General features: G+C 43.4%; 1 protein-coding gene across 4 annotated transcripts; it reads right to left on the bottom strand.

The window, feature by feature from the left end:
- Positions 1–4413: 4413 nt before the first annotated feature.
- PPP4R1 (protein phosphatase 4 regulatory subunit 1) lies at positions 4414–75301 on the bottom strand. 4 transcript variants are annotated; one of them, XM_059894688.1, is made up of 21 exons: positions 75104–75301; positions 67869–67946; positions 65757–65801; positions 47375–47510; positions 46430–46536; positions 42899–43041; positions 42304–42450; positions 39636–39743; positions 39442–39507; positions 38380–38538; positions 37904–38031; positions 30754–31265; positions 25781–25935; positions 24334–24429; positions 22296–22481; positions 20565–20726; positions 10443–10543; positions 7543–7663; positions 7317–7451; positions 6762–6903; positions 4414–5560 (listed from the first exon to the last, which is right to left on the bottom strand). In XM_059894688.1, exons 4-21 carry the CDS (start codon positions 47431–47433, stop codon positions 5397–5399), a joined length of 2691 nt encoding a protein of 896 aa, XP_059750671.1. In that variant the 5' UTR covers positions 47434–47510; positions 65757–65801; positions 67869–67946; positions 75104–75301; the 3' UTR covers positions 4414–5396. The 4 variants fall into 4 exon arrangements, with proteins under 4 accessions (XP_059750671.1, XP_059750670.1, XP_059750668.1 ...); XM_059894687.1 differs by having other exon boundaries at positions 47375–47459; XM_059894685.1 differs by lacking the exons at positions 67869–67946; positions 75104–75301 and adding an exon at positions 65907–65985.
- Positions 75302–103767: the final 28466 nt, after the last annotated feature.

Genomic DNA, 103767 nt, shown 5'->3' with positions numbered 1-103767 from the left:
TCTGCTGTTGGCCTTCAAACCGGGCGCAGTATACAGAAGGAATGGTGAGTTCTCTGGATGAAGCGTTAGCTTGGCCGTCAGGTGGGGCTGCCCACGGCACACGCTACCTCAGGGTGACCCTCCTGAGGACAGAGTGTCCTGAGGAGACGTGTTGCTCCCGGGCTTCAGTCTGTTGACTTAGGTTGGCCTTACTGGGAGGTCGCCATGTAAAACGCAGACGCCCTGTTACAGCTGAATTTCAGATCAACAGGGACTGATATTTGAGTATAAGGTTGTCTAATACTTAACTGGGTGTCCTGTTTTTTTTTTTCCTGAGCCCTTTTGCCTAAAGCAGTGACCTCAATAACATACCCTTTTTCTGGGTTTTCTCTCCTTTTCTGTACGTTTATTTTCAGTCTGGCCACCCTACCTTAGCATCTCAACTAACGACTGGGCTGATGACACCTAGTACAAAAGGTCAGAGTGGCCCCAAGTGCTGTACAGGTCAGAGCTATTGTTCCTTGAGAGAGATGGGAGGGGACCCAATGTAGTAAACGTAGGACAAAGTGCACGACCCACAGACAGTACACGTAGGCGACCTGGGGTGGACCTGGGGGAGGATGGATTAGACCTGACCAGGTTTGGCTCTTGGCCTTGACTGTCAAATCATGGGGACACTCGCTAAACAAATGCACACAGGCTGCTGCTGATACCTGTGGGCTGAACTTGGGCACCAAGGGAAGCAGCTCTACGAGATGTCGAACCAAACGGAGCAGGGGGGCCGCCACCTGATCCTGCCACCCTGTGCCTGCCGGGCCTCTCGGCCGCGGGGCCCCTGCAGGAGAGCAGCCCTGGGAACCCTGGGCTCTGGGCTCGCCCGCCACTCAGCACCGTGCTGCCGGCACAGCTGCTGTGGTCGTGACCTCCTGTCCCCGTGTGGGCACGGACTCCGAATGCATCAAAGCACTGACTTGCCACTGGGAAAATAGAGTACAAATACTGAATGCCAGACCACCTTTTTGATTCTGTGCTGTTGGAATTAGTGTATCAAATTTATGGAAAGAGTGTTAATCTGGAAAAGGTAAGATCCCACACCCACAGGGTCTTCCAGGGCCTTGTTATCAACAGTGTCCCCCTGCTCCTGTTAGGAGCACAGGCCTCAGGCCCCACCCGCACCTGCTGGGTCGCTACGTGCATTTTAACGGGACCCAGGGTGACTGAACACACAGCAACATTGCAGCGGCCCTGTCCTAAATCACCAGCACTTTACTAGAGATACTGAAAAACCAAAACACACCAAAACCCCAGAAAAATCTCAGAATAGAGGACCATCCAAGACAGGCGCACACAAACACACACACACTCCACTGTTCCTGTCCTTGTTCTGCCTGAGGCCCTGGGAACGTCCTCCGGGCCCGGCCCCGCCCACAGTGAGACCGTCCCAGGGTCCCTGTGAGAGGTCCCCCGCCTCATCCTGCTCTCCCTCCCCTGGGTGTCTGCCTGGGGAACGGTCCCTACAACGTCCTTTGCTCCAGCATCTTTGGAAGCGGAGGCCCGCCTGCTCTTGCTGGGACACCTCTCGGGGTCAGCACGGCGACATCCACGGGGCCGCAGGCCACCCAGCTCAGGGGCCTCCAGGAGCTGCTCACAGCTTCCTCATGGAACATCTAACGACACTACCCAGTAGATGTTCGCATCCAATTAATAACCACCATCAGCTCATGAACACTAAACACAGCTGATCAGGGTACTGACTAAAAACTGCATCAAATCTTGCCAAATTTAAATCAGCCAAATGTACCCTCTGTAAGACCTGTCAGACTTCAAACTGTAACAGTGCTGTAAAACGTCCCAGGGACTAAAATCTGATCACTTGTTAAGTTTCTAGGAAAAGAATTTTTAAGGAAAATAACTTCTGTCAGATGAGACTAAAACTAGTCCATTAGTTCCCTATGAATATGGTCCAGGAATTAACTTGGGTTAGTGGGGTTCACAGCAGAAAAGGACTTCAACAAAAATGAATCACAGCTGGTATTTTGTGTTTACAAATAGTCAAGATGTTCTCAAGGTCAAACCTCCACCAGGGCATAACACTCGTATTCAAGGGGTCCACAAAACGCCCAGTTTGGGAGTTTCTGGTGGAGGATCTGAGACTCCAGCTCCTGGTGGGGAGGAGACACATGAGCCCAGGGCTGTGCCCCAGGCAGGTCACCCAGGAGCACCCCTGCGCGGGGCCCCGTCGCCCCACTCCACGCACCCTGCTCTTGATGCGTTTATAAAGGCGAACGCGGGAAACCTCGAGGTCCTGCTTACTCACATCTATTCCCAGGCTCACCTTCTGTAACTGGTTTCAGTCAGAGGATCGTCACCTTCCAAGAGGCATGGGCTCGGCTCTGAGCTGCTGGGAGCCTCCACCTTTTCCTCCCTGTCGCTCACTGCTTCCAGCTCCTGGAATCCTGCACGGAAAACGTTACCGCACGAGGAAAGCAGCACGGGTGTCTGGGGCCCGGGACGCAGCGCCTCTCCTGTCGGGCTCCCGCCTCCTGGGAGCATCCCCAACACACCGGGCCCGCCCTCTGGGCCCCGGCACCCACTCCCTGGGACCTAGTGCTGCCAGGGGGAGGCCCACCCGGCACCGGGCAGGGGCGCGAGGGTCCCCCCCGGGCTGAGTTGCCAGGCCGGCTCTGTGACGGCTCCGAGGGCCTCAGCCCTTGCCAATTCAGGGTTCTAGAGGGTTCTAGACAAACTGCACGGGTCTGGCGTCAGAAGTATCTCCAGGGCTTAAGGACAAAGCTCACAGGCAAAAAGGTGACCCCCAAGCCACTAAGAGTCAGAGAGGAGGGCTGGTGGCCTCGGGGTGGCAGATTCAGGGAGGGACACTCACATACTCACGAGAGCTCGCGGGCGCTTCCTCCCGGGCAGGGATGCGGGGACCGGGGACCAGGCCCGGCCAGAGGAGACAGCCGAGGAAGAGGCTGCAGGAGTGGGTGGAAGAGAAACACCGGCCATGGCCAAGGACATCGGCTGAGCAGGAAGCTCCAATTTCGGGGAAAAAAAGTTTCCTCTTCACCCTGGTCACTCAAAAGTCCCACATCATCACAGAATTTCTCCTGAGATTAGCTACCCAACATCAATTACCTATGAGGACATATCATTATTCATTTTTCTACTGTGAAATTAGAAGATTTGGTTACTAACTGGTTTGCAGGCTGTTTTTGCCTCTGGGGGGATTTGGAAGAACCGTGGAGTCGTCAGTGTCCCGCTGCCTCCAGGGGCCGGTTTCCTTCCGTCCTCTGGGCTCGGCGGCCACGACTCCATCCGCACCTGCAGGAGGACCTGGGGCCACGGCGGGAGGGCCGCACTGTCGCCACTAAAGAACGAGCTGAAATCAGGAGCCGACGGTCCAGCCTCATCTTCTTTGAGTGCCGTCAGTGATGGTTCAAACCGGGGCGGCCTTGGCCATTAAACGATGCTGGTGGCCTTCCCTGTCCGCCGCTGTGGAGGGACCTGGAATCACAGCTCTTCGGGACCCGAGGGTGTGAGGACACGGCTTGGGGACATGGGCCCGTGTGAGGCTACATAGGAAGAGCTGGCCTAAATTCAAGCTCTTTACCCCAAAATGGACTATTATTATTACCACTGCTTTAAAAGACTGCAGCTATTAGTGTAGAATTCTAATTAATTTACAGAACTGAAGTTTGGGGGAGGGGCAAAGTATATAATAGCAGAGAACGTGCACATCAAAAATTAGGCTAAATGATATCAAAAGAGATCTCACCCTCCTTCAACCTCTGCTGAGGCTGATTGACAGATGCCTTCCCCAGCCGCCACCACCTACCACCTTCCACTCCACAGCCCCGCCCTTATTACCTGTGCCCCACCTTACCTGTGTTTACTGATTCATTTGTCTCAGTGGAATCTGGTCACACATTATTCCCAGTGCACAAATATCCAGGTTATAATGCAAGAGTAAGAGACCAAAGGCTCATCTGTAATGACATATACAGGAAGCAGCTTGTGCATCCCCAAATCTACCCGCCAAGGTTCAAGGCCCTACTTGGCTTAACTACAAACCTGGGGAGTCCCCACTAGCTGAGGAGACAAAACCAAAATCACAGAAGCACCGTGGCCACTCAGAGGCCAAGGGTCTTCCAACCTGGGCTCAAAAAAGCAACGAGCATCTCTCCACAGCCCTTCATAAAAGCACGTTCACGCAGCATCTCACCTGACGCAGACACGCGTGGGCGGGCAGGCTCCACCAGGAGCCTTGCACAGGTAGACCTGGGCTCGGAGGCCTCTCCCGGGAGTGAAGACCCCAGGGTGAGCCCCAGGCGCACGCCTGCCCTCGGCGGGGCGCTGCCCAGGAGGCCCCGCTGCCGGCCAAGAGCAGAAGTGGCCCGGGGGTGTGCACAGATTTCAAAGAAATTACCGTACTAGTTAAAAGACATATTTTAATCTAGTTTTCCCATTTTATACTAAAATCATTAATACAGGTCACAAATTGCATTTATTCGCAGATATCTAGAAAACAGTCAAAAGTGTATCTATCTCTCTGTATAGATCTTAGTAATAAATTTTATTTGAACAAGAGAACTTGTGCACAAGAGTTGAACGGCATGATTACAGACTGCGGCCCTCCCCAGGGGAGGCACAGGTATGTACAGTATGTGAGACAAAGTTGCACCTCAGAGCTGATCATGATCAAGTCAAAAACACCTGACATACAGTATACGTGCTAATAAATTTCCTTCAGGTCATGACCAGCATGAAAAAAAATCAGGACATAGATACTCAGCAAAGGCTCTGTAAATGTGCACAGCAATATGCTGCATTTAAGAGTTAAAATCAGACTCTACTTAGTGTTAGCATCAAGCCCTTAGGAGAAATCCAAAAAATATCTCCTTTCCCGTTCACACACGTCAAAAACTATTCACACTTGGGGCTGGACTGGGCAGCTGGCCTCAGACCCCACCAGGGCCTTGCCCGTGTGGACACAGCGAGGGTTAATACTGGAGGTCTCTTCCCCATCCCGGCTCGCGGCCGCCTTCTGGCTGCACTTCCATCTCTCAGTCATTAAATTAAACCAGCAGAAAGCAAAGCAGGCCTCTGGGAGTCCCATCCCTTCCACAAGGAGAATGCTCGGCCAATTCAAGTTTCGTTCAGTCAGGAAGACAGAAGGATTTAAGGCTTCGGTGACGATTATAATCCTCTGAGAAATTATTTTCCCTTCAAGTCAAGATAATAGTGTTTACTGTACTTTCTCTTGACTCTGAAAATCCCTGGTATCGGTGTAGGCAACTTGCACCTGCAATCAAGTCTGCAAGGGAGGAAGGTCCCCCACAGCTGTCCCAGGCCACGTGTGGTCACGAGCCGAACCTCGGCTCCCCGGAAGTGGGGAGACCCCCGGTCCACGCCGTCTAGTAGGTGGAGGAGGCCGTGCTCATGGCATCTTCGGAGATCTTGGTGCTGGCCGGGTGGATGCTTGCGAAGTACTTGACGTCACTGTCACGGTCCATCTGAAGAGCCATGATGGTCTGCTCCACGGCCTCCTGGTGACAGCTGGCAGAGGTTAGGAAATACTCTGGAAACGGGAAGAGCAAATCACAAATGAAATTAGCTTTGTTGGATTATAAACAGTAATCCAAATTGATTTGTGTTCTATGAAAAAAATCCCCAAATGTAGGAGAATTAGAAGATTTATCTTGTTTTTTTTTTTTTTGGCTGTGTTGGGTCTCCATTGCTGCGCGCAGGTTTTCTCTAGTTGCGAGTGGGGGCTACTCTTCATTGCGGTGCATGGGCTTCTCACTGCGGTGGCCTCTCCTGTTGCAGAGCACGGGCTCCAGGCGCACGGGCTTCAGTAATTGTGGCACGTGGGCTCAGTAGTTGTGGCTCGCGGGGTCTAGAGCGCAGGCTCAGTAGTTGTGGTGCACGGGCTTAGTTGCTCTGCGGCATGTGGGATCTTCCCGGCCCAGGGCTTGAACCCGTGTCCCCTGCACTGGCAGGCGGATTCTTAACCACTGTGCCACCAGGGAAGCCCCTATCTTGTTTTTATAACAGACTAAATCTCATGATATTTAATGGCAGCAATGTTAGTAAATATGTTAAAACTTGTACTTGTTACAGCTATTAATTAACTCAGTGAAAGGAAAAACATTTCCAAATACAAACCACACACACAAAACCAGAGTCCTCTCTGTCTGTTCAATATGATAAATTCCAAAGGAGAAAAAAGAAGCAACGTTCATTTGCCCATATTCTTTGAAGTCTATTACAAACTTCTTTCTGTGCTTTGTTCATGAATTCACGCATTCAAATGATATTTATTAGGCATTTTGGGGGGATTACAATAAGTAAAACAACCTGAATCTTGAGGTGCTCATAATTTGCAGCAACGCAAACACTAAGGGGCACGTCTTCTGCCTAATGAATGAACTCAGGAGGAAACTCAAACACGCCTCCCGCCCCGATGGCAGCAACAGACGTTCACGTGGGGCGAACCAAAGGCAGTATTCGTCACATAGTCCTCACTGAATTTCCAACTTTCCAAACTACTAAGTTTTAAATTATAAAGAAAAATTCATCTAGAACAGAACAGTGAAAATTCAACATCACTCTCCTCGCCCCTTAATCGTCTTGTGTCCTTTCTCGACAGGAACCACCACTAACAAGTCGCAGCACATTCTCGGACCAGACCATTCCTACAACCCCAACCCTTCCGCTCGGGCGCCCACCTGTCCCGTGTCCCCACCACCTACCCTTCTCCTCGTGGGTCGCCTGCCTACCTTTTTCTAGCAGAGTTTGTCGCAGTGTCTTCGCGAGGAGCACGCGGACATTCGGAACCCTATCGTTTGCCAAGGTGAGCAGGTGTGGCATCAGATGCACAGCGAACTGGTCCATGGGCAGGCATTCATCTTCAATGACGGTCTGGGGACAGAAAGACCTGCTTCAATCTGCCGGCTCAGTCGACCAGGCCGTAAGTAATACCAGCTCGCAAAACCTTTTAGAAACAACTCAAGTGCCTCAGGTTTCAGTTACAGCTTTTTAAAACAATATTCCAGGCACTCAGGAGCTCAAAACAAAGGGATACAGTTAAGTCCCCGCAGAGACGCACAGCTGTGACCTGCCCCACGGAGGTCTGGCATCACAGTTACGTTCACAGCCGCAGACCCGCAAGCTCCGTGGACCGATGGCCGGGGCAGCGCCGCTTCCGGGAGCTCGGGGGACGGAGTGGGGAACGATGAGCCAGATGGCGAAGCTCTGCCCTCAAGGATGAGAGCGAGGGTGTGGAGGGGGGCAAGGGGCCCAAGGAGACAGGCAGCCGGTGCGGCTGCACTCACCTGGCAGACAAAGACGAAGGCCTGCCGCCCGGACCACCGGGGACAGCGGCCGAAGCTCTCCACCAGTTCGCGGATGAGGTCCACCCCGAAGGTGGGCGGCGCAGCCCGGTGCAGCTTCCGCACCATCTCGCCGACCTAGGGGGGCATGCGCCGGTGAGCCACACCTCTGCATGGTGTTCTCACCAAACGTGTGCTGGGCTAAGGCTGTAAGAACTTGAACACGTACCAACTTGTAGGAAATCCAACGCACAGAAGAAACTTTATCTGCACACAGATTCAGGGCAATGGGGCGTAAATAGTCATAAATGTCTCTGGGGCTGTATAACTCTAGAAGTAAGATCAGCTGTCTACAAAGTGAATTATAAAAATAAAAATACAATTACAATTCAACAATAAACACGACAAATGAAAATAGGTTGCTCATCTGAAGCATGAATCACCGGGGTCGTGTCTGTGAAAGGAACACATGCAGAGACCAGCGACTGGCCTGGACGCTGTGTGTCTGGATCTGCATCTAAACAACACACACGTTCAGGACACAAACACTGCGGAACTGTATCCACGGCGACGGACACAGAGCAAAGCGCGTCCTGGCTGGCTGCATGGGGACACGGGACATGGTCCCGCGGTGACTGCTGAGGACCTGCTGGGAAACTCCCGTCCACACAGCAGCCGTCTACTGAGAAGGTGCCAGCAGCCTCAGGCAGCCGGCCGTGTACCCGTCAGGCTCCAGGCAGCTTCTCAGGGAGGCTCCGGTACCAGGGGTGGGGGACACAGGGAGGCCCCTCTTGCGCCTGCTCCCACCAAGTGGCCGAGAACCGAGGACCAGGGCGTCCCCCAGCAGCCTGAGTGGAGGACGCAGCGACACCCTCCCAGGAGGACCACAGACACGCTGAGACTCCCACCTCCCGGGCTATGTGTCTGCGGTGGGTTATGTGTGCCATCGGCAGGAGGTGGACGACACAGACAACCAGCGATGAGCCGCCCCGCCCGAGGGCACGTGGATCCCCCGAGAGACGCCCCGCAGACGCCTCTCAAGGAGCAAAAGCCTCCTGCGGCCCGTGGAGGGGCAGCAAAGCCTGTCCATCCCCCCGCCCAGGCAAGGCCAGGCTGCAGCCGGGGACAGGGGACAGGAAAGCCTGTTCCCAGCGTGGGGCCGCAGAGCCTTGGAGCCAAGCGCGAGTCTCGTCCTGCCGGGGAGGGGCGGGAAGCACTGCCCTGACCGAGCACGGGCCCAGGGCAGAGACACGAGCCCCAGGGCGGGTGGGGCCTCTGGGGGGCCCAGCACACAGGCCTCCCCGAGACCGAGGCCGAACCAAGGGGCAGAGGGCCCCCCTCACCCAGCACCCGGTGGCCTCCACCACGTGGCAACCACAGCCCAGGGCTAGGAGGATGGAGGGACGCAGGGGAGCACGGTCGGATGAAAGCAGGGAAGGAGGGGCGCGGGGGTGGGGGGGAGGAGGGGGGCAGAGGCTTAAAGGGATGCCGAGGCACAGGGGCGGAGGGGCGTGGCGAGCACAGGGGCGGAGAAGTGAAGGGATACAGGGGCAGAGAGGCGAAGGGATACAGGGGCGGAGAGGCGAAGGGATACAGGGGCGGAAGGATGAAGGGATGCAGGGGCAGAAGAGGTGAAGGGATACAGGGGCGCAAGGGGTGAAGGGATACAGGGGCGGAAGGATGAAGGGATGCAGGGGCAGAAGAGGTGAAGGGATACAGGGGCGCAAGGGGTGAAGGGATACAGGGGCGGAAGGATGAAGGGATGCAGGGGTGGAAGGGGTGAAGGGATACAGGGGCGCAAGGGGCGAAGGGATGCAGGGGCGAAGGCGCAGAGGGGGCGCAGAGCATGGGAAGAGGAGGCCCCCAGCCGCAGCTCGCACCATCAGCAAAAGGCAACGGCAGCCCACGGCTGGACGAAATGAAGTGCAGAGGGCACAGAAGGTCATACGGAGACACCACCACCCAACCCAGCACCTGCTGCCTGGACGGGCTCAGCCGTCCACACCAGCTGCAGAGGAGGCCAGGCAAGACAGAACTCAGGGCAGTTATCCTGTCATGCACCGAAAGAAACTCAGCCCCAAACTCCACACCCAGCAAAGATATCTTTTGAAAATGCAGGTAAAGTCCAGAATCCAGAATATTTAATAAAGAACTCTTACAATTCAGCAACCCAATTTAAGACAAACAGCCCGATTAAAAAATATGCAATGGACTTGAATAGACATTTCTCCAGAGAATATATACAAATGGCCAACAGCACAAGAAACGGTGCTGGACATCACTAAACATTAAAGAAATGCACATCAAGACCAAAGTGAGATGCTACTTTACACCCACTGTAATACTGGCTACAATTAGAAAGCAAGAAAAAAAAAAGGAAAACAGCAAGTGCCAGGGAGGATGTGGGGAAATGGGAACCCTCATCCACTGCTGGTGGGAACGTAAAACGCTGCAGCCATTGTGGACACAGTCATGCAGCACCTCAACAAGTTAAACAGAATTAGCGGATGACCCAGCAAATCCACCTCAAAAAACTTGTATCAGTACATCAATGCTCACAGCAGCACTACTCACATCAGCCAGAAGGCAGAAACAACCCAGATGAATGGGTTAAAAGGTGGTATGTTCACATCAGAGTATTATTCACTCATCACAAGTAACGAAGTTCTGACACAGTTGCCACATGCATGGACCCCGACAACACTGTGCTGGGGAGGGAGCCGCGCACAGAGGCCGGGGGTTACGCAGCGCATCTGGAGCAAACGCTCAGAAAAGCAAACACGCACGGAGACAGCGGACTGATGGCTGCGGGGCCGCTGCTTATGGGCGTGCGGTGTCCTTCTGGGAGGACGAAATGTTCTACAACTAGACGGGGGGACACTGCACCAGCAGCAAAAGTGGTTATGTGTATTTTACCACAGTTAAAAAAAAGTGAAGGTGACATGGTCTTACAAAAAAGAGCTGAGAAAATTCACTGCCAGCAAGACCTGTGTTACAGGCAGTGTTAAAGGAACAGGATACCACGCAGAAACTTGGGCCCACACAAAGTGATGAAGAAATCCAGGAAAGGTAAGGAGGAAGCAACACCCCCCGCCCCGAAACACAGTCTGATCAAGTATGAGAACTTACTCAGCCAGTTCAGCTCGAAAGCGCCAATTTCTACTATTGTCTGTCACCAAAAACTCCTGAAGTTGATAAAGATATTCTCTTCTTTTGTCAATATGAAGAAGCTGAAGAAACAAATAAAAATATTCACTAGGACATGGTGGAGACATTATTTCCTTTACCAGACTGCTTAAAAAAAATGACTCTAAATCACATGGTTAGTTCTTCTGAAGGAGAACAGATGTAGTTAGGTACATTTGTTTTAAAAATTGGTATTAAGTCCATTTTCCCTGATAATCCCGTTTATCTTCAAGAGTCATTCTCCCCTTTTGAAATATATGCTTCTTGAGCCAGTGAGTGGCCTCTACTGTCCATTGTCCCCGGGCAAAGCTTTACTAGAACACTCCTGTGACATCCTTGTTGTCACAGACCCTTTGAAGACAGGGATTATGCACCTACTCATAGTGTGAGCCCAGTGGACAGCACTGTGATGGCACACAGTAGGTGCTCAATAAATATTTGAGTGAAAAAAATAAATTTATCCCAATAACCATTCTATAAATATTTAAGAGTAGGTTTATAGTCAACAAGGGGGAAAACCCTAAAAGTTGATAAAAATAGAAGCAAATAAATTTAACTACATCAAACAGATAAGAGTCACACAGAAAAAGTCTAACTTTAAACTCAGTATTCTGACCATCTATCTTCATGGAACATGTTCTAATGACAGAAAGTGCTGAAGGAAATCTTGACCATTACTTGGTTGATTTGATGGTGGAGTAGTTCTAAAACGTAGAATTGAGCAAATGACTAAATAATTTAACGTTTTTGAAAACAGAGTTTTTACCACAATAGAAAAGAAAAAAAATGTGAAGAAAGGAGAGGAAATGGTACTGGATTGGAAGTAAAGATGCAATATGAACTAAATAATTTTTTAAAACCCCCCCAAAAATCCCTCCTAGCTCCTGTCCCCTGAAAAAGCCTAAAAGAAACAACGTCTGGGAGCAATGAGCACGTCTAGTGCCTGGATCTTGGCTTCTAAATCCCAGCTCTCCACCAGAAAAGACCAGGGCTCCTTGGAGAGATCCTGACTCCCGGCTGGAGAGAAAGGAGAAGGTGTGCCTGAAAGTAAGATGTGCCTGCAAGTGAGGGGGCTGATCAAAAGGACACAGGAGGTGGCTTAAGGGGCTCTTATTCGCCAGATTTGATGGTCAAAACAAACGACAGGAGGAGCTTCAAGACAGTGGAAGAGTAAGACACGGAGATCACCTTCCTCCCCACAAATACATCAGAAATACATCTACGTGTGAAACAACTCCTACAGAACACCTACTGAATGCTGGCAGAAGACCTCAGACCTCCCAAAACGCAAGAAACTCCCCACGTACCTGGGTAGGGCAAAAGAAAATACAGAGACAAAAGAATAGGGATGTGACCTGCACCAGTGGGAGGGAGCTGTGAAGGAGGAAAGGTTTCCACACACTAGGAAGCCCCTTTGCGGGCGGAGACTGCGGGGGGCGGAGGGGGGAGCTTCAGAGCCACGGAGGAGAGCGCAGCAAAAGGGGTGCGGAGGGCAGAGCGGAGAGATTCCTGCACAGAGGATCACTGCCGACCAGCACTCACCAGCCCGAGAGGCTTGGCCGCTCACCCGCCAGGCTTGTCCGCTCACCCGCCAGGCTCGGGCTTTGGTCGGATCCCAGGGAGAGAACTGGGGTTGGCTGTGTGAACACAGCCTGAAGGGGGCTAGTGCGCCACGGCTAGCCGGGAGGGAGTCCAGGAGAAAGTCTGGAGCTGCCGAAGAGACAAGAGACTTTTTCTCGCCTCTTTGTTTCCTGGTGAGCAAGGAGAGGGGATTCAGAGCACTGCTTAAAGGAGCTCCAGAGATGGGCGCGAGCCGCGGCTATCAGCGTGGACCCCAGAGACGGGCATGAGACACTAAGGCTGCTGCTGCTGCCACCAAGAAGCCTGTGTGCAAGCACAGGTCACTATCCACACCTCCCCTCCCGGGAGCCTGTGCAGCCCGCCACGGCCAGGCTCCCGTGATCCGGGGACAACTTCCCCAGGAGAACGCACTGCGCGCCTCAGGCTGTTGCAACGTCACGCTGGCCTCTGCCGCCGCAGGCTCACCCCGCATCTGTACCCCTCCCTCCCCCCGGCCTGAGTGAGCCAGAGCCCGCGAATCAGCTGTTCCTTTAACCCTGTCCTGTCTGAGTGAAGAACAGACGCCCTCAGGCGACCTACACACAGAGGCAGATCCAAATCCAAAGCTGAAACCCGGGAGCTGTGCGAACAAAGAAGAGAAAGGGAAATTTCTCCCAGCAGCCTCAGGAGCAGCGGATTAAATCTCCACAATCAACTTGATGTACCTGCATCTGTGGAATACCTGAATAGACAACGAATCATCTGAAATTGAGGGGGTGGACTTTGGGAGCAACGATATATATATATTTTTCCCTTTTTCTCTTTTTGTGAGTGTGTATGTGTATGCTTCTGTGTGTCATTTTGTCTGTATAGCTTTGCTTTTACCATTTGTCCTAGGGTTCTGTCTGTCCATTTTTTCTTTTATTACTTAAAAAAATTTTTTTCTTATTTTTATTTTTTATTTTAATAACTTTATTTTATTTTATTTTATCCTTTCTTTCTTTCTTTCTATTTTTTCTCCCTTTTATTCTGAGCCGTGTGGAGGACAGGCTCTTGGTGCTCCAGCCAGGCATCAGGGCTGTGCCTCTGAGGTGGGAGAGCCAAGTTCAGGACACTGGTCCACAAGAGACCTGCCAGCTCCACGTAATATCAAACGGTGAAAATCTCCCAGAGATCTCCATCTCAACACCAAGACCCAGCTCCACTAAACGACCAGCAAGCTACAGTGCAGGACATCCTATGCCAAACAACTAGCAAGACAGGAACACAACCCCATCCATTAGCACAGAGGCTGCCTAAAATCATAACAAGGCCACAGACACCCCAAAACACACCACCAGACGTGAACCTGCCCAGCAGAAAGACAAGATCCAGTCTCATCCACCAGAACACAGGCACTAGTCCCCTCCACCAGGAAGCCTACACAACCCACTGACCCAACCTTAGCCACTGGGGACAGACACCAAAAACAACGGGAACTACGAACCTGCAGCCTGTGAAAAGGAGACCCCAAACACAGTAAGTTAAGCAAAAGGAGAAGACAGAGAAACACACAGCAGATGAAGGAGCAAGGCAAAAACCCACCAGACCAAACAAATGAAGAGGAAATAGGCAGTCTACCTGAAAAAGAATTCAGAATAATGACAGTAAAGATGATCCAAAATCTTGGAAATAGAATGGAGAAAATACAAGAAACGTTTAACAAGGACCTAGAAGAACTGAAGAGCAAACAGAGATGAACAACACAATAAATGAAATCAAAAATTCTCTAGAAGGGATCAACAGCAGAATAACTGAGGCAGAAGAACAGATAAGTGACCTGGAAGATAAGATAGTGGAAATAACTACTGCAGAGCAGAATAAAGAAAAAAGAATGAAAAGAATTGAGGACAGTCTCAGAGACCTCTGGGACAACATTAAACGCACCAACATTCGAATTACAGGGGTCCCAGAAGAAGAAGAGAAAAAGAAAGGGACTGAGAAAATATTTGAAGAGATTATAGTTGAAAACTTCCCTAATATGGGAAAGGAAATAGTAGTTAATCAACTCGAGGAAGCACAGAGAGTCCCATATAGGATAAATCCAAGGAGAAACACGCCAAGACACATATTAATCAAACTATCAAAAATTAAATACAAAGAACAAATATTAAAAGCAGCAAGGGAAAAACAACAAGTAAAACATAAGGGAATCCCCATAAGGTTAACAGCTGATCTTTCAGCAGAAACTCTGCAAGCCAGAAGGGAGTGGCAGGACATATTTCAAGTGATGAAAGAGAAAAACCTACAACCAAGATTACTCTACCCAGCAAGGATCTCATTCAGATTTGATGGAGAAATTAATAGCTTTACAGACAAGCAAAAGCTAAGAGAATTCAGCACCACCAAACCAGCTTTACAACCAATGCTAAAGGAACTTCTCTAGGCAGGAAACATAAGAGAAGGAAAAGACCTACAATAATAAACCCAAAACAATTAAGAAAATGGTGATAGGAACATACGTATAGATAACTACCTTAAATGTAAATGGATTAAATGTCCAACCGAAAGACACAAGCTCACTGAATGGATACAAAAACAAGACCCATATATGTGCTGTCTACAAGAGACCCACTTCAGGCCTAGGGACACATGCAGACTGAAAGTGAGGGGATGGAAAAAGATATTCCATGCAAATGGAAATCAAAAGAAAGCTGGAGTAGCAATTCTCATATCAGGCAAAATAGACTTTAAAACAAAGATTATTACAAGAGACAAAGAAGGACTACATAATGATCAAGGGATCAATCCAAGAAGAAGATATAACAATTGTAAATATTTATGCACCCAACATACGAGCACCTCAATACATAAGGCAAATACTAACAGCCATAAAAGGGGAAATCGACAGTAACACAATCATAGTAGGGGACTTTAACACCCCACTTTCACCAATGGACAGATCATCCAAAATGAAAATACATCAGGAAACACAAGCTTTAAATGATACATTAAACAAGATGGACTTAATTGATATTTATAGGATATTCCATCCAAAAACAACAGAATACACATTCTTTTCAAGTGCTCATGGAACATTCTCCAGGATAGATCATATCTTGGGTCACAAATCAAGCCTTGGTAAATTTAAGAAAATTGAAATCGTATCAAATATCTTTTCCGACCACAACACTATGAGACTAGATATCAATTACAGGAAAAAGTCTGTAAGAAATACAAACACATGGAGGCTAAACAACACACTGCTTAATAACCAAGATATCACTGAAGAAATCAAAGAGGAAATCAAAAAAATACCTAGAAACAAATGACAATGAAAACACGACGACCCAAAACCTATGGGATGCAGCAAAAGCAGTTCTAAGAGGGAAGTTTATAGCTATACAAGCCTACCTTAAGAAACAAGAAACATCTCAAATAAACAATCTAACCTTACACCTAAAGCAATTAGAGAAAGAAGAACAAAAAAACCCCAAGTTAGCAGAAGGAAAGAAATCATAAAGATGAGATCAGAAGTAAATGAAAAAGAAATGAAGGAAACGATAGCAAAGATCAATAAAACTAAAAGCTGGTTCTTTGAGAAGATAAACACAATTGATAAACCATTAGCCAGACTTATCAAGAAAAAAAAGGGAGAAGACTCAAATCAACAGAATTAGAAATGAAAAAGGAGAAGTAACAACTGACACTGCAGAAATACAAAGGATCATGAGAGATTACTACAAGCAACTCTATGCCAATAAAATGGACAACCTGGAAGAAATGGACAAAGTCTTAGAAATGCACAACCTTCCGAGACTGAACCAGGAAGAAATAGAAAATATGAACAGACCAATCACAAGCACTGAAATTGAAACTGTGATTTAAAATCTTCCAACAAACAAAAGCCCAGGACCAGATGGCTTCACAGGCGAATTCTATCAAACATTTAGAGAAGAGCTAATACCTTTCCTTCTCAAACTCTTCCAAAATATAGCAGAGGGAGGAACACTCCCAAACTCATTCTACGAGGCCATCATCACCCTGATACCAAAACCAGACAAAGATGTCACAAAGAAAGAAAACTACAGGCCAATATTACTGATGAACATAGATGCAAAAATCCTCAACAAAATACTAGCAAACAGAATCCAACAGCACAGTAAAAGGATCATACACCATGATCAAGTGGGGTTTATCCCAGGAATGCAAGGATTCTTCAGTATACGCAAATCAATCAATGTGATACACCATATTAACAAATTGAAGGAGAAAAACCATATGATCATCTCAATAGATGCAGAGAAAGCTTATGACAAAATTCAACACCCATTTATGATAAAAGCCCTCCAGAAAGTAGGCATAGAGGGAACTTTCCTCAACATAATAAAGGCCATATATGACAAACCCACAGCCAACATTGTCCTCAATGGTGAAAAACTGAAACCATTTCCACTAAGATCAGGAACAAGACAAGGTTGCCCACTCTCACCACTATTATTCAACATAGTTTTGGAAGTTTTAGCCACAGCAATCAGAGAAGAAATAGAAATAAAAGAAATCCAAATCGGAAAAGAAGAAGTAAAGCTGTCACTATTTGCAGATGACATGATACTATACATAGAGAATCCTAAAGATGCTACCAGAAAACTACTAGGGCTAATCAATGAATTTGGTAAAGTAGCAGGATACAAAAGTAATGCACAGAAATATCTTGCATTCCTATACACTAATGATGAAAAATCTGAAAGTGAAATTAAGAGAACACTCCCATTTACCACTGCAACAAAAAGAAAAAAATATCTAGGAATAAACCTACCTAAGGAGACAAAAGACCTGTATGCAGAACACTATAAGACACTGATGAAAGAAATTAAAGATGATACAAACAGATGGAGAGATATACCATGTTCTTGGACTGGAAGAATCAACATTGTGAAAATGACTCTACTACCCAAAGCAATGTACAGATCCAATGCAATCCCTATCAAACTACCAACAGCATTTTTCACAGGAGTAGAACAAAAAATTTGACAATTTGTACAGAAACACAAAAGACCCCGAATAGCCAAAGCAATCTTGAGAAGGAAAAACGGAGCTGGAGGAATCAGGCTCCCTGACTTCAGACTATACTACAAAGCCACAGTAATCAAGACAGTATGGTACTTGCACAAAAACAGAAATATAGATCAATGGAACAGGATAGAAAGCCCAGAGATAAACCCACGCACATATGGTCACCTTATCTTTGATAAAGGAGGCAAGAATATACAGTGGAGAATAGACAGCCTCTTCAGTAAGTGCTGCTGGGAAAACTGGACAGCTACATGTAAAAGAATGAAATTAGAACACTCCCTAACACCATACACAAAAATAAACTCAAAATGGATTAAAGACCTAAATGTAAGGCCAGACACCATCAAACTCTTAGAGGAAAACATAGGCAGAACACTCTATGACATAAATCACAGCAAGATTCTTTCTGACCCACCTCCTAGAGAAATGGAAATAAAAACAAAAATAAACAAATGGGACCTAATGAAACTTAAAAGCTTCTGCACAGCAAAGGAAACCATAAACAGGCGAAAAGACAATCCTCAGAATGGGAGAAAATATTTGCAAATGAAGCAACTGACAAAGGATTAACCTCCAAAACACACAAGCAACTCATGCAGCTCAATATCAAAAAAACAAACAACCCAATCCAAAAATGGGCAGAAGACCTAAAAAGACATTTCTCCAAAGAAGATGTACAGATTGCCAACAAACACATGAAAGAATGCTCAACATCATTAATCATTAGAGAAATGCAAATCAAAACTACAATGAGGGGTTTCCCTGGTGGCGCAGTGGTTAGGAATCCGCCTGCCAATGCAGGGGACACGGGCTCGTGCCCCAGTCCGGGAAGATCCCACATGCCGCGGAGCGGCTAGGCCCATGAGCCACAACTACTGAGCCTGCACATCTGGAGCCTGTGCTACGCAACGGGAGAGGCCACGACAGTGAGAGGCCCGCGCACCGCGATGAAGAGTGGCCCCCGCTCGCTGCAACTGGAGAAAGCCCTTGCACAGAAGTGAAGACCCAACACAGCCAAAAATAAATATAAATAAATAAATAAATAAATGTATTAAAAAAAAAACAAAACTACAATGAGATATCATCTCACACTGGTCAGAATGGCCACCATCAAAAAATCTACAAACGATAAATGCTGGAGAGGATGTGGAGAAAAGGGAACCCTCTTGCACTGTTGGTGGGAATGTAAAGTGATACAGCCACTATGGAGAACAGTATGCAGGTTCCTTAAAAAACTAAAAATAGAACTACCATACGACCCAGCAATCCCACTACTGGGCATATACCCTGAGAAAACCATAATTCAAAAAAAGTCATGGGGCTTCCCTGGTGGTGCAGTGGTTGAGAATCTGCCTGCCAATGCAGGGGACACGGGTTCGAGCCCTGGTCTGGGAAGATCCCATGTGCCGCGGAGCAGCTGGGCCCGTGAGCCACAATTACTGAGCATGCGCGTCTGGAGCCTGTGCTCCGCAACAAGAGAGGCCGCGACGGTGAGAGCCCCGCGCACCGCGATGAAGAGTGGCCCCCGCTTGCCACAACTAGAGAAAGCCCTTGCACAGAAACGAAGACCCAACACAGCCCAAAAAATAAAATAAATAAATAAATAAGTCAGGAGCGCTTTAAAAAAAAAACAAAAAACCTAACCCATGAAGGATTTAAAAAAAAAAAAAAAAAAAGTCATGTACCAAAATGTTCACTGCAGCTCTTTTTACAAGAGCCAGGACATGGAAGCAACCTAAGTGTCCATCAACAGATGAATGGATAAAGAAGATGTGGCACCTATATACAATGGACTATTACTCAGCCATAAAAAGGAATGAAACTGAGTTATTTGTAGTGAGGTGGATGGACCTAGAGATTGTCATACAGAGTGAAGTAAGAAAGAGAAAAACAAATACCGTATGCTAACACATATATATGGAATCTAAAAAAAAAAAAAAAGTGATCACAAGAACCTAGGGGCAAGACGGGAATAAAGACGCAGACCTACTAGAGAATGGACTTGAGGATATGGGGAGGGGGAAGGGTAAGCTGGGACAAAGTGAGAGAGTGGCATGGACATATATACACTACCAAATGTAAAACAGATAGCTAGTGGGAAGCAGCCGCATAGCACAGGGAGATCAGCTCGGTGCTTGGTGACCACCTAGAGGGGTGAGATAGGGAGGGTGGGAGGGAGGGAGATGCAAGAGGGAAGAGATATGGGGACATATGTATATGTATAACTGATTCACTTTGTTATAAAGAGGAAACTAACACACCATTGTAAAGCAATTATACTCCAGTAAAGATGTTAAAAAACAAACGACAAAAATCAAACGACAGAAATAGATTACATTACACAGAATAAAAAAGTAATTCTAGAGTCCACACTGATACTAAAAAAAAAACTTCCAAAAAGGCAGAGAAAGACAAGGGAAAGGTTATCTTTACAGGAGATAGTAACTAGTAAACACAGAAGGAATTACAAAGAACAGAAAATTAGTATTTTACAACTCACACAGTAACAAGTGATTCAGGCAAGAACCGGGTACAGATGCAGAAATGCAAAAGCACTGGGTGAAGGACTCAGGCAAAGAGCTGTTCAGAGTTTGAAAGAATCGCCCACCGAGGAGTCAATAACCTCGATGGAAAAGTGAGCTGACCCACGGCCAAGGGACCGGACTCAGCATCACCAGGGACCCAAGAGCCAACACTGTGTTATCCCTGATGCAACCCATTCAGAAAAACACCCAGGGACCTAGGTAGAGAGGTAATACTCCTGGCAGACAACACCTGTTTAACCTGAATCTAACTGTGTGACAGCGCTCAGGCAATTTCAAATTGGGGGGCATTCTGCAAAACCACTGGCTTGGCCCCTTCAAAAAGGTCCATGACATTACAGGTGAAAAGTCAGGGAAACTGTCCTAGATTTAAGAGGACTAAAGAGACGTGATATTTAAATTCTATGTGCAATTCCCCACTGGATTCTGAGTCGAGGGGACATTATCCGGACAACTAGAGCAATTTCAATTATGATACTTCTGCACCTCAAACTTTACGACTACAATAGTTCTCCGGGATTAAACAATTTGTAAAGTCAGCGCTGCTCCTGTCAGAGACCAGGGATCCACATCAGAGGGGTGAGGACACACCACAGAAGGCTTAATGTCCATGGAATTTCCTACGTTAGTTCAGTAATGATGAGAAAAAAGGTACAAATGTTTGTAACCATGATCTAATGTCATTTAAAAACGAAATTTAGCGTGATTTTTAAATTAAACACTGAAGTGACACTAGCAAAACTGATCAGAATGGGACTATTTTTTAACCACATGGTACCATCAAACTCACGGCTACATTTGTTACATAGAACATACAGAAACCTATCTTGATGGCAGCATAAAGTCAAAACTTCAACTCTACAGTAGAATTTTAGTGCGTTTTTATACAAAAGAACTTAACAATTACCTTCAGAAAATCATGCAAGTGTTTAAGGACACCTATCCTGACTTCATCGAGGTCTTTTAAAAATCCATTAAAAATTGGAACCAGATCTGCAGCTGTCAACTGATCTCCAAGGATGACTGCAAGTTCGTGGATGGAGAAGGCTAAGGTCCTTCGAACTTTCCACTGCAGAAATAAAGACAACTGCGTGAGTAAGCTGATCACAAAGTCTTGGTACTTTAACTTTTGCACAATGCATGAAGGTTAATTTATTATATCTGAATGTTATTAATCTCAAGTTAAATCAGAATAAAATAGTAATAATAGATACCAAGTTTTAAATGCCTACTTTCTATCAAAAACTGGCAGAAAAATGCAAAGTCCCTGCATAGTATATATTATCCCCCTTTCACTTAGGAAGGAAAAAAATGCTTGGAGATCACTGGTGGTGAAGCCTGTGTAGCTCTCGGAGCACTGGATGCCCAATTTCCTGGCGTCCCACACGGCTCGAAGGCTGGCTGGTGTGCCTCTCCCTGCACTGTGCCCCTCCCGACTCCGCACAGACTACCCTGGATTAAAAACAACCACAAAACTCGCTTTAAAGAACTGGCAATTAAAGAGATACAAGATTGGGAAAATCTCTTGCGGGCAGCCCTGGAAAAGAACACCGGAACAGAAATGCGCTCCATTTACAGGAAACTTTATGTCAAAAACATCTTTTTCTTCATGTGACCTTAATTTAAAAAATTTTACTTTGTTATTTAGTTTAAAACTTTACCTGCTGAGAAGCTGTTTAGAACAAAGGCTTCATCCCCACCCCCAAACACAAGAACCTGTTCTTGAGATAAAATGCTGTACCCATGTTCAATGTATCAAGTGGAAGAAGGCAGGATGTTCGGATAAGCCCTGCCCATCCAGAGCCGTCCCCCTCACCAGCAGCCCCGAGAGTCCACAGAATAAAGGTGGAAAGCCACTCATACAGAGGGTGAAACACTCGCTGGTCATCGGCCATGTGTCCCATGCCCAGTTCCACCCCTGAGGGCTGAGCAGGGATCAGCTTCCCCAGAGGTCGGAGGAGGGACTTAAACTATGTTCCCAAGGGGACGCTCGACTTCCAAGTTGCCGAGCCAACTGAGACACCGAGGGATAACCATTCACAACTCAGTATAAATTAGTCTCAGCAGGTGCCTTCAAATAACTGAGAGAGGAAGGTCGCTGAAGGAAGAGGGACTTGGGTGTATGGAAGCCAGACCCAAGGGCGGGGGGATGAAGTCGGCAAAGCCTGGGAAAACAGCCACAAAAAGCCACAAACGACCGGGGGTCAATGTTTCCCATTTCTTGTTTCTCAAATGGGTGGTGGTGGTGAGCACACGTGTGCACAAACAGGCACGCACACACCCATCAACCTTCTCCCACCCACACTGTGCTGCCCGCCGGGCCCAGACCTCGGCAGCGCCAAAGCAATTGCAGTTCTGCGAAGGTTGAAAAATATCAGGGAGGAAGCATTTATAACACTGTTTCTGGGGTAAAATGAAACCCTATATTCTCAAGAATCAATCTGCACTTGAACTTTAGACAACAGCACCTTTGAGTTAGGAACCTCAGCAGGTCAAACGGGAAGCTAATTCTAGCACTTCAGACAAAAAAGAAGGCAGGCTGCTCAGGTGGAGGGAGGAGCCTGGACCCACGGGGGAGTGCTCTGGTGTCACCGGCAAGCTCTCTGCACGCGAGGGAACGTGGACAGGGCCCCCGCACCTGCATGTCGGAGGCCAGCGTCTCGTAGGTCTCGCGCAGGCAGTGCCAGTTCTGCCGGCCCAGGGTCAGTGCCACGCCCGGCAGGCTGTAGGCGCAGTGCTTGGCGATCTCGGTGTCCACTGTCTGCGCCCGGGAGGGGTCGGTCATGGAGAGATACTGATCCAGCAGGGCCTGGGGCACAACGTCCTAACCAAGAGAGAGTGCAGACTTTGTAAATTAGGCACACTTGCACCTCATATAGTAGTGAAAAACCAATCTCCAAGTTTCAGGTTTCCAATAACTGAAAAGAGATAAGAAAACACGCCAAGGGAGATACATGTATAAATGAATAAAAGCAGCTTCAAGGAGGAAAACAACAAACAAGATCTTAAAACAGAAAACAGCTTAGAGGATGATGAGAGCTGCTTACTAAATTTAAGAGATACATTAAAAATAAGCTCAGCACCTTTCAGTGTTGGCAGAGATTGCAGAGTCTGGGGTAACCTACTGAATGAGGCTAAGCTAGCGGATGAGGCTAAGCAGGCCCTCTTCTGCATTGTCACCAACAAGGATCTTAAAACGACAACAACAACCGCCTTTAGATGGAAATTTAGCAATTATCTATAGAAACTTAAAGTGTACATACCTCTAACCACTTGTATAAATGCGAGGACAAGAAGAACATATCTACGATCTTGCTTATGTATGTGAAATCTAGCTTTGGAAGGAGCTACAAAATAAAGGTAAAACTGGCTGCTTTAGGGGAAAAGCAAAATGGGTGCTGGAGGAGAAAAGCTGAGAAGGAAGCTGAATTCTGAACTTTGTAAACGTATTATCTATTTTTTAAAAATAAATTAAAATGGAAATTCATTAAAGGAATGAGACAATCTGTATGCACTGGCTTGAAAAAGCATGTTTTAAAACACTATGGGGCTTCCCTGGTGGCGCAGTGGTTGGGAGTCTGCCTGCCGGTGCAGGGGACGCGGGTTCGAGCCCTGGTCTGGGAGGATCCCACATGCCGCGGAGCAACTGGGCCCGTGAGCCACGACAGCTGAGCCTGCGCGTCTGGAGCCTGTGCTCCGCGGCGGGAGAGGCCGGGATAGTGAGAGGCCCGCGCACCGTGATGGGGAGTGGCCCCCGCTTGCCACAACTGGGGAGGGCCCTCGCGCGGAAGCAAAGACCCAACACAACAAAATAAAAAATTAAAAAAAATAAATTAAAAAAAGGGGGGAGGTTTACAGGGCTAAGGAAAAAAAAACAAAAAAAAGAACACTATGAATACCAACTCCATTTTTAAGAAATAGAACAAACAGAAATAAAGGACTCACTCCCTTTGATCTAGGCAATCTACTTATAATAATGCACAGACAGTCCCAGAAGCAAAGCACAGGCATGATCACAATGAACGTGGCTTTACTTGTAATATCACAGCACACCTACACCTGAACGCCCATCCCAGCCCTGCTCACGCGGGGCCACGTGGGTGCTGGGCTGGGGGTGGGGGGGCGGGGTTGGGGGGAGTCTGTGCTCCTGTGCAAAGAGCTCCAAGACACGACTCTTTAAAAAAGAAAAAAGAAAGGCAGGCATCACCACATTCCAACGACCCCACATGTAAAGCCTCTGATTCGAGTCACCCTGCCAGCCGAGAGCACTTTACAGCGGCTCTGGGCCGTACTTCCACGTTCTCCTCTCTGAAGTCAAGCTCTACCTTACAATCCTTGGCAACTCAGGCATGAAGACCCAGGCGTGACGGCCTGGCTCTATCTGTCTTTGAAAGACAAAGGTGCACGCCGACGCGCTGGCGCGTCTGCCTAGGCGCGCTGAGGAAATACAAGAGGACCCATGGTCGCGGTCACCCTGGAGGGGAAGGGGTCACGGGTGTGAAAAGAGAAAGATTTCTGCTTATATTTTACTCGACTGCTTGAATTTTCTTATCAGAAGTATGATATATTAGCCCTCATTTTCAAAACATTATCAGAAGGGCCAAATTTGGTGAGAAATGGGTTTAAAAGTGGACTTAACAACACCCACACGAAGTAAAGCGTTTTTGGTCACCTACCTGCACTTTAGCTCTCCTTTCCTCATCGGGGCTAAAACCACCACTGGTGCCCGAGTCTGAATCATCATGAATATAGCCAAGGGCGGACTCCATATTCTGTCGGGAGAGAACAGTCACTTAAAGCACTGTCCTGTCTGTGAGCTCCCTTCATTCAAACTATCTTACTAAGTTACTCACTCACCTTTCAAGGCCACCAAAAGATAAGAATACGTACAAATTCTTCATGCTTTTAAACGTTTATAAACAGACCTAAGACCTCATAAGAATTCCCCTGCCTTAAATCAAACTTTGAGAATAGGTTGCTAAATGTATGAAAACAAATTCCAGAACAAATGTAATTAAAAAGTAAATTTAGAAGTAATTTTGAAAAGGTCCCAATATCTAAAATTAGCTATCAATAAAACAGTATTTAGAGGGTGCTTCAGGCAACTGTTGTATGGTATGTCATACACAGTTTTTCTTCTACTATTTCTATTCCTGGCTATTTCTAATTTCACAAATATATTGGGCTGGCCAAAAAGTTCATTCGGGTTTGTCACGCGACGTTACAGGAAAACCCGAACCAACTTTCTGGCCGACCCAATACTTTTTTAACAGTCCCCGCCAACCCCAAAATGAAAACAAAACACCTTCTAAAACTCAGATAAAGTACTGAAATCTCCAATGATGTTAAGTGGTCAGGGTTTCATTCTGAAGCCCTGGTTTTACGCAAGATTTCTAAGTATACCGGTGTCATCCAACAGAAAACAAGCCAGGAATCCACCGGGGCCCTGGGACCCCCGTGCCCCCATGCGTATGAGGCCCCCCTCCCTGAGCTCAGCGTCCAGGCCGCTCTGCCCCGAGACCACCTGCCTCTGGCCACCAGCATGTGTTCCTTCTCCCGCCGACACACACAAGGGATGAGAACTACGGACACCGCGTGGTGCTGGCTTGGTGGGGGGTCGGGGGGTTTGGGGAGGACAGTGCAGGACACAGGCAGGCGGGCTGGTCACAGTACCCACCCGCACACTCCAGGGTCCAGATAATCCCGCAACGCGGCCTCAAGTCCCGATCTTCCGCTCAGAATACTGCGCTGCTCGCTGCAGTGAAATGGTCCCATCAGAAACAAAGCACCCCTCCAAAAAGAAAAGGGAAGAGTTAATTACTCTTGATAAAGGGCTTTGTCTCCAGTAAGATTATTTCACTGCAGTGAGCCACACCCACACTGAAGCTGCGGAGTGGTCATGTAGACAGTCCCGGGGCTGACTATTAACTCCAAGCTCTGGACATGACACTCATGTCACAGAGACAGGACGTGGTGACGATGACTTTTACTTTATGCAGAAGGGAGACGGAGAAAACCAGCGACAGACAGGACATGGTAACTGGGCCGTGACAAGCACCACGGCTGCCCCGCGAACGGCTCCGGGTCCCCCGGCTCACTGTGCACGCCCTGCGGAGCCCTCACCTCGACGGCCTCGCTCGTCAAAGGCCCGGAGGTGCCGTGGTCAAGTCTGCAGCCAGGGAGCTCATCCTGCGGGGCCCTCCGGGTGGCCTCGCTGACCTCGTCGCAGGCGTCCAGGCTGGAGGCGCGCAGGGCGGCGGCCAGCACGTCCACCTGCGCTGTGGGTGGAACGACAGGCCTGTGAGCACGGGGCCGCGGGTGCCCGGGCTCTCCCTGCGCAGGGTTATGGGATCAATGAGACGCAGTGCTTTTGGGACACTGCCATCGAAAAGCTGGAAAAAACCTCTACTGTGGTCAATCATTAGTTCTCCGCGGGAAAAAGTAGAAAACTAATATGCTTTCATGAGATTAAAAATGTTTACCCACTACTGTACATTATTCTGCGTTAGTATGAAAAGAGAGATGCTATCTAGTCAAATTCAGGGTCAGTGAACTATGTTTCGGGAACGCATGAGCGGGACTGGCGAGGCTTACTTACTAAGCTATCTTAGCAGGAGAGCAGTCACACAGACCCTGCCAACATAAAACAATGGGAATTACAAAGATTTCTGTGGCAGTTACATTTAAACATCTCATATCTCATTCCGGTTTATTTTACTTTTCTCTAATTCTTTTTGAAAGTGAAATTAGTGACTTGTCCCCAACACAGGGATCCCAAACAAGCACTGTCTCACTTGCAGGAAACCAAAATGACAGATAACCAAGCAGCAGCCCTGAAGTCTGGCAAATGGCACTGTCTACGTTTTGAGTTACATCTTCTTTATAAAAGTCATTCAAAGTGAAGATAAAGCATTCTTCCTTCCCCCCGAAATAAATGAGGAAAATTAGCAAAAAGAAATTGTTTAGCATTACTTCAAGTAACAATCCACCTGGATGCTCAAAATATAGGAATTTATAAAGTTTACCTGCAGATTTATTTAGTACAAAGATTAGAAAGTGTGTTCCCACTCTATTTAAAGATTATTAAAAAGCAATCAGCATTTTATTAAGATCACCTATTACTATGCTATAGCATTTATAAAATTCTAGTTAAGTATACAAGGTACCCAGCAAGAGAGACACAAGAAACATACAGGATGATGACCTAACTGAATAGATTAAATTGAAGGTGTCTAATCATGAAAAGTTACTCACGGAAAGCATCCTCATTCTTTTGGGAATTTCAGCTGCAATTTGTACTAATCCTTTACTCACTTCAGCTCCCCTTTTAGAATCCTCCAAGTTTCCACAATGAAATCACAACAGAACGAAAGGAGGCCAACGGGCCGGAACATGCTTTCTTCCCCCGCAGATGCAGGCGGGGGGTGTGAGGGTGGGCTCCCTCATGCATGGTGACCCCTTCCTGGGAAGCCTTTCACGGAACACGCCTCGCACAGGCCACCAGCCCGAGCAAACGACAGCCTACTCCTCGTCTATGTTACTCTCTACCTTTAGGTTTGTACGTTCGCCAAAGTTTCAGTGAGTTACACTGAGGTTACCTCCTTCAAAAGACTGGTACAAAGGTCACGAGGACGACCTCATGCCGACTCACGGGGAGCCCGCGGCCCCGGAGAACCCAGGCTTGCCTGAGACTCAGCGGATGGCTCACAACGGCCAGCGGAAGGAAACTGAAGCACAGGCCTTCGCCACGTCTGCGTTTTCCTCACCATGCGGGCGGAAACCCCAGGATCAGAGCCCATGCGGCCCCTGGTGACTCGCGCTCAGAATCGGGGACAGCCTGGAACCTGGAATTTCCTGCCCCCCCTGAAGCGCTGGTCTGGCTGAGCTCACCCTTTCCATCTCTGACTCTCGCACACCGTCCTGGAGGTTAGTCACAAGTTCCTAACAACTTCTTGCTTACAATCAATAAACAATATGATTTTTCGGACCACAACTGCCCAGTGGACCCAGTTATTCCACCGGCCCTAACGAAACTGGAGAGAGCTCTGCACTTGCTGGCCTGGCCAGCTCCCCTCTGCAGTCTGTGAACTGGCCACGGCCAATCAAACCGGCATCAGTCACTATTCAGCCATGGCTCAATCCTGAATCAGCCTGGTGATGCCACACGCCAGGGAGTTTGGAAAAGGGGCTCTCTTACACCTTCTTCCCATTTTACTACCTCCCTTTCTGTCCTTCCACGTAAGATCTACTTCTGTTCCACAGCTGAGAAAGGGCTTTCTTTTTCTGACAGGAACATCTCATTCTAGTTCCTGGAAACACTTAAGTTTTTTGATTAGAGACCCACAAAGAAAAAAAAATGAATCTATCAATGCTTCAAAGAAGGTAAGAGTTAAACTGGTAAGACTGTGAAGCAAAGGCTGCCTCAGAGGAAAAAAATCCCAACTCTTGCTCTTGTTCCCCACGACATTCCCACCAAACAGCATGGAAAAGAACAAGGGACCCAGTGGCTCATGAAAGCAGAAACTCGACTCTGAGGGTCCACCTCACCCTGACGTTCCCCCGCCCCCAGTCAAGAATACACACATGCGGGAGAACTAGTTGAGTCCCTGGCCAGAACTTAGTTTCCAATTGGGGTTAATTCTGCCTTTCAAAAAGGTAGACCTTCTGTGACAGACTGTCCACAACCGCAGATTAGAAAAGAAAAAGCACCCACAGTTAAGGTACACCCTTTAAAAACCCAAAACACCTTCTAATAGTATGAAAAGTCAGAAATAGTTACTACAATTAACACGGGTTCAGTTTGCCCTCAGATGCTCAGGAATTCTGCAGCCGAAGCCCTCCCGCCCCCAATCCTGCCCACCGATGTTTTGCTGCAGAACATCTGACACACGAAGTGTGTCACCCTCTGTGCTCTCTGAGGCTGGGATTTCTGTCTGGTCTGCTGCTGGTATATATTCACTGCCTGGAAGAGTAGCTGGCACATAATAGGTGCTCGATAAGTGATGCTGGATGAATCAGTCAATCAATGAATATGTTAAGAAAGTATCAACATTATGGACAGAAAGAACAACATGACAAATTTAAATTGTAACAGGTGTAGGAGCTGAATTAGAAAGAGAACTGATTAAATCATAATATAGTATTACTACTAAAATCTCAATTGCAGCCTGTAAATTTTAAGTCAAACAGTGTTAGTCACCTTCTGAAACACAAAGTCATATCCTGAAACTCATACGTGTCCATGTAGGGTTTTTAAAAAAGCAAACTATACATATTACTTTTAGCTTATTTGTTAAAAAAAAAGAATTTAAAGTAGCTTATTCAATATTTCCATTAATATTTAGTAGGTGTCTACCACGTGTCAGAGAACTGACTAGCAGGTGTGTAAAGGGAGAGCTCCCAGAACGGGCCAAAGGCCAGTTAGGAATCTTTTTTCCATAAAGGTAAGGAGCGTACAAAAAACAAAACACGAGAGTTACTGAAGTTTGATCAACTGAATAAAACTTAAGTTGACAAATGATAATAAAATTTATTTCAACAAAAAGCAGAAACCTGTAAAGACAACATTTATCAAGAGCTGATCACCCCAAGATGTGCACATCTGAGGTGTAATTCTGTCTCCATCCTCCTCATCTGGGGTGGAAGGGAGGGGGCAAAGGCAAGATTCTGATGAAGATTCTAATTTGTCAAACAAAACCAAACCTCAGTATTTGCTACGTCACCAGGTTGTCATAAAATGCAGAATTCTGGGCTCAAGGGGGTAAAAATCAAGGGCAGGAGCCACAATTGAGGAACTCGCGAGAACAGTAAAGCTGTGAGGTTTTCAGGGAAAATAATCCACCACGAGGGATAGAAAATAGGACATTCTATGGAAAACACTCACAAGGAGGAGGAATGAACTACTGGTCCACGAAGAGCGAGCATAAATTGCAGACACAGACTCAGAGGCTCACGGCGCCCGATACTATTCACAGCATTCTGGAAAAGGCGACTTTCTGCCAGTTAAATTAAAGTAACTTTCAACCATCAAGGATATGAATTTGCCTTTAATCAAACAAATCATTTAGTTTTTCTCCAAGTATAAAATTACCATAGGAAATCTTTAAAAATCATGATACGTTAAAGCCAAATAAAGATAACTGCTAATATCACCTCCACGGATGAAATTTTCCAAGTTTAAACACAACAAGGTTTTGTGTGTTTTAGAAGGACACTGAAGGTTTCGCTTTGTCTGCTTTAAAAATAGGTGTTTTGTTAACAGTGAGCAAACTGACAGTTTAGAAATTTTAGCTTCTAGAATGAACAAGGAAAAAAAAAATCCACAAAGTGATAAAGGATCTGAAGACTTGCAGTTTGGGGATTTTTCAAAATTGTTTTTTGTTTTATGGTAACATTTCAGATGTCACTGGTTAGCGTCATCAGTAGGAGCTCTGATGTCGCTGGCATCAGGTTCCTGGCCCCAGACCGTAAACCATCCCCTGGCCCCGGCAGGCAGAGTGGGGTGGCCTGGGACCTCATTCCCACACTCCTATTCCACTGAGTGAGAGCAACTTGTTATTTTTACACACAACAACCTTCAAGGCTGCTGTTCACAATGGCAGAATCTAGGCGACACACGTGTAACCCAATGGAACAAGGTCCAAACTGAGAAACAAAGACACCAGCAGGACCCTCGCAAACGCCCACAGCTCTTAAAACACCACGTTCCATAGGAAGATGACGTATCTTTGTCCACTGCTAACAGACTACAGCCTTTCCGTAAAACACAGCACTGCATCTGCTGTTTATAAAAAGGTTAATGAGATCCAGAGCAGAAGAGTTAAGGCAGGACTCTAGGGTTAAAACTGTAAAAACAGTGAGTGAGTGTGAACAAGTCAGAGAGCGATTTGTGAACCAACACATCTGTACCTGCTACACTGAGGAACACAGTGACGGGCTCAGCTGGAATTTATTTCCTGAAATTCAGACTAATCACATTTATCCAGACAAGAATACATGATGACAATGGTCAAAATAGATTTTTAAAAGGCAATTTTTCTGGGGAAAAAAGTCAGAAAATAACATTTTTTATCAGAATAAAGAACTGACTCCCATACCTTTCACGTCGGGATCGTCAATGTGTGGCTCCAGGTTTTCTATCATCTCTTCCAGTTCCTTTCTGGTGGCCATGGTGATGTTTGCAGAAGCCGGGGAGGTGGCTTCAGGCATTCCCTCCAGCCCCTCGGGGCCGAGTTTGTTCCCAGAGCCCTGCTCCAGCTCCACATCTAGATCTATTTCGGGAAGAGGAGTCCTCCAGAAGTGGAAGGAGTTGTACAACTCCTGATCTAGGGGAGCTGAGTCCTGCGCACTGGAGCCCACCTCCAACCGAGAGGCAGACCTGCAGGTGCCGGGCTTTTTATCATCCTCATTACTAGCTGCCTCCTGATGAGGCTCTGAGGACAAAGGACAAGGTAACGAGCCATCCCCTGGAGGCTTCCTAGGGCTTTCAGCACTGATGTCCGGGTCCGGCGCACCTTCCAGTTTGACGCTGGAATTACTAACAGTGGGGTCTGTAGGAACATCCTCTGGCCTGATCTGTGCATCCTCTGGGACTTCTTCATCTCTGGTCCTTTTATTGTTTTATTTGGGAAAAAGAAAGTGAAAGTATAAAAATAATTACTGAAAAAAAAAAACAATGGAAGATACTACATAAAGCATTTAGACAAGTATTAAAAATTACAAATTATCCATACAAATTCAGTAGTTTACGTATATTACTGATAATGCTTCTTCTTCCTTCAGTTGTTCTGTGCTCAGAGATGTAAACATCTGTTAAGTCTAGATATTAAAGTATTACGTAATAGTTGGAGGAGATAACATTTAAGAACCCCGGGATTCTATAATACCATGCTAATTTCAATAATAAAAAAACTAAAAATAGTAGGAAGATAAATTCTCATAATGCATTTTAAGCTAAATATATCATAAAAATTATGTGATTTTTAGGATTATAGTATTGCCACTGTGCTCCAATGACATATGGAAAAGCTGAGAATTAAAACCTCCTTGCTTACACAGAAAAGAAAAAAAAAACCCTCTACACAGCATTAGAAAAGATCCTTATTTACTATCTCGCAAAATATATTAAAGTCCACTTAAGTGTAAATAAAGTTATTTTTATTCCTTCCACACTTTCAGCTCTACTCCCAAAAGTTTCTCCCCCTGCAGCCATGACTTAATTGACAGAGAGGTGGTACAAGCCCTGGGGCCACAGCCCACGGGTCACCGCCATCCACCACCTACGCTGAGGCTCTACGGCAAGTTTTAAAGTTCACCCTCAGAGTTTATCTGACTCAATTACCCTTAACAAACGGGTGCTGAGTACCTACTAGGAGCCAGGGAGCGACACCGGTGGTGAGGGTTCCTACGTGAATGAGAGGCAGCTGCTGCTCCTGAGATTAGCATCAGAGGCAAACGCTTCTGGGGGCGGGGGCAGAGGCGCCAGCTGCAACGAAAGGCTTTCCAGGGAATGACAGGAGCCGTGGGTGGAGCAACCAACACGTGCTTACGAGGCTAAGGGAAAACCGCACTCAGACAGCATACGCAAAGGCAGGAGTGACAGGAGAGGTGCCACACCTTCAGAAAACGGGATGAGTTTACGATGGCTCAGAGAGGGAACCGATGGAAAAGTCGGCGGAGCCACTGCACCTCCGGAACGTACCCTAGGGTACAGAAGACAAGGCAGGGGTGAAGAGAGTTACATTTTGAGATGTGTCCTTTCAGAAAGGCCACCCAGAAGCAGGACAAGAGGTGCGCCCGGCGGCAGGGAGTGCAGCAGAGCAGGTGAGGAGTAGCAGGGATGCCCTTCTGAACAGGGTGGCGTGTCGGGGCTACAGAAGATGGAAACACACTCAAATGACGCCAACGCCAACACGACTGCTCACTTCCCGCTCGCGGGGCATGAGAAGCAAAGGGAGGAACCTGTGAAGATTTCCAGATTTCTGGCCTGAGCGACTGAACAGGTGCTGGTGGCACCGACTGCAAGTGAAAAACACCAGGGCACTTTGAGGAGGGGGTTTCAGTCTGGATGGGCTGAGTCGGGATCTACATAGAATTCCAGGTGGTGACGTCGCCGGGAAACTGGTCAGAGCCCAGACAGACTGGAGGGCGCCTCAGAAGGACTGGCCTGCATATGTGTCACGACAGTCGTGCAGAGTGACAAAGAGCACGGCATTCCTCCTGTCCAAGAGGATGCTTCCGACGAGCATTCTTCAGGCTCAGAGACAAAGGCCAGAAGAGACGAAGAACTGAAGACACAGGAGACTGATGGAATCACTGATAAAGCAACGTCTTTCTGAGAAGGAAGACTAGGGGCTCGAGAACACAGGTGGACAGATTAAATAGGTGAAGAGACAGCTCTTTCTAAGAAACATGAAAGGGAAGTGAGGATGGATATGTAGATAAATTTGTCAGGTGAGGGTGGGGTGCTCCCTTGAAACATGGGCCCTTAAATATACACAGTGAAAGACATTAAACAGGAGGCTCACCCGGCCTGTGCCCTGGAAGGTGACGTCACCACCAACGTGACACCCGAGTTACAGAGCCACCGTATGTACTCTCAGGAGATCCCCAACTTCCTGGATCGCACTTTATCTCACAGTAATGTTCACGCTGTTTTCAGAAACGAATTTTTTTAAAAACACGTGATTATTTAAAAAATATTTTTTTTAGATACAGCTAAAAATATTTAATACCTCATCTGAAAACACACCACACAGTGACAGCATTTAAAATTCTGTTGTTCCTCCACCATTCTTATGATCATAAAATACATAACATGCACACATAAACTGCGAGAACGCGAGTCTCACCAGCACTGGCGCTGCAGATCCCACGTTTACTCCTTAGTCATAACATGAGGGGCTGGCCTCGATGTCTGCAGCATCCCCTCCCTCTCCAGAACAGTCCGGAAGCAAGTGCTCTTATGCAAGATAAGTGTCTTCTATATGTGTATGAATTACATGGTATTTTCCAATCATGCCTTTATTAAAGATATTTTTTCTTTTGTTTTAAAACACGAGTGGGATAATGGGTAAAATTTGAATAAAATCTTTAGATGACAGTATTGTATCTATGTTAATTTCAGTAATTAGAGTGTGGTTATGTATTAGTATCTGTGTTTTGAGGAGTGAAATATTTAAGAAAGGTAAAAAGAATATCATGTCTAAAACTTATGTCAAAGAATTCAGAAAAAAAAGAATAATAAAGCAAGTATGGTAAAACGTTAACATTTGGAGAATCTGGAAGAAGTGTTTATGGGATTCTTTGGCTATTTTTACAGTTTTTCTGATATCATGCAAACTGAATTTTAAAAATTACAGTAGGGACTTCCCTGGTGGCACAGTGGTTAAGAATCCACCTGCCAGTGCAGGGGACACGGGTTCGAGCCCTGGTCCGGGAAGATCCCACATGCCGTGGAGCAACTAAGCCCGTACGCCACAACTACTGAGCCTGCGCTCTCGAGCCCGCGAGCCACAACTACTGAAGCCCGCGCGCCTAGAGCCCGTGCTCCGCATCAAGAGAAGCCACCGCAATGGGAAGCCCGCGCACCGCAACAAAGAGTAGCCCCGGCTCGCCCCAACTAGAGAAAGCCCGCGCGCAGCAACGAAGACCCAACGCAGCCCAAAATAAATAAATAAATGAATAAATAAATTTTTTAAAATAAAAAAAAATAAAAATTATAGTAAAAGGACATTGTTTGGTGGTGGTGGGGAGCAAATGGCTGAAACTTAAGACTTCACTTGTTATCTGATGAATTTAAGAAACTTCCACTTAAAATTCACAAAAAGAAACCAATTAAAAGGCCATTTAGTATGGAAAACTATTCCAAGGGCCTGAAGTTCCTGGATCACTATCTCATCTTAGCATTAAAATTAAATTTTAATATTCTCAGCAGGAAAAACAAAGAATCACTGGCCAAGTCATTCTATTTGCCTTATGAAAAATTACTAGTTTGTCCCACCTTCAAACTCCTCGTATGTTTTTAAAGAGACAAAAACATTTTCCCTCATATGAAATTCTGGGAAGTATTAAATTCTGTACGAATAAACCATCTGCTTCAAAATAAACCGTCAAAAATATAAATTCTCCAAATACGTTTTTTTCCTGGAGCTGGGTAACAGTGCACAATCAAGCTGCTAAATGCCAGAATTCTGACATTCCTAACAGTCAGTCTGGCAAACGCTATCATACAAGCAAACGCTATTTTGAGGAGAACTGAGGAGACTGAGGGCTCGCATAAGGAGCGGAGTAGCCCAGCTCCTCACAGGTGTAGGGAACAAGTGCAGCAGAGGGTCAGCCAGAAACGCATCTCCAAGAGAACCTACGTCTCCTCGGTGCCTGCGTAAGCTGAGAGTTAGTATCTTCAGAGACCTGGTGACTCAAGACTGGGGCCTAGGAAAGTGCCCTGGGAACATCTGGTCCCAGAACACTGCATCCTGAGATGAGAGCAGACACAGCCTTCATGTGCTGTGACTTCATAATGGAGTCTCAACATCAGTGAAATACTTCCAGATTTGTACCAGTAACAATTTTACTCACACATAGTTAGCTTTAAGCTAAACTGAGAAAAACTAGCAAAAGCAGTTCAGTTACTTAAGGCTTTTGAGATAAAATCTATTATTTTCTAACAATAACTCATTCGACATTTATCATGTGCCGAGCATGCGCCAGGCCTGGTGAAGATGTCAGAATACACAAAGATAAAAACCAGGCTGCTACACGGGGGGACCGGCAGTCCACTGGATGAATGTGTGCAAAATACATGACCAAGAGATATGACTAAAATTAGTGCTCATGCACCAGTGCTATGAACAGCCAGGATGCAAAAGCTCTGAATTTCCTCCAAGATTCTTGGAGGTAGTCTGTCCAGACATTCTCTCTGTTAAATGAGGTGTGGATGAAACAGGATGGCGTCCCAGACACAAAGAGGGAGAACCCAAAGAAGGCAGTGTATTCGGAGAGCAGTGTAATAGCTGGTTTAACTAAACAGAAAAGAGGTTGCTCATTTCACATAACTTGTAAGTGCAAATCTGAATGCTTAACTCTGCTTCTGGAGGCACAGCTTTTATTAACACCTTCAAAGAAGTATGAACAGCCTGATCAAGGGTGAGTGAGAGATAAACCTGGTATTTTATAAAGTCAGAGGTTTATAATCAATAAATGCTTCAAAGAGTATTAGGTGATATTAAATGTTTCCAGGAGCAGATGAAACACTACAAAAGAAATAAACAGTAGCGGAAATATACTGCCAAAAACTTGCTTATTTTGTGAGATATTCGTTTGAGAAATCTGAATTCTAGGAAACTGAGGGGACCTCGAGAACGGGAACCAAGTCCTGTACATCTGTCTACAGTCGCTGGTTCATAGTAGGTGCTCAATTAATTTTTGCATAATCAACCAGTCAACCTTAAATAACAAAACTGGATTTAAGACAGCTCAAAACAAAAGCCAGTGCAGTATTTAAGAGAGGGCAAATCAGCTAATGGCTCTGAGATAATAATACCTAGGACTACACAACAGCTTTTACAATATTTAACAGAACTCCTTTCTCAGCCAGCAACTGTCTCCTCCCTCCCTTACATCATTAACACAATTCAATAAAGCCTAATAGTATAGTGAAAATCCAATGCTACAGAGAGTATTGACTTGACACTAAGACAGACCTCATTACAATGGAAGAGGAGTTAAGGTTTGTAGCTAAAAGATAACTAACTGCCTTTAAATAGCTCTTCCAATAATGTCCTATACCGGCAGTTAGCAAAACTACCGGCCATGGTAGCCACGCCAACTGTCTCTGTCAATAAAGTTTTACTGGAACACAGCTGAGCCCATGCATCATGGACAGTCTACGGCTGCTCCCACACTGCAGGAGTTCTGACGGAGATCGAATATATTTACTGTGTGGTCTTTTACAGGAAGTTTGCTGACCCCATCCTAATAATTCTCTGTAAATTTATATTTTCACTTCCTAGACTCTCTCCAGATACAAAAATAAAAGCTATGCAATAGTCTTCGTACAATCAGTACCATTAGTGAAAAGGTCGCTGACTTTAAAACTGAAGAGCAGGTAACACCCCTCCCCCACACCTCATCACTCTGTCACACTCCCTGCAGCAGCTGTTTTCAAAAGAACTGACAGACTTCCCTTGCTAGGAAGACAGGTTTAGAATGATTTTTCTTCCTTTACAAAAAACAGCACCTCAGGTTTGTTTGGCTACTCAGCAGGACAGTAGGAGAACGGGCAAAAAGGTAAAACAAGGCAGCAGAGAAGAAAGGAAGAATTGCCAAATCAAAACACCAAGAAAGCAAATATCACAGTATCAAGACCTACAGAAGAAAATGTCCATTAGCATCATGACAAGGGAGGACAAGGCACTCTGGTAACTCAGGCATTACAGGCAGGGCTGTTACAGAAACAGGCACTAACTGAGCTCAAGTGCACACCTGTCAAAGTCTGTGTGTATTTCCCATGCACTAACTTAGGTCTGAACCATTTTTCCCCTAAGGATATATTACAATAAATTTTAAAAACTAAAACTCAATTAAAATTTTTTAATGCAAAAAAATTAAAAATAAAAATCAGAGATGTCCTCTTTTAGCTTTATTTGAAAATCTGGTTGCCTTATTAAATGCTCTTAAAAGTTGATATTCTAGTTAGTGCACTAATTTGGTGCTAATCATTAAAATATTTTCCCCCTCAATTGAGAGATTACAATCATTATTCTGTAGACAGAGAATCCAAGATCCACAATAAAATTAACTGACTAAAAAGGAAAATAATAGTAAGAAACTGACTATATAGTAACGCATATTCCTAAATTAGGTTTTACTCCTTATAAAACCAAACCCTTTAAATTGTATAACCATTACTTTGTATATCCTAAATGTTAACAGATGGTTTACTAGGTAAATTATTTATTAAATAAACTTATAAAAAAATTATTATCAAATCTATCACTACAGCTTTCTATATGCCTAGCACCAAGCTAACTGTGTTACGTGTATCTTCATCTTCTCATTTAAATATGTAATTAACCAGAGATGTTTAACAAATGTATTTAAGATAAAACTCTATTAAAATATTTACCTATTTTTGTAATCAAGAGAAATAGTAAACTCTCCAAAAAGAACATTATAAAAATAGTGAGAATGAAAAAAATGCTCACAAGCAGTAAAACTGGAAAGCAAAGTTTAAAAAAATCATACCTATTTTTGTCTTCTACTGATGTATCTTCTGAACTTTTGTTTTCTTCTTTAAAATACTGGCCTGAGCTAGATGGATTAGCAAAAGTAGATATGAAAGGTCCCAGAGACTGAAAAGCTGCTTGCCGAACCTAAGAAGAATAAAAGGACAGGAATAAAACGTAAATCCTTCTTCAGCTAGGATTTACAGTTCCCCATCAATTATTTTCTCCTTTTTACTGTTAAATTTTTTATCTTGGCTTGAATATTTAAACCATGAGAATGTGAATATGAGACCCTATAAAACATTTGCATGGAACAGAAATTTCATCCAGTTAAAAAAAAAAAAAAAAGTTAATATAGCAGTCTATTGTCTACTCCTAAAAGTATTAGCAATAATATACCTTAAATGACAAATTTTTTCTTAAATTATGAAATCAAAATCACGTCTTCTGTAAAATGCATTCTTTTACAAAAATGATAATTAAACAAAACCTTACCCAACGTGAAGGATCACTGATCAAATTAATAAATAGTGCTGATAATTTAGTCCGTCGAATTTCTTGACATGTTGCACAAGAAACCGCCATGAAGCACTCAGCACAGGCCTTGCGGACTCCCCACACGTTATCGGAACAAAGCTGGAAAAACCTGGGCAGCTGTGCGAGGAGGATGGTGTTTCGTTAGGCAGACACACAGCAGGCTTCAGGAGTTACTTTTATCTCATTGTCTGCTTTCACAGCATTTAAAACATTAGATCTTCTTAATGAAATTTAGAAGACCCATTTAATATTAATACTTAGCAGTTTTAAATAAATCACACCCAATTCATTCCACTACTGACTATGGAAAATCAAAAATGCTCCCAACACGTACAGCTTAAATGTTATCCAAGAGCTTGTACTTAAAGTTAATTATTCTGCATAACAGATGGTTTCAGAAACTCTTCAAGTACATTAACTTGTACATTAAGCATTTTTATCCCAGGAACTAGCCATCTAAAAATCACCTGCTGTAAATTTAATTTGTCACTAAAATACTTGAGGGTTGCAATAAAATTAAAGATTCATTTGAATAAATAAGAATTGATTTTATAGAAATGGGAGTTAAAAAGGGATCAATGGTTCGTAACACACCTGCATTTTTAACAAACTCTCCTTAACAAAACACAATTCAAGTGCCCAGATTACAGAAATTTAAACTCTTAAAGTTATATTATCTTTCTGGTTTACATCCATGGAATTGTATTAGGTTGGTCAAAAAGTTCATTCAGGTTTTTCTGTAATATTACAGAAAACCCGAACGAACTTTTTGGCCAAGCCAATATTAATACACTTTGGGGGTAGGTAACTGTATGTATTTCAAACTTTACGTGCTACTTTGTCATGCACTGCTTTCTCCTTAGTTGTTTTTTTTTTTTTTTTTTTTTGCCGCACTGCTCAGCATGCGGAACTTCCCTGACCAAGGATCAAACCCGCGCCCCCGGCAATGGAAGCGTGGAGTCTTAACCACTGGACCACCAGGCGAGTCCAGTCTCCTCAGTTAATTTCTGCAATACTTACCAACATTTCCTCAGTAGCTTGCTGGCCAACTACGCTGCAAATATCTCCAAAATTGGCAGCACAGACCTGACAACAAAAGCATCACTGACATTTCAAAATATTACAGCGTTCTTTAAAAATAATCTTTTAAATTTCACAGATCAATATGGTAACCACTAGAACCATGTATTCTTAAACAACAACAACAAAAATACCTTCCGAACATGAAACATTCTGCAATCACAGCACATCTCACAAAACCTAGGGAGGATAAGACGCTCTGTGATGTCCTTCCCAACCATGGGAGCCATTTTGCACATTATCTAAAATAAATAAGAACAAAACCACGCTGAATATATCTTCAAACTAAGACTCTTCCAGTTTGCTAATTTATTAAAAATATATAATTTAAGTAAGTATAAAATGATGACATCATTATACTGCATACATCACAAAAAATTCATCTTATTTATCCAAGTTGAAGACAGAAAAACAGATGTTAACTACTACCATTAAAATCAACCGATAATTATTAAAGGTACAATAAACCCTGAGAAAATCCTAAAAATTGCATTTTTACCTATAGTTTCAATCTTATTAATCATTTTGCCTAATAAATTTAAAATTTAAAAAAAACAACCTACATTTTCCCGATAAGAGAATAAATGGTGAGTTTTCAGAAGATTATCCACAAGAAGGATCTGGATTTAGTGTATCTGCATTGCTAAGAAAGGACTATACAGAGGCAGTCCTCATCTTGCAAAGTACCGTTTTCTCAGAAACTCACGCATGTGGGGACCACATCCTTACTCTGCAAAGCCTGGGTTCCAAGGGAGACAAGGACACAGATCTGATATGCACATGATTCAGATAACACAGTTTTGGGCAAAGTGAGGATGAACCGTTTGAAAACCAGCCCAATGCATTTAAATATCTGCCCCCGTGCAGTTAGAATATAAAGAAATCTCACTGTCGTCATTTATCTATTACATCTACTCCTGGCCCATGCAAATATGACAAGAAGCAAAGGCATCTGGTTGGAAAGAAAAGAAAACTCTATTCATAAATGCATGACTGTCTACAGACTAAATCCCAAGGAATCTACAAAGAAGCCATTGGAACAAATAAGTGAGTTTAGGAAGTTTGCAGGACATATGACAGGATAAAAAAAACAAATGTACTTCTATAAATTAGCAACGAACTGAAAATGTTTAAAAACAGTATCATTCACAACAGTGTTAAAAAACATGAAATCTAACAAAACACACATGCTCTGTCTACTGAAAACAACCAAACACTGATGAGATGAAGAAAAGACCTACATAAATGGAGATCTGCCCATGCATTGTTAGGCTGGCACCATCCCTATCAGAGCCCTGGCCTCCTCAGAGTGGCAGGTGACACTGACATCCCGCAATCCCCAAAGCAGTGTTGTTTCTTGACTCCAGACTGCTTCTAGGCATCTCCAAGCCCGAGTTAATGATCCAAAGATACACAGTATCACTGATCTAGCATAATTAAATTTCTTAGAATGAATTATTCCCAAAACAGACAACTGGGAAGCGAGGGAATGCCAAACATAGCAAAGTTAACACAAACCAATTGTGAGAGAATCACAGGTTTCACACTAGCGCTGGATACAGCCTTTTATTATAATTATAATGTTTTACTATTCTTAAAACCCGTCAAAAATTATAATAGAGCAAGTTAAACTCTGATCAATATAAACCAACATTTCTGCCAAAACTGATTTCCTTTTTATTGAGAAGCTTGTGAAATTTAAAAAAAAAAAAAATCAAGTTTTGGAACTTGACAGAGGTAGTGCTTTATACAACATTATGAATGTACTAAATGCTACTTAATTGTAAACTTTAAAATGGTTAATTTTATATTATGTGAATTTCACTTCAATAAAAATGGTATTACTGAAAAATATCTAAATTTATTAACTGATACCTGAGTATCTAAAAATAAAATAATGGAATTTCCAATGAAAGGAACTAGAGAGAAAATCTAATTCATGCTATGAATGATCCAGAAGCACTATAAAATTATTTTTAGTGTAATTTTTTTCATATCAAGAAAAATGCAATTATATTAGGATTAAATAGTAAACTCTCACTATCCAAACAGATTTGAATAAATTTTCAGATGGATTTATCACTATTCTATTCTATTATAAGAATTCTTACTTTCTGAACTGAGGAACCATAGATGTGAATTATAACAGATATTACTATATGTAATTCATACCCTATTTATGATGGCTCTCAAATAATCAAAATATTTGCCAACCATGTCCAAAAAACCAGAGAACTCACTATAATACTTGACTTTATTATGTGCATAATGACTTAATCTGTGTATTTTCCTAATAATCATAATTTATATCATATATTCCTTCCTGCAAAGACCATACTGTCAAGTACGGTAGCCAAGCAGCATCCCTCTTTTTCCTGCTGTGCCTACACAGGGCCTAGAAAAGTGCTCGACAGCAATTCAAGGAGCTCAAATGTTTCTTCAATCAATACAGGGTTTTTAAAATTCCACTGGTTATTTTTGCCATCTTATTTTTCCATTTTGATAATGAATTTACAGCTAATTTATTATTTTCTTGCTGTGTATCTTGCTTTCTCAGAGCTCAGTGACAGAGCCATCGAATTCCCAAGTGCTTCTGCACAGCATGGGGCCCCCAGAAAAGACACCTTTTCCCTTGGAAGCCTATGTCCCTTTCTAGCCCAGCATTACATTTCAAATGTAATGATTTGTGGGTACTCTGAGAGCCAGTATGTGTCAACCCTACAACATGTGACGCAGCGTCATATTTAACAAGCGCCTCCTATCGGTCAAGCCAGTGACTAATTCTTGCTGAGCTCTACGTACAGCCACGGCTTCTGTCTTCACGTCGTCATTGCTGTCGGGGGCGGTCAGCTCTACGAGGACGGGGCACACTTTGGTCTCCACATCAAACCGCTCAATTAACTCCTGCTCCAGCAGGGCCAGCAAGGCCGCCTGACTCGTTTTCCTGACCTAGGAAAAAACAGACACGTAAACCAAGTACACACACAGTGTAAAAAAAACTTAACACTTGAATTTCACAAATCTGAGGACTCCTCACCCAACCAGAAGGGGTTCACAACTGGCAAAACCTTGCCAATAAAAATCTATGGTTATTCTGCAAAGACAGAACTTGGTAGGCTGTGCTGTAACAGATAAATTGGAACAGAAAGGCCATTCTTGGAAAAGAGGTCTCCAAGCGCCAACCTTTTTGAGGGCCGCCTGGGAGGGCAGCGGGTGAGCAGCAGCCACTGGGCGCTGTCTGTTGCTGTGACCTCCCAGACGCTCCACAGCCTCATTTCGAAAAACAAAATAACAAAGTCAAAGAGGAAGGAACATCCCAATGAGACCACCCAGTAGGCCGCCGGAAGTGCCCCAGACTACACCCATTTCTGTAAGAACGTGGGCAGGGCCCTCCTACCTGGTTATTCTGATCTGCGAGATATCTAACCACAATGGGTAGCAAGTACTTGGAAAAAGCGTACGGGATCGCAGGCCGGTTTTCTTGACAAAACAAGGCGATGTGAGGCACCTGCTCCATCAGCTCTGCTCTCACAGTTGGTTCTATGGAAATAACAGAAAGGTGAGCTGAAGCATCCTCCCCAGAACCAGATCCTTGCCGGGCGGGGGAGTCCTCAGGAAAGCTCTGGACTCTTCACCTCGCATCACATCGTGAGTGCTTAGAAAATGCTCTGCAGCCTGCGATCCTTTTCACAGTCATGGCGAGGTCGACCCCATCCCAGCTTCTGTCCTCAGAGCCTGCTCGGAGCCTGCAATACTTCCTGTGAGGACCGGATCTGTTCACCTGAATTCACATCGACTATAACACGGCATCATCTTCAAACTCTGCTAGTTCAGAACCTCCAGGACGAGCTGTAAGGACTGGGTCCTAATCTAAATGCAGCCAGCCAGTGGAGGGTTTACAGTTAGACTTAACTAAGATGATAAAGGGTCAGTGAATGCTAAAGGAAACCAACAGATTTAAAAAAACAAAAAAAATCTGAAAAGACCCAAGTACATACGGCAAATTTAAATGTGACAGATATGGCATTTCAAAAAGATCAACTGTTCCATAGGTAATGGTAGGAAAGTTAGCAGGTTATGTGCGAAAAAAAGATAAGATTCCTATACTGCTCTCTATACATAAATTCTAGGTGAATCAAAGTTCCAAATGTTGTTTCCTTTTTTAAAGATCAAAAGCACTAAAAGACAGGACTTCCCTGGTGGCGCAGTGGTTAAGAATCCGCCTGCCAATGCAGGGGACACGGGTTCGAGCCCTGGTCCGGGAAGATCCCACATGTCGTGGAACAACTAAGCCCGTGTGCCACAACTACTGAGCCTGCGTGCCACAACTAGTGAAGCCCGCGTGCCTAGAGCCCGTGCTCCACAACAAGGGAAGCCACCACAATGAGAAGCCCGAGCACCGCAACGAAGAGTAGCCCCTGCTCACCGCAACTAGAGAAAGTCCGTGCACAGCAATGAAGACCTAACTCAGCCAAAAATTAAAAAAAAATTTTTTTTAAATGGCAAAGGATATGAATACTTAGTTCATTTTAAAAAAATACTCATCTTTAAAAAAAAAAAGCACTATAAGACAACATTTTAAAAAATGTTTAGGGAATTCCCTGACAGTCTAGTGGTTAGGGCTCCGTGTTTCCACTGCAGGGGGGCACGGGTTCGATCCCTGGTTGGAGAACTAAGATCCTGCAAGCTGTGGGGTGTGGCCAAAAAAAGAAAAAAGTTGAATCTTGAGATGGGAAGCCCTTTCAAGGCAAACAAAACCCCAAAATTAATTAAGACCAGCTAATTTCACTTTATAAAGACTTCATTATAGACAACAGATGTAGCTAACAGGAGTTCTGTATTTTGAACCACGTACAAAACATATACTCAAACAAAAGTAAACTTAAAAAATGAAAAAAAAGGAGTTTGGGGTGGAGGAGAGGTAATATAAAAAATATTAAAGACTGCAACTTTCCCATATCTGATGGAGAGACAAGAATCCTCAAATTCATGGAAGCTACCATCACAGTGGCTCTGACATCCCTCCGGCCCTTCCATTCCTCCCAAACTACTCCTAACAGTCAGAGGAATCTCCCAACCAGCCTTCCATCACCCATCTTTTCCTCAATTCAATCCACACTGCTGTGTTTCTCTTCTAAATCATAAACAAAGCAAACTCTCCGGCTTGGCACAGTATAAATCTTTACAATCTGGCCCTCAACCACCTTATTTAAGTCTCATTCTTCTAAACTGTAGGTCCAGTAAACTCACTGTTGGCCAAACGGGCCACTGTCCTGAGCTCCCCAAACCTCTACACCTGTCCTTTCCTCTCTTGAGCCCCCTCCTCCCCTCCCTCCCCATCAAACCCAACTCAAATGCCACCAACTGTCCAAAGCCGGCCCCAACCCTCCCTGGTATAATTTACTGTTAGTATGTCGGTTGCATTCGTTAAACTGTTAATTTGATGACAGGGATCCTTACTCATCTCAGTAAGGCTCCAGCATTTAATCTAGAACCTGGCATAGAGTATGCACTGTTTTCACGTTTACTGAATGAATTCAAAGTGTAAATGTCAAGAGAGATATTTATCAGGAACTCAACAACTTGAGATATATTTTAAAACACATATAGAATATAATATATGTAAAGAACAGCACTGTAGTTGGTAAACAGGTGGAAGAAAATAAACACAAATTTCACCTTAAAGAATATCTACATCCAGCTCGGTGCTTTGTGACCATCTAGAGGGGTGGGATGGGGAGGGTGGGAGGGAGGGAGATGCAAGAGGGAAGAGAAATGGGAACATATAGTATATGTATAACTGATTCACTTTGTTATAAGGCAGAAGCTAACACACTATTGTAAGGCAATTATACTTCAATAAAGATGTTAAAAAATAAATAAATAAATAAATAAATAAAAATAAAAAATAAAAAATAAAAAAAAGAATATCTACATCTCTACTATGAAAGGAATGAACACAATGGAATGCAATAGTGCCAAAATTTTAAGTTAAATTGTTTATCTCTGCCAAATCTAAAAATAAATTATAAGTAAAAATCATAATTGATGAGACCCTCTTAAAACCATTCTGGAACAAGCATATACATGAGCAATTATGTACACAGAACATCATAATGAGATAGAATATTAGGAAGCTTACTAATGTTTTTTTCTATAAAAAATAAAAAATATTTAAGGCTTACATAAATAGTAAACATATTCCCATAAAATGAGTTGCTTACCAAAAGACAAGCTCATCTGAAAATTAAAGGATGAGAATTGTTGCCATGCCAAACGTTTCATAAATTGAAAAATAATACATTTTAATAAAGAAGTCATGGATTTAAGAAAAAAATTTTTATTTGATTTTTGAATCGTTTCTAAAATCAAATATAAAAATATGCTCAAAACAATATTAGGTTAAAATGGTAAATTTTATATATGTTTTACCACCATAAAAAATATTTTTTAAAAACGTAATAATCTGTATTCTAAGCCTCAAAACAAGTTCACCTCTTTCTTAAGCAGACTCTCCTCCTCTTTTCACTTTAGAGACAAACAGCCTTAGTTTTACAAGGGGTGATAAACATTTTTTATAAGTAAGAATGCATTTTATATTTGCCAAAAAATTTACAGCCCACTCCATCCTTTTAATTTATTCAAAATTATTTTTCAAAAGAATTTATTAATCCTAAAATAGTATTAATGTACATGATGCAAAACAATGTTCTTAGTTTTTTCTTACGAGAAATTTTCAAAGTTAAACTAACTGGGCCTACTATAAAATGTTTGGATCTTAGTAACAGGTTTTTATTTTCTTGTTACTGATGGGTTTGATAATTTACTTAGGAAATATTTCAAAGAAATCTCACATTACACTAAGTTTTTCATTAGTTTTTAGAAACATAATTTAGTAAAAGAAACCTTTCTCTGCATAAATATATACCTGAATCATCAGCTAATCTGCTAATTCTTTCCAAAACAGCAATACAATCTCTCTCATCATCGCAGACTTCCCTCAGTGTGTCCAGTAGACTCCGGGCCACCATTTGTCTACACAGAAAAAGAAAATTATATGATGTTCAGTGGCATTAATAGTTAGTATTTAGAACTTTAAAAGGCAGAATCCATATAGTTTAAAAGAAAATTTTTCTTAATACATTTTATAACATATATTAACTCCCTAATTTCCTAAGTGACAAATGCCAGTATGGATTTTATTTTAACAAGATGAGATTGAATATTTACCAAAATATGTTTCACCTTTATCTGATCTGACAAATTTCTAAGGTCACTGAAAATTTGTTTCAAGTAGCTACCTTCAATTATCGTAAGTATGGGAAAGTACAATCATTCTTCATTATATAAAACGTTATCTTTACATATTTTACTCAATGAGTTTTATACATCTATACTCAATTTTATTAGCAAAGACTTTGAGATTTCCCCAAGAAGTCTGATACAGGTGGTCTGGGGGCCCTAGGTGGAGAAACAGTGCATCAGGGAGAGTGTGAGCTCTGGTCACTGCCGTGTCCCTCGCCCCTTGGCCACCAGTCACCTGGCCCACAGCAGGCACACACCACCACCTGCTGGAGGAGGAACCGACGCCTCAGCAGCCACTTTAATGAACATTAAAATTATGCCTAATAGCAAAAAAGCAGTTTGTTTGTTTGTTTTGTTTTTGCCAAAAAGCCAAGGAATGCTGCCTGCTCACAGGACGGAGGAGTAAATGACTGTAAAGGCAGCCACAGCCGTGACCAGCAGTGAAGCTGGGTGACTCAGACCACGTGGTAATGACACCTACTTTCAACTGGATACTTCTGTTTACCGAAATTCATGCAATAAAAGCCACACTTGTGCTTCTACCTTAATGGAAAGCATACGCACATACCTGTTAAATACGTTCTCACTCGCAGCATACTTGTCCAGTCTCCCCAGGGGCGTCAACATGTCATCTTGTGAGACAAAGTCCAGGGCTGAAGGTACAACAATCACATCAGACTCTGAGCTGCAGTCATCCACACCAACTATCAGAGACATCAGAAATACTCCTTGTAACACTGTCGCTCTAAAAGGTACCCCTGCCTCTCTGAAGCAGCACAAGGAAAACTGCCCTGTATTGTTTTTGGAGTGGCACAAAAAATCACAAGAGAATCTCAGAATCGGTTCAGAAGCCACGAATGACTGATGGATGCTTCTTCTCCTTTTCTACAGATATGTTCTAAATGCCCCTAGAAGCACAAGGGTCAGTAGAAACTCAGTCTGGGGTGATCAAGGAACAGAGTGATCAGAAAAGAGTGATCACACAGACCTGAGGACTTACACGTTCAACGAGAACACTAACAACCTGTAAATAAATGAAGTGTCAAACACCGACAGTTAATTCTGCAAGGCAGTCAGAGAACAACTCACATCATATACAGAACAAAGACAAGAATGGCAGCAGCCATCTCATCAGAAAGAATGCCAGATGAGGAGCCAGAGACAGAAGAGCAACATCTTTAAAGGACTGAAAGAAAAAAAAAAAGTCAACCTACACCTCTATACCCAGTAAACAGAAATTGTTCAAATATCTTTGAAATTCATGTCTTTCAAACACAAAGGTGATATAAAGACTTTTTCTGACATACAAAAGCTGACAAACGTCACCAGCAGCAGACCCACACTACAAGAAATACTAAGAAAATTATACCAGATGGAAATCTGGGTCTTTACAAAGGAACGAAGACTAGCAGAAATGGTGAATAGGTAGGCAAACACAAAAGCCTCTTCTTATGTAAAAACATCTCTTTAAAAGATAATTAACTGTTTAAGGCAAAAGTATGTACTGTAAAATAAAGAAAAAATGTATTGTCGGGTTTGTAACATGTGTAGAAGTAAAATATATGATTACAATAGCACAAAGGCAGGATAACAGGGAGGTACATTGTCCTAAAGTTCTTTTATACATATTACGTGAAAGTAGACAGTAATAAGTCAAAGGTGCATACTAATTATACACTCTACAGCAACTATTAAACACCAAAAAAAACCCCACCCAAAACATATAGCTAGTAAGCCAATAAAGGCCATAAAATGGAATCATAAAAAATACTGAACCCAAAAGAAGGCAAATAAAGAGGATAAAAAGAAAAAGGAAAAGATGGGACAAACAGATGGGAAATAGCAAGATGAGAGAGGAAAACCAAACCATATCAATAATCACATTAAGTGCAAATGCTCTAAGTAGCCCCACTTAAACGCAGAGATTGTCAAACTGAATTAAAAATAACACCTAACATGAAAATAATTCCTTACATAGTACAGAAAACAGGTTTTAACAGGTTATTCTGATCTACAATTCATAGCAAAGTACCTTATATATTATGAATCAGAGTCGTAAAAACCACCAGACACTCTCATTTGACCTATTTCCTCCTCTAAGACTGTTGCGCTGGCATGACCTCGAAGGCACCTTTATGCAGGCTCTAGAATTCTGTGACTATGACCAAACTGTTTCATCAGTTGCACGCTTGTTAATCTTGAAGATAAACATTAATAGTACTGATTCAGGTCCATAAAAAGTCAGGGGCTTTTGGGAAGAGTCCTAGAGCAGTGACAGTCTAACATTGCTGTGTTTAAGACAAGCTTGGAGCACTTACCCTAAAATTCAGACCCCAGATCTCATATTCAGATCCTGACTGTGCAGGTCTGGAGTGAGGCCCAGGAGCAATCATTTATAATAAATACCCACAACTAGCTCAAATGCAGATTGCTGAACAACTGTATTCAAGAAACATATGCTGAGAGGGTAACAAATCATATTTTGCTTCCACTTACGTTACCACTCTACCCATTATGGTTGACAATTATTTCTGTACAAAAGGGAGTGTTCCACTCCAGCAGAGGCACTGGGGACAACGGTGCATTTCTATTTCCCAGAACTGCAGCCTCCTGCCAATAACTGTGGAACCGTTTTGTCCTGAATCATCCTCTCCAAATTCAGGATTTCCTCATCAACTCTTGACTGGACTTGGACTTTCCTGGTGGCGCAGTGGTTAAGAATCCACCAGCCAATGCAGGGGACACAGGTTTGAGCCCTGGTCCGGGAAGATCCCACATGCCGCGGAGCAGTTAAGCCCGTGCGCCACAACTACTGAGCCTGCGAGCCACAACTACTGAAGCCCGCACGCCTAGAGCCCCTGCTCCACAACAAGAGAAGCCACTGCAATGAGCAGCCCTCGCACCGCAACGGAGAGCAGCCCCCGCTCACCGCAATGAGAGAAAGCCCGCGTGCAGCAGCAAAGACCCAACGCAGCCAAAAATAAATAATTAAAAAAAAAAATTCTTGATTGGACTAAATGGCTAAGCATTTCGTATCTATGGAGGCAGCAAGGACGTGATTACCATGGCTACCGACTGCATACCTAAGTCTTACCCAGCCACCCTACAAATGCCTGCCACAGGTTACAAGAAGGAGAAACACAAAAATAATCCATAAAAACTATCACCACTAAGAAAGAAAAATCCTATAGCATAAATGATGGTACAGTCAATAACATCCTCAGATAAAAAAGACAGAACAGAGGGAGTAAACACAGCTATACTGCTACAAGAATCATATAGCTTGTGCAAAGCAGTACATTAATTTTAAATAGATTATGGTAAATTAAAGACGCAAATTACAACCCTTAGGAGTACTCTCTAAAACATGCAAGAAAGGAAGGCTAGAAAGCCAACCGAGAGTTAAAATGGAATGCTAAAAAATACTGAGTTAACCCCAAAGAAAGTCACAAAAGGAGCAACAGAGAAAAAAAAAGACAAATAGAAATAAGCAACCAGATCAATAATTACATTACTTATAAATGGACTAAACATTTAAGTCAAAAGGTAGAGAATCCCAAACTAATAACAAGGTAACAACTATAGTTGTTACTCAACTATAGTCTGTCTATCAGAAACACATTTTTAAAGTCAAAATTTCAACCCATGGGTTGAAAGAAAAGGATTACAAAAAGGAGAGAGATAAAACATGAAACAGTAAGCATAAGGAAGCCAGAGTGGCTATTTTATTACCAGACAAAATAGATGAAGACAAGGAGCATTACAGAAGATGAAGAGAGACCTTTCATCACCCGACCTGTGCCCCAGTGCCCCTCCTTTCTGGGTCACTAAGTTGATTCTGGATTCTTGGACGTTACAGCAGCAAGAGCCCCTAACAGTGTTCACAGCTTTAAAAATCCAATTTCCTACACTGATGAAGTGAAGAAATCATGTCAGCTTTTAGTGTTATTTGAAATTTCAAAATGACCTAAAAGCAATGAAAACAATGATCACTTGAAATGTTTTTTCAAATTATATCTATGCTCCCCAAATTCCAGTGCTCCCTCCTCCCCTGTAAATTTACTGTCTTGGGTAGCTGAAGGGGGACCAGGATGGAAAGGAAAAAAGAAGATGACCTAAAAGGTCAACATGAGACAGAATTCCTACACTTACGTAGGAAACCCTCACTTTTCAAAACTTAATATTTAGTTATAAAAGCTTCCATGAAGAAGCTAAATGACAAAAGTGTCAATGAAATCTTGTGTTTTTTAGTGAATTCTAACAGAATTCCTAACTGGAATAGAAACCTGGGATACGAACTGAAGCCTTATACTGAAGGGTTAGCCCATCTTGTCTCAAATCAGACTCAATAGATCCTTCCAGTTCCAAATCAGGACAAGAATCAAATGTGTTACAATGCAAATTAAAGAGAACATCCAGAAAAACAGGAAAGAGAAAGAAATGATAAAACAAGGACATTTATCTTTGTTACTTGTAAAACTGAATCCCCCCCTTTGCATGAAGGTAAGAGACCATGCAGCAGAAGAGAGAGAGTCACCCCTGCATTTCAGGAAGGGCTCCATCCACTTTCCACTCCCCACGCCAGCTCCAGCACCAGCACCAGCTCCAGCACCAGCTCCAGCTCCAGCACCAGCACCAGCTCCAGCACCAGCACCAGCACCAGCACCAGCTCCAGCTCCAGCACCAGCACCAGCATCAGCTCCAGCTCCAGCAGAAACCCAGAGCCATAGAAACCAACATCCCATTCCTTTAAATTTAAGGAAAACAGTGTCTAAAATGTAAAAATTTAAAAGTTGCACCCATTTGAAATTTTAAAGATGATTAATCACTACACGGTTATAGTGACAGTGATGTGAAAAGGGCAGAGGCTTTTTAAAGTTAAGACAGATCTGGGTCCAAATCTCATGTTCTGCTCCTTGTGAACTATGCATGTGGACTTACGCAAGTAATTAATTAATTTGGCTCCATTTCCTCACATGTAAAATACTTGTTTGTTGTCAAGACTTTAAGACACACGGACAAAGATAACACCTATAACGCACCTAACATGGTGTCAGGCTAGTATGTCCATGTTCCCTCGAACACGCAATTCATTTGTTTCTGATACAGAGAATCTCATCGTGGTTTCCCTGTGTTTTTAAATGTCTTCATTCATTTCATTCAACAAGTAGGATGGCACACCTACTGTTTACTTTAAGTGCCAGGCACTCAACAGGGAACACAGATATAAAAACTAGACAGAAATTGTATGCATGTATCTATGTACACACATATGTATATATGTGTGTGCACAGACACAGACAAAAATATGCTACTAAGAAAGATGCACGGTGTAAGAGTACATACAAAGTGTGCTGCCCACTGTTACACTTCTAGGTCTGCCCTGGTGAGCAAGAAAAGGCTTCAAAGCCCAGCCAGTTCTGGGAAGATACACTGAGGTTTGCCAAGCAGGACAGAGGGCGGAACAGGGAGTCCTAAGCCGAGAAGCCCAAGGGCAGGGAGTCGAGGAAAACCAAGTCATGTCTAGAAAACGAGTAGTTGTTCAGGACACGTGGGGCACAGGGTTCACACAGAAGTGAGGCAGGAGGAGGAGGGGACGGTGACCAACCAAAATCAACTTAGCCTTCTAGTTTTTAACAGAGTAACATTATTACATTTTGCAAACTCCTCCTACCTGTCTGGAGAAATCGCACTGCCGCCCTGTAACTGGGACTGGCGCTTGAGATTTTCTAAGCAACAATGGAGTTAAATTCAACCATTATCTCCTTTGAGTGACAATTCCGGGCAGTGGAAATACTTATTCACCTATGTTATAATAAAATGTGATTTAAATGATTATTAATTAAAACCATCTTTTTTTTTTTTAATTCAGAAAGAAGCAAAGATCGTGGTGTCTCTCCCAAGCCGAGCCGCCTGCTGGTCAGCACATGGTGTTCTGAGAGCACCACCGCCAGCCCTGCCTCGCTCCCCTAACCATCATGGAAGCCCTCGGCCCCGCCAGGAGCACAACTTCTCACCCGAGGGAGGCAATTCTAGCTCTGCCTGCATCAGCACCACGAGCCGCTGTCCTACTCCCCATCAACAAGGCTCAGATATGCTCCACATTCATGCTAATTTCATGCTCACTCAACAAGACTTCTGAGCCTACTCTTCTTAAAGCTTACACTTCTCTCAGACGTCCCAAACCTCTATTCCAAGTCCCCAGAACTACCTTCAAAAAATCACCTTCCATTCCTATCTTTCTACCATACATGCATCTGATGCCAAGTCGGGAAAAAGAACATGCCAGCAACCATGAGCACGGGAGCACGGGAAGAGCAGCGTGAGGGGTCGCCCGTCCGCACACCTGCATGAGGGCAGCGGGAGGGGGCGCAGAGGCGCTCAGCTGCTCTCACGCGCGCCTCGGAACAGCACCTCACTGCCCTGCCTAAACAGAGATTCTCCCTCCACGGCCACAAACACCACCCCCTCACCGAGGACTCAACCACAGAAACGACGTTCCCACACGGAGGGAAAGGCAAGGCTGGCTGCTGGCCCTGCACACCTGGCCGGGACCACACTTTAGGGGCAACACAAGGTAATTAAGGGCCATTCTGACCACCTGGGCTTTTTCCTGAAACACTGAATCCAGAACTTAAGCCTGCTGGTCTCTAAAATGACTTTTCATCAGACTTCTTAAAGCTGTAGCTCACCTCCTCATCGAGACAAAAGCAATCTGTCCCATTTCTTTCACTCTTGTGACTCTTCTCACAGATTGGCAATAATCTGCCAAAACTAGGGGCAAGGCTGACTCCCCCATCCGCACACCGTCCTCTTAAATTCTCTTTTCTTGGATTCTCTTGGGATATTTTCTACCTTTCTATTCTTGCTTCTCTCTAACCCTTTTGTGTAGGTAGTTTCTTTCCCCCCACTTTGTCCTCCTATATACATTGTACACACACACACACACACCCCTCCTCCCCTCGATAAGCCACAGCTTCCACTACCATTCACAGTGCAGAGGACCCTAAAGTTCTCCTGCTCTGACCCCCACAGCCAGGTTTGCAGGTACTTCAGAGTCTGCACCTCCATGTCACGTGTTTTCTGAAAACCAAACTGTCCAAAACCAACCTTATAAAAAATCAGCTCTTCCTCATGACTTTCTGATTACCACCATTTCCCCCAGTAACCTGCAGTTCTCAAACATGAGGCCTTCAGTTACTCTGTAAGGCACTTTTCTTGCCGCCACATCTGATCAGTCGCTAAGAACTAGAAATTCTACTTCTGTGAAGTACTCTGTATTCCCACACCTCTCAGTTTCCAATACCCTAATTCAGAGGCTCTGATATCGTCTGCTTAGAGCAAACCGGGGTATTTGAACCCCATAAGGTACATGAAGCTTTCCCGAGGAATAAATCAAGCAGATAACTCCAAGGGCTATACCAGACCCCAACCTCCAGGAGTACTCCATCACAAAAATGTGCCTGGGCTGTGGATCGAAGGCTTTCCCTTCACAACCTCCCACCTCCCGTGACCTCAAGGCTGCACTGCCCCCATGCAGAAAAGCCTCCACTGCGAAGCAAAGGGACCCTCTGCAACACTGAGGAACTGTTAAGAGTTCAACTCTCTAAAGGCTGTAATATATACTTTTACAAGACAGGTATTCATTCTTCAACCCTTTGCTTTCAAAAAAATTGAAAGACCGACAGCTCATTAAAAATAATTTTTAAATTTCTGACACATAAGTTGGAAGAAGTTCAAGGAAATTAGTGGCATCGCTAGTAAAACCCTTTCCATCCACTTATCTATGTCAACAAAATTTCTCTGGGCTTATAGCTCTTAAAATAAAAAGTAGAAATTGATGCTAAATATTGTCTTATTCTAGCAATAAATTACATTCACCCATGAATACGTTACTTTTTAAAAGCTCCATCCATTTTATTAACAGACGCCTATTTAATAAAATTTTGCTTACCAAGTATTTATCATAATTTGCAATACATTCTGGTTGATCAACTGAATATTAATAAAGAAAACAAAGTTTTAAAGTTTTTTTATGGCCACAGGAAATTAAAAATTTCAATTTCTCCTTATATCTTTGGTGCAAAGAAACGTGATAGGGTGATCAATAAAACTTGCAAGCATAAAAATATATTAAGGTAAAATTTTTTGCAGGAAAAAGATCAAGAAGAAAAAAGAACAATGTAAAATTCCCAATTTAAAGTTTATTCTTGAATTTTTGAAAATGGATGATAGTGTGAAGTGCTACATTTAGATTCCATTTTTAAAAGTGACATGACAGTTTCATTTTGAAAATACCTTTAAACTTGAAAATGTCTGAGAGGAAGTTTCCGAGATTATTTTAGAAGGTATCCAGTCATTAAGTTTGAAGACCACTGCTCTCGACTATCACAACGGTCAATCCACTTACTCCAGTCTCCTCATCCTAACCCGGTCTGCAAATCAGAACCACTTCCAACCCTCCGAAAGCCCGTCCTCCCTCCCCTCCCCCACCCGTCTGGATGAAGGTACCGCTCTCCCACGGTAATCCAAGGGCCCCCCTGATCTGCCCCCCAAAACCCCAGCACACAGCCTATGCTGGGGGCCGTTTTCTGCAGGTGCCTCACACCTTCCCATCTGCTCCATGTCTGCCCTCTTTACCCTCATCTCAGCGTAAACTCACCTACTTATAAACACCACCCAGGAAGTATTTCCTACTCTTTCTGATGAAGAGCTCTTCCTCCTACGAACTCCCCACAGTCTTGGGGGCTTGTGCTTTACTCCACCAGTCATTGCAGTGTTTTATTTTTTCTTCTTTATTTTTCCTTTTGTTCTCCCCCCAACCCAAACACAGGTAAAGTCCCAGAAGACAAAGCTTGTCTTGCTAATCTTTTTATTACCTAAACAAACAAAACCAAAAAATGGGGTCTAATGTTTCTCCTGAAGAATGCCTATTCATTAATATTTGTTAATGAGAAGGTAGTCCACAGAGACACCTGCGGAGACAAGGGTCTTTTAATAGCACTTTATCCTCCCCTAAAACACTCACAAGACCATTAGCATATTAGCACCTTTGAGAAGTACTACACCCAAGAGAACTGATTAATTCGTACAACTTAACTTTCACCAAGCTTGATGAAAACATCCTTCTATTCCCCACACAGCCTCTAGGAATATCCACTAAAACAGAAAAAAGCTGATGGTCTGTCCTCCTTCAATCTTTCCCTTGATAATGCTAAGGCCACAATAAACTTGCCGAATTTTTGTTTGTTTGTTTCCCAAGTCCTTTACATCTTAGAAAATGAAAGATAACGAGACACACCATACAGATTTAATCATTTATAAGAGTTACCTTGAACTTTCATCAAATCTTTAACCGTGGTCATTTTTAAGTCTTTTGTCATTTACAGACAGTTCTGGGTGTACTGTGATGCTTTTGCAAATATGTTCCTATAAAAGGGTTTCATCTTCAAGGAATTCATGGAAAAGACTCTGACAAGTACAGGTTTCTGGTCACTGACTGTACTGCTGAACTGAATGAATAAGCATTTTAGGAACTCTAATGAAAAACTGATGAACTCATAAAAGTGCTAACAAAAGATCAAGATGAAAAAAAAACTGATTACATGGGACTGAGTGAACTGATGAGGATGATTATAATTTTTGTGACTTTCTGTTTGAATTAAAAAAAAAAAATCCCACAAGGACTCAGAGGCAAAGAATATACAAATCAATTTTCACTGCAAAGTAAAGGAGCTGTTACAGTGGAGGATTACTGGACTGAATGTCAATATTATGACATAGTATGAGTGTGTTTCATGTTTGGTAATTGCAATCATTGTTGCTTTTGTTGCGGTCATCCATGTACAATGCTTGGTGTCAGTCTATCTCTTGTAAAAATAAAATACAGTGTGTGTGTGGAAAAAAAAAAATAGCAGTGGTTAAAAAAAAAAAAAGAGGAGACCCTTAAAAAAAAAAAAAGTTACCTTAACATTTGGGGCTTTAAATATTTTAACAAATAAACAAACCAACAAACAGGAAAGGCAAGCTCTTCTGAAAAGCAGAAAGCCAGCAAGGAAATGTAACTGATTCAGGTAAGAATCATCTACACACACTAATACTAACGGGTAAATGTTTGTCTGGGAATGGGATATCCCCCAGTGTCAAGTCACTTCTCTTACCAACTTTTGATACAGAAAGAAAAAAAAAAAAAGAATCTTTAAGTGGAGAAATCTGGTAGACATCACACCTTAACCAAGCTGTTAAAATCAAATTACCACCACCAATGATGGAGAACTGACATCAGGTGCCTTTTGAGATGAAGCACTGAGAAAATCACGGAATTACTTACATAGCATCTCTGCACACACACAAAGAGGGAGGGAGAGAGAAAGGAGCAAAACCTGAATTAAATCACGAGCAAACAGATAAAACCAAGTTGACTCTTCCAAACTACCAACATCATGAAAGATAAAGGCTGAGAAATTGTTCCAAACTAAAGAGACATGACAACTAAATGCAACGCAGGAGCCTGGAATGGCAAGGCAGTTGCTATAAAGGACATTATTGGACAATAGCTGAAACCTGATAATGAACTACCTATTACATAACTGATTTGTATCAATGTTACACTTTCTGAATTTGAGTGCTGATTATGACAGCCTGGCCTTGCTCTTAGGAGATACAGGCTAATGGTCAGGTCTACAACTTCTAAAAAAGTGCAACAAAGAAATTAAGATTATGAATAACCTACACATTACACTGTGTGTCTGTAATTATAATCATATAGAGAAACAAAGAGCAAATTGCCAAAATGTTAACAATGTTGAATGGAGGTGAAGAGTTTGGGGAATTAACTATAACACCTGTGCAACCTTCGTGTAAGTCGGAAAGTTCTCAAAATAACAAGTTTAATTTGAAAACAAATCATTTCATTATTTTACCGCAAGTTACAAAATGTTTATGGCCTTATTCAGCTTGGCCAGAAAATCACGATTCATCTCAGCAACTATATACTGAAGGTTTACTGTGTGCTGGGCTCTCTGTTATGGGTAAAGAATAAAAATGTTCCAGATATATATCCTCAAGCAACAGGTATGTCAAGTTTCAATGTGTGACAATATGCTTATCAGAAATCCTTTCTTCAAATATAAATATTAAAAGTTTACTAAATTCTTAGATTTTTACTAGTAAATAAGTATAAATTTGTCCTAGAGCATATTTAATTTCACAACTGAATTTAAGCAGGAATAATGTGCTAAAGTTTACTCTATGAGTATTTCAAAAAACATTTCCCTAAAGTATATACGCACATAAAAGAGGCAGGGGCGTGTTTATCTACTTTCAAATTAGGTACCAAGATCATGTTTTCTACACAGCATCTACTGGTCAGAGATGCAGCACATCAGAGCGTTTGCAGGTGTGAACTCCCATACATTATAGATGTGGTGTTTGTTTCTCCAGTGTGCAAACATTTTCCTTGCAGTCTTATTAACCCAATTGCTTTGGTTAGTAATCCTTTTTTCTGTACATAATCCAAACATAAAACTGGAGCTAATCCAGGTCCAAATAATCACCAGTCCCCATAAATGAGGTACTGAATTTATCTGAAGTCTTGAGGTTTTATTTCTACCAAAAACTAACTTGATAGATTTAAATGTGAAAATAATTTCTATCAAATCTGACTTTGAATACAACTTCAAAGCAATATATAAATTTAAATATAAATTCATCAATAAGATTTTGGATTGACCACTTCAGTAATTAGGTAGTGCCAGGATCAGACATACCAGATCACGCCGATGTTCTTGCCCACTTTTGCTCCAATGACTGGCTCCCTTATACACGAGTGTTTTAAAACACAAAGAAAAAGGGTATATTGTGCTTCCAACATTCCCATGGCAGGCACTACCCGGACAAAAATGATTTTACCCACCAAATATTTGGAACATGCTATGACCTTCACATCACCCAGAATCTCTAGGAGGTTAGATGACCTAAATAAAGGACAAATTAAGGGAGGTCAAAACTGGAAGGCAGGAAGAGTACAGTAATAAAGAGTAATAAAATAATAAAGACCGTGTCAGCCAGGTCTAGATGTAACCCAACACTTGCAAGGTAGGTGACTGAGCAAATTATTTAACTGTTCAGATAAGCCTCATCAGGTGCCACTTCTGTAAATTTGTGGGGCTACACACCTCACTGGGGAATAGTGTCAGCAAGATTATAGCACAACACCCAACACACAGTATGACAACACGTGGTAATTTTAAAAATGAACAAAATCCAGAAATTTCTCCCACTTCCCTTCTGCAGCAAGTTAAAGAACTATGTGAGAGGATGTCTGGGGAAAAAACTCTAAAACCTACAAGGTCTGAATTGTATTCTACCCTCTGCCACCAAGCCGTCGGTGTGTGCAAGACCTTGGGCCCAAACTTTTCCATGCTTAAAATGAGAAGGATGAATATATAATCTGTCCTCTAAGTCTTGATTTCTGTAATTCTGGAATCATTGGCTCACGAGAGGCATAGCACGATTCAAATTTTTAAGTTTATGTGATTCTCTGGGTGATACAGCAAACCAATTTAAAATATAAAATTCAACTTTTATTTACCAATATTCTTTTGTTACCATTAAGGCTGACCCAAAATGGTGAAACGTGCGTATTAGCATGATAAAAAACAAGCAAGATCTTGCTTCTTTTAATCTGGTGATCAATATTAGATGAAAGTGAGTTTAGTGATTATACAGGTGGGATTTATTACAGTAGAACCAGCAAGGAAAATGTCTCAAGAATTTAATCATGTAAACTTTCATAAACTACCATACCTCACCATAATCTCAGATGTTCTTCTGTTCGCGGATTACAATATCACATTGCAGGTATATGCCTTGTGAGATATTAAGAGTTAAAATAAATGACACTGGGATGTCTTTAAAGTACTCTAGCTGCCTCCTCCCAAACCCCACCACAAAAGTTCAGATGTTAGAGGGAGAATAAGTAAAAGGTGGGTATATGATGGCTCATTTGCTTTTGTGTATTTCCGAAATTTCCCATTTAAAAAGTGAACAGTATTTACCTTAAAAAAATCAATGTAATGCATAATATTAAAAGACTAAAAAAGAAAAAAATCATGAATGCAGAAAAAGCATTTGACAAAATCCAACATTCATTCCTAATTTCAAAAAAGGTCTCAGGAAACTCAGGGGACTTTTCTCAACCTGATAAAGGGCATCTGTGAAAAAATAATAAATTGAACAGCAAAATTCAAACTTCCACACTTCAAAATACACTGTTAGGACAATGAAAAGAAAGTCAAGGAATGGAAAATAATATTTGCAAATCCCATATCTGAGAAAGGACCTGAATCCGGAATATACAAAGAACTCTCAAAACATAGTAAGAAAACAAATAACCCAATAAAAAAAGATTTGGACACTTCACCAAAGAAGATATACAGATGCTAAATGAGCACATAAAAAGATGAGCATTAGGCTTCCCTGGTGGCGCAGTGGTTGAGAATCTGCCTGCCAATGCAGGGGACACGGGTTCGAGCCCTGGTCCGGGAAGATCCCACATGCCACGGAGCAACTAAGCCCATGCGCCACAACTACTGAGCCTGTGTGCCGCAACTACTGAAGCTTGCATGCCTAGAGCCCATGCTCCGCAATAGGAGAAGCCACTGCAATGAGAAGCCTGCGCATTGCAACGAGGAGTAGCCCCCGCTCGCCGCAACTAGAGAAAGCCCACATGCAGCAACGAAGACCCAAAGCAGCCAAAAATAAATAAAAGAAAATAAATAAATTTATTAAAAAAAAAAAAGATGAGCATTATCAGACTTTAAGGAAATGCAAATTCAAACTGCAAAGAAAAACACACTTAAGAGACTAAAGTGCCCAGCAAGGGACTGGACTCTCACACACGCTGGTCAGGGCGGGAAGCCGTACAGCCACTTTGGAAAACAGGCTGGCAGGTTATCTACCCGAGAGAAGGGAGCGTTATATCCACACAGAGACTTGCACCTGAGAGAGCTGTAACAGCCAAGAACTGAAAGCAGTCCAAAAGCCCAGCAACATCTTAAAGACAGAACACCTGAGAGAAGTGAAGTAAACCTGCTCAAGATTATACAGTGAATAAATGGCCAGAGCCTCTAAGTTTATGAAGACTTAGCGCTCTTCCCCCTTCACTAAACTATACCAGGACATATTCCAGAAGCGCAGCGCGATCAATGCTCAAATACTAACCAAACTGGTACCAATTAGGCCAGAAAAGGAGTCTGCTCCTAGGTTTGGGGAGAAAGGGAGCTAAGAAGACTGACTTGTAAGGAGAGAGTTGGGGAAGGGCATGGGGAGGTGGCCCTCGGGGGACCTGCAAGCTGGGAGACTGTGCAAAAGTCCCCTCCTACAAGTTCTAGGGAGCACTGGCCTCTCCACCACCTTCACCAAAGTTGCAGAGGTGTGTCACCTGATCTTCTTCCCAAAACATTAAATCAGGTTTATTTTCAGATCCAAGTTAAAAGCAAAACAACACCCCAATTCAAGTGCAGAAACTGCCCACCCTCTCATGTAGCTGATGGCAAAAATTCTTTGCCATCAAGAGGGAAAAATGCAAAATTCCAAAACATAAGGCAAACACAGGGGTGAAGTAACAGTAGTTTAATAAACAAATATGAAATCTCTGTTTTGATGAGAGGAAGAAATGAGGCCAAAGGACCAGAAATAAACCAGTGATAACACGTGGCAGACTAAGAACTTCACCCGGCAAGGGCTTGTTCTCTCTCACAGGTAGAACAACAAATAAAAACCTATGCATTTAGGTGTCTGGGTCCCCCACGCCCCAGTCCTGCAGCTACAAGCCCAAGCGGCTGACACACATGGTTACAGAGAACAAAGAGTACTCTCCCTTTTTCTTTCTTTTTTTTAAGAAATTCTGTATGGGGAATTATGACCCAAGGCATCATCAACTGATTCTATATGCACGTGGGTACCACTAAAACCATGTTTAAGCACCTTTTCTAAGACACCAACCATATTATCTCTAAACAAAGACTTCTCCTGTCCAGTCTTGCTGGTAGCAATCAAAACATGCTACAAGTCTCATGACTTACTCTCCCAAATCCCTATTTAACAACACTTCTAAATATTATGATTTTCAAGGGCACCTTCCTCAGGTTTTCGACCGACTCCCCGGCCACCACAGGACACAGCCCCAACTTTTCACTCCTCGCTTCCCCAGGTGGCGAGACTCTAAGAAGCTTATCAAACCCAGTTTTCAGAAACAGTCGAGGGCCCAGAGGCTCTGGACGGAGTTTAGTCTAGGTAATTACACCCAATTAGTTCTGGATCCATCGTTAATTCACTGTTTCAAACCTGAAAAACAGTATCATGTAAAAGGATTCCAAAACTTTAACAGGAAAAATTCTGTGCTGTGTCATATTGCAGAACACAGCTCCAAAAGCCCTTCCAGAGCGTGCTAGTCACAGCCGAGAGAGAGGTTAACAGAAAGACTTACACCTGAGCCTCATCTGAATCCCCTCCCTCTAGATTAAATTAAACCTTAGGCAGCATGCTAGATTCATCTTCAAGGGTATTTATTCTAAGCACAGGTTCAAACAAATCGCCTACGCAAGCTGGGGCTGCTCGATGGTGTAAACTGGGCAATCTAAGAAAAAACAGTGTTTAAAATACAATATTTAGAATCAGGAGGCCTGGCTTAAAATTCTGGCTGGTACTTAGGAGTTTTGTCCCCTGAGAGAATGATTTAGTCCCTCTGCATATCAGCTGACTTATTTATTAGTATCGGCACACCAGAGCCTACACGTCCCACGGCTACTGGGAAGAACCACCCGCATACAAAAGATACTGCAAACCACTAAGCGTTATGTCATCTTTCTTTTAAAATAATCTTCTTCAACATATTAGTCTGACAGAAATTTAAATTTTAATCAAACTCCTTCTATGAAATTATTTTTACAAATGTTAACTCACCAAATCCTACTGTATCTTAAGTCCCATCTCACCTATCCTAGAAATCCAGCAACTTCAGTCTACATCAAAATTGCATCTGTGAAGAACTGACAGTAGAAATTTAAAACTCCTTCTCTGAAAGTCTATCTATAATTCTGCACTGACTCCCATCATTCCAGGCACAGGAAGGGTTCACCCAACTCAGAAGTTGCTCTGCTTTCACTCTGAAATTCAAAGTGTGTTTCATCCGACAGTATTGGAAGTATCACTTTTAACCAAAAACAAACTTAGTTTTTCAATGCATTATTCTCCTAAACTTATTTTAATAGTACCTTACAATGATGATATTTACTTACCTTTATGACCTTTTGAGATGTACATACAAGGCACCATTTTTCACATATTAGGATTTTGTTTCTTTTTCTCCAAGGGTTATCAGTCAAGTCCATCTCTGACCAACCCTTTTCCAGTTCTACCCACTTTTCTACTGATTCTACACAGAGACTTGGGGGCTTAAAACGAAACAAATCAAATGAACGACCTGAGAGCCTCATCTCAGGGTCTGGCAATACCCCCCCTTTCAAGATCTGGACCCCACCCATGGCCTCCCCCCGGCACCCCAGCTTCTCATTACTTGTACAATAGTATTTACTCTCTCTTCCATCTTAGTCTAGGTTCTGCATTTAGGAAAGGCAACCAAGAATATAGAGCTGGAGCAAAGAACAATGTCTTCCCCTCTCAAGGGCTGACTCAGCCCTGGCCTGGCTGAAGGGGCAGGTCTGGAGGCGGCCTCCACCAGCTCTGCCTGAGACAGAAGACCGGGCTCGGGAGACACAGCCCAGTTGTGCGGGCAGCCCAAGCCCCTCTCTAATGTCTCTGGTCCTCTCCCTTCTCCAGGATGTGCCAAGCCTCTCCGTTCCCTGCCCGTCCATCTAGCCCTGGAACAAGGTCCCACCGCCAGGTTCCCCTCTCACCCTTCCTCCCTTCAAAACAGATGCCAAGTGGTCCTTCAGCTGGCCACATGTTCCAAGATCCCTTGTTCCCGAATATTCTGGGTAAAGGTTATCACCTGTAGAAACTATAGCAACTAAGAAAAATAAGCAATTATTCTAACAATGACCTCAACCAAATTATAAATATGCAAATAAACTATCTGTGCCTTCAAAGGTCGAACATTTTATCCTAAATTAAAACACACTGGACAATATTGTAAATCAACTATACTTCAATTTAAAAAAAACCCACACTGGGAATGAACTGGACCTTAAAAAAAGTTAATTGCAAGCATTAGCAGCAACTGTAAATATGTAAATTCTGTGGTGTAATGGTCGACATCAGTATTCCCTTCCCTGCACTTTCCTTCCAGCTTCCCTCACTCTTTACTCATAATAACAACACATAATAGTCACTATTTTCCAGCTACTATTCTAAGTGCTTTACATGCATTAATTCATGTACGGCTCTAAACAACTCTATAAGGCAGCTAATATTAATTACGCCTGTTTACAAATGACAACACTTAGACACAGAGAAGTTCAACTGAGCGGCAGGAGTCCATTCAAAGTGACAACGCCAAGAACGGAACAAAGCAGTCCAGCTCCTGAGTCTTGTCTATTAACAACTATGCTAGGATGCTTCTGACACCTTCATTGTCACACTTACATTAAAACTGCTTGTAAACCACTAGAGGGCACGGACTGTGACCATCCTTCACACTGCTCTATCCTCAGTACCAAGCAGAAGTCTGGAGGGTCCTGAGAAATCACTGCTGAGTTCTGCACAGGCAGGTTGCCCCTTCTAGACTGTGCCCCTTAAGGGTGAAGGGCAAAAGTACAGCTCATCCTTTAAGCTTTAAGTGTGCACGGCACCTAAGTGACAATAAATGAATGACGGTCCCGGACACCTGCTGAAAGAAAGCGTCTTCTATCTGCAAAACCTTGAACCTAAATACAAGCCTGAGAAGCCCCCGTCTGGAGACAATCAGTCACCTCTCCAAACCTCTCCCATCCTAACTTTGCAGAAAATCAAGCGCTGCCTTAACTAACATTTCAAACTTACTCGTAGGCCGCCCATAGTCCTACGGTACAACGTTAAGGAAATGTAAATGCTGTCCTTCACTACATGAGCACTGCTGCCTTAAAAGAGAGTTTTACTGAAAACACATCAACTCAGACTTCGCAAAAGGTTAAGTTTACATATGGTTAATTCACTTTCGAAATACTTCTTTAGAGACTCCTAAAGAGTAAATTCCCCTCACTTCACTCAAAACACCCAGTAATTTAAAAATTAAGCTTAATGTGGGCACGAGAAACCACATTAGACATGCTAAGGACGAACTCCACGGCATTTACAAGAGCAATTTCAAAGCGCAGCCACCTCGGAATTCCCGACTTGGATGATATTAGGGTCAGTGAGTCTCAGCACCGGGCGGGCTCTCCCCTAAGCCCCCCACACGTCCCGCCCGGGGCACCACTTCAACTCGAGGGCAATTTCCAAATTATCTTCCGACCTCGGAAGAGCACATACGAGAGGGACACTTCCTTTCTGACACTCCTCCGGGAACAATGTCAAACTTTCTGCTTTTCTTGAAGCAAAAGACCAAGCCCTGAAAACTTCACTGTCCCCGGGAAAGCCGAGATGTGAAGATGCAGGAAGGCCCGGCTGAGTCGCCAACATTTGCGCCGAAGAAAGGCGGTCGGTGAAGCCGGCCCATCCCGCCCAGGCCGCCCTTTCCGCCTCCGCGGCCACGGACCCCGGACCCCGGATCCCGGACCCCGGTACGGCGCGTCGCTGGGGCGGCCTCGGGCAGGCTCCGTGCGGCGGGCGGCGCCCCGACCCGCCCGCGGCCCCCGTCCCCGCCGAGGCGCCGGGAACCAACGGCCGCGCTCCCGCTTCCGCCGCCGGGGCTCCGCCCGAACGGCCGCCGGCCGCCCCCGAGCCCGCGCCGAGGCCTGGGCGCCCGCCGCCCTTCCTCCCGCCCGGCCCGGGCCCGGCCGCTCACTCACATCCGTCCGCGTCCTCCGGCAGGTCCTCCTGCAGCAGCGACAGGTCTGCGCCGAGGGAGACAAGAAAGGCCGTGAGCCCGCCGCCCGCCTCCCGCCGCCCCGCGCCCCCGCCTGCCGCCCGCCGCCCGCCGCCCGCCGCGGGGCCCGTACCCGCCATCTTGCGGCGCCCCCTCCTCCGCCGTCGCCCGGGGACCCGGGGCTCCAGGGGCGGTGCGCGCGGCGGCCGGCGGACGCGCGCAGGGGGGCGGCGCCGCGGGGACGCGCAGGGCGGGCCGAGGGCGGCGGGCCAGGGGTGGCTCCGGACGCCGGGCGGACCCGGCCCGCCCCGCCCGCCTGCACGCCGCTCCGCCTCCCGCCTCGCTCGCTCCGCCCGCCGGCGCGCTCTCGACTCAGCCCGGCCCGGCGGTGTGCGGAGTGCGGTGGCGCGGCTGCTGCCGTCGCCGGAGCCCCGCGCCGTGTGCTGGGCGGGGCGGGCGGGGCCTCCCGCGCGCTTTGTTGGGTCACCGGCGCCGCCCGCCGGGCCGCGCGCACCGGGGGCCGCGGGGCCACCTCCGGGCGGGAAGCACCGCCTCCGCGCCGGCCGCCGGGTGCCGCGAACAAAGCCGTGGGGACGGCCGGGCTCCCCCGCTGGTCCCCCGCGTCCCGGCTCCGGGCTCAGGTCAGCTCCGCCGCCCGCGCGGTGGGCGTGCGACCCGGTTGTAGGAGGACGGGCGACCCCCGCCCCCGGGATTGTCGGGATTAATGAAGAACGGCGGGAACCGAGCACCGTGTACTGAGCATCCCGCAGGTGCTGGGGGAACGGCGCCTAGCACTAGCTTTTTGTCTTTAAATAATTTTGGTAGCCCTTGAGGTGCTCAGCTGAAATGTGTAGCACAGACTCTATTATTCCATACGTGTTAAGTGGTGAACGCAAGCTCCCAGTGCAGGGTGGGGACCCAACCCAGGATGTCTGACCCACTTCCCACTGTCCTGTGTCCAGGAGTGCAGCCCACTTCCCCGTCTCCCCAGAGCCTCCAAGATGGTGATGCCCTCAAGGGAGACAACACAGGGACTTGTGTAAGTGATGCCACGTTGGGCTCTGGGGGAGGAGATGAAATTCTGAATAGTCTGCACGGTGGTCTTAATCAAGGACACTATATTACATCAGAGCCTCTGAAATTCATAATTCTGGGTAATAAAATGGGTCCCACATAGCTATTCCAAAAACTTCCCTCTCAGATGTTACAGGATGGAACGCATATTGCATAGTATGTATTAGGTTTCTGAGAGTAATAAAAACTGGAATAGCATCTCTAACTCTAGGTGTGTGTCTAATTTTCTCAAACATAGAATAATTAAAACTAAAAGCCAAACGGGCACAATCTAGTTTCACACCCTTATGTGAATTCAGCTGATACTAACTCTCAAAATGACAAGGAGTTATAAATTCACAAACTATCAATTGACTCAATCCGTGAGAATTTTGCCTTGCTGACACCTACCACTTTAGCAATTCTGGGTAGGAGGAGGAGGACAGAGCATTTGGCTCTTTACACTAACTGGTGATCTCCCTGCAGCAACACAACATCGACAGAGTGCCAACTAGGCTTCAGCCCCTGGACACACAAAGGTGAAGAGAATGATCTGGACCATCTACCCAGTAAAGTCAGACTTAACAATTCTCAGTGATGGTGATAAAACAGAGGTTATGCACCAAATGCTAGCCTGGGATACAGATCAACTAACTCTGCCTTGGGTAGCGAGGCTGCACAGTGAGTTTTATCTCACTTTCTCTGGGAAGGCAGCCAAGGAGGAGGGGCTGGGTAGTTTTGTCCATATTGTTCAGGAGCTGTGCATTTGGTTATCGTCTTACCTGCATCCCATGTTACAGCAGGTCCCTTGAGGCAGCTCGGTTTTTAGACACTTCAGTGAGGATGTTCTTATTCACGGTTTGGCACAACCATGTTTTTTACATTTGATGTTTTCTCCCACTCTCTAGTCCTTTCTCAAACATACAATAAAATTTTTTCACACCAGTATTCACTCTATAAAAGGCACTGTTTCCTCCTCATAGAAAATGGTATTTAAAGAACAGCCATTATTATTCTATGCCCTTACCCCAACTGTACTTACAGTGTCACGCCTGTGGATGCTGGAAGCTGTGTGTCTAGTGGTCAGAGCCCAACCCAGAGTCTGCTCTGCCCCTGAAATCTGCAAAATAGAGGGAATGTCACAAGTCACTGTTTTAGAAAGTATTATCCAACTATGGCTATTAAGGCCTGGATTTTTCAGAATAAGTCCTCTTCCAAATGATAGTGAAAACTTTTATGAGTAGCCAAGGAGCCTTGGAAATTGATAAATTTGACTCTTGAAACACAAACAAACATGAAAAGTATCATGGGGAAAAATTGCTAATAAACAACCCACCTGACATTGCTTGCTGCTGTGTCATTTTTTAATTTTTGTATTGGTAATTGAACTGTTTACTTTTGCTTCAGGATGATCCTAAAGCTGAAAGTATATAAAAGGCAGATCTTTTAGTTATGGTTTTGAATAATAAAAAATGAATCAATCTGAAAATGGAGACATACAATAAAAATGTTTTTTAAAGAAATTTTTAACCTTTATTTTCATTCATCTCTGGGGTTTTTTTTTTTTTTTTTTTAGAAGGAAGCTTCTCTTTTTTTTTTTTAAAGCTGCGTTTTATAGCTACTTTATTTATTTATTTATTTATTTATTTAGTTTTGGCTGTGTTGGGTCTTCGGTTCGTGCGAGGGCTTTCTCCAGTTGCGGCAAGCGGGGGCCACTCTTCATCGCGGTGCGGGGACCGCTCTTCATCGCGGTGCGCGGGCCTTTCACTATCGCGGCCCCTCCCGTTGCGGGGCACAGGCTCCAGACGCGCAGGCTCAGTAGTTGTGGCTCACGGGCCCAGCCACTCCGTGGCATGTGGGATCTTCCCAGACCAGGGCTCGAACCCGTGTCCCCTGCATTAGCAGGCAGATTCTCAACCACTGCGCCACCAGGGAAGCCCTGGGGTTTTTTTTTAGCCAGGTTGATGTCCCTCACAAACTGCCACTCCCCAGTAAAAAGAACAAATAGTTTCCTTTTTTTTTTTTTTTAATTAATTGCCAACCCCTACCCAAAGCCTCCTATACATGTTTTGGTAAATTGTATGAAGGTAAATATTTGAAATTTTTCTTTCCTTTCTATGCTTCTTTTAAAGCCCTCTTTAAAGCTCCATGTCAAGATGACATTCCAAATTGTGAAATCTTAACTTTTCCTAGAGCTTTCATAGTTTGGCTTTGTTTTTCAAAGACATTGGATCTCTTTTTATTCACACTGGCTAAAGATACGTTTTCTCACACCACCTTAGGAAAACAATAAAGACTAGAGGGAGAAAATAGCTACAGAACTGAACCCTGTCCAGAGTTCTCTCTACTCAGGCTCTCCTTTCTCCATTTACAGGAGTTGAAGGCTGCCCATAGATGCAACAGAACTTCAACTCTGTCCATGGTCAGCCAGACCGCAAGTTTCTTAGCATAGGCTTGTTCTGAGCAGAACAGTGCAACCTAGAACCACCATTGTAAACAGAGTATAAAGGAAAGTAAACCCTCTGTTTCTTATCCACCATGTTAAGGACTCCAGTGCTTTTCACAGCACTCCAGATTAGTAGAACCAAAAGGATTCTGCATTGAGGAAACTTGCGGTTATTCCAGCTGAGGTACAGCACCCATCCAATTTGTTCCACGCATTTAAATTTTATTAGGAAAACTAAGATGCGAAAATAGTGAGCATTACTGAATTAAAATGGCAGTGTTGGTTTCCTTTATGCCTTTCTCTCCAAATGCACAAAGCATCAGTGGCAATCATGTTCAAAGCAAGGTGGAAGAGCCTGCCCCGATGTCTGGCAGAGTACGTGCTTGAGGAAACATTTATTATTCTGAATCTGAATGGATAAGTCAAGTTGAACCCGGAAAAAACCATAAGCAAACCACAGAGTCAAACCCAGATAAGCTCAGTAATTAAACTATGCCTTGATTCTAAAGTCTTTTCATACTACCTCTGCCCTCTGGTTCTATGATTCAGAACAAAAGTTTCCACTCCAATTTCACTTCTGTGTAACTAACGCCTTGTAACAAAATTCCTTCTGTTCCTGGTCCTTGATTCCTTCATTTGGTTTAAAAAAAAAAAAAAAAATATATATATATATATATATATATATATATATATATATATATATAATTTATTTATTTACAAAATATACACATATACAGGCACCATGACACAACACAATTCATACAAAAGATAACTACTCCATTTTTTAACTTTTTATTTTGAAATAATTACAGATTCACAGGAAATTGCAAAAATGTACTGGGAGGTCCTGTGTACCCCTCAGCCGGCTTCCCCCAATGGTAATATGGTACGTTTTCCAATATTTTTGAGATGTATGTACCAGGCATTATGTTAGGTGCTTTCGTGTACTTTCAGATTTAACGCAAACAGCTCTGTGAAGTAAGTATTGATATTTACGTTTTTCAAATAAAGGAAACCAAAGCTCAAAGAGGTTAAAATTTTGACAAAAGTCAGATGGCAAATAGGGGAGTTGGAATTCAAACGCTGGAATCCTTATTCTAAATGATGCTAATAGGATTTGTATATCATTATGTTCATGACTTTACCATCAAAATTGTCTCTCAGCCAGTTTCTCTGGCATCAGGAAAGCCTCTGTCCTCTCACATGTACGGTCTGGGTATCATCTTTTTTTTTTTTTTACTTCCATTAACACATCAGGCCCTTCTTTCTTTTATTATTTAATTTTTATTTTCTTTATTTTTTTTGGCTGCATCGGGTCTTAGTTGCAGCACGCGGGGTCTTAGTTGCGGCATGTGGGATCTTTCTTTGCAGTGTGGGCTCTTCGTTGTGCGCAGGCTTCTCTCTAGTTGCGGCGTGTGGGTTTTCTCTTTAGTTGTGGCACGCGGGCTCCAGGGCGTGTGGGCTCTGCAGTTTGCGGCACGCGGGCTCTCTCACTGAGCCCATTAGCAGTCACCCACCACTACCACCCCCACACACCACTAGCCCCTGGCAACCACTAATCTGTTTCCTGTCTGTACCAATTTGCCTGCTCTGGACCTTCTATATAAACAGATTGATACAGCATGTGGACTGGCTTCTTTCACTTAGCATCATGGTTTCAAATTTCACCTATATTGTAGCATGGATCAGTATGTCATTCCTTTTTATTGATGAATAATACTTCATTGTATAGATATACACCATTTTATTTATCCACTCATCAGTTGATGGATATTTGGGTTGTTTCCACTTTTTAGTTATTATGAATAATGCAACTATAAACATTCACATGCAAGTTTTTATGTAAATGTATGCTCTCAGTTCTCTTGGGTATATACCTAGAGTGGAATTGCTGGATCATATGGTAACTTTAATATTTTGAGGAATTGCCAACTATTGTCCAAAGCAGCCACACCATTTCACATTCCCATCAGGAATGCATGAGAGACCCAGTTTTTCCATATCCCCTACATCAAATGTGGCTCTTCCAAAGTAAAGCTGTCTTTATTCACAAATGATGTGATTGTATATGTTGAAAATACAAGAATCTGCAAATAAACTTAAAATTAAGAAGTACATTTAGCAAAGTCACTGCACACAAGGTCAATTCTATAATTATAAGTCAGCACCCAATAGTTATATGCAAAAATTTAAAATTTGATGCCGTTTGCAATAGCATTTAAAAAAGTCAAATCCTAAATGGGGGGAGGGATAAAATTAGGAGTTTGGGATTAACATAGACACACTATTATAAATAAAATAGATAATCAACAAGGACCTACTGTGTAGCACAGGGAACTATAGTCAAAATCTTATAATAATCTAAAATGGAAAAGAATCTGAAAAAGAATATATGTATAACTGAATCACTTTTCTGTACACCTGAAACTAATACAACATTGTAAATCAACTATACTTCAATTAAAAAAAAGTCAAATTCTACAAACAAATCTAGTGAAAGATATGCAGGACCATTATATAGAAAACTAGAGAAATTATTGAGATAAATTAATCTAGAAAATTCTTAAAAAATATATATAAGGCTACAGCAAGGCCACAGATTAGAAAATTCAATTTTGTAAAGATGTCAATTGTCTTTCAAATTGGTTCATAGATTCAATTCATTCCCAATCAAAATCTGAGCAATTTTTTGTTGTGTGTGGATAGGGACAATCTGATTCTAAATGTAAGTGTGGAAATGCAAAGGGCCAAGGCAAAAATGCAAAGGGCCAAGGCAAAAAAAAAATACAAAGGGCCATTCCAAACAAAAAAAATTAGAAATGCTATTACTAATTTTGAAGAACAACAATATGGGAAGAACTTCCTCTATTGGATATCCAGACTTACATCAAAACTACAATACTTAAGAGAGTGTGGTATTGGAGTGAACATAAACAAACAGACTGATAAAACAAAATGAAGAGTCCAGAAGCAGACCCACACACATGTGGATGCCTGATTTATGATAACAGTGGCAACATAGAGTAGGAAGAGACAGACAAAAGCAGTGCAGCAGAGCTGGGAGCTGAGTCAACTGGGGTGTCAGATGAGGAAAAAAAATGAAACTTGATCCCTACCTCACTCCATATACAAAAATCAATTCCAGAGGAGCTGAGACACAAATATGAAATGTAAAGCAATAAAGCTTCAAAAGAGAGGAAAGGTGGGGGGGAGGGATAAATTAGGAGGTTGGGTTATATATATTATATATAAAAAAGATAATTAACAAGGACATACTATATAGCACAGGGAACTCTACTCAATAGTCTGTAATAACCTAAATGGGAAAAGAATCTGAAAAAGAATAGATATGTGTATATGTATAACTGAATCACTTTGCTGTACACCTGAAACTAACACAATATTGTAAATCAACTATACTTCAATTAAAAAAAAAAAGCTTCAAAAGATAACACAGGAGAATATCTTCCTGGCCTTGGGATAGGGAATGATTTCAAACACAATAACACTGACCACGCAGGAAAAAGATAAATTGGACCATATTAGAAGTTCTGTTACCCAAAGGCACTATTAAGAGAGCACAAGCTATCAAGTGGCAGATCACTGCAACACACATAACTGAAAAGAGTGTATCTTCAGAATAGTCAAAAAACTACAGATCATTAAGGACAGACAATCCAATAGGAACCCAGGCAATATATGCAAACAGGCAGCTCACAAAAGAGTATATCCACATGGCAAGTAAACACATGAAAAGGTGCTCAATCTCACTTCTCATCAGGGAAATGGAAGTTAAAACAATGATGAGATACCATAAAACACCCATCAGAATAAAACATAACTTAAAAGGTAATATCAAGTACTGCTGAGGATGTGGAGTCTTATTTTCCTACTGATGCTGTAACAAATTACTAAAAATTTAGTGGCTTAAGGCAACTCAAATTTATTATCTCAGAGTTCAGTGGGTCAGAAGCCTGACACAGTTTCACTGGACTTATCGAGGTGTCAGAACTGCACTCCTTTCTGGAGGAGAATCCATTTCTTTGCCTTTTTTGCTTCTAGAGACCCTCATGGTCCTGTGCTCTTGGCCTCCTTTCATTTTCAAGGCCGGCAAAATTGCATCACTGTGTCCACCCTTCCACGGTCACATTTGCCTCTGACTCACTTCCTTTCTGTTCCACATTTAAGAACCTGTGATGACACGGGCCCACCTGTGTCATCCAGCATAATCTCTCTCCATCAAGATCCGTAACTTAATCACAGCTGCAAAGTCCTTTTGCCACATAAGGTAACATATTCACAGGTTCCAGGAATAAGGATATGGACATAATTTTGGGCAGGGAGACAGGTGTGGGCATTATTCTTCCTTCCACATACAGCAACACGACTTTTATACAATGCTCTTGGGAATGGAAACTGGTACAACCACTTTAGAAAATATTTGGCAATATTTACTAAAGTCAAACACATGCAGAACCTATGATCCAGCAATTCCGTTCCAAGGGACATGTACGTACCACCGCTATTTGTAACAAGCCCACAAACTAGAAAAAATCCAAGTGCCCATCAACATTAAAATGGGTAAATAAAACTGTGCTATATTCGTGTTATGGAATGCCATATAGCAACGGAGATGAATGAACCACGGCCACACGCTATAAAATGAATGCCTCTCACAGACGTACTGCTAATTGAAAGAAGCCAGATGCTGCAGAACACATCCTGTGCGATCCCACCTATTCAAAATTTTTAAATGGGCAAAACTAACCTTTGGTGTTAGAAGTCAGTTTAGAGGTTGCCTTTGGGGGCACGGATAATGATTGGAAGAGGACCTGAGCAGCACTTGAGAGGGTATGGGTAATATTCCATTTCTTAGCCTGAGTGGAGGCTGCCTATGAGTGAACCCTCTGCGATTATTTTTCATGCTATGTCTTATGATTCGGGCCATTTTCTTCTGTATGCATGTTTTACTTTGACTTTTAAAAGTTTACTAAGCACACAAATAATGTGAATGCACTGAACACTACAGAACTGTATACCTTAAAATGGTTAAGATGGTAAATTTAATATTGTATGTCTTCTCCATACACACAATTTTTAAAAATGTATTTAAAAAAAAGAATTTGCCTCTTCCTGAAAAATGTGGGTGACAAAATCTAACCCAGCACCAGCACCTAAGAACTTTAAACACTCTGAATTTTTCTCCATATCATCTTTAGGGAGAAATAAATGAAGAGGAGTAGAAGGAGAAGGAGCGGGAGGGACAGGAAGGGAGGAAGAGGGGGAGGAGATGGGGCAGGGGTGGGGAGGAGATGGGGGAGGGGTGGGGAGGAGATGGGGGAGGGGTGGGGAGGAGATGGGGGAGGGACGGGGAGGAGGAGGAAAAGCAGAAGAAGAAAAAGGAGGAGGACGAGGAAGAGGGGGAGGGGCGAGGGACGGGAAACCAGAGAGGAAAAGGAAGTGTTTACCTGACTTAATTTGATTATTTAGTACTACTTTTGTTTTTGAAGCAGGGTTCCCCAGGCAGGTTAGAGGCACCGCGCGCACCCTTGGTTTCTTCCCTCCCCTCTGGGTCCTCAGCCGCCCGCTTAGGATGCTCAGGCCCTCCCTGCCCCCCAAGCCCCTCGGGTGAGAGTCCCCGAGCCTGAAACTGGAGAGAGACGGAAGTGCTCCCGCCTCCATCCAAAGGCAGGGGCTTCGCGTCCTGGGTCCGTGGATGGGGAGCGGTCGCCTCACCCCCTTCCGATGGGGTTTCCAGGTCTGCGAAGTGTAAACTGTAAAATAAAAGTGCCTTTCCCGCGGTCTGTTGTGAGGGTCGAAGGAGTGAATACCTGTAAAGCGTCTTCACTTTACAGTGCAGACCGCGGCTGCACGTGGTGAGATGCACAGAGAACCCTCAGGTCACCGTCCGCGCCGCGCACCTGCGCATCCACGTCGCCGCTGTACGGGGCAGCGTGGGTACCTCCAGGTGAGCTCTGATGGCTCCCTATCTTTAGCTGTCACTGCGCCTCAACAGAGGGAAAGGACGCCCACCCCGAACTTAACGCTTCTCCGGATGGACTGGGCGCCCCGTGCTCACGCAGCTTTCACGTCCATCCTTCTGCCGGTTTAGAAATAAATAACGCATATATTAGGGAGGTAATGGCATGTGACTCCAGCCTTCGTGCTTTTAACTTCAACGGGATTTCAGCCAGGCGGTGGGGGTGGGGGAGTCCCACCGCTCCTACGTCATTTCCGGCATCCCCGAGACTGCGCAGCTCAGTGACCACGTGTGCGCCCAGGGGCCCAGCGCATCCGATCAGTGTGACAATGTCAATAATAGGAATAACCGTGATATGGATTTGTTATTATCTGAAGATGCCCTTTCAAATATAATTAAGCAATCTAAATATAACTTGGAGGAAAATCTCCTTATGTGCTTCCTGGTTTGAAATTCTGTCAAAGAGCTACATAAATTTATAACTGCCAGAGTGAATGCTGCAATATTAATGAATACTGTGAAAGCTATTATTTTATAAAGAGTGTTTTAGATAGTTAATTTGAGAAAGAACATTATGTACTTTTGGAGCCAATAAATTTATATAAAAATTTAATTACTAACATAAGGTAATAGTGATTATATTATGATTCCTAGCTTTTCAGAGTTTTGTTGTACTCATGATCCTATCATTAAACAAAATAATCTGTAAGAACTGCTTTTGATTTTTAAGTTTTTAAAAAAAACCCTTTAAGCCAAGAATCTTTTCCCCCAAAATCCTATTTGAAAGCTCTGCACATCTCATGAGAGTGACATTAAAATCATAATGTTAACTCTGCCATCTCAATTTTACAAGGAGAAAAAAGTCCAAAACAACATACAATAAACCCATAAGGAACTATCTTTAATCCAAATAGATACACTAAAGTGTATAAACAGTAGGGAAAAAATATTAGAGAAGAACTAGGTATCCCAAATCCATTTTTTCCTTCTAATAAACTTAAAAATAGATGCCACAAGAATATTTCCAAGAAAACAATTCCTTATAGATTTGAGGCCACAGAAACTACAAATTAAAATAAAAAGCTTATCGGGGCTTCCCTGGTGGCGCAGTGGTTGAGAATCTGCCTGCCAGTGCAGGGGACACGGGTTCGAGCCCTGGTCTGGGAGGATCCCACATGCCGCGGAGCAACTGGGCCCGTGGGCCACGGCTGCTGAGCCTGAGCGTCTGGGGCCTCTGCTCCGCAATGAGAGAGGCCGCGATGGTGGGGGGCCCGTGCACCGCGGTGAAGAGTGGCCCCCACTCGCCGCAGCTGGAGAAAGCCCTCACACAGAAACGAAGACCCAACACAGCCAAAAATAAACATAATAAATAAATAATAAATAAAAATTTAAAAAAAAATAAAAAAAAAAATAAAAAGCTTATCAAATTTTTTGTTATGGTCTGCCAGCCACTTTTTTGGTAGTTGAAGATAAGGTATTTTTGAGATTTTCCTGGGTAGTCAGTTACTTCAAGCAAATAAGTTACTGAAAACCATTTTCCCAAATTACATTCTGTTATGCACAAAGATTAGTGCTGTCATTCAATGTGCTGGTGACAACTGAGTCTCATAAATGTGCAGTAGAGTGACTACAAAAGTAGTATCATAGATGACAACATTGACAAATTTTATTTCTATAATATAATGTCAAACTTTAAAATATTGGTTACTAAAATATTTAAGGGTAAAATTATCCTAATTAAATTTTTTATAACATGCCATTTATTTTTGTACTTCAGAAGCTTAATCTGTGATGGTGATATTGAGCTTCTGCCTCAGCTTTGAGTGAAGTCGGAGTTCTCCCAGATTTGGTTGAGTGTTGTTTTTAAGATTTGGTCATTGGGCATTTGGTCATGATATGTATTCAGGGCACTGTTCAAATGTATATAATGAATAAACATGGTGTGTATATGCATACTGACATGCATGTCACATGATTATCTATAGTTTCTTTCTATTTTTCAAACACCTCCCAGATCAATGTGGTTTCATAAGAGACATTAGCCTGTGATTATAAGATGAAAATATTTGGTATATATATTAAAAAGCTACAAGTGAGTTTTCTTGAATGACAGTAAAACTTATTTTATATATTTAGTGGGCAACAGACTTCAATAGACATAGAAGATATACGCACATGAAAAGATGTTTAATATCACTAATTATTAGGGGAATGCAAATCAAAACCACAATGAGATACCACTTCTCACTCATTAGGATGACTATTATTAGAAAGGAAGGAAGGAAGGAAGTAGCAAGCATTGGCAAGGATATGGAGAAACTGGGACACTCACGCATTGCTGGTGAGAATGTATGATGGTGCAGCTGCTATGGAAAACAACATGGCAGTTTCTCAAAAAAATTGAGCACAGAATCACCATATAATCCAGCAATTCCACTTCTGAGTATATACCCAAAAGAATTGAAAGCACGTACTCAAACAGATATTTGCACACCCATATTCATAGTGGCACTATTCACAAGAGCCAAAAGATAGAAGCAACCCAGGTGTCCAGTGATGGAGGAGTAGGTAAACAAAGTGTGGTCTGTATGTACAATGGACTATTATTCAGCCTTAAAAAGGAAGGAAATTATGACACATGCCACAACATGGGTAGACCCTGAAGACATTCTGCTAAGTGAAATAAGCCAGTCACAAAAAGGAAATACTGTATGATTCCACCTATATGAGGTGCCTAGAACAGTCAAATTCATAGATAGGGTTTCAGTCTGGGGAAGATGAAAAAGTTCTGGAGATGGATGGTGCTGGTGGTTGCCCAACAATATGAATGTACTTAATGCCACTGAACTGTATATTTAAAAATGATAAATCTTATGCATATTTTATCAATAAAAAATTTTATGTATTAAAAATGTATATGCAGTATATACATTTATTTGACTACCCTGGGCAGGGTGAGAACCAGGGGATCCTGAAGAGGTAAGGGGGAAAGAATACAGATGGAGGAGCTCTGGCTTTGAGATAAAGCATTTTCCTAGCACACCAGAAGGATGCAGTGGAAACAGATGTTTCTCTGAAAGATCTCAATGCCCCTGCTGGCCCAGCACCAGCCAGTGGACCAGGGCCCAGGGCTGGCATCCAAACTGAGACAGATACACTACTTTAGGTGATCATAGACCGGGAGGACTTGGGGTGGGGGTGCACAGCGGGGTCTTCAAGGGGATCCCAAGGTTAAAAACTGGGCCACATGCAAATACCAAGGCCAAATGGGCCTTGACTGGATCAAGTGGAGAGGGAACTGGATGGGAAATGGTAGATGAAGTGGTGAGAAGCCTGACCACCTCTGCTTAGTGGCAGACAGAGCCGCTGCGAGTGGATCCACCTGGGAGAGCACGTAGGCCCCTAACTGAGGTTAGCGGGTTAGCGAGCGACGATGCCTTTAGGGTGTGGTGCTGGGCAGGAGGCTTTATGGACCCCAGAACAGGAAGCAGAGCCTGGGAAGGGCCCAGCCTCCCACACTCTGCTCAAGGCTTCTCTGCCTCCTGGCCTCCATCTGCTCAGCTTGAACTTGGAGTTTTCCTCCCTGAATTACCTCTAGACGGAGGACCCTTTGGTTGGTGTCCACGGCTTTCAAGTCACCTCTCAAGGATACTGTATCTCGGGTCTGTGCAGGCCTCTGGACTCAGGTCCTGAAACCCCACAAACCAATCCAGACCAGCCCGTCCAGGACTCCACGCCTCCTTCGAGGGCAGGGTTTAGCATCATTCTTTTTTGTCAAATAGCATCAATGCTCACTGGAGATGTGGAAGGATAAATAAATCTTTACCTTTATCTCAATTTATTCTGAGAAGTCCTGGCTGGGCAAAAAAAATACCTGGTCAGAGGTCCTAGGTGAAGCGTGCTCCCCAGGCAGCCCCGGCGGCAGCGCTGCGGGGATTCCTCCTCTGTGGATGCAGTCACCTAGTAGCGGGTATGTCATCCTCCGGTGTGAGAGGTATGGGGGTAGGGGAGACGGTCGAGGCGGGAGGGGGGCTCGGCGGTCACCTCCACTCTCTGCAGGTGGCGGGTTTATTAGCAAAATGCATCAAAGATGCAGTGACTTAAACAACTACGGCCCATTGGTTGCACCCAGGATCTTGCCTCTAGCTCCCCACCCCCTGTGACCAAGCCCCAGGTCAGCTCACCACGGCCTCTGGAGACCAGCAACCTGCCAACCCGGTCACCTCGGCCTGCAGCTTCCTCCTGAGATTCTGCTGAAACTCAACACAGCTGTACATCAAAGAGCAGCGAGGCAAGGCCTGTGGTTGCCCCCACTTTATTGACAAGGAGACTGAAGCTGAGGGACCACATGTACCTAGTCTTGGAGGCCGGAATTGGCGACACCTCAGGAGAGCACTGCCTGGCTGCGTAGGGGGACCGTGGCATCTTCCTACCTCTCCCAACAAGCAAGATCCTGAAAATACCAACCTTCCAGGTTCCCCCAGATTGCAAGCTCAGATGTCCACTGAGAGATGTAACTGCGTCAGAAAAGTTCTGCAGGGACTTCCCTGATGGTGCAGTGGTTAAGAATCCGCCTGCCAATGCAGGGGCCACGGGTTTGAGCCCTGGTCCAGGAAGATCCCACATGCCACAGAGCAACTAAGCCTGTGCGCCACAACTACTGAGCCTGCGCAACACACCTACTGAAGCCTGTGCACCTAGAGCCTGTGCTCCGCGACAAGAGAAGCCACCACAATGAGAAGCCAGCGCACTGCAACGAAGAGTAGCCTCCGCTCACCACAGCTAGAGAAAGCCCGTGCACAGCAATGAAGAACCAATACAGCCAAAAATAAATAAATAAATAATAAATAAATAAATTTATTTTAAAAAAAAAGAATCCGCCTGCCATTGCAAGGGACATGGGTTCGATCCCTGGTCCAGGGAGATCCCACATGCCGTGGAGCAACTGAGCCCGTGGGCCACAACTACTGAGCCTGCGAGTCACAACTACTGAGCCCACACACCACAACTACTGAAGCCCACATGCCTAGAGCCTGTGCTCCGCAACAAGAGAAGCTACCGCAATGAGAAGCCTGTGCACCGCAACGAAGAGTAGCCCCCGCTCGCCACAACTAGGGGAAGCCTGCATGCAGCAACAAAGACCCAATGCAGCCAAAAATAAATAAATAAAATAAATTTTAAAAAAACGTTCTGCAGTTTTTTGGGGTCACGGTCACCTGACATTTCTGTCAGGGGAGGGGGTGGGGCTGAGGACTCCAGGCCAGACTCAGATGAGCAAGCAGGACAAGAAAATAAGGCCCTCAAGGCCACTGTGAAAGGCACCGAGCACCACGTGTCAATTTTATCAGATATCCAGTGTGGTGAGAGGACACCAGAAACGACATGGACCCGGTGTCCAATCATACCTCCCCACTCACTCTGTCACCCGTGAGCTTCACTTAGCTCAGCTGTAAAATGGGAACAGGACTGTCACTAGGGTGGCTGGGACGATCAGATGACCTGATTTAGGGAAAGAGTTACCTGCACCTGACACACAGTAAGTGTGTAATAAATGTTAGTTTCCATATTCGTTTGCTTCTGTTCTCACCGCCTGCCTGGTAATGGTGTCACGGTGCTGCCCGGGACACAGGGAGTTGCAGCCTGGTCAGTAAGAGAGCTGTTGGTCGCTATTTCACTTCCTCATTAGCTACTACAGGTCACTACCTACAAAGGACATTTAATTAATAGGATGGCCCGGGACTTCCCTGGAGGTCCAATGGTTAACACTTCGCCTTCCATGCAGGGGGTGCGGGTTTGATCCCTGGTCGGGGAGCTAAGATCCCACATGCCTCACGCCAAAAAACCAAAACATAAAACAGGAGCAATATAACAAATTCAGTAAAGACTTTAAAAATGGCCCACATCAAAAAAAAAAAAATCTTAAAAAAAAAAAGGATTGCCAGAGTCCAGAACTGCCGAGTGCCTGATAAAATCATCCTTTCTTTTTTCATTTTACAGTCTGTGAAGCCCCTGTGTAAGTTATTACAGCCCCTCTGCTGTTAATCGAAACAGCCTTGTGAGATCCAAGGGCAGGTGTTAGCTCCCATTCACCAATGAAGATGGGCCTGACGCTTTGACCCCGTAGAGACTTCGCTTAGGAGGTGTGGGTGTCAGCGGCAGAGTCAGGGCTGAAACCTGGTCCTTCTGGGTTTCAGAAACTCAACCCTTCTGTCTCAGTCAGAAGTTTTAAAGTAGGTGCAAACATTTGAAAGTAGGTCTGTAGGCAACATGGAAGAAAAAAGGAACCTCAATTTTGAATTTTTAATAACTGTCATCATTTCTAACTTACTTTCAATCTTTGCTTAATGTACATGGACCCATTTTTTAGTGTGATTTTTTTTCACTTTATTTTACATAAACGTTTCCACATGAGCTGATTTAAAGACTTAGTGGAATTCGCTGAGGGCCTAGTTCTTTGTCTGTTTATAGGTTCACCTCTAGGGAATCCCAGTTTAGCAGGACGAACAGATTCCTTATAAACATATTTTGGTTAATCCATGACCACTGACCCCTGGTCACAGTCTATTGTGAAAAGTCTATTGAAACCGCACAACTGGAGTTTGTCTGCAGGTCTGGCCACGCAGTGAAAGAGCTCCTGGGCTGTTTCCATGTCCGGCCCTATGTCTGCTGGCCATACTGCCACGTCTGTCTCAGACCTGAGGACCAGCACAAGGATGTGTGAGCGATTTTTGTAGCGTATTTATTTAAATTGTTTTGTTGACTAAAGATGATTATTTAAGGACATAAGGTATTTCAACAAGTATCATATTGAGTAGATTATGTAACTGACATGCTTGAGTTTACCAGGAATTCGCTCTCAGGTTAGGAAGCCTAGCTGCCTGCCAAGTACCTTGCATGGTTCTTACATCAGTGGTCCTCACGCTGTAGCTTCTAAGAATCCCCTGGAGGGCTTTTTAAGGCAGATTGCTGGGCACCACCCCAGAGTCTCTGATTCAGTGGGTCTGGGGTGGGGCCCGAGAATGTGCATTTCTGACATCTGCCGATGCTGCTGGCCACACTTTGAGGACCAATGACACACAGAAAGCTTGTGATGAAAGCATGGACTCATCTCACAAACCTGCATTGAAAGCAATTGCTTCTTTGCAAATTTGCAGACTTCCTTGTCTGAACACATACTACTTTGCAATGAAAAAGTTTAAAAAATAGAAGGGGTGGCAACTTGAGATTTTCAAAATTTCATGTCATAAGAATGTATGATTGTTTCCATACGAGACTCCTCTGCATTGAAAGAAAAGGGAGCAAGAAACCAAGAGACCCGTGTCCTAAATCCCTTCAGACCCAGCTCAGCAGCCCCTGGATGAGAAAAGCCTGCGAGAGCCTGCAGGATTGGATTAGGGCCAAGCAACCAAGCTCTTCATCCCTAACTAGCAGCAGCATTTACAGCTTTACATTAAGAATGCAAAGTATAAACAACAAGGACCTACTGTATAGCACAGGGAACTATATTCAATATCCTATGATGAACCATAATGGAAAAGAATATGAAAAAGAATATATATGTGTATAACTGAATCACTTTGCTGTACAGTAGAAACTAACACAACATTGTAAATCAACCACACTTCAATAAACTAAATATTAAAAAAAGAATGCAAAGTAGATGAAAAAGACAACAATTGAAAGACACTGAATTACACTTCTAAAAAGCATCTGTACCTTTGGGAATGCTGAAGTGACATCTAGGATACGGCCTCTCTGATCTTCTTCCTTGTGGGGGAGAAATCTCTGTTTTCACAAAATTAAAGAACAACGATATTGATCTTTTTGGTAAGGTTCACCTGCGAGACACACAGTATCTGAACCGAATCCATCAATCATGGGGCATGTTCTCAAGTCAAGGCAGGAGAAAATTCCCTGGAAGGTCCCCAAGGTTGCTAGTCTTGCCTTGGATTAAAGCCTTTCCTTGGAGTCCTACAAATCAAGGAATGGGGCTGAGCTATTTGCTGTTTAAATACCACAAGCAACCTACTCTGGCCACATATAATCAACTCAGAACACACAAAATGTGGGGTTGAAGGAACAGCGGGGGCCCTAACCCTCTCTGCCACCTGTCAGCTGTATGACTTTAATTCACTTATTTGTTAATTGAGAAAACATGTAATTATTAAGGGCTCATATCTGCCAGGCACATAGTTTACAAAAGAGACTTAAAATTTTTCTTTTGTAAAATAAGGATCACTCTCACCCGCCTCCCCGCTGTCGGGGACCACATACTGGGAACCTCCAGGGTCTCTGGACCCAAGGGTCTTCTTCTCTCTCTCTGTCCCCTGATGACGAGCCACCCCACAACTGTGACCTCCCTCAGTGTGACGCTCTGAACTTTAGGTGTTTGGGGAGCACGATGATACAATGTTGTGAAAGTGCCTGGGAACTGCTTCCTCGGGTACCAGACACCAAACTCACGAAGCTACTTTAAAGAACTTCCTGCGTGAAACACGCCCTGGCAGCGCGCTACACAGGGTATCCTGTCACCTGCAGTGGATCGCGTGCATGATTACAAATAAAGCCCTCCCTGCAGTCCCCACAAAGCCCCTAACAAACTACCTCACACTTAGTGGGACCTCAACTGTTTATTGACTGAAACCCAGCACCTTCAGATCTAATGCTTTTAAGCAGTTGCTGTCCAAAGGAATTTGCAACTGTTTTTAAGAAGGTACTTACTAATTTTCTCTCCCGGGGCCTATCCTCCCCAATATTTGAAACAAACAAAATGTCTCTTGAATTAAGCATGGAATGAACATTTTCCATCTCATGCTGACTCCATCTTTAGAAGTGAAATTACAATTTATTTCCACAGAAAAGAAAATATTGGTGGAGGTACAATTAAGGAGAAAGATGTGAAAGGTGAAGTTCTTAAATTCCAGACATCATATCTTTTTAGTAAATTCTTTTGTAAATAGCGGTCAACTCAGCTAATTGGAGAACAGTTATCATAAAGCCAGACCACAGGTGTAATCCCTACCTGGGGTTCCAGTACACGGATCTGCAGCCACAGACGCTCCTGTGCCCCGGGCAGCTGTCGGTCACTAAAGAGCCTGCAGCTGTGCAGACCTCTGTGAATGTCTGGAAAAAATCTGTCTTTGGCTGGCAGACTAATAGCACTTACTTTGTATTCTCATAAGTGGAGCCTTGTTCCTTTATTGTAATATAAAGAGATTAGGACACCAGTGGTCTTCAGTCAGTAGGTGACCCAGCAAGAGGCCGCGAGCCCTTCTGACGTGAATCTGCGTAAGCACCAGACCTGCCCCAGTCACCCAGCGTCTTCCTTAACGTATTTCCTCGTTTCTCAACTTCCCCAACAAAAAAAGTCACTGACAGAGCTAAATGGATAATTAGTGTGGGTAAAATTTTTCTGCCGAGAAATCAGGGTGATAGTAGAATGAGAAGATGTTTAACCTGAATATAATCACGTTTTAACATCTAACTTCCAGATGATCGAAATACAGGGGATAGAGGAGCAAGTTACACAGCCTCTGGAGAAAACAGAATTCTAGAAAGTGGGAGATTAAATGGGTCAGCAATTCACATCAACGAGTGAATGTCAAGATTAAAAGCAGAGGGGCTTCCCTGGTGGCGCAGTGGTTGAGAATCTGCCTGCCAATGCAGGGGACACGGGTTCGAGCCCTGGTCTGGGAAGAGCCCACATGCCGCAGAGCGGCTGGGCCCGTGAGCCACAATTACTGAGCCTGCGCGACTGGAGCCTGTGCTCCGCAACAAGAGAGGCCGCGACAGTGAGAGGCCCACGCACTGCGATGAAGAGTGGTCCCCATTTGCCACAACTAGAGAAAGCCCTAGCACAGAAACGAAGACCCAACACAGCCATAAATAATAAATAAATATTTAAAAAAAAATAAAATAAAATAAAAGCAGAGAGTACTGTTCTAGATTAAAGGAAAAAAATTTTTTAAACAGCCAAATGTAAGCATAACCTCAATTGGAGTTTGGTTTGAATAAACCAGCTGTCAAAGACAATTTGATGCAATTGTGAAAATCTGAGCATAGGCTGAGTATTAGTTGGTCAGAGGGGAATTACTGCTAATTAGGTTTCGTGTGATACTGCTGCTACAGTTAAGTAAGAAAAACTCTTTATTTTTTAAGAAGTACATTCTAGGTATTTGAAGATGAAATAACATGTCTATAAAAAAACTTTCCAGCAAAAGAAAAGAAGAAGATGAAGCAAACGTATTGAATGTTAATTGTTAAATCTAGGTAATGGGTAGATAACACTATATTCTTCTCTGTACTTTTCTGATGTTTAAAATTTTTTCAAAATAAAAGGCTAAAAATATACTAGATTTCATATTATGTTTAGCTTCCTGGCTTTCTCATGTGTTAGCTGTATGAGCCTGCACAAGTTATTTAAATTCTCTGAGCCTCTGATTCCTCATTTGTAAATTGGTGATAATGAGAAATTCAAAGGTGCATAAAGGTTTAATCATATGTATGTGAACATGCTTCATAAATGGGCAAAGCTCACAAGTTTTGCTCCTTCTTTTTGTACACTTGGCTTTTTAAAGTCTTGAAATAAACTCTGGATTGCAAAGAGGTTCAGCAGCTCTCAAAGTGATGCAGGTGTTTGTATTAATTAGGGTTCTCCAGAGAGAACTAGTAGGATGTAGCTATATATCTATCATCCATCAATCAATCCATCTATCTGTCTATCCATCCATCTATCTATCTGTCTGTCTTACATCTATCCATCCATCTATTTATCTAGTTAGCTATCATCTATCTATCTATCTATCTATCTATCTATCTATCTATCTATCTACCTATCTATCTATACCAAGAGAGAACAAGAGAGAACAAGAGAGAAACAGAGAGAGACAGAGAAAGAGAGATATATTTTACGGAACTGGCCGCTATGGAGGCCAGCAGGTCCAGATCTGCTGAGCTGGCAGGCTGGAGGCCCAGGGAGGAGATGGTGCTGCAGTTGGAAGGTAGGCACAGGCAGAATCTCCTCCTCTCCGTAGGACCTCAGTCTTTGTTCTGAAAAGGTCTTCAACTGATTGGATGAGACCCAACCACATTTTGGAGGGTCATCTACCCAACTCCATCTATTGATTTAAATGTTAATTTCATCTAAAAAATACCTTCACAGCAACATCTACGATAATGTTTGACCAAATATCTGGGTACCGTGGCCTAAACAGGCTGACACATAAAATTAACCATTACCGTGTTTAATAAATAATTGATTAATGAGATAGCTAGTATTTTGCTCTGTACAATTCTGTGCAGTTGCCCAAAATTGGTCTGCTGTTGGTGCCATTCTGAGTCATTCGATGTCATAGCTTTCCGACTGGCAAGAAATATTTAGGGGTTAAAAAAATACACCTAAATTTAATTGGCGCCTTTCCTATAACTTCTTATCCAAAATTTACCCTCAGACAGAATATAGTAAATTCCTTGTTTTCCATGATGAGAATGACCTATGAGAACAAGGGTCCTTCTGTCCCTGCACTGTTGTAACCATGGTAACTGTAGCTTTGGTAACAAGGGCGGCAGAGGAAGGGCTCGCAGCAGATAGTAATGAACGGATCCATGATGAGGGGACGGAGCAGATATCAAAAGTGCAGTTAGTAAAGCGTGATCAGGATATCACATGGATATATTCTATGATAAAATGTGGCTGCAGTCCACATGCATTAAACTGAAATTCCATTTCAGTTTAATCTGAAACATTTTACTTCTTGCCCAGACATTTGGAGACCAGGGTTATTGAAGTAGCAATTGTTAAGTAAAATATGAAGATCATGTCCAAATATGTTCTGCATGGAATGTTTCATATGGATGGAATGACATACCAAACATTGACATAATTTGTCTCTAGTGAGACTTCTCAGGGAAGCCAGCCCCAGGGCTTTCTAGTGGGCAACTGTACAGGGTGCAGGACTGCCTTTCCTAAAATATCTACCCTGTCATCTCAGGGCATAAAATTCCTGAAGGGCCACAATCTGGGGTATATTCCTTAAATCCTGAGAGGATTTTAACTCTCTAGCATTCTCAATCCAAACGCAAATACTTCACAATGATAATATGTGAAACCTGTCGTTTCAGTACTTCAGCGGGGATCAACTCAATCTATCAATTGACTCACCAGTTAGTAGATGTCTCACATTTTTTTTTTTCTTAATGAAGACTTTTCCCAGTTTTGACAATTCAGAAATATCCATAATCAATTCTGCCCTTGTAACTGTAGAGGAATCCAATTCCGTGAAAGCCATAGAGTTTGTGTTTCGTGTTTCTCTCTTTTTCCCCCTTATACGTTCAGTTAGATGTACATTAGAAATTGTCTAATTGTTTCCACAGAGGGGTAGGGCAGTGTCCAGGGCTCCCGCTCAGGGAGGGGTCAGGGCTGTGGAATGCCGTTGGATGACTTTCCGCTGACGTGTCCTTGGTGGTTGCTAGGGTATCGCCCATATGTTTATACATTTATATAAAAATGACCTAAGGGATGAAGAATTAGCACCAGCACTTCAAGGATTTGGAATCATTTTCAGAAACCTATTAGATTTCTCTTTCTTCAGTCCTTCCAAAGTCAAAAACCATACATTGTACAGAAAATAGGACCAAGAAACGTATATATAAATTCACAGTTGCACTGTTGGATTCTCATAGAATGTTATCATATGAGTAGATATTACACTGGGAAATGTAATTTTAAAAATAAATAAGCCCCAAACCTGTAGGAATAGTTTAATGTTCCCCTATTGTATGTTAAGGTCTATTATGAATATATCCACCTCATAATACCCATCATTTAAGTTATAATCTCAAGCTGATACACAACTTGCATTTTGACTAGAAAAACTCCTGTTTGGTTCCCTTTCTTGAACAAAATTTTACCATATTATACTAGTTGTAAAATCACTCAAGATACAAATGGTTTAACAGTGATAAAGTCATATTCTCTGAGAAAAGAGTTTTCATGCCCTAATTCTATTTTTTTGGTAACAGAGACATTGGGAATTGATAGAAAGAGTGCCTTATCTTTGCTACAACCAGAAGCAGTACAATATCACATTCTCTAGGGCAGCTCCTGAGCGCACAGCTCCTAGAATTATGATGAAAATTGAATGGAACAATGTATTCAAGTTCTCAGCCAAATGCCTGGCATATTTCACTCTCCAAGTCTTAGTTTCTCTTGCTTATCCTAAGGGATTTGAAATTTGTATATAGAATATTTGAAAACTAAAATGATTACATAGATGGGAATTTTTATGAATCAGGCAAAATTCTGCTATTACAGGTCAAGGTGTTTCCTGTGTTTGTATTTTACATTAAATCAAGTCTATTAAAATGTTTTTAATGAAGGGACTGAAATCCTTTCCCTTCTTCTAAGAAGGCCAACCTCTTCTAAGAAAGTACAACCTTGTCGTGTTAAGATCACATACATATTGCTGCCCTTTTGTCAAGATAAAGGACACATTGTATGCTACAAGTTCAAAGGTGCATCTATAAAGCAAATGTGCCTATAATTAGTATGACAAACATTATTTGCTAGGCAGAAATACAACCATTTTGTCCTCTAAGCTGATACTCAGTTGTTTTGGGAAATGATGCATTTTAGATGTTTAATAAATCATTCACAGAATTAGGTATCCATTGTAATTCAACAAGTCAACAGGCTTTTCTTTAAAAATTTAGAACAATTTTAAAGTAGAAGAGACTTCCCTGTTATATACTGATACTTACACAAAGCCACAGGTATTGGAGGAAATCTCTTGCCCTTTGCAGTTTTCTTCTCACACGTCCTTTTATACTAAATGTTTGGTGTGGCTCCTGTTCTGATGATGTATAATCTCTTAAAAACCTATTCTGTGTTTCCTAACAATTCATTTCACGAAATATTGGCCGACATGGTGTTGCCTCCTGTTATAAAGACACCGAGCTATCAGCTCCCTGCCTTCACAAATGACCGTTGTTCCCCACTGACCAGCCCCCAATCCCTGCTTCCAGAATTCAGGCCCAACAATGTCAGAACTGTACTTGCTAGTAGTCATCCAGGTAATTTCAAGATGCTCATCTTTTAGAATGTGCAAAAAATGGAAGGTCTCAATATAAGATTCTCTCAAATAACAGATAAAAAAGTTAGGCAAGATATCACCGTCTCAATTTCTGTAAAATAAAACCCAGGCACTATCACAGATGATAGACTGGCACCAACACCAAGCCATTCATACCAAACAGAGAGAATATTGACTCTAATCCCTTTAGAATGGGTGCTACTATTCAGAGTTCACAGTGGTCTTTCCTGATTTGTCCTCTATTAGATTTTTCCTTTGACCTTATGAATCTTCGTCTCGTTTAAAGCCTGCTTGTTAATGGTTCTCTGCACAATTGTATCCGTTTTTTTTGCTGAAGGCTGGAAAAGTCCACTGGGCTTGGGCACCCAAGGACAAGTGAGCTGCTGGATATCTCTTGTGCCTTGTTTACTCCTTCCGGCCAGGAGAACATAAATGCTTGGCACCACGTGTGCTCGGGGGAAGTCCAGGCAGTACCGAAGGCCGTGGGGCTGCCATGTGTTGCTGTCCTGTGAAATGTCAAAGTGTAGGGCAAATAATAGGAATGAGCAACATGGTTGCCCCCCCCATCTCTTATCAGAAAGTCAAATGTAAGTTGGCTCAGCATCGGCAGTGAGCAGAAAGTGGGCTGCAGAAGCTGAGGGGGCTGCTGGAAATGAGAGGGACGTCACTGCAGCCGTTCCGTTCCCTCTTGGCTCCTACAAATGGTGACTTGCATGAATGCAAAGGAGGAAGTGAAGCTGGGGCTGTCCACCACTTCTTGATACCCTGGAGCCAAAGATCCTTCCAGGCTAGACTCAATAAAGAAACACACAAGGCTGAATGTCGTAGGATGTGCAATCCCATTTTGGACTATGGACACGGAGGGGCAGGAATATCATTTACTGAGTGTCTGCTGTAACTCAGACCCAATGCCCATGTGGTGCTCATAATAATACTGTGAGGAAGTACCACCTCCAAGGACAGAAAATTGATGAGAAAGTTGAACCTCAGAGAGATTAAGTAGCTTGCCAAATTTTGCAGAGTTAACAAGAGTCAGAAATGAGTCTCACCCAAATCTGATTATGAAGCCTTCAGCAGCTTTAATCACTAGGAGCATGACTGGAGTAATGGAGAAGGCATAGACTTCAAAACACACAGAGTTTAGGTGGAGCTCCAATTCCCTTACCCATCACCTCTCCTGCATCCCCATCTCCTTCTTCCCTCTCTAGCATTTACAGTGCTGAAACATGATCTTGAGCTGCCCGCTCACTTCGTCTGGGCCCGACTTTCCTTGTCTATAAACAGGTGACAAGACGGCAGCACTGACCCAAGTGTAGGCCTGTCGGGACGGGGCCCACACACAGCCGTGCTTCGCTATGGACGAGCTGTGTGCTTTCGCTTTCTCTGTGCACTGACTCAGTGTTTGCTGTTCTGATTTGACTTTACATAGACCCTCACGTGGGTCACACTAATTGTTGTTCCGGCAATACTGCTTAATACAGTGTGAACTGGGTAGCTGTGTATCTAGCTCATATCTTGTTCTTAACAATGTATGGAATGTCTTCTTCAACAAGTGCCATTTTGTTTCAGACCACTTTAAAGCAAGAGAATGTTCTGGCAATGGCTTATAGAAAAAGTGAGTTAGCCCTGTGGTTGTGAGCCCTGTGGTGCCTTATCTTGGCTTTATAACTATCCCTGAACACACCTGTCCTTGTTCAAACTGTAGTAGGAGGGGCCTCAGGCCAGAACTCCCTGTGTTGTCTGTTTGTTAATAAGGCATGGAAAGGAGATTAATTCCGCCAACCAGTCCTGTGCAGATAAAAACTCAGGGGACCTACTCCCTACAAGAAGTACAAATGGTACAAAAGTACCAATTCCCTATAAGAAAAGTTTCCGATCTAAGGTAAGGACGTTGACCAACGTAAGTGCTGTTTCGTTTTTAAATTTTTTGTTATTGGATTTTATTTAATTTTTTCACTTTTGATTTTGTTTTGAAAGTTAAAGAAGTTACTCTTTTAATACTACTCAGCCATAACAAAGAACAAAATAACGTCATTTGTAGCAACGTGGATGCAACTAGGGGTTATCATACTAAGTGAAGTTAGTTAGAAACAGAAAGACAAATATCATATGATATCACTTATATGTGGAATCTAAAATATGATACAAATGAATTTATCTATGAAACAGAAACAGACTCACAAACATAGAGAAGAGACTTGTGGTTGCCAGGGGTGGGGTGGTGGAGGGATGGATTGGGAGTTTGGGATTAGCAGATGCAAACTATTATATATACAATGGATAAACAACAAGGTCCTACTGTATAGCACAGAGAACTATATTCAACATCCTATGGTAAACCATAATGGAAAAGAACATAAAAAAAAGAATGTGTATATATGTATAACTGAATCACTTTGCTGTACAGCAGAAATCAACACATTGTAAATCAACTATATTTCAATTAAAAAAATTCACTAGAACCACTCACAGAAAAAAAGAAAAAAATAAATAAAAGAAGTTACTCTTTTATTCTCAGTAGTTCAAGGGGTCCCAGGGCAACCTTGCTCCTGGTAGTGAGGATGTTTAATAGAATGGGGACTGTTGGTTATGTCAGTCAGTCTTAAACCTCTGGCAGCTCATTTTTCCTGACAGCGATGGGATGACCACTGCATTAAGACCTATTATTTTTAATAGTTGTGTGATCTCACACGCTCTAGGTACCTCTGCCTGAAGCATAATCATTCAGCCAAACACTATTCATTAAACCCTTACTCTGCACAAGCCCCAGTGTTTATCACCATGGAGGATGCAAGAAACAGGGTCGTGATTCCTTCTTAATGACACAACTTCTTTTGGGGGGAGGGATTGAACAAAACAGGAGGTGTCATAGGGCATATGTCATATAATTAACTCCTAGGGGAAAAAATGTAAACTTGTGATTTAGAAGTTCAGAAGAGAGATGGACCCATGACAAATTTCATTCACTGGATCAAAAATTCATTCAGTCACTCAACCAGTGAGGATTTATGGACTCGTGCTTAGGTGCTGAGGGAATTTCAAGACGAATAAGAAAAGGTCCTTCCCACTGGACTTGCAGTAAAGTAGACAAGCTAAGTCATGTACACAAATAACTATAATTCAAACAAGGAGGTAATAAGTGCCGCAAGACACATAGAGATAAATGTGCTGGAATTTCTGATCACAAAGGGACAACAGCTTGGAGCCAATCCAAGAAGGCTCATAAAGCAGATATTCAGATGGAGCCCCGCAGCAGGGGCAGGACCTGCACATGTGGAGATGGTTAAAATCACTCCCGCCAATGGCACCCGGACAATGTCTTCTTAAGTTGGACATTGGCATTTGGAACATATTTTGCGTGGAAACAATACTCTTATCTGGTCTTTGGTCTCCCCGGTCTGTCCACAAAAGCTCATTTAACCCACAATGTATGTGAGGAATATAAATATATTCTTTCAACTACACATAGATATTACATCAGGGTTCCTGTGGGAAAATTCCAGCTGTGCAAATATTTGAAGCCAGGCACACATTTCCTGCTCTCCCACTGTGGGATCAGGGCCACCCCCCAGCATCCCCCACAAGACCCCTCAGGCCTCCAGCCAACACATGAGAACAGTGAAGGCTTCTGTGATGGGGGAGTTTTGCAAGGGAGGCTCCAGATTGTGGGGTCTGGTCCCCTCTTCTGTGGGGAAGGAAGGTGGGCGTGGGGTCGATCAGAGCACAAGTGTAGGAGCCGGACAGACTGGGGCTGGTATTCCAGAGGGTTCCAGAGTTGATTCTCGAACACCTTTTTGATCCTGAGGTTGCTCATTTGTAAAAGGGGGGAAATTGTCATTGTCATGTGTAATAGTGCCAACTTCGGAGTAAGGTTTCAATGAAACGGCTAAAATACCTACCCTGGGGACTTCCCGGGCAGTCCAGTGGTTAGGACTCGGCACTTCCACTGCCGTGGCCCCGGGTTCAATCCCTGGTCGGGGAACTAAGATCTCTCAAGCCACGTGGCACGGCCAAAAAAAAGGGGGGTGGATATAAATAAATTAAATAAATAAATAAATAAATAAATAAATGAATAAATAAATAAAATGCCCAGGCCTAGCTCACCACACGTGTTTAACAATGTGGAGGGATGAGTCATCTGGAAATTGTGATGCTGCCTATTTCAAATAGCTTTGCAAAAACCCACTTTCCTGCCTGTACCTCGAGTTCACTTGTCTCTATGCCAGGAATGAAGAAGGAACTGCAAGAGACGCTCCCAGTGTTGGCCAGAATCTAGAACATTCTGGAGACGATGGCCACACATATGCATGAGTCCTTTGTAAATGGTAAGATCCAGGGCACATGGGAATCGGTGTTGATACGAGTCTGGTTGTCAGAGATGGTTCCCAGATTTCCCAGCCACTGGCCAATTGTAGTGCTTCCAAAGGTAAGGGAAATCAGACAGCCGGGGGGGACCAGAGAAGCAGGTTGGGTAAGGGAGCTGAAACAGGGGCGCATGGGTATTTTTATTTAAAACTGGTCAGGTAGAGTCCTCACCTTTTACAGACAAATACTGAAACATTTAGAGATGAAGTGATAGGATGTCTGGGACTTGCTTCCCCGGGGGCCAAATAGTTGAGGGTGCAGATTAAAATTGGCCATCTCTCTTCTTTGGTATAGGCCTGAAATGTTTCATAGTAAAAAGATTAAAGATGACCAGATAAATAATATCACTTATTCTATAATGGGGCAAATGTTCACATGTGTCCTGTGCTGTGCCCCCCACACCCTGCCAGCAAGGCTGACCTAACTAGCAGCCCCTGATGCGTCTCCCCTGGTCCTGCCTCTGTGCCCTGGGACTGGCACCTCCCCACCGGGGAGTGTGTAAGGGGCACTATGGAGGAGGTTGGCGGTCCCTGTTTGGTGCCCCGACCCTGCTGTCTTTATCTTCCTCCTCGCTTTGGCCCTGCCTTGAGCTCAGGACTCCTGTGTGCTCTGCTTCCTGGTCCCCGACACTGGTTTGGCCAGCTGCCTCGCTGATGCCTCCAGCACCCAGATGTTTCTCCCCTTCTGCCTTCTCTTTTGAATCTGGAACCTGGTGCTTGAGCTTAACCCAGTCTCATTCCTGGTGCTTCTTTCCCCCCTTTTCTCTCAGTTTGGGCACCTCACCCTGTCTCTGTGATCGACTGGTGCTCACAGCTCAGAGTGACAACAAAAGGTGGAACGATTACATTTTTTCAACCCCCAAAAATAATGTGCATTCCATTTCCCAGTAGTTTTATTATGGAATTTTTAATTTACTATTTTTTTGCTTTAAATTGATCAATTTCAGCCATCTTAATGAAATCATTCTAGTAAACCTCTGAAGCATTAGAATACATACCATCTACTCATTTCCTATTGCTGCTCGAACAAATTGCCACAAAATGAGTGGCTTAAAAAACAAACATAAGTTTAATGGAGCTGGAGGAATCAGACTCCTTGACTTCAGACTATATTACAAAGCTAGAGTAATCAAGACAATATGTTACTGGCACCAAAACAGAAATATAGATCAATGAAACAGGATAGAAAGCCTAGAGATCAACCCACACACCTATAGTCGACTAATCTATGACAAAGGAGGCAAGGATGCACAATGGAGAAAAGATAGTCTCTTTAATAAGTGGTGCTGGGAAAACTGGACAGCTACAGGTAAAAGAATGAAATTTGAACACTCCCTAACACCATACACAAAAATAAACTCAAAATGGATTAAAGACCTAATTGTAAGACTGGACACTATAAAACTCTTAGAGGAAAACATAGGAAGAACACTCTATGACATAAATCACAGCAAGATCTTTTTTGACCCACCTTCTAGAGTAATGGAAATAAAAACAAAAATAAACAAATGGGACCTAATGAAACTTCAAAACTTTTGCACAGCAAAGGAAGCTATAAACACGATGAAAACACAACCCTCACAATGGGGGAAAATATTTGCAAACGAATCAACGGACAAAGGATTAATCTCCAACATATATAAACAGCTCATGCAGCTCAATATTAAAAAAAACCCAATCAAAAAATGGGCAGAAGACCTAAATAGACATCTCTCCAAAGAAGACATACAGATGGCCAAGAAGCACATGAAAAGCTGCTCAACATCACTAATTATTAGAGAAATGTATATCAAAACTACAATGAGGTATCACCTCACACCAGTTAGAATGGGCATCATCAGAAAATCTACAAACAACAAATGCTGGAGAGGATGTGGAGAAAAGGGAACCCTCTTGCACTGTTGGTGGGAATGTAAATTGACACAGCCACTATGGAGAACAGTATGGAGGTTCCTTAAAAAACTAAAAGTAGAATTACCATATGACCCAGCATTCCCACTATTGGGCATATACCCAGAGAAAACCATAATTCAAAAAGACACATGCACCCCAAAGTTCCTTGTAGCACTATTTACAATAGCCAGGTCATGGAAGTAACCTAAATGCCCATCAACAGATGAATGGATAAAGAAGATGTGGTACATCTATACAACGGAGTATTACTCAGCCATAAAAAGGAACAAAATTGGGTCATTTTTAGAGATGTGGATGGACCTAGAGACTGTCATACAGAGTGAAGTAAGTCAGAAAGAGAAAAACAAATATCGTATATTAACGCATATATGTGGAATCTAGAAATATGGTACAGATGAACCAGTCAGTTTGCAAGGCAGAAATAGTGACACAGATGTAGAGAACAAGCGTATGGACACCAAGGGTGGGGAAGCGTGGGGGGGTGGTGGTGGTGATGGGATGAACTGGGAGATTGGAATTGACATGTATACACTAATATGTGTAAAATAGATAACTAATAAGATCCTGCTCTATAAAAAATAAATAAATAAAACTAAATTAAAAAACAACAACAACATACATTTAATCTCTTACAGGTCTGGAGGTCAGAAGCCTGAAGTGGGTCTTACTGAGTTAGAATCGAGGTGTCGGCGGGGCCGTGTTAGTCTGGTGGCTCTGAGTGGATTGGTTTTCTTACCTTTCCCAGCTTTTAGGGCCTCCTGCATCCCTTGGCTCATGGCCCCTTCCCCCAAGGTCAAAGCCAGCAGTGTAGAACCTTCAAGGATCTCTCTGACCCTGACCCTTTCTGCCTTCCTCTTCTACTCCAAATGACTCTTGGGATTACATTGGGCCCACCTGCAAAATCCAGAATAAACTCTTTAAGGCCAGCTGATTAGCCATCTTACTTCCATCTGTAACCTTCATCCTCCCCTTGCCTTGTAACCCGACATAGACACAGGTTCCAGGGATTAGGATGTGGATATCTTTGGGGGGGCATTATTCTGCCCACCACAGACCATATTAGAGATTGAATGTTACTTTAAGGAGATTCAGGACAAAAGTTATCCCAAGAGCGAAGTGGTTGGTTTAATAAAACCGTAGAGATGACCAAGATACTGTTCAGTTAAATTTGTCTGAACAAACCGGTGATTGAACCTCTCGCATCCCACACTATCGGTCCCCACCTTGGCCTTTCTGGGATTCCAGGAAGGGCACTTGGTGATTTCGAGTGAACTCCTCATCTTTATGATGCTGTCTCTTGGGTAACAGTAAAAGACCCACACTCATCATTTATTGCTGCTGGCCCAGCACCACCCTGGACTTGCTCTCCGCACAGCCCCAGGGCCCCAGCTGAGCTACATGAGGACCGGCGCTGTGCTGGGTGCAGGAGACCCTCAGGCAGAGAAGAGAATCCTGAAGCTGGAGGGGAACTAGCTTCTATTTTTCCAGGTTATGTTATAGATGAAGAAAATGAGGCCTCAGGACGCTAGGTGACTTTACAAAGACATACAGGAAGTGGAGTCAGGGATCAGAACAAGAAGCAGATCTTTGAGGGGCTAAACAGAACCCACCTCGTTTTCTTCCCAAATCACTGCTGTTAACATCTATAATTCTTTTAGAGGAATACTTGTTTTAGACTCACAGACACAGAGAACAGACTTGTGGTGGCCAAGGAGGAGGGGGGTGGAGAAGGGATGGATCGTAAGTTTGGGATTAGCACATTGCAAACTATTATATAGAGAATGGATAACAACAAGGTCCTACTGTATAGCACAGGAGACTGTACTCAACATCCTCTGATAAAACATAATGGAAAAGAATATGAAAAAGACTGTATGTATGTGTATACATATAAATGAATCACTGCTGTACAGCAGAAATTAACACAACATTGTAAATCAACTATACTTCAATTAAAAAAAAGAATATTTGTTTTTAACAAGAAGGTCAATGTCACTTACGTGTTAGGAGACTAGAGCCCCATGATAGTAGAAGAATGAAAGTCCTTTGTTCCAAAAGTATAAGCGAGATAAGGTGTGGAAAAACAGCGAAGAAAAGTAGCGCAGTGAAGATAACGGTTAAGCCCGAATTCAGAACAAGCTCCTTTCACATGCTCAGGCCAAGCCTAGGGAGGTGGTACCTCCTCCCACGAGTCGTCCCAGATGTGGGAGTGGGGGCAAAAGGGGTGCAGCCCTCCCCCTAGATCCTGGTCCAAGGTAGGGGACTCATGATACCAACTGTGCCCCAGCTCTGGTGGTCCCAGCCCGCCGGCCCAAGGAAGCAGTGACACGCAGACAGTCCAAGTCCTGCCCACGCCCTTGCTCACGCTGTCAATACTCATTCATTCATTCATTCCTTCTCAGTAGCGAGTACCTGCTCTGAGAGCCAGTGCAGCAGGTACTGGAGAGAATGAAAAAGTGAAGCACTCTCCGGAGCCTGCCGTCCAGGCGAGTTGTTCACAGAATTAAACTTTCATACCACCGAGCTCTGTCATACAAGCCACAGAGGTAAACACAGCCTCAGAAAACACAGCCATTGGAAGCGTTTGAGTGCCCAGAAGGTCCTCCCGGGGGCAAGCCCAGAAAGAGGGCAGCACTCGGCCAGGAGCCCGAGAGAGGCCAGGCGTACAACCCTGGTCAGAGGCAGGAACCTGGGTCAGGTTTTCAGAGCAAAGCGAGCGTCCGTTATGCTGCTCTGGGCCAGCTCCTCATCCTTTGGAAACGACTGTCATCACTCAATGGACCACTTACAGTCTGTTCAAGTCTGTGTTTCTAGTGAGAGATTCTATTCATTCTCAGGCGAGCAATCAATAAATATATGTTGGGCTTCCCTGGTGGCGCAGTGGTTGAGAATCTGCCTGCCAATGCAGGGGACACGGGTTGGAGCCCGGGTCTGGGAAGATCCCACATGCCGCGGAGCAACTAGGCCCGTGAGCCACAATCACTGAGCCTGCGCGTCTGGAGCCTGTGCTCCGCAACAAGAGAGGCCGCGATAATGAGAGGCCCGCGCACCGCGATGAAGAGTGGCCCCCGCTCGCCGCAACTAGAGAAAGCCCTTGCACAGAAACAAAGACCCAACACAGCCATAAATAAAATAAATAAATAAATAATTTAAAAAAAAAAAATATATATATATATATGTTGATTGCTGTATCAGGCCCTGGGTGGAATGTACTGGGTGCTTCCTTATTTAACAATTCCATTTGTAAATTAACCCAGATCTTAACAAAAGGAGGGGAAAAAAAAAAGATACACTTCCTTTGTGACTTTTTGAAGGGGCAATTGATATTACAACTCTTCTCTTTAAATCATGTATTTAATTGTGAGGCATTCTCCCCATCAGGTGCTCCCAGTTTGATTCAACAGTCTTTTGTCAGTTGGTTCCCCACGATCAGACATCTGAGTACCTAAAGAGAAATGTTTCTTGCATAAAGGCTATGGAGACGATTTCTATGTTTTAAGTGTGTAAAGGTGATGTCTAGTTGAACAGTGAATCATTTTATGTGTTAAATAATGCAAAATGAAATCTGACAAATGGTGTCAGATTAAAAAAGATATAGGCTATTTAATTCCGTTTTACATCATTTAACTTTGATATTCTAATTCATTGCCATATAAAATGAGCTTTCATGAGAGGGGCTGATTTATTACCATTACTTTTCTTCCTATTTCCTTTTCTGCTTTCCTTTTTAATAGTACTCCTGAAATAGGGCTACAGAGTTATTTTTAAAAACAGCTCTTGATGTGTGTCAGATCAACAGCAAAAATCATTTAGAATTTAAAATAAAGTACATTTGAGGGTCCTTATAAACCTCACCATGGAGACCAGAGAGTGAACAGTTACCATGGAGATGTGTGTGAGTCCACTGTGCCCGGAGTTATGATCACACAAAGTCAGATATTAGCATGAATTGGAAATCGTATGTAAAGCATTTTCAGTTCCTCACTGAAAGCCTGGTGACAAATGAAATTAATATGAAACAGACTTCAGTGCTCTAGAAGTGTCCTCATCCCTTGCACAGGAAGAAAAAAATCTATGGCTCCCGGACTTCACCCAAATTCCTGATTCAGTTTGGAGAGGCTACTGAGCAGTCACTCATATTTTAAACAAGCTTCTCAGGAGACTTTGAGAACGAGCCCAGCGGGAGACTCTCACAAGCTGGAGTTTCCGGGCAGTTAGTCATCAGGAACGGTTTGGTCTTGGTTAAATAAAACTTTTTGCTGATCTTTCAGGGGTTTACTTTGATGTTAAGAATTAATTGCAACTAATTAAAATTCATAAAAACCTAGTTCTTTCTTAAGTTCTGACATTCAATTCACATACCTTGCTCTATTTGCTAATTTGACACATCTTAGCCATCATTTTTAGAGGGGCTTTTACCATTTAAATTCCCTTTGTATAACTGTAATATACTTGATTTTTTAAAAGATACCTAAAACTTTAATGCAACAAAACTGTCCCAAGTTCTTAAATAGCTAATTAAATTTAAAAATTAAACTTATAATCTCTTCAGTATTCTAATACTGTAAAAGCACAGTGAGATTTCGGCTAAATAGTCACAAATCAAAGAGTTACATATTTCAAATTTGAATCACTATGCTAACTTCTCTGCCTCTCAGAACCCAGTTATTAAAAACTTTGCAAGTATATAAAATGCAAATCCTCAAACTCCATAACACAAAAATACATTTATTAAACTCTTCGGGTTTGATCTTAAACATTTCTAGACTTAATTCTAAATCTTCTCAGGGAGAAAATTTCCTCCTTGCTTATCCACGAGAGGTTTTGGAAGGGTCGCTGATGGATGGGCTGTGCTGAGCACACGCTTTCATCACTTCGTACATTCTGGGATTTAGGGTTTTCACCTGGAGCTCGTAGCCGGCAGTCGTGACAATCACCATTGCTGCAGATGGTGATGTGGTCTGGGTCCACCTCCTACCAGCAGGGCTGTATGTCTCAGCTGCCTGACCTAGGCATCAGAGGGTAGTATGGGGGGTTGTAACATGGTCTGTAACATGGTCTTCCATCTGAATCCATGCCTGGGGACTCAGGTAGGAGGAAGCATGAAAACAGGAGGAAGGGGACTGGACACTAGGGGTCTCACCTGGTCAACGGATCTTCTAGGAGAAGATGATCATAAAGGATTTCCCTGTAGGGAGAATAGGCAGCTGATTTCCAAACAACCGGGGTCTGAGAAGTAGGTCCCCACTTGGACTTGGTGAAAGAGGGTCATAGTCTATGTGTCCACCTGGTAGTGATCTGCACTAGTTAGTGCAAAGACTAAACTGTTGTAACAAAGAGCCCCCAGTAGGCTGGCTCATCAAAAACTGAGGTTTATTTCACTCTCACTTTAACAGCCCTGTGGGAAATGGGCCAGACCCATGAGGAGGCTGTGCACCTCATGATCATTCTGTGACCCAGGTACGTACACACTGTTGCTTCATTGCCCCCCAGGGCTTCTTAATCTGGGGTTCTCGGACCACCAAAGAGTCCATGGATAGAGTTCAGAGGCTCCATAAATTTGGATGGGAAAAAAAATCACATCTCACATCTCTAGTTTATATTTAGCATTTCCTTCAATTATGAACGTAGGCAACAAACCTTGGTACTATTAGCAGTACTTATGAATTTATCACCAATATGAATGATAGATATTTTATACCAATTTCAATTGTCTTAAAATATCATTTATATTCATCATTACCTTGAAGTTATTGTAATTATTAAAACTGCTGCTACTTATCATTAGATACTTCCCTAAAGAAGCATATATATTACTATATCACAGATTAGTTTTTAAAACACTGATAACATTTTATGCATATTTCAATATAATTTCTTTATAACTTTAAGAATTTTATTTTCTATTTACTTGTGTATTCTACTTTTTCACTGAGTTACAACATATACACAGTAAGCGCCTAAAATACTCAAAAGTGTTAAATTATACATTTTAATGGTATCAAAATATAGAACTTCATCACCCTAGAACGTTTCCCTGTGATTTTTCCCTGTTCTTTTGTGGTGCCGCTCTTGGGAAAGTAACCATTATTCAGACTACTGTTACCAATAATTGGTATTAAATGTTCTTGACATTTAAATGAAATCATATAGTGTGTGCACTTCTTTTTAAAAGACAATTTTTTAAGAGCAGTTTTAGGTTTACAACAAAATTGAGAGAGAGGTACAGAGATTTCCATAGACCCCCTATTCCCACATGCAAAGCCTTCCCCATTATCAACATCACTCTCCAGAATGGTACCTTTTTTTTTTAACTAAGGATGAACCTACATGGACACATCACAATCACCCGAGGTCCATAGTTTGCCTTAGTGTTCACTCTTGGTGTTGTACATTCTATGAATTTGGACAAATATATAAGGATGTATGTCTACCATTATAATATCAGACAAATATATAAGGATGTATGTCTACCATTATAATATCATTCACTGCCCTAAAAATCCTTTCTGCTCTGCCAATTCATTCCCCGCTCCCCCCAGCCCCTTGAATATTTTTTTTATTGAGATATAACTGACACATTATATTAGCTTCAGGTGTAAAACATAATGATTTGATTTTTGTGTATATTGTGAAATGATCACCACAATAAGTATAATTAACGTGTACACACTTTTGTGTTGGCTTCTTTCACTCAACATAATGTCTGTGAGGTTCATCCACACTTTTGTGTGTTTCGGCAGTCCACTCCCTATACTGCTGTATAGTAATTCATTTTATGAATAGAAACAATTGATTTGTCTATTCTGCTGTTGGTGGACATATGAGTTCTTTCCTATTTTTGACTATTATACATAAAGCTATGATGAACATTCTTATGTATACCTTTGCAAACATATGCACTCATACTCTTGGGTATAAACCTACGGGTGGGATTTCTGGGTCAGAGGGTAATCATATGTGTAGATGTAGATTCTGCCAAACTATTTTTCAAACAGGTTGAATGAGATTACTCTTACTAGGAAGCAATGTATAAGCATTCCAGTTGCTCCACATTCTCACAAATATTAGGGATTATCAGTCTTTTAAACTTCAGCCACTCTAGGGGGTGTGGTATATTTTATTTCATGCACTTAAAATATATTTTTCTGAGAAGGAATCCATAGACTCTCAGAGAGGTTCATGGCACAAAAGATTTCAAGTGCCTGGTGAAACCTGGATGCTCTGGTTTTCTAACTCCAGGGGAGGACAAGAGGCAGAAGTGCAGGACCAACAACTTGCTTTCGACAATGAGGAGGAAGTTGCTCATCGCTTGTCACTTAGTCACTTGGCCATGTCCAACCTCACGGGTATCTGGGAAATGTAGTCTCTGGTGGGGCAGCCACGTGCTGGGTCTAAACTCTACTAATATGGGAGAAGCGATGATTAATTACTGGCAGTCTCCTCCAGGATGCTGTGGACAGTCCTGGTGGTTTTTCGGTGGGCTGGACTTCCACAGCTGCTAAATGGACCTCCCCGCGGGGCAGGGAACTGATGAATCACCTAGCTGCCCTGTTCGGCCTTTCTGGGATGTACTGGGGTTTGGGGCACTGGTTTCAGGCCCTCATGCTGAGCCTGCCCCTCAGGCAAACAGGTAGGGCGATGAGGTCCATGAGGTCCTCCAACAATGGATGTATAAGACATGTTATTTTAGATGCGTCAGTGAGTAACTGCATGACCCAAGGGTGAGTGAGGCAGCTTTCTCTGGAGAGAACGCTGGAGGTATTGGTGTGAGGGTGGCCTGAGTCATGCCTTCATCAAGTACCTGCAAAACATGTTGAAACTTTTCCAGGAAGTTGTCATAGCGTCTCAACCAAGGTCTCTTGGGTCATCCCTGAGTGTGGCTTTTACCCACTTCTCGGACCGGGTACAGTGGCCACGCAAAGACGGCTGTGGGCCTGGGGGTCAGCTGTCCCGTGTCTTCACCCCACACAGACCAGCAGCTACAGAAAACAAAGGTGGGAGCAAGTGCGAACATGTCCATCAGTGGAAATGCACAGTTGGCGCCAAATTAGGTGGCTGGCTTACTCCTACCAAGGCCAAAGTGATGGGAGAGTCTTTGCCATGTAATCCGAGGTCAGAGTGGAACCAATAGTCTTTCTTCACAG

Source organism: Balaenoptera ricei, chromosome 14, assembly GCF_028023285.1.
Source record: "Balaenoptera ricei isolate mBalRic1 chromosome 14, mBalRic1.hap2, whole genome shotgun sequence".
Taxonomy (NCBI): domain Eukaryota; kingdom Metazoa; phylum Chordata; class Mammalia; order Artiodactyla; family Balaenopteridae; genus Balaenoptera; species Balaenoptera ricei.
Note: the sequence above shows the minus strand (reverse complement) of the source record. Positions and strands in the feature narration are given on the sequence as shown.

Coding starts and splice junctions, on each gene's coding strand:
- PPP4R1 (XM_059894685.1), bottom strand. Junction 39,508..39,635: donor GAATGTTTCATGTTCGGAAG/GTATTTTTGTTG, acceptor TTTTGTTGTCAG/GTCTGTGCTGCCAATTTTGG. Junction 7,452..7,542: donor GTTGGATTTCCTACAAGTTG/GTACGTGTTCAA, acceptor ATGCCCCCCTAG/GTCGGCGAGATGGTGCGGAA.